Source organism: Bos taurus, chromosome 2, assembly GCF_002263795.3.
Source record: "Bos taurus isolate L1 Dominette 01449 registration number 42190680 breed Hereford chromosome 2, ARS-UCD2.0, whole genome shotgun sequence".
NCBI lineage: Eukaryota > Metazoa > Chordata > Mammalia > Artiodactyla > Bovidae > Bos > Bos taurus.
In genome coordinates, this window is record NC_037329.1 from 85,241,026 (window position 1) to 85,353,075 (window position 112,050).

The window sequence follows — 112,050 nt, forward strand, 5'->3', positions numbered from 1 at the left end:
AAGTTTATTCTTCCTTTTTGTTTAAGAGTACTTTTTTCTCTCCAGAAGCCTGAGAAACTCCAGGATAGTTCAGGTTCAGTTGGGTGTGAGCGATGATGCCAATCAAATTCTTACCTAAATGTATATAGACTTTTCTCTTTCCTAAGCAAATGAAGCAACTTGAGTTGTTTTTCATCTTGTTTTTTTGGCTGAATGCATGCACACCCTGTAAAGTAATGTAATGCATTACTTTAATGTGTTTTGTACATACTATGGCTACCTTGAGGAAATAGCAGCAAAACTATGACATTTCAATAATTACATGAAAAAATTTGAAGTAGAAATCTACATCCTACTAAAAATAGATGAGGAACTCCTAGTTTATTTTCTGTATTTTTTTTCCAAAAATGAACTTTTATATTTGTGTTAGTATTTCTGTCTGACTTCTTTTAATCAGACAATCCTTTTTATTATAACTAGCTCCCTCGGCATAACAAGTTGCCCCCAAAATTGCCCTTCCCTCCCACCTCAGGCACTGCTTGTCATTTCCTTTATCTCCTCCTCCTCCTCATTTCTCTACCAACTATTACCTGGGACTACTCTGTATCCCAGGAATGCTATTGTTACAAGAAACAGGAAAAAATGACTAACGAAAGTTTATCTTTCTCACATATGCAAAGTTCGGAGGTTACTAGTTTTAAATGTCCGGAGAAGGCAATGGCACCCCACTCCAGTACTCTTGCCTGGAAAATCCCATGGACGGAGGAGCCTGGTAGGCTGCAGTCCATGGGGTCGCTAAGAGTCAGACATGACTGAGCGACTTCACTTTCACTTTTTACTTTCATGCATTGGAGAAGGAAATGGGAACCCACTCCAGTATTCTTGCCTGGAGAATCCCAGGGACAGAGGAGCCTAATGGGCTGCCGTCTATGGGCCTGCACACAGTTGAACACGACTGAAGCGACTTAGCAGCAGCAGCAGTTTTAAATGTTAGGTTAATCTGAGCTACTGTGGCCTTTTCCATGTTCTAAGATGCAGGTGATCCCTGACTCTGTTTATATTTAACAGTGAGGCACTGCATGGCTGACTTTTCTAAGAGCCTTCAGAGCTCTGGGCATCACCCAGGAGGAGGAAAGGACTGGTGCCATCATTTCTGTTCTTTTTATCAGGAAAAAAACATCTTCCCAGAAGCTTCTTGAAAACTGCCTAAAGCCTCACTGGCCAGGATATGTCACATGGATGTGCCAGCTATAAGGGAGGGTGGAGATGTGAACTTTTCAACTTCTTTTGGAGAGAGAGGACAAAGGAGCCAGCTGTCTATCGCAAACCAGATTAAACACCCTTTTCTTACTTTTTCTCACAGCCCTTGGCCTGGTTTATTCTGTGTTGGCAGTAGCCAGACAGCAGGCGAAAGAACGTGGACTGAAGGGTAAATCCGTGTTGTGTTTTTCGTTGCTGCTCCTCCATTTTCTCCCCACCCACTACTATTGGTGGTTCCCCCAACCCTGGCCGTAGGTTCATGGCAGAAGAACCAGTCCTAGGGTTTGTCTTGTGGTTCTTCTATTACCTGAGGAACACTGTCCTTGCTCATGTGGTAACCTGAGCAGGAATCTCGAAATACGGCTTTTTCCCAGAAATGTAAATGAACCTCACTTCACATCTTTGTGTATCCAGAGACTCCACTGATACCTGCCTGTACTTTTGTCTTTCCCTTTAAGAATGCATTGAAAACATAAAAGCTTCTTTATGCCATATCCTTAAGCTGATTGTTAACAGAAAGTCTGTTAAAGAATTCAGAAAGGTTATGTGTGTAAGAAACGCATTATGTTTTATAGAGGAGCACAAAGGAGTGAAATCTTGATCAGAAGCATAAAATAAGACTAAAAAGAAAATTTGTACACTTTGACCTTCATCATTCCATTTCCCTTAGCCCCTGGCAACCACCATTCTATTCTGTTTCTATGAAATTGGATTTTTTTTTTTTGGTTTGGTGTTTGGATTCCATATATGAGTGATATCACACACTTTTCTTTTCCTCTGTCCAGCTTAGTTCACTTAGCACATGCCCTCCAGATTCATCCTGCAAATGGCAGGATGGCCTCTCATGTAGCTGAATAACATCATAAATCACATCTTTATTCATCTACTGATGAATTGTTCCATATCTTGGCTGTTCTAAATACTGGTACAGTGAACATGGAAATGCAGATACCTCTTTAAGATACTAATTTTATTTCCTTCAGATATTTACCCAAGAGTAGGATTACTGGATCTTCTGGTAGTTCATTTTTAATTTTTTGAGGAATCTCCATACTGTTTTCCATTATGTCTGTACCAGTTTACATTCCCACCAACAGTGCATAAAATTCCCTTTTCTTCACATCTGTGCCAATGTTTGTTGTCTTTTGTTTTTTAAAAAATAGCCATTCTAACAGATGTGAGTTGACTCATTGGAAAAGACTCTGATGCTGGGAGGGATTGGGGGCAGGAGGAGAAGGGGACGACAGAGGATGAGTTGGCTGGATGGCATCACCGACTCGATGGATGTGAGTTTGAGTGAACTCCGGGAGATGGTGATGGACAGGGGGGCCTGGCGTGCTTTGATTCATGGGGTCGCAAGGAGTCAGACACGACTGAGCGACTGAACTGAACAGACGTGAGCTGCTATCTTGTGAGTTTGTTGTCCCTGATGATTAGTGATGATGAGCATCATTTCATGTACCTGTTGGCCACCTGTAAACCTTCAATAGAAAAGTGTCTTTTCAGATCCTCTGCCCGTTTTTTAATTGGATTGTTTCTTGGCTACTCTGCTGTATGTGTTCTTTATATACTTTGGATATTAGCCTTTTAATATGGTTTGCAAATATTTTGTCCCATTCTGTAAGTTACCTTTTCAAATAAGAGGATCTAGTGTATAACATGGTGACTATAGTTAAAATGAGATTGTATACTTGACAGTTACTGTGAGAAGGTCTTTAAGCATTCTTGCCACAACAAAAAAGTTAGCTACATTAACTATACGAGGTTGTTAATTTTGTGGATGTAATTATTTTGATTTTGGTAAACATTCTGTAAAGTATATGTATATCAAATCACATGTACACTTTATATATATTCAATTTCATATTTGTCAACTATGATTTGAGCAAATACCAGGAGATAATGAAGGACAGAGGAGCCTGGCATGCTGCAGTCCATGGGAGTCACAGAGTTGGATGTGAGTTAGCAACTAAACAATAACGTTCCTCAATAAAGTGTTTTCCTTTTATTTAAGTAAAAAGAAATAGAAAAGACTTTCTCTGAGACCTGTAGGGGAAAGATAGAAGGTAATTCCATGATGAAAAAATGTCTTCAATGGCTATAACAATATTACGTTGGCAAGAAGCTCAGCCTTTCCACAGTGCGCCCCCACCCCCGCCATGGTTCTTAAATCCTGCCATCAATTTTAAAACTTACTTAATTCCTTCATTGGTTCCGGAGGACCATCTTCAGTGACTTGAACCTGAGGTAGTCCCCACTTCCATTGCCTGGGAGGTAAGGAGAAGAAAGAGTATGTGATTACACACCAAGCTGGAGAGAAAGATGTGTTAATAATATCCCAAGTGGGGCCTTTGTGAGCACATTCTCATAGGTACAGTATTGCTAGTGATGGTTAAGGTTTACAGTTTGTTCAGTGTAGAAATGTCTGTACAGGATGGAGTTACAGGAAAATGTTCTTAAAGTTTCTACCACTGATCTTGTCATTGAACTTTGGAAATGTGATTCAGTGGTGAGAATGCTTTTAAGTTAATTCTGCTTCTGTAATTAATACCTGAACGAGTAGTGTCACTACTCCCAATTACTCTTGTGTGGTCTTGAGGGAGGAGTCTGGTAATTTGATGTCAGTAGCTTTAGAAGAGTCTTTGCTATGAAGTTAGTTTGCAAGTTATTTTTAAAAGTCACTGCTTCAAGGTATTTGATGAATCTATTTTATGGCAACTGCTCAGAGGTCCCGGAGAAGGCAATTACACCCCACTCCAGTGCTCATGCCTGGAAAATCCCATGGACGGAGGAGCCTGGTAGGCTGCAGTCCATGGGGTCGCTAAGAGTCGGACACGACTGAGCGACTTCACTTTCACTTTTCACTTTCCTGCATTGGAGAAGGCAATGGCAACCCACTCCAGTGTTCTTGCCTGGAGAATCCCAGGGACGGGGGAGCCTGGTGGGCTGCCGTCTATGGGGTCGCACAGAGTTGGACACGACTGAAGCGACTTAGCAGCAGCAGCAGCTCAGAGGTCCAAGTACTGCAGAGTTGTTTTTATCAGAAAGTTTGGATGGCAACATGTTAAAATGAAAATGGCTGGTAATGAAAGAGGTAATAACTCCCTCAGCCAAGTTATAGATCCTAGTGTATGTCTAATAGTAGCAGACAGGATAGATTGTGATCAGTAGCAAACTACCCAACAATCTGTGGCTTATAACAACGTAAGTTTATTGCTCACTCACACTATGCGTGGGCCACGGCTCTGCTCACGTCGTCTTTACTCTGGGATCTAAGCCTATGGAGAAGGCCATATCTGGGATGTTGCTCATCTTACAGAGAAGGGAAAAGAAAGAGCTGATGACAAGTTGGCTCTTAAAGTTTCTATGTGTGTCTGTTCAGTTGCTTTAGTCGTGTCTGACTCTTTGTAACTCCATGGACCATAGCTCGACAGGCTCCTCTGTCTATGGGATTTTCTAGACAAGAGTACTAGAGTGGCTTGCCTGCCCTTCTCCAGGGATCTTCCTGACCCAGGGATCAAACCCTCATCTCCTGTGCATCTTCTGCATTGCAGGTGGATTCTTTATGGCAGAGCCACTTGGGGGAGCTCCTTAAAGCTTCTACCCACATTTCATTGACCAAAGCAGGATACATGGCCATTTCCAAGCTAAACAGGACAGGGATATACAATCCTCCACAGGAAGGGGCAGTTGCTATCTTGAACGATAATATAATCAACTACACTAATATTGTAACTTTATTCTCAGGTGCATATGGAAACTACAATGTCCAGACCAGTCCTCTCTCCAACCCGCATCAATGCTACAGCTTCTGAAACATTCACAGTACTTCAGCAAAGGATGAGAATAGTTGAAGAACAGACCAGTTCTCTGAGGGATGACCTAATAATGTTGGACTTTGGTGACAAAAGGTAGCAAATGAAAAATGAACCCTGTAGGTTGAGTTTTGCTTCACTGGTTATAATAAGGAGTCACAGTATGGATGGTTTGGCAGTTGAAATAAGCATTTAGAAAAGAATTGAGAAATAACCATTATGAATAGAATATTAATTAGAAAATATTTGCAAGATAAAGGGTTGTCCTCCTATAATAGAGCTACTACCACTTCTAAACAGGTATTCAAAGTGTGTTATATAAGTGTGTTATATTCAATACTTGATTAAAAACAAATGTAATTATTTACATAATTAGAAAAAAATTTGATACTTTTTGTAAAAATAGACTTTGAAATTAGTTAAGATGAACATCTCACTTGATTCATGCCATTAATATGATCTATATTTTCTTTTTCCAGATTTATGATAAATTAAAAGAGAGGTTTTAAGTCTTAAAAAAGAAATTCATAGTTTAGAATGCTGCTGCTGCTAAGTCACTTCAGTTATGTCCGACTCTGTGCGACCCCACAGACGGCAGCCCACCAGACTCCCCCGTCCCTGGGACTCTCCAGGCAAGAACACTGGAGTGGATTGCCCTTTCCTTTTCCAATGCATGAAAGTGAAAAGTGAAAGTGAAGTGGCTCAGTCGTGTCTGACTCTTTAGTGACCCCATGGACTGCAGCCTACCAGGCTCCTCAGTCCGTGGGATTTTCTAGGCAAGAGTACGAAGTACTCAAAAAAAGAACTGTGTTTTTCCTTTGTTCTATGGAAGAAGTTATTCCCATTAAAAGTTAGATTGTTAAAGGCCTGAAGAATATGGGTGCTTACACAGCCAATATTGAATTTACTGGTGTGATTTTCTTTAAAATTACATATATATATTTCCTGAATGTCTCTTATGAAGATCAAAAATTAGTATGATTGGTGTTACAGCACCTATAGAGTAAATAACTGTTGAGCAGTTAAAAGATTAAAATTGTACCAATGTTGAGTATGTTAGAACGAAATAGGAATTTTTATTATGTCTTTGTTTAAAAATTTTTCTAAGAAGGATGTGAGTATATTGCCTCCATGCTAACTAATTCTTAATTTTATGTTATAGAATTAGCATTTAGCATGTTTTATGTATCACTTGTTTTTACATACAAAGCAAGTTTATGAAAAATCCAGATTAAAACAACCATTAAAATGTCAGTAATTTTTACCCATCCCATACTGGTCTCATTCTCTTTACCTAGTTGTTGTCGTTTAGTTGCTAAGTCATGTCTGACTCTTTGTGACCCCATGAACTGTAGCCCACCAGGCTCCTCTGTCTATGGGATTTACCTAATAGTTCTCTCTATAGTTAAGTTTGCAGAGGCTATCAGATATTTGTTAACTAAAGAACTTACTGTTTATTCTCAGTAGAAATGCAACATTGACTCAGTGGTTTCAGTTTCAATTCAGTCGCTCAGTCGTGTCCAACTCTTTATGACCCTGTGGACTACAGCACACCAGGCCTCCCTGTCCATCAGTCCATCCATCACCAACTCCCAGAGCCTACTCAAACTCATGTCCACTGAGTCAGTGATGCCATCCAACCATCTCATCCTCTGTCGTCCCCTTCTCCTCCCACCTTCAATCTTTCCCAGCATCAGGGTCTTTTCAAATGAGTCAGCTCTTCGAATCAGGTGGCCAAAGTATTGGAGTTTCAGCTTCAACATGAGTCCTTCCAATGAACATTCAGGACTGATTTCCTTTAGGATGGACTGGTTGGATCTCCTTTCAGTCCAAGGGACTCTCAAGAGTCTTCTCCAACACCACAGTTCAAAAGCATCAATTCTTCCGTGCTCAGCTCTCTTTATAGTTTAACTCTCATGTCCGTATGTGACTACTGGGAAAACCATAGCCTTGACTAGATGGACCTTTGTTGGCAAAGTAATGTCTCTGCTTTTTAATATGCTGTCCAGGTTGGTCATAAGTTTTCTTCCAAGGAGCAAGCATCTTTTAATTTCATGGCTGCAGTTACCATCTGCAGTGATTTTGGAACACCAAAAAATAAAGTCTGTCACTGTTTCCATCATTTCCCCATTTATTTCCCATGAAGTGATGGGACCGGATGCTATGATCTTAGTTTTCTGAATGTTGAGTTTTAAGCCAACTTTTTCACTCTCCTCTTTCACTTTCATCAAGAGGCTCTTTAGTTCTCCTTCATTTTCTGCCATAAGGGTGGTGTCATTTGCATATCTGAGGTTATTGATACTTCTCCCGGCAATCTTGATTCCAGCTTGTGCTTCTTCCAGCCCAGCGTTTCTCATGATGTACTCTGCATATAAGTTAAATGAGCAGGGTGACAATATACAGCCTTGACATACTCCTTTTCCTATTTGGAACCAGTCTGTTGTGCCATGTCCAGTTCTAACTCAATGGTTGGGATTACTTTATAATATTGTTATATTGGCATCTTTGTCCAGGGGCCAGTTGGAAACTCCAGAATGTTCTGTGAGCCAGAACATCACTAGACCTATCCAGAATGAGATAATTTGTTCAGGAAAAACAAATATTTTGTGGAAAAACTGTGAGTTCCTGGTCAATCGAATGTGCCGTCTGGAAAGTCTCATCCAGTCCTTGAAGATGAACATCTTCCGTCTGCAAACTGAAAAGGATTTGAACCCACAGAAAACAGGTACAGAGAGAAGAGAATCACCAGAAAGTTGGTCCTGTGTGGGTGCTTGATGAGTTTGTGATTCTTTTCCTCACCTTCTTTAAGCTGCTTGATGACCCTTCTGTCCTGTCTGGTAGATTTTCTGAAGGAGAGACTGAATACAATACAGGAGGAGCATTCCAAGGACCTCAAGCTGTTGCAACTAGAAGTGATGAATTTGCGCCAGCAACTGCGAGATGTAAAAGAGGAGGAAGATAAAGCACAAGACGAGGTGCAGAGGTTGACTGCTACTCTGGAGATTGCCTCTGAGACAAAGGTTTGTGTCCAAAGTTCTGGATAACAAATTCACCATTATGTGTTAGCTGGAGGAGGCAACAGACCCAAAAAACTGACTTTTAAAAATAGGTGATGTTGATGTGAGGATCTTGACATTTGAAATTTATCTCCATCGACAGTGTAAAGCATTGTGTGCTCTTAGTAACTGAATATTTATAGAGCTCTTCTATGCGACTTTTGAAGACCCAGAGGTGTGAGGGAGTCTGAGTTCTTCAAAAGCTTATATGCTTCCTTGGAGAAGAAGGCACAGCAGGAAACTAAAGAGGAAAAATAAGGGTATAAGAAATACAAAAGGCCAATATAGGACAAATGTAAGCCAATATTGCCAGCTAAGTGTTTTATGTTCAGGCAGGTTTAAGATGTACATGTCTTGTCTAGAACAGATTAGGCTAGGCTTCAAAGAAGAGACAGGACCTGAGCTGAACCTTTAGAAGGTAAAGCAGAGAGGTATGGACAATTCAAAGAGTACTCACAGAGGCAGCAAAAAATAAAGACTAAGGAAAGAAATTTGTCTTCCCTCCATAGGCCAGGCAGTATAACAGAGATTTTTTTCTTTAAAACATGTTACTTTGCTTAATCTCTGCAAAACTTCCAGGTTAGGGTATTATTGTCCTTATGTTAGTGATAAGAGGACTGGGGCCCAGAGAGAAGTCACTTCTCTGAGATCACACTTCCCTGTATTATTCCTGTATCTCAGATTTGAACCTGCATCTTTCTGCTGGATGCAGTTAGGGGGAGAGGCATAGGCTAGCCTGACCAGAGTGTTTGTGTGCCTGACACACCAGTTTGTGTGAAGTAAGTTGGAAATCAGCTAGGGCTAACTTCATAAAGGATCTCAAAATCAAGAGTATTCAAGTAGTTGGGCTTGGTCTTTGGGGGAGTGACTAAGATTTTTGATAAGAAAGTGAAGTCATGTTCGACTCTTTGCAACCCCATGAACTGTAGCCTACCACACTCCTCTGTCCATGGGATTTTCCAGGCAAGAGTAATGGAGTGGGTTGCCATTTCCTTCTCCAGAGATAAGAAAGTGACATAATGAAAATAAGAAAACTAATCCAGAAATAGTATAGGACAGCAGTCCCCAATCTTTTTGGCACTAGGAAATGGTTTTCTGGAAGACAGTTTTTCCATGGGGATGGTTTCAGGATGATTCAAGCACATTGATTGTGCTACTGATCATCTGTATTTGCAGCTGCTCTCCATTGTTAGCACCACTGCCTCAGCTCCACCTCAGATCGTCAGGCATTAGGTTCTCCTAAGAAGTACGCAGCCTAGATCCCTCACATGTGCAGTTCATGGTAGGGTTCATGCTCCTGTGAGAATCTAATGCTGCCGCTGATCTGACAGGACACAGAGCTCAGGCAGTAAGGTGAGTGATGGGGAGCGGCTATAGACACAGTGGAAGCTTCCCTCCCTTACCCAATGCTCACCTCCTGCTGTGCAGCCCAGTTTCTAACACCCCACAGGCCAGTACTGGTCCATGGCCCCAGGGGTTGGGGGTCCCTGGTATGGAGTATCAATTATAGGAGGAGAGACTGGAGACAGGAAAACTGGTTAGGAATCCATTGCATTATTTGAGGCATAGGCCGTATTAGGTCTGAACTACAGTTGTGGCATTTTGAAAAGAAAGGTATGCTGGAATATGGTATTGGGCAGGGGCTCAAGGTAGGGAAGAAGGCATAGATGACTCTGAGGTTTTACATCTTATGAAAGAATGAATAGTGAAAGCTGTGTTTTTCATCCTCAACTCCTAAGCATATCTGAGGCTAGAAGAAATGATATTTGTTATTTTAGTCTCTAAGTTGTATCCGAGTTTTTGTGACCCCCATGGACTATATGCCGCCAGGCTCCTCTGTCTATGGGATTTCCCAGACAAGAATGCTGGAGTGCATTACCATTTCCTTCCCCAGGGGATCTTCCTGACCCAGGGATCAAACCCATGTCTCCTGCCTTGGCAGGTGGATTCTTTACCTTTGAGCCACCAGGGAAGCCCTAGAAGAAATAGAGTACTTTAAAAAAAATAGGAATATATCCCATAAGAAAAATATCTAGCAGTTACCAGGTTTTCCTCTGATGATTGAATTTTACACAGGAGGTACCTGTGACTAATCATTTTTTAATGATCTAAAAGGGAAAATGATAGAAGTCATGAATCAAAGTAATAAAATAACTTTAAATATCTCATTGTAATAATTTCTTTAGATTCATATTAAGAAATATTTATAACTGTAGTCAGAATATCTTTTATAGATTTCCCTCAAAAGTCTAGATTTTATATACCTGTGGACAGTTTTCCTATCAGATTTTAGAACCTTTTCTACTTCTGTTTTTAGAAGAATGCGGCTATTATTGAAGAGGAACTGAAGACCACGAAACGTAAAATGAACCTTAAAATTCAAGAGGTAAGGTAAAAAGGATGCTGAGGGGGTGGAGGGGGCGTTGGAACTGTAGAGGGGAAGTCAAGAAAGTGAATAGAGTGAGAAGAAACCACTGAAGAAGAAAATGTGACTATCAGGAAGACTTTTAAAATATGGGGCTTGAAGTCATACCTGCGTTTATATGACATTAAGACTTCCTTTCACCTCAATAATGCCATAAAAACTGAAATAAAAAATAACTGCTCTCTGAGTCAGGAGGGAAACAGTAACCATGGAACTCATGCAGTTGCCCGTCCACTAGTTAGTGGACCCCTTCACACAAAGACCTTTTACATTAACTTAATGTTTAAAATAAAAAGCTTTTAATAAGTCTGCTCATCTAATTTTACCTTATAACTTTCAGCCTCTATTTAAGTAGATAACAGATTGGAATTATGAAGTAGGTGGCTACTAAAAGTTGTTGGACTAAAAATCTGCAGCTGAAAACAGTGGGAAGAGTCAGAATTACTAACTCAATACACCCTGACAGTGTCCTAAAAACCTCAGTATCCCCTGATGGAATAATTGACATTAGTCCAAATCAAAAGGATCAAATTATATTTAAAATATTCTGTTCTACAAAACAGAAATAGATATAGTATTTTAAAAATTATAAATTTTAGTGTGCTTAAGGTGGTAAGTGTAGCTATATCTGGAACATTCTCTTATGTGAAGTGCTTTATTTATCAGTAATTGCTGACAAAAGCGTTATTGTTCATTGCTGGAATATATTGTTTCACATTAAAAAAAATACTTTGGATATTTTAATAGATTTTTGAGCTGTTTTAAGTTTTTAGAAAAATTGCACATAGGCAGAGTTCCCATATACCCTTTCTCCCCACCCCCAGAGTTTCTGTTATTATTAAACATTTTGTATTAGTCTGGTGCCTTTGATTTGTTATATTTGATTATGAACCAGAATTGATACATTATTACTAAGTCCACAGTTTAGATTGTTTCATTTTTTAATTTATTACAGTATACAAAAGAGTTTCACTTCACTGCCCTAAAAATACCCTCTGCTTTACACACTCATCATCACCACCCTCTTTTTCCCAAGCACCTGGCAGCTACCAATGTTTTCATTGTCTCTGTAGTTGGAATCATACAATATGTTGCCTTTTTGGACTGCCTTCTTTCACTTATTTAGCATATGCATTTAAATTCTCCATGTCTTTTCATTGTTTAATAGATCATTTATTTTTATCACTGAAGAAAAATCAATTGTCTGGATGTACCAAAGTTTATCCCTTCACCTACTGAAGGATGTCTTGGTTCCTTCCAAGTTTAGCAATCATGAATTGCTATAAACATTCATGTGCAGGTCTTTTTTTTATTTTGGGACATGTTGTTAACTTGCTTGGATAAATACCTAGGAGCATGATTGATGGATCCTATGGTAAGCTTGTGTTTAGATGTCTAAAAAACTGCCAACCTGCCCTGCAATGACTGTACCATGTTGCACTTCCACCAGCAATGAAAGAGAGTTCCTACTGTCCCACATCCTCACCAGTGTTTTGAGTTTTTACCATTCTAATAGATGTATGTATAGTAGTATTTTGTTTTAATTTTCAGTTCTCTGATAATGTGATTATTTAGCATCTTTTCATATGTTAATTTGCCATCTGTTTATCTTATTTGGTGAGGTATCTGAGACCATTTCCCCATTTGCAGCTGGGCCTTTTTTTTTTTTTTAATCTTATTGTTGAGTCTTAGGACTTCCTTTTATATTTTGGATACCAGTCCTTTATCCATATGTGTTTTACAAATATTTTCTCCCAATCCATAGTTTGTCTTTTCTCTTAACAGTGTCTTTTGCAGAGCAGAAGGTTTTCATTTTAATAAAGTTCAACTTACCACTTTTTTCATGGATTATACTTTTGGTAATTATATCTAAAATATTGCCAAACCCATAGTCACCTAGATTTTTATGCAGTATTATCTTAGAAGTTGTATAGCTTTGCATTTTACATTTAGGTTTTGAATTGCTAATTTTGTGAAAGGTGTAAGGTCTGTATCTAGATTCTTTATATGAGTTTGTGTATGTCCAGTGGATCCAACACCAATTTGTTGAAAAAACTATCCTTTCTCCATTGGATTGCCACTTAGTGTTGTTTTTTTATTGGAAAAGTCTTAATTCTTGGTGCTGTGGTAAAATCTTGAATTTTCGTTGAACTTGTTGAGGACCTAAGAAGGACTGTATGAGTCAAACATGAACGTCTTGAGGGTATGTGGAGCAAGGAGGATGTGTTCTGCTGGGGCTACCACACACTGCCACACATTAGACTTAAACAATGGAAGTTTTTGTTTCACTGTTCTGGAGGCAACAAGTCCAGGATGAAGATATCAGCAAGCTTGGTTTTTTCTTGAGTCCTTTCTCCTTGGCTTGCAGGTGGCTGCCTTTTTCTCTGTGTCCTCACATGGTCTTTTTTCTGTGCACACATCCCTGGTGTCTCTGTGTACAGATTTCCTCTTATAAGGACACCAGTCACGTTGGCTTGGGCCCGCCTCAGTGACCTCATTACTGAAATGACCCTTTAAAGGCTTTATCTCCGTTTATGGTCATATTTTGAGATACTGGGGTTATGGCTTCAACATGTGAATTTTGGGGGGATACAGTTCAACCCATAACAGAGCTATACAAAGAATAGAGTAAATGCAGTATATATCCTTTCTAAGAGATAAATATATATATAAAATCTGATTCTGATAAACATGAAATAGATTAACTGATTGCCCTTAATAAAGCTTTAGGAATGAGTATCTCAGTAGTATAATTGTCAAATAAAGATTTCTTTTCTAAGGCACTTAAATTATATCTTGAGCAAATTATACTGTATAATTTGATGTAGAGCTTAGAAGAGTATATGATGCTTCTCTTAAATTATAAAGTAGTTGTAATCTGATACTAAAATAGAACCTGAAAAGTACAGCCAAAGGCAAAAACTATGACTCATTCTTAAATAAAACTAATATTTAACTGATCATTGGTTAAGGAAGGAATTTTGAAACTTGAAGGAACAGGATTATTAAAAGCTCAGTTGGTTTGACTATATAAAAATTAAAATCTTATACATGTAAAAAAACAAAACATAATGAAATTAGACAGTTAATAATCGTACCTTTTAAAGAACTTTAAATGACTTTGAAAACCTCAAAATCAGTGGGCAAAGGATAAGAACAGTTCAGAAAATATGTGAAGAATTAATAACCATATTGGAAAATTTTAATCTCACTAGGAGCCAAAGAAATGAAAAAAGTATTAAGATATTGCCTTTTATTTATTAGATTAGCAAAGATTTAATAATGTGATAATCTCTAGTGCTGATGGCATTTATTCAAATACTACTGATAAGAAAGTAAGATTGGAAGAATAATTATAAAATGTATGAAAAGTCTAAAATAGTGTTTATACTTTTAACCTAGTAATTCCTTTTGTAGGATTTATCTCAAGGAAATAATGAGAAATTCAGTGAAAGGTTTATTCACAATCATGTTCAGCAGAGCAGTATGGAATAGCAAGACACTGGAAATGTCCAGATGTTCAGTATTAGGTGTATGTTAAGAAAATCATAGACCATTTCCAAAACAGTCTATCTTGTAACAGTTTCATATCAACATACTTTTCATCCTTTTCACTTTAAAAAACTTTAAAACTGTAAAATACACCATCCTTCAAGAAGACACTTATAAATTACATATGTACAATGTAGAAAAGAGTTATAAAATATACTCAAGTTGTCTTTACTGGGGTTTAAAAATAGAATTTCTTTCAATTTATTATCAGTTTATAAAAGGAATGCATGCATGCTCAGTTGCTTCAGTCACGTCTGACTCCTTGCGACCCCATGGACTGCAGCCCCCAGGCTCCTCTGTCCATGGAGATTCTCCAGGCAAGAATACTGGAGTGGGTTGCCATGCCCTCCTCCAGGGGGCTTCCCCACCCAGGAATTGAACCGGAGTCTCCTGTATCCTGCATTGGCAGGTGGGCTCTTGACCACTAGTGCCACGTTCAGTTTCCATTTGAATTGGAAAGAAGGAAAAAAAAAAAACTTAACCTTCTTTGTATCTTTATCTGACTTATAGTCATTTATGGATAGAAATAAGATCAGTGTACCCAAATTCTTGAATGCTATTTTTATCTGCTACTTAGCAACTACTTCATTATTTTTTCTGATCTTTAAATTCTAACACAAAAAAATCCAATACATAATTAAAACAGCTTTCAGAGAAATGGTTATAATATTATGGGATAAAAAACACATACACATATGTAGATGAAGAAATCATAGAAAAATAGAGTTAAAATACAGAAAATACATAAGACGTATTTGTGTTTCTCAAACTTCTGACATATTTTACACAGCAGCAGCAGCAGCATACACAGACGTTTCATGAAGTGGTACTCACTACTTGCTGTGTGCTCCAGTATTTTCTTTGTGTTCTTTTTTGCCCACCTTTTCAAATGCTTCTTGCAACTTACAAATGAGTCTTGACTGCAGTTTGGAAAACAGACTTATATAGTAGGAAGGTGAGGGTAACAAATTTGACCCTGCATTTCTTAGAAAGTTAACCATTAGGGAGAAACAAAAACATGTTTTTGGGCAGTCATAACTGTATGAAGAATGGAAGTGAGATGGTATGTCTATAAACTTTTCATGGTGACTTTGATCTTTGTTAAACTGCTGTGAAGTTCCCTTGGTCTCACCTAACTGCAGTGTTACTCTGTAGCTAAGGAGACAACTGTCCCAGGAGAAGCACCTACGGGAATCTCTTGAGAAATCTGGATCAGCCTTGCTACTGAGAATACAAGAAATGGAAGCAACAGTGGAGGTGGAACGGAAACAGGTAGTGAGATTTTCTCTCCTTGTTTATGTTGGGGAAGTGAAACCAAAAGGGAAAAGCCAGTGTTTTGGCTACAAACCTATAGTTTTGCTTATTTCCTCTAGATTTATTAAATTCTTTCCTTTAGTAATCCGCTATTAACACTCTTACTACAACTTAAAAAATTTTAGTCCAAAATAAGCACTCTGATGCCGTTCAGTCCAATACTCTTACTTTATGAATGGGGAAGCAAAGGACAAAGAAGTTATTATGTGTCAGGGTTTATAGAGGTGAACTCTTAGCTCCTGGGAGGGAATCATTCCCCTACCACATACTCTGTGTTCCAGGAATTGACTTTGGAAGGTATTGCCCTAGTCTCGTATTATATGTACATGATGTAGATAGAAAAGAAGGATTAAACCGAGCTGACATTTGAAGCAAAGAATACCAGTAAGTCAAGTAATCAGGAATGTGTTTACATTGCTGTTTTCAGTTCTCGTTATCTATTTTAGCATAATATTTTTGCCTCCAAAAGTTGTTATTTGAAGTACCTATATGTATGGCTCAAGATTGTAAAGAATCTGCCTGCAGTGCCAAAGACCCAGGTTTGATCCCTGGGTGGGAAAGATTCCTTGGAGAAGGGAATGGCCACCCACTCCAGTATTCTTGCCTGGAGAATTCCACAGACAGAGGAGCCTGGCAGGCTCCAGTCCATGGGATCGCAAAGAGTCAGACATGACTGAGTTTGTCACTCAAGTTCACTCACGCATATGTAATTTCAGTTCAGTTCAGTTCAGTTGCTCAGTCGTGTCTGACTCTCTGTGACCCCATGAATCGCAGCACACCAAGCCTCCATGTCCATCACCAACTCCAGGAGTTAATTTAGAAGATTCTAAATTACAAGCACCCAAGGCAATCAGTAGCTTCAGATCCTAATACCTATAATTAGATTATGTAATGTTTATTATTTTAAGCAGTACTGTCCCTAACAGTGGAATTATTTAAAGGATTCTACTTAAGGAATTTGCAAATGATCCGTTATTGCTATAATTTATACTGCCAGTATAGAGGCCAGTAACCACATGTGGTTATTTACATTTAAATTAGTTTAAATAAAAGTAAAGGTTCCGTGCCTCACGCTGGCCACATCTCGAGTGCTCAGCAGTTGGTCCTGAGCTGGTGCCTGCTGTGTTGAGTGCACAGACGTCTCCTGGATGGCCCCACTGTAGGATGCTGTACTCTGCTGAGATCTTGAACATAAAAATCCTGCTTCTTCCTCCAGTAACGTTCAGAAAATCTGCTTTACACCTGTGCTGTAAGATAGCTTAAAAGGAGTTTTTTTTTTTTTGCACAATTTCAGGTGCAAATTTTGCAGGAGAACTGCATTGCCCTACGCAGTTCTATTCAGACCACCCAGGAACTACTGGCACAGGAGCAACAACAGAAAGGGGAGTTGGAGACCGCTTCCTCACAGCTCAAGTCTGACCTTGGTATGAAAATGGATGCTGGAAACTTCACTTTTGTTAGTTTGTTGAGATTTTGTGCACAAGCTTTCAAGATTCCAAATTCTTGTAGTGGCCAGTGATACTGGTATTCCCACAGAATGTAAAAAATTGCTGACTTTCTTTCTGTCCATGGCACTGAGGGGAAAAAACTAGAATTTGACCCTCTTAATTTTAAACTAATTATTTAGATTTTTACCAAGTTTATTTAATTGTTTGTGGACTTGGGACTGTTTGGGTTCTATGAATCTAGATTGAATGTTGGGTTATAGAGTGCTAATAAGAGAATGAGGCCATTAATCCTTGCTGAGTTACTGATTCTAACCATTTATCATGTCAGACTCTCCATTCTTCAGGTTATCAGTCTATTTTGGTGAACTTATATTTGTAGAAATGGATGGTTGTAAGGTACTATAGACAGAGCTTAGATTAACTTGTTTAACATTTGTTTTTTTTTAAAGAGTCCTTAAAGATGCAAAGCTAGAAAATGGAAGTGTCTAGACTTGATCCCAGGGTGCTTGGAGACATGTTTCTTCCAATCCAACATCCTTTATCAGACTGCTGTTTGTTAATATATAATTATAAAGGCAGTTTTCAAAGAGATCTCACTGTAGAAATCAGAGTTCCAGTGCAGTGCCTCACAAGTAAATAACACTTCATGGTTTAAATAGGGCTTTCATAAAAATTATCTCAGGTAATACACAAAACTACCTATACTTTCCAGAGTTACAGGATGAATAAATAGTGAAGTGAGACCTAAACTGGATCTTCTAACTCCAAACCCAATGTTCTTGTTATTGCGGCTTCTACAGTGTGGCTGTAATGAGGGTGAGGAAAGAGAAATGAAATAAAAAAAAAAAAAAATAGAGCAAAGAGTAATCCATTTAATGGTTTTACTTGCTGCTTTTAGCAGAAGGTACTCTTTTGCCATATAGTTGTCAAGTAGTGAATTATTCTGTGAAGTTCTCACTGATAATGCTCCAGAATAAGTTTCTGTCTTCCTATGATTGCATACTTAAAAAAACACAATTACATTTTATGATACTATGAGTATCCCATTTGAGCCTTACAGCAAACTTGTGAGAAAGATAAAATATACCTCATTCTACAGAAGAATAAAAGATGTATATTGAAGGACCCCCAATAAATAGAATAGCTGGGACTAAAATACAGATCTTTCTGTTATATTAGTTGTCCTTCTGATTAAGTGATTTTTAAAAAATGTTTCTTTCTTGATAGATTAATGCTTTCCTTTTGAATTTTTAAAGAATATATGAAAGACCATTAAAAACATTAAGATTAGAACAACAGTAATTCAAACTAACATAAAGAAAAAGAGACCTGTCTCAATACCAGCTATATGCTTCATATTGAATAATAGATGTTTTACATGCATGCAGTTTTATTACTCAAAAATACAAATATTGATAGTTATTATAACTAGATTAGTAAAAGGAATGCCTTTAGATATTTGCTTCAATGGATTTTAAAATGTACCTTTTTATTATTAGCAATAAATATGTATATATATGTGTGTGCATGAATACACACACACTAAAGTGATTACATTGTTCTCCTAAATAGAATAAACTTTGATTCTTCCTTTGAGTAGTGGAATTTCCAAGATAGATCATATAGTTTACCTTTTTGATCCTTCACATACGTTAAATTAGACTTTATTTAAAATAAGTCTTGAACTCAATTTCAAGAAGTATACTTTTCCTGAGTATATCGTAAATGTGAATTTTTATGTGTTTTATAATTTTTCTGGCTTTAAATACTTAAGTGACAAAATTAATAGATCTTTATGAATTTTCTGTGAAGCCAAATATTAATCTCAGAAGAGTTTATGTATTTTGGCTACTAGTATATCAAGGGCTTCCCTGGTGGCTCGGTGGTAAAGAATCTGATGCTAATGCAGGAGACTCGGGTTCCATCCCTGGGTCGGGAAGATCCCCTAGAGAAGGAAATGCCAAACTATTTGCCTATTTTTGTCTTTGGTTTTCTCTTCACTATATATACAGACTCTCTGAGTGGTTTCAAATCGCCGCCCCCCCGCCCCCCCACACACACACCTCAAATCATCCTCCTGAGTTCCAGATGGTATCTTACTGCCAACTAATCATCTATATTTAGATACCTTACAAATACCTCAAAACACATGATGAAAGCTTAAGTGTTGGAGTCATTATTACTCATTATATCTCCCAAACCTGCTGCTTGCCCTGAATTCTGTATTTCATTAGATCCACCATCCACTCCGCTGTCCAGGGCGGCACACTAGATAATTTTCTTGACTCATCTGTTGCCTTCACCTCACTGGTCAGTCACCAAGTCCTGACAATCTTCTGCTTACTCTTCTACATTCCCATTGTCATTACTTTAGAGCAGCTTTCATTGTTTTACACTTCGGTTACTGCAACAGCTACTAAACTGATCTCCCTGTTTTTATGGAGTCTTCGTCAGAGTAATCTAACAAAACAGCTTTTGATCGTTTGCCTCGCCGGCTTGAAATCCCTCAGAAACTTGTCATTATCTGTGTATTGAGCAAAATGTGGCCTCATTTACCATTGCATATGACTGTGGACTAGTTTTCCATGATTTAGTTTCAAGTCTATAAAAACATGATAGAAATACGGGCGTTCTGCTTATTTCTGCAAAATACAGACTAAAAATCTTTTTTAAAAAATGAAAATTTCTCAGGCGAAAAAATACCATGTTATCTCAATATAGTTGTAAGTTATTAACATCTTAGTTATGTGAACTTTTTGTCTTTAGTTTCTAGAGACGACATCATTTCCAAGTTGGTTGAAGAAAATAAGGTAAATTTAGAGCTTTAGAGTACAGAGGTTTTCTTTCATCTCTTCACTAAGTAATATTTCCTCATTCATGTTGGTTTATAGTCCTTCTGATTCTTCTAAAATCTTTATTAAAAGTTTCAGTGTATATGAGTTTATATCCAGAACTGTTATCAACTGGATATTATTAAATAAATTATTTCATGCAGATTATTAGAATTTGAAAAAAGGTAAATTGGCAAAAATAAGATGTATTTGCATTTTATACCTATTGTCAATGAACTGTAATGAAGTTTTTTTAATAATATGTAAGAAATATTAACTATTTTTGTTGATGGCTGCTCAGTATCATGAATGTATGTACTTAATACTGCTGAACTAAACAAACTTGATACGTAAATATTTTTAAGTGAACTGTACACTTAAAAATGGTAAAAATGAGTATAGTTCCCTGTGCTATGTATATAGTAGGTCATTTTTGATTGTTATTTTATGTTAATCCCAACCTCCTAATTTATCCCTCCCCACCCTTCCCCCATAAGGGAAAATCTGAAAAAGAATGTGTATATTATTATATATATTCTTATTATATATGTATATATTATTGTATACATAATATATATACATTATATATACATATATTACTATATAATATGCGTGTATATAATATAAACATATATATATTATGTATATATTATATATATTAACATTATATAATATATAGTATCAATGTTATATATAGAATTATATATATAATTAACCATTTATAATTAACCATTAATATATAATATAGAATGTTAATATATATTAACATTTTTATATAACTGAATATATAACATTTATATATAACTGAATAAATATATAACATTTATATATAACTGAATCACTAAAACTAACAATATTGTTAAATCAACTATACTTCAATTTAAAAAAGACATTTCATTAAAAAGATTTTAAAAGTGGTTAAAATGATAAATCTTGTTATGTGTATTCTACTACAATAAAATAAAAAAGATAGAAATAAATGTTACTACCTTTATATCTTAAAACATTTCTAAATCAGTCTCATGGTGTAGATGTTATATGATGTTTACTTGATGCTTCTTCTGGAAAACTAGAAAAGTGAAGGAAGAGGACTTAGACTTTGTTCATCCCCATTAGACTTAAGTACTGGTTAGGTAGACCATCCCACAACTCACATCCCTGTCACCTTCCCTCATCTGAAAGGGAACACTTTTTTCACAGAATGAAGGCACTTTCTTCTGCTCCACAGGTATTCCTTGATGAAAATATCTTCCCCTACTTACAATTTGAAAAGATCCTTGCATCTGTTTCTTTGAAATAATAAGATGTTACTGCTACTTGGAAGAAATGTATATGTAATTAACAAATATTTCATCTTAGTGTAGTTTTCTTGACATATGAATACTAGGTAAATACCAAGGTTTGTTTTCTTTAATTCAGATTTCTAAGCAAATTCTTTCTAATTGGAATCCCAGTATGAAAATATTTTTAATAAATATTTTTGATAACTTATAAATAGACATTTGGGAGTTGAAGATACCAAAATCTTAAAAAAGTCCTTTTCTATGTGTATCATTAGAACTTGAACTGGTACTGGCCACAGTACAGAACGGGTATTTTGATAGAGGTATATGTAATAACTCTTAAACATAGAAAATGAGAAATTTTTTTTTCCCTATAGAATATACAGATGTCTTTCAATAAGGAACATGAAGGAAATGCATATTTGAGGTCTGAAATAGTATCTCTTCATGAAGCATCAGAAAAAGCACAGGTAAATCTTCCCATTTCTCTAATGTTTAGACGGTAATTTTGTTCAATTAAGTAACCAAGAATAATCCTGGTTACATAAATTCATACCATTGCCATCATCTAAAATTTTTATTTCCTTAAGATTTGTTTCATTTATGAAGCATCATCAGATTAACTCCAATTCCCATCTCTAAATTCCTGTGATACATAGGTATCTGAGATACACTGTTACGTCATTCACTAGTCTATACTTTGTGTGCTAATTTACTCATTAAATATATACCTTTTATTTCCCCCGTTGAACTTCTAAGCAGTTCAGTGCCAAGGGCTATGTCTTATTCTTTCTTTGTGTCTTCTTTGTCAAAGCACAGTAAGAACCTAATAAATAATTGCTGATATTGGAGGTGTATGAAATCATTTAATGTGGAATGGTGGTCCCCAAATTCAGCTAATGTTTTGTGTATATGCATGTGTATAGAGAGGAGTCACCACCTATACAGGAAACCGTGTTATTTCTCATAGGGCTCAATGAAATAGTGTTGATCAGTTGAAAGAACTTTTTGTTAGTACAATTTGATGTTTCAGTGTTAGGATCATAGTGTTGCTATGCTCTTTATGATAAAGAAAATACAAAATGTGTCCTTTCGTAAAAGTGTTAACAGTAACTACTAATGAGTTCAGTCACAAAGTCATCTCTGACTCTTTGTGACCCCATGGACTGCAGCACCCCAGGCTTCCCTGTCCTTCACTATCTCCTGTAAACTTGCTCAAACTCATGTCCGTTGAGTCAGTGATGCCATTCAACCATCTCATCCTCTGGCATCCCCTTTTTCTCCTGCCCTCAATCTTTCCCAGCATCAGGGTCGTTTCCAATGAGTGGGCTCTTTCCACCAGGTGGCCACAATATTGGAGCTTCAGCCTCAGCATCAGTCCTTCCAGTGACTATTCAGGGCTGGTTTCCTTTAGGATTGACTGGTTTGATCTTGCTGTCCAAGGGACTGTCAAGAGTCTTCTTCAGAACCACAGTTTAAAACCATCAATTCTTAGGTGCTTAGCCTTCTTTATGCTCCAGCTCTCTATTACTACTCTTACTATAAATGATGGTTAAGATTTACCCAACCCATACTGTACACTATGTTACTAACAAATTGTAGTTCTCTCAATAGCACTACTACAGAAACTTTTTTCTCATTTTAAAGGTAAGAAAGGTGAAATACAGAGAGGTTTAATAATATAACTAATATGTGACACAGTTGGAATTTGAGCCCAGCAATCTAACTCTAAAGAATATTAGTTATTTCTTTTCAAAGAGCAACAGTTCTCCTCTGTCTCACCTCTCAAGTGTTCCTCAATGAATAGTTTGTATGTCTGGTTATAACTTTAAAATGTTCCTTAATGTATTTCTATCTACTTTGCTATACACACTACTTATGATGCTGTCCACATAGTCTTTCATCTGGCTCTCCTTTCTTGTTACTAATTTTTGAAGGTTTTTTCTATTAATTCTTCAGAGTTATTTGCCCAGTCCTTAAAGAACTTGTATATTAAAACATAAGATCCTTACCAAATATAGTTTTCAAAAATAACTGAGAATTAAGATAGATATTTTCCATAGGAATACAAATTTAAAAATACCAAAAGGAAAAAGAATTATAAACCAACTACATGTTTAATAGATATGTTGCACAAAAGACTTCTGTTTCATTTTGGAAGATTAATCCTGTGAAATGGTACAGTCATCTGTATTTTGCTTTTTTGAATACTGTAATTGGTGATGAAGGAGCTTAGCTATTTTGTGTTATCAGCTAAACAGTTCTAAAAACTCATCATCCAATTTTGGGAATGGATTTGTATAACATTGACCATGCATCTACATTGTAAATACCATTCTGTACATATCTTGCTCTGATTGACCAGCATGCAAAATGCAAAAGAACAAAAGACTGGTAAACTGCCAAATGCTTCAGTTGTTCTACCAAATCAACAAATTTTAATTTAGAATTATTTAGGATGGTGATTCCAAATATTTGAAAGTATTTTATAATTAAATATCCATTGGGTTAAATAAAGTTCACATATATGGTGAAATAATACTATGAAATACTATGTAATTGTTAAAAATAATGATGTGTAAGTAAAAAGAATTATTTATTGGAGAGATCTGTGATTTCCTATATATGTTGTCTTAGATTTTGAATGACCAGCTGACCAGAAAGTGTTCAGAATTGAGCAGCATGCTTCAGACTGTTAAAATGGAAAATACCAGAATCATTGCTGACCACCAAGCCATTCTGCAGGTATTTATTTTTATTTTTTTCACAATAGTAAAAGATGCTTATTAGTTCCGTAATCAATAGCCAGATAAAAAATGTAATAACAATTGCAAGCCATAATGGAATCATGATTAACCTAACAATATAAAATAATTACATACAATTTGGGGGAGTCAAGCAGGGTTATGTGCACATGTTTTCTTCCACCCAGTGTCCTTTGGTTAGTGCATTTAATCAATTTACATTGAAGGTAATTATCTATGTGTATGATCCTGTTACTATTTTCTCAATTGTTTGGGGCTTATTTTCTGTAGATCTTTTCCTTGTCTTGTGTTTCCTGCCTGGAGAAGTTCCTTTAGCATGTGTTGTAAAGCTAGCTTGGTAGCGCTGAATTCTCTTAACGTTTGCTTGTCTGGAAAGCTTTTGGTTTCTCCATCAAATCTGAGAGTCTTGCTGGGTGGAGTATCCTTGGTTGTACATTCTTCCTTTTCATGACTTTAAACATATTGTGGCATTCCTTTCTGGCTTGTAGGGTTCCTGTTGAGAAATCAGCTGATAATTTGATGGGTGTTCCCTTGTATGTTGTTTGTTGTTTTTCCCTTGTTATTTCTAATATTTTATCTTTGTCTTAAATTTTTGTCAGTTTGATTACTATGTGTCTTGGTATGTTCCTCCCTGTGTTTATCCTGATGGGGACTCTCTGTGCTTCCTGGACTTGATTGACTATTTCCTTTCACATGTTAGGAAAGATTTTAGCTGTTTTTGCTTCAAGTATTTTCTCATGTCTTTTCTCTCTCTGTTGGTGATAGACAGCATTTTATGTTGTCCCAGAGGTCTCTTAGGCTGTCTTCCTTTTTTTTTTTTTTTTTCATTCTTTTTTCTATATTGTGTTCTGCAGCACTGATTTCCACCATTCTATCCTCCAAGTCATTTATCCATTCTTCTGCCTGTTATTCTGCTATTGATTCCGTCTAGTATGTTTTCATCTCTGTTTGTCTGTTCTTTAGTTCTTTTAGGTCTTTACTGAACATTTCTTGCATCTTCTCCATTGTTTTCCTGATATCCTAGATCATCATCACTATCATTGTTCTCAATTGTTTTTCTGGAAGGTTGCCTATCTCCATTTTATTTATTTGTTTTTTCTGCCATTTTATCTTGTCCCTTCATCTGGAACGGAACTTTCTGCTTTTCATCCTGATTAACTTTCTGTAATACGAATTTTGTTCTACCTGATGTGGGCTTGTGGTTCTTCTTGCTTCTTCAGTCTGCCCTCTGATGGAGGAGGCTAAGAGGCTTGTTAAGCTTGATGATAGGAGGGACTGCGTCTTGCTCTGGTGAGCAGGGCCATGCTCAGTTCAGTTCAGTCGCTCAGTCATATCCAACTCTTTGTGACCCCATGCAGCACACCAGGCGTCCCTGTCCATCACCAACTCCTGGAGCTTATTCAAACTCATGTCCATTGAGTTGGTGATGCCATCCAACCATCTCATCCTCTGTTGTCCCCTTCTCCTCCCACCTTCAATCTTTCCCGGCATCAGGGTCTTTTCCAATGAGTCAATTCTTCACATCAGGTGGCCAAAGTAGTGAAGTTTCAGCATCAGGGCTTCCAATGAATATTCAGGACTGATTTCCTTTAAGATTGACTGGTTGGATCTCCTTGCAGTCCAAGGGACTCTCAAGAGTCTTCTCGAACACCACAGTTCAAAAGCATCAATTCTTTCGGTGCTCAGCTCTCTATATAGTCCAACTCTCACATCCATACATGACCACTGGAAAAAACATAGCTTTGACTAGATGGACCTTTGTCGGCAATGTAATGTCTCTGCTTTTTACTATTGCTGCTTAGGTTGGTCATAACTTTCCTTCCAAGGAGCAAGCATCTTTTAATTTCATGGCTGCAGTCACCATCTGCAGTGATTTTTGGAGCCCCCAAAAATAAACTCACTGTTTCCACATGTATTTGCGGTGAAGTCATGGGACCGAATGCCATGATCTTAGTCTTCTGAATATTGAGTTTTAAGCCGTCTTTTTCCACTCTCCTCTTTCGCTTTCATCAAGAGGCTCTTTAGTTCTTCGCTTTCTGCCGTAAGGGTGGTGTCTCTGAGGTTATTGACATTTCTCACGGCAATCTTGATTCCCACTTGTGCTTCATCCAGGCAAGCATTTCATGTGATATACTCTGCAGGGTGTATAAATAAGCAGGGTGACAGTATACAACCTTGACATATTCCTTTCCCAGTTGGAACCAGTCTGTTGTTCCATGTCCAGTTCTAACTGTTGCTTCTTGACTTTCACACAGATTTCTCAGGAGGCAGGTCAGGTGGTCTGGTATTCCCATCTCTTTCAGAATTTTCCACCATTTGTTGTGATCCACACAGTTAAAGGCTTTGGTGTAGTCAATAAAGGCAGAAGTAGATGTTTTTCTGGAACTCTCTTGCTTTTTCCATGATCCAGCAGTTGTTGGCAATTTGATCTCTGGTTCCTCTGCCTTTTCTAAAACCAGCTTGAACATCTGGAAGTTCACGGTTCATGTACTGTTGAAGCCTGGCTTGGAGGATTTTCAGCATTACTTTAGTAGCGTGTGAGATGAGTACAATTGTGTGGTAGTTTGAGCGTTCTTTGGCATTGCCTTTCTTTGGGATTGGAATGAAAACTGACCTTTTCCAGTCCCATGGCCACTGCTGAGTTTTCCAAATTTGCTGGCATATTGAGTGCAGCCCTTTCACAGCATCATCTTTTAGGATTTGAAATAGCTCAACTGGAATTCCATTACTTGCACTAGCTTTGTTTGTAGTGATACTTCCTAAGACCCACTTGACTTTGCATTCCAGGATTTCTGGCTCTAGGTGAGTGATCACACCATCGTGGCTATCTAGGTCATGAAGATCCTTTTTGTATAGTTCTTCTGTGTATTTTTGCCACCTCTTCTTAGTATCTTCTGCTTCTGTTAGTTCCATACCATTTCTGTCCTTAATTGTGCCCATGTTTGCATGAAATGTTCCCTTGGTGTCTCTAATTTTCTTAAAGAGATCTCTAGTCTAAGCGTATTTTGCATCTAACAGATACTCAATAAATATTTTTCATTATTTCAAACATTGTGTGTTTACCCCATGTAAGTATTGTTATGATACTAGATCTGGATAGAATTATGGTAGTGAACAAGACAAATCCCTACTTTCATGAAATTTACCACTTAGTAGACTGAATAATGTGACTTATATACATAACACTTTAATAAACATTTTAAAACCTTGGAATATGACACAAGTGAGATCCCGTTTTATCAAGTATGAAGGTGTGAGGATTTGCCTTGTAATCAATATTGTTCAAAACAATGTATTTTAAAGTATGTTTACAAAAGTAATTCTTAGCATGTACTATATTTACAAAAGCTTTATAAATTGTGGATAGAGGGAGTATGCATAAAAATGGTAAGCCAGAGAAAAATTAATTGTGCAAAACAGTTACAGACTTCTGCTCTCACAGTATCTGAGCACAGTTTCAGATACTGTCAAAAGAATTTAAACTGTGAAACATGATTGTCCTTGGAGAGTGGAATTATTTGGAAGAGGTGTGGAGGAGTTAGAGGTGGAAGAATTTTTTTACTTTATATACATTGATATTGTCTTACTTTTTAAAGTATAGTACCATGTTGAAATTTTAAATTACCAAAATATACCTAATATAGTTCTATATCTGAACATTTGTTCATGTTAGGAGTCATAAAATTTTGCAGCAAGCTAGGTAAATGATGCACCTTGATTGTTGGCGAGAAGAGCTGTAAAGTGATAAAATTGTGGTCAAGTCAGGGTAGGGACAAAGAGAAAGCTGGACATTAAGATAAATTCTTTCAAAAAGAGGTTTTATTTATATAAATTAGATTTTACTTTTGTAAGTATCAGTAGCTTTGATTAGTTATTTAGAATAATATCCTATCAAGTGACTTCTGGCATCTCAGCTTTTAATATTACTTCTAACAGGAGGAGCAGAAAATGATGACACAGACATTTCAAGAACAAAACTTACTGCTGGATGCAGCCCATGCCAGTATCACAAGTGAGCTACAGACTGTTCAGAATGAAAAAACACAACTCCAAATGCATCTGTAAGTAAATTGTAGGCAACTTTTGCATTTTTTGCTTTTGCACTTGTATTTCATATCTTTAATGCAAAAGTTTTGATTCTGCATTTGCTGGGCCAGCCACAAAAATAAAGACACTGCTTTCACGGAACTAATTTTGTTAGAACATTTTGGTAATTGCTCTCAGGCAGGAGATACGTTCTGTAAGAACATTTAGTCATAAAGAAGAGCTCTCATTTAGCTTTCATATCTCCTTGTTCTCTTCCTGCAGGGACCATTTAATCCTTGAGCATAACCAATGTATCCAGAAAGCACAAGAGGCTGAGAAGAGGGCAACAGTCCAGAAAGAGCTGCTAGAATCCACTATTGCAAGATTGCGAGGTGACCTGGAAGCATCAACGCAAGAGAAGAAGTCTCTGCTAGAGGAGAAAGACAGACTTCAGAAAGAGGTGTGTGGAGGCAGGTTTGTTACTTCCTGGTTGTGGGCGGTGGTCTTGTTTTAAAATTGTATTTTAAGTGCAAAAGACAAGAAAAGAAATACAACCCAGATGGAGTTTGTCTGAGTTACCCATGAAAGAAGTCTTTGGGTGGGTAATCTATGTCTTTTAGCCATGTGAGTAGTCTGTGCCAAATAGTACCCTTACATAGCATTAGTGAAAGTTAACTAACCATTCACACATCCTCATGTTAGTTAAGGGGTCAGATTTTAAAAATCAATTTTGCCCAGTGGGAGTGGGACAGTGTAGCAGAAACAGTGTAAGGGAAAACAGCCCTGTCTTCCTAGTTAGGAAGGAGCCAGCAGAGTCTGACATGCAGACGTGTCTTTCTAATTTCAGGGCTATTTGTGAAGTCTGCTCTGCCTCAGAGACTCCCTGAGTGGCCCCTTTTCTGAGAGGATGTGCTATCTCTGCAGTGTAGGTATTAACTCACATGCAGGGTGTGTCTGCTATAGTAGAGCCTGTCAACTGTTTTTAAAAGACTGGTTTCCTTTTTCCCCTCGCTTCTTGGGCAGGTTAATAAAACAGAGAAAGAAGTAGCAGAAGAAAAATGCAACTTGGAAAAAGAATTAGCTAAAAACAAGGTATTGCACGTTTTCTTTCTTTTTGTGTCATTATGTTTTATTTCCTTCTGTACTGCTGCCTGCTGTATCAGCTTATCTTAGTGAGGAGACAGGTTATATTGTTGAATAGCAAAATGTAGGGGGAGTAGAGAAGCTACGAAGCTGGATGCCCTCAGAGCACTTCAGTCACTTCAGCATAAGGCTGCTTCTGGGAAAGGTTTGCTTGTTGAGCATCTTGTGTTTGCCAGTGAGTCATCACTGCCTCTGACCCTAGTGTTCACCAAGCAGTTTAGCTAGGAAGACTCCCAAGACTGAGCTCATGGGCCTGTGGGAAGCAGAGGGATGATTGCTGACAGTGCTTTTCTTAAAAAATTAAATAAAGCTAATTTAGGCTTATTAGTTCTTGCAGTTTTGTGAGATACCTCTTTCTAGGTTCTATTAAGGTAGAATGGCCAGAGAAATGAATACAATCCTTATCGAAATAGAGCAAAAAAAAAGACCAAACAACTTTAAAACATTCCTATTTGCATTTCAGAATTTAAAGAGAGTAGGGATTATGTAGCGTTGTCATCTGGAGTATATCTGGAGCACCAGGGACTATTAGGCCGCCCTACTCAATAAAACTAGCAACAGGTGTCAGATACAGTCATCAAGCCTTGACTGTTCGGCTTCTGGCTCAACTAAATAGTATTCATGTTATCTACCATATATGTAAACTTTTTAAAAAACTAATTTTTATTTATCTTTGGCCATGCTGGGTCTTCATTGCTGTGCAGGCTTTTCTCAAGTTGTGGTTGAGTGGAGGCTACTCTCTAGCTGGGTGCATGGGCTTCCATTGCAGTGGCTTCTCTTACTGCAGAGCACAGGCTCTGGGCACACAGGCTTCGGTAGGTATGGTTCCCGAGCTCTACAGCACAGGTTCAGTAGTTGTGGAACACGGGCTTAGTTGCTCTGCAGTATGTGGGATCTTCACATATTGGAGACTGAACCTGTGTCTCCCACATTGGCAGGTGGATTCTTGACCACTGAGCCACCAGGGAAGACCTATCTATGTGAACTTTTAGTTTAAGAACTACAGAGAGAAAAAAAGCTAAATTCTGTACTGGAGCTCCAAGACAGTTCACCAAGCTGGCAATACCTTCTGTGGTTTACTCACTCATGTCCAGTGATTCGAAAACAGTCCACCCAAAAGGTCTTTAAATAAAGCTGACTTCCAGTGGCTGGGATTTTGCTGGTGTCAATGTGGCCTCAGTATGCTTTTTAAAATTTGGAAAACTGGTGGATACTGTTAATTAATTAATACTTTTTGCTTTAAAATTCTAGTAAATATTTCAGGCTGTGATGAATGGCTATTTATGATTACAACATAACATTATTATTTTGTTTGTCTGATTTCATTTGTCTTAATGTAGACTAAGTATATGTTCATGGGGCTGAAAGATATTATACTTGCTTGTTTGCTGTTGTTCAGCCAGCAAGTTGTGTCCAACTCTTCACAACTCCATGGCCTGCAGCACGCCAGGCTTCCCTGTCTCTCACCATTTCCTGGAGATTGCCCAAGTTCATGTCCATTGAATCGGTGATGCCATCCAACCATCTCATCCTCTGTGGTCCTATTCTCCTTCTGCCTTCAATCTTTCCCAGTATTAGAGTATTTTCCAATGAGTCAGCTGTTGGCATCAGGTGGCCAAAGTATTAGAGCTTCAGCATCAGTCCTTCCAAAGAATATTCAGGGTTGATTTCCTTTAAGATTGACTGGTTTGATCTCCTTGATGTCCAAAGGGACTCTTCAAGAGTCTTTTCCAGCACCACAGTTCAAGCCAGCTTTTTCACTCTCCTCCTTCACCCTAATCAAGAGGCTCATTAGTTTTCCTTCACTTTCTGTCATTAGAGTGGTATCATCCACATATCTGAGGTTGTTGATATTTCTCCCAGCAACCTTGATTCCCGCTTGTAACTCATCCAGCCTGTCATAACTTATATATGATGTGCTCCGTATATAAGTTAAATAGACAGGGTGACAATAAATAGCTTTGTTGTATTCGTTTCTCAATCCTGAACAAGTCAGTTGTTCCATATAGGGTTCTAGCTATTGCTTCTTGGCCCAATTACAGGTTTCAGGTAAGAGGCCTGGCGTGCTGCAATTCATGGGGTTGCAAAGAGTCGGACACAACTGAGCGACTGATCTGATCTGATCTGATAGGTCTTCATAGAACCATTCAACTTCAGCTTCTCCGCATTAGTGCTTGGGGCATCAACTGGGATTACTGTGATATTGAATGGCTTTCCTTGGAAATGCACAGAGATCATTCTGTCATTTTTAAGATTGCACCCAAGTACTGCATTTTGGACTCTTTTGTTGACTATGAGAGCTACTCCATTTCTTCTAAGAAATTCTTGCCCACAGTAGTAGATATAATGGTCTTTGAATTAAATTCGCCATTCAGGTCCATTTTAGTTCACTGATTGCTAAAATGTTGATGTTCACTCTTGCTGTCTCCTGTTTGACCACTTCTACTTTACCTTGATTTGTGGACTTAACATTCTAGGTTCCTATGCAATATTGTTCTTCACAGCATCAGACTTTACTTCTGTCACTCATCACATCCACAGCTGGGCGTTCTTTTCACTTTGTCTTCTTCTCTTCATTCTTTCTGAAGCTATTTTTCTCCAGTAGCATATTGGGCACCTACCAACCTGGGGAGTTCATCTTGCAGTGTCCTATCTTTTTCCCTTTTCATACTGTTCATGGGGTTCTCAAGGCAAGAATACTGAAGTGGTTTGCCATTCCGTTCTCCAGTGGACCACATTCTGTCAGACCTCTCCGCCATGACCTATCTGTCTCGGGTGGCCCTCCACGTCATGGCTCGTAGTTTCTTTGAGTTAGACAAGGCTGTGATCCATGTGATCAGTTTGGTTCATTTCAGTTCAGTTTAGTTGCTCAGTTATGTCCAGCTCTTAGCAACCCCATGGACTGCAGCACGCCAGCCCTCCCTGTCCATCACCAACTCCCAGAGTCTACTCAAACACTTGTCCATTGAGTCAGTGATGCCATCCAACCATCTCATCCTCTGTCATCCCCTTCTCCACCTGCCCTCGATCTTTCCCAGCATCAGGGTCTTTCCAAATGAGTCAGCTCTTCGCATCAGGTGGCCAAAGTATTGGAGTTTCAGCTTCAGCATCAGTCCTTCCAATGAACACCCAGGACTGATCTCCTTTAGGATGGACTGTTTGGATCTCCTTGCAGTCCAAGGGACTCTCAAGAGTCTTCTCCAACACCACAGTTCAAAAGTATCAATTCTTTGGTGCTCAGCTTTCTTTACAGTCCATCTCTCATATCCATATATGACTATTGAAAAAACCATAGCCATGACTAGAAGGCCCTTGTGGGCAAAGTAATGTCTCTGCTTTTTAATATGCTGCGTAGGTTGGTCATAACTTTCCTTCCAAGGAGGAAGTGTCTTTTTAATTTCATGGCTGCAGTCACCATCTACAGTGATTTTGGAGCCCAGAAAAATAAAGTCTGTCACTGTTTTCATTGTTTCCCCATCTATTTGCCATGAAGTGATGGGGCTGGATGCCATGATCTTAGTTTACTGAATGTTGAGCTGTAAGCCAACTTTTTCACTCTCCTCTTTCACTTTCATCAAGAGGTTCTTTAGTTCTTCTTCACTTTCTGCCATAAGGGTGGTGTCATCTGCATATCTGAGGTTATTGATATTTCTCCTGGCAATCTTGATTCCAGCTTGTGCTTCATCCAGCCCAGCGATTCTCTTGATGTACTCTGCATATAAGTTAAGTAAGCAGGGTGATAATATACAGCTTTGACGTACTCCTTTTCCTATTTGGAACCAGTCTGTTGTTCCATGTCCAGTTCTAACTGTTGCTTCCTGACCTGCATACAGATTTCTCAAGAGGCAGGTCAGGTGGTTTGATATATCCCCATCTCTTGAAGAATTTTCCAGTTTGTTGTAATCCACACAGTCAAAGGCATTGGCGTAGGCAAGAAAGCAGAAATAGATGTTTTTCTGGAACTCTCTTGCTTTTTTGGTGATCCAACGGGTGTTGACAATTTGATCTCTGGTTCCTCTGCCTTTTCTAAAACCAGCTTGAACATCTGGAAGTTCACAGTCCACGTATTGCTGAAGCCTGGCTTGGAGAATTTTGAGCATTACTTTGTTAACGTGTGAGATGAGTGCAATTGTGCTGTAGTTTGAACATTCTTTGGCATTGCCTTTCTTTGGGATTGGAATGAAAAGTGACCTTTTCCAGTCCCATGGCCACTGCTGAGTTTTCCGAAGTTGCTGGCATATTGAGTGCAGCACTCTCACAGCATCATCTTTTAGGATTTGAAATAGCTCAGCTGGAATTCCATCACCTCCACTTGCTTTGTTCATAGTGATGCTTCCTAAGACCCACTTGACTTTGCATTCCAGGATGTCTGGCTCTAGCTGAGTGATCACACCATCGTGATTATCTGGGTCATGAAGATGTTTTTTGTATAGTTCTTCTGTGTATTCTTGCCACCTCTTCTTAATGTCTTCTGCTTCTGTTAGGTCCATACCATTTCTGTCCTTTATTGAGCCCATGTTTGCATGAAATGTTCCCTTGGTATCTCTAATTTTCTTGAAGAGATCTCTAGTCTTTCCTTTTCTATTATTTTCTTCTATTTCTTTGTACTGATCACTGAGGAAAACTTTCTTACCTCCCCTTGCTATTCTTTGGAACTCTGCATTCAAATGGTATATCTTTACTCCTTTGCTTTTCACTTCTCTTCTTTTCTCAGCTTTTTATATGGCCTCCTCAGACAGCCATTTTGCTTTTTTGCATTTCTTTTTCTTGGGGATGGTCTTGCTCCCTGTCTACTGTATAATGTCACGAATCTCTGTCCATAGTTGATCAGGCACTCTGTCTATCAGATCTAGTCCCCTAAATCTGTTTCTCACTTCCACTGTATAATCATAAGGGATTTGATTTAGGTCATACCTGAATGGTCTAGTGGTTTTTCCCACTTCCTTCAATTTAAGTTTCATTAGTTTTCTGTGATTGTGGTTTTCATTCTATCTGCCCTCTGATGAATAAGGGTAAGAGGCTTATGGAAGCTTCTGGATGGGGGAGACTGACTGGGGGGGAAAGTGGATCTTGTTCTGGTGAGTGGGATCATGCTCAGTAAATCTTTAATCCAATTTTTTGTTGATGGATGTGGCTGTGTTCCCTCCCTGTTATTTGCCCTCAGGCAAAACTGGACCAGTGCCTCCACCAGAGACTCCTGGACCCTCACTGGCAAGTCTGGTTCAGTCTCCCACTGGCCACCAAAGTCAAATTTCCCGGGGGTTCTCAGTCCCTTTGCCGGATCCCCAGGTTGGGAAATCTGCTGTGGGTCCTAGAACTTTCTTAACAGTACAAGAATTTCCTTGGTGTAATTGTTCTGCATTTTGTGGGTCATCTGCTCAGCAGTTCTGTGGTGGAGCTAATGGCGACCTCCTCCAAGAGAGCTTATGCTACATGCTGCATTATACCAAATCCTCCTCAGACAACCACTTTGCCTTTTTGCATTTTTTTTCTTTGGGATGGTTTTGTTTGCTGCCTCCTGTACAATATTTCGGACCTCTGTCCATAGTTCTTCAGGTACTCCGTTTACTAGATCTAATCCTTTGAATGTATTCATCACCTCTGCTATATATTCATAAGAGATTTAAGTCATTCCTGGCTGGTCTACTGGTTTTCCCTGCTTTCTTTAGTTTAAGCCTGAATTTTGCAATGAGGAGCTGATCATCAGAGCCATAGTCAGCTCCAGGTCTTCTTTTTGCACACTGTATACAACTTCAACTCCATCTTTGGCTACAAAGAGTGTAATCAATCTGATTTTGGTATTGACTATTTGATGATGTCCATGTGTGAAGTGGTCTCTTTTGTTGAAAAAGGGTGCTTGCTATGGCCAGTACATTCTCTTGGCAGAATACTGTTACCTTTTGCCCTGCTTCCTTTTGTACTCCAAGGCCAAACTTGCCTGTTACTCCAGGTATATCTTGACTTCTTTTGTATTCCAGTCCCCATGATGAATCCCAAAGAAAGGCAATGCCAAAGAATGCTCAAACTACCGCACAGTTGCACTCATCTCACACACTAGCAAAGTAATGCTCAAAATTCTCCAAGCCTGGCTTTAACAGTACGTAAACCGTGAACTTCCATATGTTCAAGCTGGATTTAGAAAAGGCAGAGGCACCAGAGATCAGATTGCCAACATTAGTTGGATCATCAAAAAAGCAAGAGAGTTCCAGAAAAACATCTACTTCTGCTTTACTAACTACACTAATGCCTTTGACTGTGTGGATCACAACAAACTGGAAAATTCTTCAAGAAATGGGAATACGAGACCACCTGATCTGCCTCCTGAGAAATCTGTGTGAAGGTCAAGAAGCAACAGTTAGTACTAAACATGGAACAATGGACTGGTTCCTAACCAGGAAAGGAATACTTCAAGGCTGTATATTGTCACCCTGCTTATATAACTTACATGCAGAGTGCATCATGCAAAATGCTAGGCTAGATGAAGCACAAGCTGGAATCAAGATTTCCAGTAGAATTATCAATAACTTCAGATATGCAGATGACACCACCCTTATGGCAGAAAGCAAGAACTAAAGAGCCTTTTGATAAAAGTGAAAGACGAGAGTGAAAAAGTTGGCTTACAGCTCAACATTCAGTAAACTAAGATCATGGCATCTGGTGCCATCACTTCATTGCAAAATCTATGAGGAAACAATGGAAACAGTGAGAACTTTATTTTGGGGGGCTCCAAAATCACTGTAGATGGTGACTGCAGCCATGAAATTAAAAGACAGTTGCTCCTTGGAAGAAAAGCTATGACCAACCTACGCAGCATATTAAAAAGCAGAGACATTACATTGCCAACAAAGGTCTGTCTAGTCAAGGCTATGGTTTTTCCAGTAGTATTGTATGGATGTTAGAGATGGACTGTAAAGAAAGCTGAGTGCCGAATTATTGATGCTTTTGAACTGTGGTGTTGGAGAAGACTCTTGAGAGTCCCTTGGACTGCAAGGAGATCCACCCAGTCCATCCTGGAGGAAATCAGTCCTGAATATTCACTGGAAGGACTGATGTTGAAGCTGAAACTCCAATACTTTGGCCACCTGATGCGAAGAGCAGACTCATTTGAAAAGACCCTGATGCTGGGAAAGATTGAAGGCGGGAGGAGAAGGGGATGACAGAGGATGAGATGGTTGGATGGCATCACCGACTCAATGGACATGAGTTTGTGTAAACTCTGGGAGTTGGTGATGGGCATGGAGGCCTGGCGTGCTGCAGTCCATGGGGTCACAAAGAGACACGACTGAGCAACTGAACTAAACTGATATTCTTCATAGTGGCTATACCAATTTACATCACTACCAGTAGTGTAGGAGGGTCCCCTTTCCTCCACACTCTCTCCAGCCTTTATTGTTTGTAGACTTTGATGGTGGTCATTCTGACTGGTATGAGATGATATCTCATTTTTGATTTGCATTTCTCTAATTATTAGCCATGTTGAGCATTTTTTCATGTGCCCTTTAGCCATCTGAATGTGTTCTTTGAAGAAATGTCTGTTTAGGTTTTCTGCCCATTTTTTGATTAGATTGTTCTTTTGATATTGAGCCACGTGAGCTATTTGTAAATTTTGAGGACTAATCCCTTGTTAGCTGCATTGTTTGCAAATATTTTCTCCCATTCTCTGAGTTCTTTTCTTTCTGTTTATGGTTTCCTTTGCTATGCAAAAGGTTTTGAGTTTAATTAGGTCCCATTTGTCTATTTTTGTTTTTTTAATTTATTTTCATTGGAGGATAATTAGCTTCAATTACTCTAGACTTCCATGGTGGCTCAGACAGTAAAGTGTCTGCCTACAATGTGCAAGACCTGGGTTCAAACCCTGGATCCGGAAGATCTCCTGGAGAAGGAAATGGCAACCCACTCCAGTATTCTTGCCTGGAAAATCCCATGGACGGAGGAGCCTGGTAGGCTACAGTCCATGGGGTCGCAGAGAGTCGGACACGACTGAGCAACTTCACTTTCACTTTTCACTTTCATTCTATAAGATGGATTGAAAAAGATATTACTGCTATTTATGTCAAATAGTATTCTGCCTTTGTTTTTCTCTAAGAGTTTTCCAGTATCTGATCTTATATTTAGGTCTTTAACTCACTAAAAGTTAATTTTTGTATATGATGTTAGGTTATTGATATGAGATATTTTTCCTTTTTTAAATATGTTTGTACAGCTAAAGATATCCCTCTAAGCACCACTTTAACTGCATACCATACATTTTGTTTGTAATGTTTTCATTTTCATTTGTCTCAAAATATTCTTTAATTTCCTTTGTAATTTTTTCATTCCCAGTTGATTATTTAGAAATATGTTGTTGAAATTCCCATATGTGTGAATTTCCCAAATTTCCTTCTTTTATTGATTTAATTTTATTTCATTATGGTTGAAAAACATACTTTGTGTAATTTCAGTCCTTTCAAATTTATTGAGCTTTTTTATAGTTGTAACATGTTGGTATATCATAGAGAATGCATCATACACACTTGGGGAAAATGTGTATTCTGTTTTCTGGAGGAGTTCTAAAGATGTGTTAGGTTCAGTTGCTTTATAGTGTTGAAGTCATCAATTGTTTTTTCATTGATCTTCTAACTGTTCTATTATTGAAGTCTTTGTTACTGTTGAATTGTTGTTTCTCCTTTCAGTTCTGTCAATTTTTGCTTTATTGTTTTTGCTTCATTGGGGCTCTGTTAGACATGTGTTAATTAGAAATGTTATCTTCTTAATGGATTGGTCCCTTTTTAAATGTATAATGTCCTTTACCGCACAGATTTTTGTTTTAACGTCTACTTTGTCTAATGTTGGTATAGCCACACCATTTCTTTTCAGGTTACTATTTACATTGTATATCTTTTTCCATCCTTTTATTTCCAACCCATTTGTGGCTTTGAATCTAAATTGTGTCTCTTACGAACAGCGCATAGTTGTTTTTTTTTTAAAAAATTCCTTCTGCCTAGCAGTGTTTTGTAGTTGGAGTGTTTAATCCCTTTATATTTAACATAATTACCCATAAGGTAGGATTTACATCTGCCACTTTATTATTTTTTAATGTTTTATATGCTTTATTGTTCCTCTGTTTCTCCATTACTGCCTTCCTTTGTATTAAATACATATTTTTTGTGAACTGTTTTAATTCCCTTAATCTTTCTTTTAATGTGTATTTTTGATTTATAGGTAACAGAGTTACAAGCAAAAATAGCTGTGTGTTGTACTTACATGTTGCTACATTTGCTGGTACCCTTTATTTCTTTGTGTAGATTCCAGTTATCATCTAATGCCCTTTTATTTCATCTTGAAGAGCATACCTTAATATTTCTTGTAGGGTGATTTTTATAGCCTCACAGTCCAGACCCCATTAAAGAATGGACACTGGTAAATTACCCCACGCAATTTAAATTGAGATAGAGAGAATTGAAATCTTAGCAATATTGAATCTTCTCATACAGGAACACAATATATCTCTCCATTTTATTTAGGTTTTTGACTTAGAATACTGACAAGTCAAAAACCTAAATAAAATGGAGAGATATATTGTGTTCCTGTATGAGAAGGTTCAATATTGCTAAGATTTCAATTCTGTATTCTGTCAGTGTTCTATAATTTTCAGCATGTCAAATATTGAATTTTTTTTTTTTTTTAGATTTTTACCTAAAAATTTCATGGATTTTGATAATGTTATAAATGGAACTTTTAAGAAATAGAAATTTTCCAATTTCTTTTCTAATATATAGAAATGCAACTGATTTGACCTTGTGACCTTCAACCTTACTAAAACTCTTATTCGGGTACCTTTTGTGTAGATTTTTTTGGAATATAGAAAATCATGTCTACTGTAAGTAGGAACAGTTTTATTTCTCCCCAGTTTCTATGCCTTTTATTACTTTTTCTTACCTAATTGCACCAACTAAGCCCTCCTGTTTGATGTTAAATAGAAATGGCAAGAGCAAATATCCTTGCCTTTTTCCTAGTCTTAGGGGAAAACATTCAGTCTTCCACCAATATTGGTATTAGTTGTAGGTTTTTTATAGATATACTTTATCAGGTAGAGTTGATTCCCTTTTGTTTCTGGGTTACTAGGTTTTTATCATAAATTCATATGAATTTTGTGAAATGCTTTTATCTGTTAAGATGGTTATATGATTTTTCTTCTACAGTCTATTGATGTGAATTATACTAATTAATTTTGAATGTTGAACATACTTTGTATTACCAGGATAAACTTCACTTAGTCCTGATCTGTTATCCTTTTATGTATTGCCGGATTCATTTTGCTAATATTTTTTGGAGGATTTATTTTTACATCTGTATCTATATGCTTGAGTTAATATTTAAATAAGTACCAAGCACCAGAAGGACTTCTGGTAAGTGCACGCTATGCAGTTGGTTATAACCCACCTGCTAAAGACAGCTAGAAAAGCAGGGGAACGTGTTCATAAGATACCATTTATTTTATGGTTAAAAATGTCATTTTAAAAACAAGATAGTATTTTTGGATCTGCATAGATTTCTTTTCTCCCTTTGTTTTTCAAAGGTAGACATAAATGCATTAACCTGCAACGTGCAGACTCTAGAGGAAAAGAATAAACAACTGACAGATAAGATTGCTTCCCTAGAACTTGAGCAAGCATCTTCTGATTACCATTGGGTGGGTATAAAAAGGTCAGTCTAAAGTAGGAATTAATGACTAAAGAGTTTTGTACAAATCAGAAATTAGGAGATGGGTTTCTTCATTTGTTTGTATTTTGATAATTATCACAAGTCCTGAATAACTAAGCAGGCCAAGTATGTCAGAGAGCCCTACAGTATTCAGGCAATAGAAGATTTAAGAGAACGAGAATTGAAAGCAGCTGTTAAACATCTGCCTACACAGATGATCTGTAATGATGAAAAGTACCAGTATTTCTAACATTTTAAAATACTTTCTTTTCCATAAATTGTGAGAAAGAAACTTGTATTTTTTTCCCCCTGACAGTTCTATCTGTTGGGAAATTAGTAGTAAGTTAGGTTTCTTAAAGCTGTTTGACAAGGTCATTGCCTTACAAATAAATGAAAAAGAAAGTGAAAGTGAAGTCGCTCAGTTGTGTGTCACTCTTTGTGACCCCATGGACTGTAGCCCGCCAGGTTCCTCCATCCTTTGGACTCTCCAGGCAAGAATACTCGAGTAGGTTGCCACTTCCTTCTCCAGGGGATCTTCCCTACCCAGGGATTGAACCCAGGTCTCTCACATTGCAGGCAGACCTTTACCATCTGAGCTACCAGGGAAGTCATTACAAATAAACATTTAAGTCTTACAGCATCTCCAGGTGAAGGAGACTTAAAGAGATTGTTCTGTTAAACAGCTGGTAAGTTTTCTGTGTGCTTTTGAATACTTCAGTTCAGTTCAGTCTCTCAGTCGTGTTCGACTCTTTGCAACCCTATGAATCGCAGCACATCAGGCCTCCCTGTCCATCACCAACTCCCGGAGTTCACCCAAACTCATGTGCATCATGTTGGTGATGCCATCCAGCCATCTCATCCTCTGTCGTCTCCTTCTCCTCCTGCCCCCAATCCCTCCCAGCATCAGGGTCTTTTCCAATGAGTCAACTCTTGACATGAGGTGGCCAAAGTATTGGAGTTTCAGCCTCAGCATCAGTCCTTCCAATGAACACCCAGGACTGTCTCCTTTAGGATGGACTAGTTGGATCTCCTTGCAGTCCAAAGAATTATCTATTTCTTCTATAGTATGGAATTCAGCTTTCAGAATTCCAAAGAAGGTGTGAAGTCTGTCTTAATCTGAGCTAAATTCTTTCAAGCTCTGTCATAAGCTGCTCATTACTTCAACTATGAAAAATTACAGAAACTAAATCTAAATCCTGTTAGTTTTCATGTCCCTGGAACCAGACTATTTGTGTTTCAATTTTGGCTGTGACCTTAGGTGTGATCCTTAACCTTTCTGAACCTGAGTTTCTTAATCTGTCAAAATGGGGATAATACTATTATTAGGAGGTTGTTGAGATTAAGTAAGTTAATATATGTAAAGCATGTAGCACTTTGCTAACATTTATTGAATTCTTAGTATCTCAACTATCCCTAGAAAAAGCCTATTAAGTTCCTTTCGGAGCAACAGGGTGCATTAGCTCTAAATCCTTGAACTATCTTAGGCCAGCCCTCCCTCCCTCAAAATTAAAGATTCATCGTTGTCCTTTGCTAGTTGGCCAGACCTCAGCTGGGCTTATCTACCCACCAGGTTTGTGTCTGTCTCAGTGTCCATGGTTCTTCCATGCCTGTACTGCCAGGGAGCAGACCTGTGGCCTTATCCTTTTAGTGACTTTGACAGATCTTGTAGGTAACTTGGTCAGTGTTGATCCTTACCTGCTTACCACCTCTTGATTAAGGTCTTGCAGTAATTACCCATACCTCAAGTCCAGCTTACATGTCTCTGCATAGAATGTTCTCTAACCAGGCCTTGTTGCAGTTGGCTATAATGAGTCTTGAGGAAAGAGGTAGAGATACTACAACTTTTTTTTTTTTTAATCAGCAATATCATTAAACCTATTGCCATTCATTGCTGGCAGTATATTTTTGTTCTTTAAAAATTAACACTTAATCCTCAATAAAAACTACCCTCTAGCATAACCTCTTATTTTTAGAAATGTGCATATGAGTTTGTGTCTTATATGCCACACCATAGATTTAAATTCAGACCCAGTTTTAACCCATGGCTTCATTTACTGTGTGACCTGGACAGGTTCTTAACCTCTGTGGCCTTCAGTGCCAAGGGGATCTTCCCTGTGGAACTCCCCTGAGGGTTCCCACAGCCTACTGTGCATACTCGTTAAAACAGTTACTGTTACTTCATAAACTAGAAACTGACCTGTTTCATGCCTCTGCTTTCATGCCCTTATAATGTAAGAATAGTTAACTTATTTCTGTACTCCCTTGCCTAGCATAGTGCCCACACATAGGTGTTTAAGTAACCTTGGTTGGGTAGAACACAAAGAGGGCCATGTGTATCATGCCAGGCTGTGAGACTCAAATGTGATATTGTGAGTAAAGTGCCAGTCACAGGGCCAACATACAGTATCCTTTTATAAATATCATGCTCGTTTTCTTCCCTCACACTTCCTTATGTTAGGTTTATGTTTGCCATTTCAGCCTTTAGTGACAGCGTAATTTTTAAAAATTTTTATTGAAGTATAATTGATTTATAATGTTAATTTCTGCCATACAGTAAAGTGATTCAGTTTTATATGTATTCTTTTTCATATTCTTTTCCAAATTACGGTTTATGACAGAATATTGAATATAGTTCCCTGTGCTATACAGTAGGACCTTGTTGTTTATCCATCCTGTATATAATAGTGTGCATCAGCGAACCCCAAACTCCCACTCCATCCCTTGACAACCACAAGTCCTATGAATGACGGTGTAATTTAAGTCCATTACCACAGGCCATCATGAAGGGAACCACAGTGAGAAAAGATCCAAATGTGGGAAGTTTACTGTTTCTGGGTTCAAATTAAATGACTAGTCTCCCTACTTTTTGTTGGTATTTTAAACATACATTTTCAGATGGTAGCACCAGAAAGAAATAGACTTATTTCCATATACAACTAGGATTTTAATGACTTGAAATTAAACAATGTATTAAATATATTAGTTCTTAAAACTCGGATGACACTTAGTGTACACTTGTAAGGGTGACAGAATCGGTTCCATCTGCATGGGCCCATGTCATACTGGTTGTTAATAGAATAAAATTCTTACTTACCCATCTGCTGATAAAATAGCTTTGTTGTTGTTGTTCAGTCACTGAGTCATGTCTGTTTGTGACCCCATGAACTGCAGCACACCAGGCTTCCCTGTCCTTCACTGTCTCTCAAGAGTTTGCTCAACCTCATATCTGCTGAGTTGTTGATGCAACCAACTATCCCATTCTCTGTCACCCCTTTCCCCTCCTGCCCTCAGTCTTTCCCAGTATCAGGGTCTTTTCCAATGAGTCAGCTCTTCACATCAGGTGGCCAAAGTATTGGAGCTTTGGCTTCAGAATCAGTCCTTCCAATGAGTATTCAGGGCTGATTTCCCTTAGAATTGACTGGTTTGATCTCCTTGCTGTCCGAGGGACTCTCAAGAGTCTTCTCCAACACCACAGTTCAAAGGCATCACTTCTTTGGCATTCAGCCTTTTTTTATTGTCCAGCTCTTACATCCATACAAGACTATTGGAAAAACCACAGCTGTAACTGTACAGACCTTTGTCAGCCAAGTGATTTCTCTTCTTTTTAATATGCTGTCTAGGTTGGTCATAGCTTTTCTTCCAAGGAGCAAGTGTCTTTTAATTTCATGGCTGCAGTCACCATCTGCAGTGATTTTGGAGCTCAAGGAAATAGTCAGTCACTGTTTTCATTGTTTCCCCATCTATTTGCCATGAAGTGAGGGGACCAGATACCATGATCTTAGTTTTCTGAATGTTGAGTTTTAAGCCAACTTGTTCACTCTCCTCTTTCACTTTCATCAAGTGGCTGTTTAGTTCCTCTTTGCTTTCTGCCTTAAAGGTGGTGTTATCTGCGTATCTGAGGTTATTGATATTTCTCCCGGCAGTCTTGATTCCAGCTTGTGCTTCATCCAGCCTGGCATTTAGCATGATGTACTCTGCATATAAGTTAAATAAGCAGGGTGACAATATGCAGCCTTGACATACTCCTTTCCCAATTTTGAACCAGTCCGTGTTCGTGTCCAGTTCTAACTGTTGCTTCTTGACCTGCATGTAGGTTTCTTAGGAGACAGGTGAGTTGGTCTGCTATTCTCATCTCTTTAAGAATTTTCCACAGTTTTTTGTGATCCATACAATTAAAGGCTTTAGCATAGTCAATGAAGTAGAAGTAGATGTTTTTCTGGAATTCTCTTGCTTTTTCTGTGATCTAATGAATATTAGCAATTCATTCTGGTTCCTTGTATATTGCTAAGATTATTTAAACAAAGGATAGTTTGAGTTCAGTTCAGTTCAGTTGCTCAGTCGTGTCCGACTCTTTGCGACCCCATGAATCGCAGCACGCCAGGCCTCCCTGTCCATCACCAACTCCCGGAGTTCGCTCAGACTCACGTCCATCAAGTCGGTGATGCCATCCAGCCGTCTCATCCTCTGTCGTCCCCTTTTCCTCCTGCCCTCAATCCCTCCCAGCATCAGAGTCTTTTCCAATTGAGTTCAGCATTCCACAACTCAGAATCTGAGATATTTACTCATTTAAATGGTCTCTTTCTAATTTCTGGTGTCCCATCAATTTTCTTAAGTGTAGGGCCTGTTTAAATGATAATTTAAATTACTGCCTTAACATCTACCTTACGTTAGCAAAAAAGGAGGACATTATTTCCAAAGTTTATTTAAAATATTAATAGAATTGTTTATGCCTTTGCCTAAAAAAGGAAATTTTATTGAGGAAAATGTTTCCATTATTTAAAAAATTTGTATAAGAGACCCAGACTGTCCAAGTTCTTTTTAAAAAATAAAAGTCTTCAACATTCCAAGAACACATTTTTGAGTGTTCCTATGTGTAATAGCACAATTTTGGTTAAATCTAGCTCTTGATTTTTTATAAGCTTTATCTACACTTTGAAATACTTTGGGCACCTTTATTTATAGAACTTGGAACTGAATTTTAAATTTTAAATAGTTAAGCTTTTATTTCATTAGTTATATGGTATAGCTTTGTTTTTGTAGTGTTATCAGCCATCCTTGTAATATATTTTCTGCTGAAGACTTGATCAAAACATAGCCCCAAATGTTCATTTGTAGGATGATTTTACATTTTTTACATCATAGTTTCTAAACTGTTGTGTTAAAGGAGGACTGTCTTCCATAGACAAAAAAAATTAAAGTTATGATAATATATCATTACCAGCCTCCTGTTTATTGCTAGCAGTCTACATTTCTGTTAGGTTACTTTGAAACCGATAATTAATTGGTCTTAATGCTTTTAAAAAAAATTGCCTTGGTGGGAGCAACACACAGCAATTCAAAGTGAAACTTTAAAAAACTGAAAGTATGAATATGTATAAATAAGTATGAAATAAATATCTGATGTGACAGATGCCTGGATGGCCATACTAGTTAGTAACCCACTGATCTCTTATATTGGGTATACATTTTTGTATTGAATGTACATAATTTTATAGTAGAACTAGTCACTATAATTTTTCTGTCTTTTTTTTAAAATCTAGAATGTCTAAAATGGCTTAATTCTTCTAGTCAAGGCAACTACCAAGAAGACAGTGCTTCAGACTAATGTGATCTCTTGTATGCTATCATGAAAATATTTGAACAGAGGAAAAAATGAGTTACATGTTATATAGTAATCTAGTTTGGAATGTGTTTTTACTTTTATTTGGAAAATATTCACAATATTTAAGATGAAATAAAGTGCACCACAGATTGGCTGTGTTGCAGACAGTGAGGAACGTCTCTTGTGTAAATTAATATCCCAACATATACGTTTTTGTCTTTAAAACTTGCCTAAAGTTGAATGTAAATTCTTTGGCTTTAAATGCTAAAAAGGAGTCTTGTTCTGTTATTCACAGATTAAGCAAATATAAGCCAGAAATAATGATTTTGTCAGCATAGGATTTTTACCAACATTAACAAGAGTTTGAACTCAAAATTAATTGCAAATGATCCATAGTGCAGCTAGTTGGCCTATGTGATTAAGAATTTGTGTTCTTAGTCACATTTGCTTTTGTGTGTATTATCCCTACCATGAACTTATAAAGATGATTTTGACTTAATGGCAAATATCAGTATTTTCTGTTATTAAGATACAACAGTGAAACGGATTGTGGAAGGTGAAAATTTCCATCTTCAATCACTAGTTGTGTTCCTCAGGTATACCAGTAAGGTCCAAAATTTAATCAAGAGAATCTATTTTATACTTATTTCTTCTGACAAGGAGAGGAAAAAGGCATATGAAAAAAATAACTGTCATTATTAAAGGTTGTTTTAATGATTAAATATGTAATTTCATGAAATATAGAAGCTTCAGTAATGTTTGTCCTAGATAACATTGTGTTGAGTACTTTGTCAAACAATGTTTCCAACAAGCATTTCTTTTGCTTTTTCAGTTTTTTTTTTTTTTTCCTAACTGCCCTTTAACTATGGTAACTGAACTGTCTCCGGTTGTCCAAGTGGTTATGACCATTTTCTTAAGGGGCTACAGTTATCCCTCAGTATCCATGGAGGATTAGTTCCAGGACCCTCACAGATACCGAAATCTGTGGATACTGGAGTCTCTTATATAAAATGGTATATTTGCATATATTCTGGGTACATCCTTCCATATCCTTTATTTTTATTTTTATTTTTTTTTTAATTAATTTTATTCTATTCTCAAACTTTACATAATTGTATTAGTTCTGCCAAACATCAAAATGAATCCACCACGGGTATACATGTGTTCCCCATCCTGAACCCCCCTCCCTCCTCCCTCCCCACGCCAGTCTTCCATATCCTTTAAATCATCTCTAGATTGCATATAATACCTAGCACAATGTAATGCTATTGTAAGGAGTTGTCAGTTGCCCATATGTGGCAAATTCAAGTTTTGCTTTTTGAACTAGCTGGAAATTATTTTTTTTTCCTAAGTATTTTCCATCCACAGTTGGTTGAACTAGTGGGTATGGAACCCTATGGATACTGAGAGCTGACTGCATGTAATCCTCAAACTGCATATCTGTAACCACTAATAAAACCATCCACATCTGGCTTAGATTGCAACTACAAAGGGATAATTTATGTAACAAAAATAGAGTTAGGAAACAAAAACAAACTCTGTGACTCTTCAGGCACTCATACTTCCAGTTAGAAGTTTCCCTATGTGTTGCTGGGCTTTCTGGGTAGCTCAAACAGTAAAGAATTTCTGCCTGCAATGTGGGAGACCTGGGTTTGATCCCTGGGTCAGGAAGATCCCCTGGAGAAGGACATGGCAACCCACTCCAGTATTCTTGTCTGGAGAATTCCACAGACAGAGGAACCTGGTGGACTGCAGTCCATGGGGCTGCAAAGAGTTGAACACAACTGAGTGACTAACACACACATATGTGTTGCATATTACACTATGATCAGCTGTCTAAAGAAGGACAAAGATGTAGCAGTAGCAAATAAATATGAATCCTGGATTCATTACTGTAGAAATAGTAAGGGTATAAATGCTTGTTTAAGAAGAAAAATAATTATTCATTCTATGTCTAGAGATACTGATACCTATGTTTGTTTTATTAGCTTGCCCAACAACAGGTGGAAAACGTCTTGGGAAAAATTACTGACAGTAAAAATAAACTGGCCTATGAAAAGGGAAAACTTCAGGTATGAGATTTCATTTTCTGATTTTTTTTCTCATTTTCTAACGCCAATTATGAAGCTAAATATTGCTGGACTTTGAAGAGGACCTAGCTCAGTCATTTACCAGTTCTGTAATATTGGACAAGTTTTTAAACCTCCATAAGCTTGGTCCCTTATTCACATCCAGCTGACCTCTATTTACACGCTTGTAATATAATGCTGAAACCTAAAAGTGTGATCCCAAGGTTCATTCTGTAACAGTATGAAACTTTATTATAATTATTTTATGCATAGTCATTAGCTGCCAATATAGAAAGCCTATGTTCTCTCTCTTTTTATTGAAGTTTTGTTGATTTCCAATATTATGTTAGCTTTGAGTATACAGCAGTGATTCAGTATTTTTGTAGATAATACTCTAAAGTTATTATAAAATATTAGCAATATTTCCTGTGCTGAACAACAGATTCTTATAGCTTATTTTATCCATGATAGTTTGTACCTCTTAATCCCTCACCCCTGTCTTGCCCCTCCTACCATCCCTCTCCCCAGTGAAAACCACTAGTTTATTCTCTGTATTTAGTGGTCTGTCTCTGTTTTGTTATTTTCATTCCTTTGAATAAGTGCTAACATACAATTCTTTGTCTAACTTATTTCACTAAGTACAGTATCTTTCAAGTCCATCCATGCTATTGCAATGGCAAGATCTCGTTCTTTTTTATGACTAATATCCTGCTCTGTGTGTGTGTGTGTGTGTCTGTATGTATGCCGTATCTTGATGCAATTGTCTGTTGATCGGCCTTTAGGTTGCTTCCATATCTTGGCTATTGTAAATAGTGCTGCTATGAACACTGCCTGTGTCTTTTTGAATTAGTATTGTCTTTTTCTTAACATACATACTCTGGTGGAATTTCTAGATCATATGTTAGTTCTACTTTTAGTTTTTTGAGGCACCACTATACCGTTTGCCATAGTAGCTACAACAATTTAACATTCCTACCAGCATTGCACTCAGGTTATCTTTTCTCCATATCCTTGTCAAAATTTGCTATTTGTCGTCTTTTGATGTCACATTCTGACAGGTGTGAGGTTATACCTCATTGTGGTTTCGATTTGCATTTCCCTGATGATAAGCAGTGTTGAGCACCTTTTCATATGCCTGTTGGCCCTCAGTATGTCTTCACTGGGAAGATGTCTGTTCAGGTTTTCTGATCATTTAAAAAATTTGGTTGTTTGGGATTTTTTTATATTGAATTGTATGAACTGTTTACATAGTTTGGATATTAACCACTTATCAGTCATAACATTTGAAAACATTTTCTCCTATCCAGTAGGTTGTCTTTTGATTTTGTCAGTGGTTTTCTTTGCTGTGCTAAGGCTTTTAAGCTCAATTATGTGTCATTTGTATATTTTTGCTTTTGTTTCCTTTTCCTTAAGAGACAGATCCCAGGAAAGATTGCTATAATATATGTCAAAGTGTGTTCTATATTTTCTTCTAGGAGTTTTATGGTTTCAAGTGTTACATTCAAGTCTAATCCATCTCAAGTTAATTTTTATAAATGGTATAAGTTAGTGGTTCAGTTTTCCAAGCACAGTTCAGTTCACTCAGTTGTGTCCAACTCTTTGCAACCCATGGACTCTCTGGATAAATCTGTCAGTTGATGCAAGAGGGGTGTTAAAAGTCCCATACTGTGATTGTATTGTCATTTTCTCCCTTTATGGCTGTTAATATTTGCTTTATATATTTAAATGCTCCTATTTAGATGTACCTGTTTAGGTATATATATGTTGGTGAACATAAATCCAATTCTTCTGTGGATCCCTTTGTCATTATATAATGCTGTTTGTCTTTTGTTGCAGACTTTGTTTTAAAGTCTGCTTTATCTGATATGCGTACTGCTACTTACCTTTTTTTCCTCTTCATTTACATGAACTATCTTTTCCGTCCTCTCACTTTGTGTGTGTGTCTCTGAGGTGAGTCTCTTGCAGACAGCATATAAATGGGTCTTGATTTTTATGCAGTCACCTACCCTATATATTTTGATTGGAGCATTTAATCCATTGATTTGATTGATAAGTGTGTACTTATTGCCATTTTGTTACAATGCCTCTGATCAACAACGTTCAGGTAACAAAAGACATACAATACATCTGTGGTCAATGATGCATTAAGTGTGCACTCCTCCCCACCCTCCGCAACAGCAGCCTTCACCCTAGTGTGGAGCTGCTTTGGGACAAGAGGGAAGAGCAGGAGCCTGTGGGCTGGGATGGTCCCCACATGTCAGTCAGAGTTTCAGTTTCAGCTCCTGCCCCACTACTATTACACACACTGGTTATGGTTACCCTCACCCTGTTCAGGCACAGGGCTGGTTTTGATCCAGCTCCATCTCCCCCAGTTGCTCACTCTCCTTGACAGTGCCAGCCTTTGCCCTAGTGGGGAGCTACTCCAGAGCAAGAGGGTCTGGAGCTGGTATCTGCTGTGGGCTCGGTCACCTGTTGGGGCCCCAGCCTAATTTCCATTGGTTTCCTCCACCTTGTTCCTAGGAGTAAGCATGCCTGTGTGTGCTCTTCAGGAGTGGGGTCTGTTCCTTACAACTCTCTGGTATGTCCCACTGATTTTCAAACCAGCTGCTGGGACTCATCTTTCCAGGTGTTGGTCCCCAGAACTGCGATTCCTAATATGTGGCATGAGCCCCAAAATCCCCAGGGAGGATCTCTGAACCTATGATATCGCTTTTTTTTTCTGTGTCTCTACTAGGGACACAAATCCTGACCTGATCACGTCTCCCTACCAAACTGTGTTTGTCTTTCTTTACAGCCTTGGTTGTAGACATCTTTCTCCAGGTTCATTTGTTTTTAATGAGAGCTGCTCCACATATAGATGTATTTTTGATTTATTTGTAAGGGTAGATGAGCTCAGTGTTGTCCTACTCCACCGTCTTGGTTTTTATCACATGTGTTTTCTTTTTTGCTGGATTTTTCTAACATTCCTAAAAAGAAATAATCCTGGAAATTAGGTCTCAAGGCAATGGACTTGACTTGAATGCATGATTCTTTAATTCAATGTTCTTTAATTTCATTGTTCTTTAATGTGGGTTTTGCCTCTGTAGTATCCACAGAGCAGGAAACTTGCCACTAATATAACTAAGTCTGCCTTAAACCAACTTTGGTAGAAACACTGAAGTCTGAATTAATGGTTCTTAGCTTCAGCTACACAATAGACTCCTCTGGGGAATTTTAAAAACACCACATGCTGGGAAGTGTATGATGTCTACCATTTATTTTCAAATGAATCATTAAAAAAAAATTAGTTTTTTACATACATTGAAGAAGTGATAGATGGATATATGATGAGCAAGTATAAGAATGTAAATGGTTAAATTTGGATGGCAGGTGTTTAAACACTATCAAAATAAAAGAGGAAAAATCCCCATGAAAAGGCTTGCACCCCAGAGCAATTAAATCAGAATCTCAAAGAGTACGTTATATAGGCTTTAATAGTTTTTAAAACTCCCCAGTGATTCCAATGTGCGATAGTTGCGCACCACTGGACTGAATGCTATGAAGCAATGTCTGGTTACGCTTGGCAGCCATAGAGCTGATAGAATAAGTAATCTCATTAGAGGCTTGCCACGTACCTCAGTGTTAATCTTATCTATTCAAGGGACTCAGCCATCAGGTTAGCAGACATGATCCAGGACAGAAACAGCAGGAGAGCTGTTTGACCACTATTTGCATGCTTTTAATTAATATTTTCTGGAGGCAATGATACATTTAAGTATAATCTATACTTGTGAAATCTTGCACAAGTCTTAATTTTCTTGAGTTTTATCTTACCTATGAAGTGAGCTGGGGAAGCACACCTCTCTTAATTTCTTTCTCACTAGAAAAGACTGTGTAACAGGCTGGATATATAGATTATTACAGGCACAAAAGAACTTTCTCCTTTGTGAAACTAATGGTCTCATAGAAACTATGGCCCATAATATTGACCTTCTTTTAGCTTTCCCAGGAGAAATGAAGTATATTTTTATGTGTGTGAGAAAAATCACAAACACTCATAGGCAACTTGAAGCCAAATTTTTTCTGGGCGTGGAATACATTTTAAGGTTTGTTAGTGAGTCTGATGTTACTTTTCTAACATTTTAAACCTCAGTTACACTTTTGAGATTATCCTTATAATCTTAAGGAAAATACATGCCTTTTTTCTGCCTGTATTCCTATAATAAGGGCCAAAGTGTTTTGATAGTCTTTGAAAGCTGAAACACTTTTGAAACTATTGATTCACTGGTGTTTTTATGTCAAGCTTTGTGTTGAAACACTGCAAAGATACTGATCTCATCAGCCCAAGGGAAAGTGCTCTTATATAGCCTATTGGTGGTGGTGGTGGTGTTGCTGTCATTACCCCTGAGCCACCAGGGAAGCCCATATAGCACATTACTCTTTTTAATTGAAATGTAGTTAATTTACGATCTTGTGTTAGTTTCTGGTGTGCAGCAAAGTGATTCAGTTATATATTCTTTTTCATATTATTTTCCATTACACTTTATTACAAGATACTGAATATAGTTCCCTGTTCTGTACAGTGGGACCTTGTTGTTTATCTGTTTTATACACAATAGCTTGAATTCTCCAATCCCAAACTCCTAAGTTAGCTGCCTCCTTCACTCTCCCTTTTGGTAACCATAAGTTTTTTTTTTTTTTTTTTTTTATGTTTTTATGCCTGTGAGTCTTGTTTCTGTTTTATAAATAATGTCATTTATATCATATTTGGCTCAAATGGTAGAGAATCTGCCTGTAATGTGGGATACCTGGGTTCGATCCCTGAGTTGGGAAGATCCCCTGAGAAGGGGAAGGCTACCCACTCCAGTATTCTTGCCTGGATAATTCCATGGACAAAGGAGCCTGGCAGGCTATAGTCCATGGGTTCTCAAAGAGTCAAACACAACCGAGTGACTTTAACTTTCATATCATATTTCAGATTCCACATATAAATATCAATGTTATTTTTCTTTTTCTGTCTGACTTCACATAGTTTGATAATCTCTAGGGTGATCCATGTTGCTACAAATGGCATTCTTTTGCTCTTTTTATGACTGAGTAATATTCCTCTCTGTGTGCGCATGTGTGTGTGTGTGTGTATGCATGCACCATATTCTTTATTCATCTGTTTATGGACATTTTGGTTGCTTTCATGTCTTGGCTATTGTAAATGATACATTATTCTTGCCAGGTAATCTAAAGAAAGAGCTGCATACTAAACATAATCAAAATAGTCTGTTTTCTCTCAATTGGATTATAATTAATTAAAATATTATGTATCAACCATATTAGATAAGAGATTGCATTTTTAAACTAATAATATAAATACTGGGTTTCAGGTGTTAATGTAGACTGTCAGAAACCGCTGCCTCACATTCAAACTTGATTTGATATTTGGTGCTGTATACTGTTACATTATCTAAATATGTCCAAATGTATTTATCCTTTATGTTAATGTATATTTAGGCAGTTTTCAATTGCTTACAAACAATGCTTGCATGATAAATTCTTATACATGTCTTTGTACTCACATCCAAAGAGTCTCTAACTATAATTCTTAGGAGAATTACTGGATTGTAGCAACCCACTCCAGTGTTCTTGCCTGGAGAATCCCAGGGACAGGGGAGCCTGGTGGGCTGCCATCTATGGGGTCACACAGAATCGGACACGAATGAAGCGACTTAGCAGCAACAGCAGCAGCCTGCCAATGTAGGAGACTTAAGAGACACCGGTTGGATCCCTGGGTCAGGAAGATCCCCTGGAGAAGGAAATGACAACGCCCTCCAGTATTCTTGCCTGGAGAATCCGGTGGACAGAGGAGCCTGGTGGGCTACAGTCCATAGGGTCACAAAGAGCCTGACACAACTGAAGTGATTTACCATGCATTCAGGGTGTACATAAATTGAATTTTACTAGACTCTCTCAAATTTCTCCTGAAAGTTTGGAAAGCAGTCTGTATAAGAGAATATAGAATGACAGTGTTATGAGTCTTATAAAGTAGATGAATCTCATAAAATAATACTACATGATGCTTTAAAAGTGAAAGTGTTAGTCACTCAGTGTTGTGTGACTACACTTGTGTCTGACTCTTTGTGACCCCAGGCTGTAGGACTGTAGACTGCCAGGCTCCTCTGTCCATGGATGTTTAAGGATACATTTATAATAAAATTATTTAAAAGGAATAGGAATGATAAACACCAAATTCAGGATAGTAGTAAACTGTAAAATGGCAGGAAGATATTTATTGGATTAGGCTACACAGAGGTATATTTGTATGTTTTATTCAAGTTGAGTGATGGATAGATGGGCTGTTACTATATAGGTCTGAAAGATTTCTATCACTTTTTTCCTTATCTTTAAATGTATGTCAGTTAGTGCTTTATGCTCACTCTAATCTACCCTCAATCTCATCACTCTTATACCAGCTGGATTCAAATATTATATTAGCTACTGGCCCTTTATTATAGGCAGCTGCTTTTATGATCTTAGTTTAAAGATTATTTAAGAGTTTTGTTTTAGTAAATCTTATTAAGCTATAACATACAGAAAAGTACACAAGGTACAGCTCATGAATTTTCACAAAGTAAAAGTATCCGTGTGACCAGCACTCAGAATAAGAAACAGAATGTTCCCAGAACTCATCTCATAACCTTTTTCAGTCACTGTCTCCCATGATGTTACTATCCATCATCTTGACTTCTATAGCCAGATTAGTTTTACCTGTTTTGAATTTTATATAATTGTTACAGAATATGCTTTTTGTGTCTTGTTTCTTTCACCCAGCATTGTAATTGAGAGATTCATCCATGTTGTCTGTTGTATTAATGCTTCTTTGGCTTGAATTGCTGCATGAAATTATATGAATATTATTAAGAGTTCTGTGCTGAAGTCATCACAGTTTTATGACTATATTATCATATTTCAAGTCAAAATACATAACTCTGGCAGTTCAGGTTGTTTCAGTTATGAAACTCAATCTAAACTATGAAGGTGCTAATATTATAGGCTTGTCCTACTTAATTTCTAATTTATTATATGTACTGAAAAAAAAAACCTAGGAAATTTCTTAATAGCATTCATTTAGAATGCTTGCACTAGAAAACACATAAAAATAAGTTTTTCTTTTCATCAATATCTTAGTTGTCTCACAGTTTCTTTTTTATTTTGGTCTGTCCTGTGCAGCACGTGGGTATAGTTCCCCGGCCAGGGATCGAACCTGCGCCCCATGCACTGGAAGCATGGAGTCCTGACTGCTGCTATATTTTTATAGTTTTATATTTCAAAAAATATATAAGAGGCAATAGGGGGGTAAGGAATTAAGTGGTACAGACTACTGTGCATAAAATATGCTACAAATATATACTGTATATCACATGAAATATAGCCAACATTTCATAATAACGGAATGGACTATAATCTTCCAAAATTGTGAATCACTGTGTTGCACACTTGAAACTTATATAATATTGTAAATCAGCTGTACCTCAATTTTTAAAAATACATATCTCTATATTTAGATCATTTGAAATAATAGGAGGAAATGACCTTGACCTAAATACTACTTTTCTGAGACTGCCTAATAACAAACACCCTCTTCCAACAACACAAGAGAAGACTCTATACATGGACATCACCAGATGGTCAACACTGAAATCAGATTAATTATATTCTTTGCAGCCAAAGATGGAGAAGCTCTATACAGTCAGCAAAAACAAGACCAGGAGCTGACTGTGGCTCAGACCATGAACTCCTTATTGCCAAATTCAGACTTAAATTGAAGAAAGTAGGGAAAACCACTAGACCATTCAGGTATGACCTAAATCAATCCCTTATGATTATACAGTGGAAGTGAGAAATAGATTTAAGGGTCTAGATGTGATAGATAGAGTGCCTGATGAACTATGGAATGAGGTTCGTGACATTGTACAGGAGACAGGGATCAAGACCATCCCCATGGAAAAGAAATGCAAAAAAGCAAAATGGCTGTCTGGGGAGGCCTTACAAACAGCTGTGAAAAGAAGAGAAGTGAAAAGCAAAGGAGAAAAGGAAAGCTACAAACATCTGAATGCAGAGTTCCAAAGAATAGCAAGAAGAGATAAGAACGCCTTCTTTAGCGATCAATGCAAAGAAATAGAGGAGAACAACAGAATGGGAAAGACTAGAGATCTCTTCAAGAAAATCAGAGATACCAAAGGAACATTTCATGCAAAGATGGGCTCGATAAAGGACAGAAATGGTATGGACCTAACAGAAGCAGAAGATATTAATAAGAGATGGCAAGAATACACAGAAGAACTGTACAAAAAGATCTTCACGACCCAGATAATCACGATGGTATGATCACTGACCTAAAGCCAGACATCCTGGAATGTGAAGTCAAGTGGGCCTTAGAAAGCATCACTACGAACAAAGCTAGTGGAGGTGATAGAATTTCAGTTGAGGTATTCCAAATCCTGAAAGATGATGCTGTGAGCAGTGGCCACAGAACTGGAAAAGGTCAGTTTTCATTCCATTCTCAAAGAAAGGCAATGCCAAAGAATGCTCAAACTACCGCACAATTGCACTCATCTCACACGCTAGTAAAGTAATGCTCAAAATTCTCCAAGCCAGGCTTCAGCAATATGTGAACTGTGAACTTCCTGATATTCAAGCTGGTTTTAGAAAAGGCAGAGGAACCAGAGATCAAATTGCCAACATCCGCTGGATCATGGAAAAAGCAAGAGAGTTCCAGAAAAACATTTATTTCTGCTTTATTGACTATGCCAAAGCCTTTGACTGTGTGGATCACAATAAACTGTGGAAAATTCTGAAAGAGATGGGAATACCAGACCACCTGATCTGCCTCTTGAGAAATCTGCATGCAGGTCAGGAAGCAACAGTTAGAACTGGACATGGAACAACAGACTGGTTCCAAATAGGAAAAGGAGTACGTCAAGGCTGTATGTTGTCACCGTTTATTTAACTTATATGCAGAGTACATCATGAGAAATACTGGACTGGAAGAAACACAAGCTGGAATCAAGATTGCCAGGAGAAATATCAATAACCTCAGATATGCAGATGATACCACCCTTATGGCAGAAAGTGAAGAGGAACTCAAAAGCCTCTTGATGAAAGTGAAAGAGGAGAGTGAAAAAGTTGGCTTAAATCTCAACATTCAGAAAACGAAGATCATGGCATCTGGTCCCATCACTTCATGGGAAATAGATGTGGAAACAGTGGAAACAGTGTCAGACTGTATTTTTCTGGGCTCCAAAATCACGGCAGATGGTGACTGCAGCCATGAAATTAAAAGACGCTTACTCCTTGGAAGGAAAGTTATGACCAACCTAGATAGCATATTCAAAAGCAGAGACATTACTTTACCAACAAAGGTTCGTCTAGTCAAGGCTATGGTTTTTCCTGTGGTCATATATGGATGTGAGAGTTGGACTGTGAAGAAGGCTGAGTGCCAAAGAATTGATGCTTTTGAACTGTGGTGTTGGAGAAGACTCTTGAGAGTCCCTTGGACTGCAAGGAGATCCAACCAGTCCATTCTAAAGGAGATCAGCCCTGGGATTTCTCTGGAAGGAATGATGCTAAAGCTGAAACTCCAGTACTTTGGCCCCCTCATGCGAAGAGTTGACTCATTGGAAAAGACTCTGATGCTGGGAGGGATTGGTGGCAAGAGGAGAAGGGGACGACAGAGGATGAGATGGCTGGATGGCATCACTGACTCGATGGACGTGAGTCTGAGTGAACTCCGGGAGTTGGTGATGGACAGGGAGGCCTGGCGTGCTGCGATTCATGGGGTCGCAAAGAATCGGACACGACTGAGCAACTGATCTGATCTGAATAAGCTGGCTATGGAAGCTATTTTTCATGGATTTAATGACATAGAAACATCAGATCTCTGAGGTAGCAGGATTTATTTGCTTCTATGTTCTTCCCCATTTGAATGTCCTGAATTAAAAATCCTTTTGAAAAAGAGACCGACTGCAAAAACTAAAGTGGCTTACAGATGCAAATATGCCATCTAACAAGTTTCAGAGCATTTTATTGAGTACCTTGAGGCTGGAGGTAGGGTAATTACCTGAGAAAAATTACCCACAAAAAATAGTGTGTGTTTTGCTTGAAGAGAGGCAAATTTAAAATTCTTTGAGTGTTTATCAGTACTTTTCCACTGAGTTCTAAGATTAACAGCAGTTTGCTTATATTTAAAATGAGAATAATTATTGCATCAAAACACACCTTTAGAGGCAGCCATTCTGATTCTGAACCTTAAGTGAAAACCACTTAATGGGGAGCCACACAACATGTTTTATGCTGTGTTGTTCAGTCACCAAGTCGTGTTCTACTCTTCATGACCCCATGGACTGCAGCATACCAGGCTGCACCATTTCCCAGAGTTTGCCCAAGTTCTCGTCCATTGCATTGGTGATGCCATCCAACCATCTCATCCTGTCACCCTTTTCTCCTTCTGCCTTCAGTCTTTCCCAGCATCAGGGTGTTTTCTAATTAGTTAGCAGTTCGCATCAGGTGGCCCAAAGTATTGAGCTTCAGCAGTAGTCCTTCCAATTAATATTCAGGGTTAATGTCCTTTAGGATCAACTGGTTTGATCTCCTTGCTGTCCAAGGGCTGTCAGGAGTCTTCTCCATCATGACAGTTTGAAAGCATAAATTTTTTGGCATTCAGCGTTCTTTATGGTCCAAATCTCAGATCTGCACATGTCTTACTGGAAAAACCCAAGCTTTGACTATATGGACCTTTGTCAGCAAAGTGATGCCTCTGCTTTTTAATACACTGTCTAGGTTTGTCATAGCTTTTCTTCCAGGGACCAAGCTTCTTTAATTTCATGGCTGCGGTCACTGTCTGCAGTGATTTTGGAGCCCAAGAAGAGAAAGTCTTTTCCCCTTCTAATTGCCATGAAGTGATGGGACTAGATGCTATGATCTTAAGGTTTTTTTTTTAATATTTTAAACTGGCTTTTTCACTCTCATCCTTCACCCTCATCAAGAGACTCTTTAGTTCCTATTTGCTTTCTGCCATTAGGGTGGTATCATCCACATATCTGAGGTTGTTGATATTTCTCCCAACAATCTTGTTTCCAGTTTGTAACTCATCCAACCCAGCATTTCTCATAATGTGCTCTGGTATAAGTTAAATAAACAGGGTCACAGTAAACAGCCTTGTCATCCTCCTTTCTCAATCTTGAACCAGTCAGTTGTTCCATACAAGGTTCTGACTTTTGCTTATTGACCAGCATATAGGTTTCTCAGGAGACAGATAAGATGATCTGGTATTCGCATCTCTTTAAGAGTTTTCCACAGTTTGTTATGATCCACACAGTCAAAGACTTTAGCATTGTCAGTGAAACAGAGGTAGATGTTTTTCTGGAATTCCCTTGCTTTTTCTATGATCCAGCAAATGTTGGCAATTTGATCTCTGGTTCCTCTGCCTTATCTGTATCCAGCTTGGACATCTGGAAGTTCTCAGTTCACACAATGCTGAATCCTAGCATGTAGGATTTTGAGCCATAACCTTACTAGCATGAGAGATGAGGGCAGTTGTCCGGTGTTTTGGACATTCTTCAGTACTGCCCTTCTTGGGAATTGGGACGAAGATTGACCTTTTCCAGTCCTGTGGCCACTGCTGGGTTTTCCAAACTTGCTAACATGTTGAGTGCAGCACTTTGATGCTGGAATTTGATCACCTCCACTAGGTTTATAGGTTTTTTTCTGGGTTTGGGTGACTGACCACACCATTGTGGTTATCTGGGTCATTAAGATCTTTTTTGTTCAGTTCTCTGTATTCTTTCCATCTCTTCTTGATCTCTTCTGCTTTTATTAGGTCTTCACCATTTCTGTCCTTTATTGTGCCCATTTTTGGATGGAAATATTTCTTTGATATATCCAATTTTCTTGAAATCTTTACTTTTTCCCCTTCTGTTGTTTTCCTCTTTTTCTTTGCATTGTTCATTGAAGAAGGCCTTCTGTCTCTGCTATTCTGTGGAACTCTGCATTCAGTTGGGTGTACCTTTCTCTTTCCCCCTTGCTTTTCATTTCTCTTCTTTCTTCAGCTATTTGTAAATCCTTCTCAGACAACCGCTTTGCCTTCTTGCTTTTCTTTTTCTTGAGGATGGTTTTGTTTGGTGCCTCTGTACAGTGTTATGGACCTCTGTCCGTAGATCTTCAGGCACTCTGTTTACTAGATCTGGCCCCTCGAATCTGTTTGTCACCACTGCTCTGTATTCATAGGGGACTTGACTTAAGTCATACCTGGGCTGGCCTAGTGTGTTTTCCCACTTTTAGTTTAGGCCTGAATTTTTCTATGAGACACTAATGATCTGAGCCACAGTCAGCTCCAGGTCTTGTTTATGGTGACTGTCTACAGTTTCTCCATCTTTGGCTACAAAGAATGAAATCACTCAGATTTCGGTATTGACCATTTGGTGATGTCCATGTGTAAAGTTGTTTTATACTGTACACTGTGGAAAAGAGAAACAGAAACAGGCAAAGATGAGAGAAAAGAGGATTCTGCTGATGAAACGAGAGATTTCCTGAGACAAAATGTGTTTTCATGTAGCCTTTCCAAAAAAAGTTAATATTAGCACTCAAATTTTAACAGTTTTTAAACATAATCGGTAGCTACAACCAAGAGGAGTATGCCCTTCACAGGTGGGAAATAAAAGATTGCAAGAGAGGAAGAAATTTATTTAAAAATTCTGGATGAAACTTTTTCCGATTCAGAGATAGGCTTAGTAATGTTATTTGCATGAGAGGATTGGAAATAAGAGGAAGAAAACAGAGAAATACACAATTTGGAAATTTGTATGTAAATATTAATGACTCACTTCCCCAAATGGAGCTTGCCAGGTGGCACTAATGGTAAAGCACCTGCCTGCCAATGCAGGAGGAGTAAGAAACTAAGACTCAGTCTTTGGGTTGGAAAGATCCCCCTGGAGGAGAACATGGCAACCCACTCCAGTATTCTTGCTTGTGGAGAATCCCATGGACAGAGGAGCCTGCCGGAGGTCCATAGGATCCCAGAGAGTTGGACAATACTGGAACAACTTAGCATGCACAGTCCCCCAAATAATCATCATCTTTAAAGATATGAATAGTCAGCTTTATGAGTTCGTTTTCAAATATAATTAAGCCTATAAGAATTCTGTTAATTCAGCTTTTATAATTCTCTGTTGATAAAACACAAAACTCTGTCTCCTCCTTACATACTGATAATTCTAATTATTTGTACTCAGAAGGGTTTCAGAGTGCTAGATACCACAATTCCTTTAAAACAGAAATGAAAATACATTGCCCACAAAGTCTCACTGTTATGTTCATGAACTGTGTTAATTTGTAGTTTCCATAAGTGCCGTAAACCAAATGAATTATATCAATACTTATATATGGCTACAGCCTACTTTTATTTGTTGAAGTATTTTAGTTGACATAGAATCATTGAAAAATGTAGGCTTGCTTTCTTAAGAATTTGCTGTGATTTTTTTCGCCAAAATTCTTGGCCTTTTTTAAAAAAAAAAAACTTTTTTTAAGTGTATATATCTATCTGTTTCATCAGCAAGGCTTATTTTATTGCTCTTCTATTTTTTTCCTCTAGACAAAAGTTAAGCAGCTAGAAGAACAACTGCATTCTCTTACTGAAACCAGTTCACAGAATGATCATCTACGCAAGTTGAATAAGGCACTAGAAGGCAAATATGCTCAGGTGTGATTAATAGCTACAAAACAGATTGCTTTTATGTTTTGATTAGCTTTTAAGAAACAGGCCTTTCTCCCCACCTCACCATACAAGCCCAGGAAGATGAATATTCTCTCACTGTACTCCATTTAACAAACATTTTTTAAAACACCCTCTATGTACAAAGTTCCACTTAATCCTAGAGGATTTCGGAAAGATGCCAGAATCAGGATTGGGACATTCAGCTTGCTTATGCTCTAACTGGAGGATTAGGAATGTACTCAGTAGATTTTATTATAGAAGATTATGACTTTCGGAAACAAAATAGATTGTATTGGGAGCATCCTTAGGGAGCATTATTATGATGAAAGCATCACGAATCATGTTGTTCATAGAGGAAGTGGGTTTTTTTGATGTGAGCCTTAAAAGTTTTGGCAGATGCGAGGAACAAGTATCTTTGATTTTTTAGTTATAGGCAAAGACAGAACTTGGTGCCAGCATGACCCACAGCAGTGCACTTGAAAGAGGTATTAGTAATGAAGGTGCTTGCTTGTCAACATGGTGGCTGTTGAGACTGAAAACCTGTCATAGGTCACAGAATACTTTTAACAGATGAAGAGAAAATTAGACAGATAAGGTATATAAAACCTTATATATGATGTGGGGAAAAGGCATTTGTTGTTGATGTTTGGAGTGCCCTCTTCCCACAAAGGACAATTTGGCTTTATTTACCTTTAGTGAAGAAAACAATCCAGGATTATGTGTTAGTAAAAAAAAGTGATTCATTTCAGTGATGTACAGTTTACCACATTATCTGTTTAATTCTTAACACTCAGTGTTAGCATGTGTAATGTCTGTGTCTATAATGTTTGTGTATGTTATACCTCTGGTAACCAAGGAACTAGAATGTGTCTTCAGATGGAATGCTGCTAGCGTTCTAACCATCTGACTACACTGGTAAAGGGGGCTTCATTAGATACGCTTTCTTTCTTCACTAGGACATACTTCATTCTGGTTATTTTTTTTATTCTGAAAGCAAAGGAACACATTCCTAAGTATATTTTCCATCACAGCTTTGTTTAGAACATTGTGCTGTTTCTCCCAGTAAACGGGGCATTCACTGAAAAATAATCCTAGGTTTAGTTGATTTGTTTTTCTCAATTGGTGATGCCTCCAAGAAGAAGGAAATCTCCAGAGAGGCCTGCTTCTTCGAAATTCCTTGAAAGCTATAGGCCTCCTGTAAACAGCGTCAAGGAACGAACTTCCTCGGTTGGTTTGCCCAGTGTTGTGCCAAACCCCACACGCCGTGTGACCTTTGCACCTGCCCTGACTTCTGTGAGGTCTTCTCAGGAGATTGGAGACTCTCGGATCTCTCTAAAGACTCTTTTGAATGCCATTAAAACCATGGAGGGAAGACTAGAAGGTAAAATAGACATTCTTGCCTCAAGACCATTAATAAATGATGAGTCACCAAATTTTCTTAATCGAGATTCGGTAAGTGAAGACTAGAAATCATAACGAAATTTCAGATTTATACAACAATGAAGAAAAGTAGTAACATCTAGAGAGATAAAGTTTAGAGATGTGCGTACTAACAAGGAAACAAGCTTCTTCACAAACAGGATAGACTAATGTAGATTGAAACCATCATTCTGGCTATCTCATACTTTTTCTTTTGGACACAGAAATGTCCAATTTGCCTTAACACTAACCATTGAGATTTTTTAAATCTAATTTTCTATTTCTTAAAAATGAGTATGTTAATAATCTTAACATTTACAGTAAAATGTCTGGATAAAGGCTGATTTTAAAGTAGAAGTACATAAATAGGAGCCCTAATATATTGGATGCTGGCATATATTTCCCCCAAAAAACTTACTAGAGCATCTATCTTTGTTTCCTATTTAAAAACAGAAAGTACTATAACTTGTCTTTAGAGTTAACTAATGTTTAGATACTTTTGTTAAGTACTTTAGCTAGCGGCCTTTTCATATTTATATAAACACTGGTAAAACTATAAAAACTATGTTCTTCCTAATGTATTTTTCCCATTCAATAGGTTTTAAAACGTCTAAGTTAGCATCTTTTATACTATGCTTGGATCCCTACAGAAAAAGTATTTTAATTGTTACACGTTAAAACTTATAGGGAAGTATAATGTTGAGGGAGATGTGGGGGAAAAGCATTCTTTGTTGATGTTTGGAGTGCCTTCTTCCCACAAAGGACAATTTGGCTTTATTTACCTTTATTTCTTGGGCTTCCCTGGTGGCTCAGATGGTAAAGAATCTGCCTGCAATGTAGGAGACCCAGATTCAATCCCTGAGTCTGATCCCTGGGTTGGGAAGTTCCGCTGGAGAAGGGAATGGCTATACCCAGTCCAGTATTCTTGCCTGGAGAATTCCATGGACAGAGGAGCCTGGCAGGCACAATTCATGGGGTTGCAACACAAAAATCAAACACAATTGAGTGACTAACACTTTCACTTTTTCACAGAGGAGCCTGGTGGCCTAGTCAATGGGGTCACAAAGAGTCGGACATGACTGAAGGGACTTAGCACACACACACACATTATATAAGGTGTATTAAGATATATAAATATATATATCTTCAGATACATAAGATATACAAATATCTTCAGATATTTAAATACAGATATATGAATATCTCCGGAGAAGGCAATGGCACCCCGCTCCAGTACTCTTGCCTGGAAAATACCATGGATGGAGGAGCCTGGTAGGCTGCAGTCCATGGGGTTGCTAAGGGTCGGACACGACTGAGTGACTTCCCTTTCACTTTTCACTTTCATGACTTGGAGAAGGAAATGGCAACTCACTCCAGTGTTCTTGCCTGGAGAATCCCAGGGACCGGGGAGCCTGGTGGGCTGCCGTCTATGGGGTCACACACAGTCGGACACGACTGAAGTGACTTAGCAGCAGCATATGAATATCTTAATCATAACATATTTTAGGTTAAAACAAGATTCAGAAGAGTGTACAAAATATTTCACTATTTGTGTGCAAAAGGGTTGGGAGGATGAAGAATATATACATATGTGTTCACCTTTGCAAAGAGTATCTCTAAAATGAATTGTAATAAATTGGCAATGTTATTTTCAAGAAAGGGAACTGGGTGGCTGGGAGATTTTTCACGGTATCAAAAGGATAAAGCGAAAAATCTCTCAGCCAAAGCAAAAGTGGACAAAGGATGGTCTTTTCAGCAAGCAGTGCTGAAGCAATTGCATATCACATGCAAAAACAAAAAACAAAGTACCTTTGATCTGTACCTCCTACCGTATATAAAAATTATCTCAAAATGGGTAACAGCCTTAAAGATAAAACCTAAAACTAAAACTTTCAGAAGAAAACATTGGAAGAAAGCTTTGTAATCTTGAATTACACATAGATTTCTTAGATTTGACATCAAAAGCATGATCCACAAAGGAAAAAAAAAAAGAAATGACAGCTTATGCTCTTCAAAGACATTGTTAAGAAAATGAAATAAACTACAGGCTGGGAGAAGAAACAATTGCAAATCACATATGAGATGAAAGTGTTGTCTCCAGAATTTATTAAAATCACAAAACTCAGTAAGAAGGAAGGAGAAGGCAGTGACATCCCACTCCTTGCCTGGAAAATCTCATGGACGGAGAAGCCTGGTAGACTGCAGTCCATGGGGTCACTAAGAGTCGGACACGACTGAGCGACTTCACTTTCACTTTTCACTTTCATGCATTGGAGAAGGAAATGGCAACCCACTCCAGTGTTCTTGCCTGGAGAATCCCAGGGACAGAGGAGCCTAATGGGCTGCCGTCTATGGGGTCACACAGAGTCAGACACGACTGAAGAGATGCAGCAGCAGCAGCAGCAGCAGTAAGAAGGAAGCAATTTGGGAAAAGAAGAGGCAAAGTACTTGAACATATATTTCACTAAAAAGATATATGGATATAAGTAAGAACTTGAAAAGATGTTAAACATCAGGCATTAGGGAAATGCAAATTAATACTGCGGTGAGATGCTGCCTCACACTATTGTGTGTTTGTGTTCAGTCATGTCCGACTCTTTATACCCCATGAACTACAGCCCTCTAGGCTTCTCTGCCCATGGAATTTTCCAGGCTAGAATGCTGCAGTGGGTTACCAGACAGTAAAGAATCTGCCTGTAACGTGAGAGACGCAGGTTTGATCCCTGGATTGAGAAGATCCCCTAAGAAGGAAATGGCGGTCCACTCCAGTATTCTTGCCTGGAGAATTCCATGGACAGAAGAGCCTGGTGAGGGTTACAGTCTATGGAGTCACAAAGAGTCAGACACAACTGAGTGACTAACACTTTCACTTTCACCTCCAGGGGATCTTCTGGACCCAGGGATCAATCCACATCTCTTGCGTCTCCTGCCTTAGCAGGCAGATTCTAATGCCACCTGGGAAGCCCACCACATACTATTAGAATGTTTAAAATTGAAAAACTGATCGTACCGAGTGTTAGTGAAGCTATGGAGGAGCTCTCATACATTGTTGAAGGGAGTGTAAAATCAACCATTTTGGAAAATAGTTTGGTAGCTTCTTTAAAAGTGAAACGGGACTTCCCTGGTGGTCCAGTGGCTAAGATTCTGCAGTCCTAATGCAGGGGTGCTGGGTTCCATCCCTGGTCAGGGAACTAGATCCTACATGCCGCAACTAAGACCTGGGGCAGCCAACTTTTTTTCAAATGAAACATATTACTACCATATGACCTATCTCTTCCACCTCTATGTATTTACCAAAGATGAATGAAAGTTTATATCTACAAACTGTATACAGCTGCTCAAAGCAGTTTTATTTGCACTACCTTAAAACTGTCACTTCATGGCAAATAGATGGGGAAACAGTGACAGGCTTTATTTTCTTGGGCTCCAGAATCACTACAGATGGTGACTGCAGCCATAAAATTAAAAGATGCTTTCTCCTTGGAAGAACAGCTATGACAAACCTAGACAGCATATTAAAAAGCAGAGACATTACTACTTTGCTGACAAAGGTCCATATAGTCAAAGCTGTGTTTTTTCCAGTAGTCATGTACACATGTGAGAGCTAGACAATAAAAAAGGCTGAAGGCCAAAGAATTGATGCCTTCAAACTGTGGTATTGGAGAAGACTCTTGAGAGTCCCTTGGACAGCAAGGAGATCAAACCAGTCAATCCTAAAGGTAATCAACCCTGAATGTTCATTAGGACTGATGTTGAAGCTTCAATACTTTGGCCACCTGATGTGAAGAGCCAACTCATTGGAAAAGACCCTGATGTTGGGAAAGGTTGAAGGCAGGAGAAGGGAATGACAGAGGATGAGATGGTTGGATGGCATCACTGACTCAATGGACATGAGTTTGAGCAAGCTCCAGGAGATGGTGAAGGACAGGGAAGCCTGGCATACTGCAGTCCATAGGGTTGCAAAGAGTCGGACACTAGTGAGCGACTGAACAGAACAGAAAACTGGAACAACTCCAGTGTCTAGCAGAATACTGTTCAGCAACAGGAAGGAAGAACTATTGATACATGCAGAAGATTGAGTGAATCTTAACTGTGCTGAGTAAAACAAACCATTCCAAAATGAGTACAGTATGTCCTCTACATATGAACCTTCAAGTTGTGAACTTTCAAACTTGCATTCACGTGTCCAATCATGAAGGTTAGTTCTATTTGAGGCGGCACAGGATTCGAATGTAGACTGGTACTTGAAGTCTGCAGCAGCTGTTCAGAATACAGTCCAGTTCAGTTCAGTTGCTCAGTCATGTCCGACTCTGTGACCCCATGGACTGCAGCACGCCAGGCCTCCCTGTCCATCACCAACTCCTGGACTTTACACAGACTCATGTCCATGAGTTGGTGATGCCATCCAACCATCTCATCCTCTGTCATCCCCTTCTCCTCCCTCCTTCAGTCTTTCCCAGCATCAGGGTCTTTTCCAATGAGTCAGTTCTTCGCATCAGGTGGCCAAAGTATTGGAGTAGCAGCTTCAGCATCAGTCCTTCCAATGAATATTCAGGACTGATTTCCTTTAGGATGGACTGGTTGGATGTCCTTGCAATCCAAGGGACTCTCAAGAGTCTCCTCCAACACCACAGTTCAAAAGCATCAATTTTTTGGCACTCAGCTTTCTTTATAGTTCATCTCTCACATCCATACATGACTTCTGGAAAAGCTATAGCTTTGACTAGACGGACCTTTGTTGGCAAAGTAATGTCTCTGCTTTTTAATATGCTATCTAAGTTGGTCATAACTTTTCTTTCAAGGAGCAGCATTTTTTAATTTCATGGCTGTGCTACCAGAGTCCAGTGCTACCAAAGAGCTATACGACCTTGTAGCTCAGATGGTAAAGAATCTGCCTACAGTGCAAGAGACCTTGGTTGTATCCCTGGGTCAGTAAGATACTCGGGAGAAGGGAATGGCAACCCACTCCAGTATTCTTGCCTGAAGAATCCCATGAAAAGAGGAGCCTGCCAGGCTACAGTCCATGGGATCACAAAAAGTCAGATACGACTGAGTGACTAACACTACCCAGATGTCATTGGATCATTTTTTCAAGAGGGTAGCTGGAAATGAATCTAGCAAGTAACCAGAACCTGTGCCATCAGTGTCAGGCATGAGTGAAATTGCAGTTTGCCCTCTGTCTCCTCTTGCTGATGATCCTGCAACTCTTAACCATCTCCCACCTCCACTCCCTCTTCCAATCAGTTCTCACCTGGTGCCAGTCAGCCCTGTATGCCAGTTGTTGTACCGCTGTACTTTTCAAGGTACTGTACTTTAAGGTTAAAAGTATTTTTTGTTTGCTTGTTTTTTATGTATTGTCTGAAAAGTATTATAAACTTATTAAAGTACAGTACTACATAGCTGGTTGTGTTAGTTGGGTACCTAGACTAACAGTTAGACTTAAGAACAAATTTGAACTTATGAGCACATTCTTAGAACAGAACTCATTTATATGTAGGGGATTTACTGTACATAAAATACTTCATTTATATAAAATTCTAGGAAATAAAAATGACAGAAAATAGGTCAGTGGAGGCCTTGGGTGGACATGTAGGAACAGGGAGAGAGAGAACGGGTTGATTACTAAAAGACATAGGGGAAGTTTGGAGATAATGGAAATTGTTCATTATTGTGATGATTTTAAGAGTTTATACATATTTCAAAATTGTACATGTTAAATGTACACAGCTTACTGTTTGTCAGCTATATCCCAGTATGGCTGCTTTTAAAAATGCTAATTTTTGTATAAGTAATTATTTTAAAGTATTTAAAATGACATTCTTGAAATGAGAAAAACAGTAAAGATGATAACAAGTTAGTGGTTGCCAAGGAACATGGAATGGATTTGGGGAGGACATGAACAAAAGAAACAGTACAAGAGAGCTCTTCGTGGCAGTGGAGCAGTTCTGCGTCTTGCCTGTGGTGGTGGTCACCAGAATACGTGCGTGCCATCAGATTACACAGTTATATGCATGTGTGCATACACAGAGGAATGCAGGTTAAAGAATGGCGAAAACTGCAACTTTTGTAGTCCTGTTAATCTGATTAACAATCATGTAAGATTGTGAAGATGTAAAGATGTCATTATTAGAAGCAGGGTGAAGAGTGCATGGGGACTGTCAGTAATTTTGTAACATCCTGTGAGTCTATAATTATTTTAAGATAAAATCTTTTTTTTTTTTTTTTAAAGAGTAGTATTTAAGATAGTATGATGATCTGAAATTATTGTATAGATACACTGAAAGTGTTTCAGGGATATAAAATTGTAATACTTTTAATTAGGATTAGAACACTATTTAGAACACTTTTATAACTATTTTCTTGACACTATTTGATACTTATTCATCTGCTTTTATTATGTATTTTGTTAATTTACATCATATTTTCAAATTCTGTGATAACCAGTTTTCTCCCCCAGTTTTCATCTTACCATCAGAGGTTTTTTTTGTGTGTTTTTTTTTAGTATTTTAAAGCTTTTATTGGTATGTATATAGTTTATTTATAGTGTTATGTTAGTTTCTGGTGTACAGCAAAGTGAATCAGTTATACATATATCCACTCTTTTCCCATTAGGTCATTACAGAGTATTGAGAAGAGTTCCTTGTGCCATATAATAGCCATCATAATCACAGTCTTATCTCCCATGTCCCTCATTCCAGGCTTTTCATATTGACATATATATTAGAGATTTGCACATGTTTATTAAATTTTTTTTTCCTTTGTAGTTTTAAGGGGAAAAACAGCTACTAGAGCTAGTTTTTTTTTTTTTTTTGCAATTATAGATAAGCATATTTAATTAAATAAGCATATTTAATTTAACATTTTAAGTTTGGCTTCTAAATTGCTGTGTCTTATTCTAACCAGAGCTTCCCTTATGGCTCAGATGGTAAAGAATCCACCTGCAATACAGTAGGTCTGAGTTTAATCCCTGGGTTGGGAAGATCCCCTAGAGAAGGAAATAGCTACCCACTCTAGTATTCTAGCCTGGAGAATCCCCATGGACACAGAAGCCTGGCAGGCTAACAGTCGGTGGGGTCGTAAAGAGTCAGACAAGACTGAGAGACTAAGCACAGGACATTCTAACTGCTGACTGATCATGCTTTGAGAAAGTCATTTATTATCGTTTCTTTCTTTCTGCTAAGGTGAAATCCCTTCTTGAAAAGAATGAAGAGGAGCTTTCACAAGCAGTGAAGGGTCGTGATGCAGCCCTGAAAGAGAGTCAGAAGTTGAAAGGGGACCTTGAAACTCTGGAGGACAGAGAGAACAAGAAGGTAAGACATCAACCCCTTTGTGAACTGTGTAACTGACATGAAGCGCTTCTAAAATTTTTATGAGCCATATTCTTTCATTTCTTGTTACCTTTAGTTTAAAAAAAAACAGAGGATTGATCAGATGAGAATTTTCTTTTACAAAAGATAAATTTAGAAAAACTTTAAAATACTTCCCTTAAAAATAGATGATTTAACTCACAGTGTGTTTTTTTTTTTCTTTCTTAATCAAAAGTCTATTTTTTTTTGTTGAAACACATCTGACCTTGGTAATAATAACCACCTACTTATGTCTTATTAATGTGATAGAACATTGTTATGATTCTATGTTAAATTACCAAATGCTTTCTGCTTAACAGTGTATGTTCTCGGTGGGAGGAGAGGTCACATCCCAGACTCCTTCCCCTCTGAAGAGGGCTGTGACTTACACCATTCTTCCGTGGCTCCCACTCTCCCTTATGTTCTTTTTTCCCTCAGATAATTCTGATGGGCTTCGGAGGTGTTATCATCTTCTGAGCCCATGGTAAGATTAGCTGAGCAGGGCCTGTAAGGGCCACCCTGGGACTACCTCGAGACCCAAGAAGTTGTCGGTCCTTATGTCTCTAGTTAATACTGATGTGTGTGCTAGGATATGATAATAGTCAGGAAGCACTGCAGAGTTTTTCATTGGAGCCATAGGATCTGGGGTTTAGTTTTCTTTTTCTCAAAGTCAGAATAACTTAATAAAATAAAAATAAAATATACTTTAAAGCAATTATCCTCCAATTAAAACATAGTAGAAGCATACCTCACACCTATCTGTGGGAAATTTCTGTGGAATTGTAAATGAATTTAAGAACAATTTTATATTCTCTTGTTTATTTAAATAAAACTGCTTTGATTACAAAAGAAAAAATATATATTTATATATACACACACACTTATTCCTCTTAGCATTGTACCAGACCTGGTTTCGATACTCTTCTAGCAGTCACAGGACTCCGCGGCAGAAGAATAACTAGACCGGATCAAAATATTGTCTTATTTCGTCTTCTGTTAGGTAGGAAACTTTCAGCGACAACTGGCAGAAGCCAAAGAAGACAACTGCAAAGTGACGATCATGTTGGAGAATGTGTTGGCTTCTCACAGTAAGATGCAAGGTGCTCTGGAAAAAGTGCAAATAGAGCTTGGCCGGAGGGATTCAGAGATCGCAGGCCTCAAGAAAGAAAGGTACCAGAGATTATTTTTGTCTTTGTACTTGTATTTTTCTGCTGTGTTGTAGTAAGGAACAGTGTGTGATCAAGAAACAGTCACTTTATGTTACTTCCTTTGTGAAAAAAGTAGTAAAATGGTATTTAATTTTATTTTATTTTTAAACTTTACATAATTGTATTAGTTTTGCCAAATATCAAAATGAATCCACCACAGGTATACATGTGTTCCCCATCCTGAACCCTCCTCCCTCCTCCCTCCCCATACCATCCCTCTGGGTTGTCCCAGTGCACTGTCCCCAAGCATCCAGTATCGTGCATCGAACCTGGACTGGTGACTCGTTTGATACATGATATTTTACATGTTTCAATGCCATTCTCCCAAATCTTCCCACCCTCTCCCTCTCCCACAGAGTCCATAAGGCTGTTCTATACATCAGTGTCTCTTTTGCTGTCTCATACACAGGGTTATTGTTACCATCTTTCTAAATTCCATATATATGCGTTAGTATACTGTATTGGTGTTTTTCCTTCTGGCTTACTTCACTCTGTATAATAGGCTCCAGTTTCGTCCACCTCATTAGAACTGATTCAAATGTATTTAAAGAATTAGCAAATTTGGGAGAATCTGGAATTATAAAAATGATATCCAAAAATTCACAGATTTTGTAGTGGTGTAAATGAATATGTATTCCAGCAATTCATGTGATACATGCTGTCTTATCCTTGCTGTTTTCTACACCATTTAAATCTGCCCTTGGGTCTACAGAATAGTAATTGTCAGATTATTAAAGCCAGGCATCTACTTCATTTTGAATTAATTATCCATTTATTAGTATACTATTTAATTATTTTAGAGGAATCATTGTGAGAACTGCTTTCAGCTATAAGAAAACTCCTTTGAATGTTTCAAAAATTATATGCATATTTCCAGTTTAGGTTAATGAACAAATGGTTTGAGTTTAATAAGGCCTGTAAGTATAATGTATTACTGGTACATATTGCCTCTGTGTTATGGGAGAATTAATGACTTTTATATTCTTCATCATGCTAATTTTTTTTTTTTTTATGTTATGAATCAGTGTTACCTCTGAACTTAAAGAAATCAAGGGGATGGTATTAAAAAACAGTTTACTGTTCACAGTACAATTCTAGGTAAAAAGCAGAAATCTCAAGAGTAAGCCAGTCCATCTAGAGGTGATACATTTTTGTGCCAGTGATATATATAGAGAGAGAGTATAAAATTACCAGCTTTTAACTTAGTCATTAACATGTCCTGATAGTTTGATATACCAAGAAGAATTGAATCATAGAGATGGGACAAATTTTCAATCCCCAGGAGAATTAGTCTCTTACTCTGATGCTGAGGCTGCAGATTTATCACCTGCCAGCTCTCATATTCTGCGCATCTGTAGCCCATAACCTAATGCCATTTCAGCTTCCTGGAAGAGTGCCCTGTATATCCCAGTGGTATCATTTCTAGATGGTTCTTTCCATTTCTAGAAAGTGGTCACTTTCTCTGTGCTCTCTATCTTTAGGGCTCTGAATCAACAGCGGGTACAGAAGCTGGAAGCAGAAGTGGACCAGTGGCAGGCCAGAATGCTTGTCGTCGATGCCCAGCACAACAGTGAGGTAGAAGCCAGGTTTTTATAGATGATAATGTTAGTGTTTTTTTTTATTTTATTGGGATATCAGTGTTTTGGAAAAATGGAGTAAAATAATCAGGTAAATTTCCTTCCCATTCAAGTCTGAGTTTTGAACAGTACATATTCCCAAATGGGAAACTGGTCTATAATCTTGCAGTGAGTCATTTAGCAAACCAGGACCATAATTGTGCCTAATTCTTTTTGTCTTATATGGTCTACATTCTTTTCATATATTAATGCATAAGGGATTGCAAATGTTAAAGGGCTTAGAAAATAACGTAGCTTCAGTTAGAAGTAGGGTAGTCCTACTAAATAAGGAAATACATGCGTTCATAGGTGTATACGTATATAAATATGTATCTACACATATGCACACATGTAAAATACACAGGGATATTTCATATGAATAAGCTTTTTCTAGAGAAATATACAAGGAGCAGTTGCCAATTCTTATCTCTGTAGGCAATGAGGTTAAAGAATCAAAAAGGGGAATTTAACTAATTTAAAATTTTAGAAATTAGGATAAATAAGTTGGCTCTGTTTTCAAAAACTCTCTAGTGACCAGTGGAGCATACCCTTCCCATCACCTTCTAAGAGTCTGCTAAGCACTGTCTGTAATAAGTTCTCACATACATATCCCAGGCATCTGGAGTCTTTGTTTCTGGTTCCAAATAATTATTGTCTCAAAGTTTAAAGTGGGAATATTACAGTGTTATGTACTTCTAGTATCTTTTACAGTGGAACAACTAGATTAAAAACAATCTTCTCTTTCAGATGGAACCTCTACAAAAAGCTCTAGATGTAGCTAGAGAAGACAACAGGAAACTGGCTATGAGCCTGGAGCAAGCTCTCCAGACAAATAATCACCTACAAACAAAGCTTGATCATGTTCAAGAGAAATTGGAAAGCAAAGAACTTGAGCGACAGAATTTGGAAACCTTTAAGTAAGAGCAGTATAGTCACGGTGAAATTAGGGAAGAGCCTCTGGGAGAGTAAGTCTGGCTCATTCACATAAACCAGTTAAAGCTTTTTCCCTACTTTGAGCTGGTCCTCCTGCAGAACCACGTGAAGGTGACAGGCGTAGCTAAACAGCAGAGGATGCTGGCTGGGATATGCTCCTCTTCAGCTCTTCCCTCATCTGGTGTTGATCTTCTGTACATGATCAGATCAGATCAGTCGCTCAGTCGTGTCCGACTCTTTGCGACTCCATGAATCACAGCACACCAGGCCTCCCTGTCCATCACCAACTCCTGGAGTTCACTGAGACTCACGTCCATCGAGTCAGTGATGCCATCCAGCCATCTCATCCTCTGTCGTCCCCTTCTCCTCCTGCCCCCAATCCCTCCCAGCATCAGGGTCTTTTCCAATGAATCAACTCTTCGCATCAGGTGGCCAGAGTACTGGAGTTTCAGCTTCAGCATCATTCCTTCCAGAGAAATCCCAGGGCTGATCTCCTTCAGAATGGACTGGTTGGATCTCCTTGCAGTCCAAGGGACTCTCAAGAGTCTTCTCCAACACCACAGTTCAAAAGCATCAATTCTTTGGCTCTCAGCCTTCTTCACAGTCCAACTCTCACATCCATACATGACCACAGGAAATTTTAAACCAATTCAGGAGGGACACATACACATTTTTGCCAAACCTTTTCTATCAGAAGCTTATGTGTCCTTTAAAGGCATGATTTGGAAAAGGAACAACAGAAGCCTGGATGGAAATAACCCCTCCAGGAGTGGGATAATTCCATTTAAGCAGATGCTCGACCATTAATTGTTTTCCATTTTGCCCTGAGATTAGTTAGCTCAAGTGCTTCTAATTCAAGTCAAGCCACTGGAGTTTTTTTCTTAAACTTTATCTAGGCAAATATGATTTAGATATTAATAACATCCCATGAAAATTTATACCCAAAGGAAATATATTATGCCCATTTATCTTTATTCCTTTCAGGTAGTGAACATATTGATATTGCAGAGCATATTTATATAAGCTAAAGCTAAGAGAGTATTTTTCATGTTTGTAATCTGTACAAATTGTATATTCTGGTGAAATGCTGCTGGCTCTGGACTATTCAGTATTGGTTAAAACAAGAATATGTGTTTTCACTCTTAAAGGTGGATCTCTTTATATTAATGACTTTGTTTTTTAAGGCCGTAGGTAAATGCTTATTTTTCTTTCTGTTAATGAGTTACAGATCAGTGATTTTACATGGTGACTGATCTGCTCAGTTATAAATCATACCACCTAAGAGGTTTTCTAAAGGTGATTTAACATCTCTCTTCCAAAACAGAGAACGGATGAGTGAAGAATCCAAAATAGAAGCAGAATTGCATGCTGAACGCATAGATGCTCTAAGAAAGCAGTTTCAAATTGAGAGAGAAACTGCCAAGAAAGCAGCACAGCGGGAAGTAACTGAGGTATGGAGGCACGTGACAAAAGACACATAACGTCCGTCTCCAGGTGGTTGCTAGCTAGAGGATTCCTGAGAATGGCTGCAGTTGCTCTTTAGCTCTTCTAATTCTCCTTTCACCAGCAAGTGAGATGCAGCTCTAAGCTGTTTGATATACAGTTATCTGCCCAGTGAAGGAATGCCTTGATGATAGTCTTCCCCTTGGAGAATAGTAACTTGAGTGGTAAAGAGAAAGGAGGAGACTGCCATCTGTTAGACAGATAGCAAGTCACCTATCTCCTCAGTCCACTTCACTAGCATCCATCACGCACCTACCTTCTCCTGAGAGGCATATTTAAAAACAGTAGAAGACGTGGTCTGTACTAAATGACCCCTTATTTGTCACCTCCCCTCTTACATGAGACAAGTAAGGAAGACGTCAGAAGACTCTCTGATATTTAGAAGCTATGTACAATTTTAAATGAATGCAGAGTAAGGGAAAGTTTGTTTTAGGCTGGCTGGGTGACAGGAAGAAGAGGGAAGCTTGACCACAGTACAGGACTGAGACTGGCAGAGTTTTCAGGGGTAGGACACGCTATGTAGCAGGGTAAGCAAATGAAAAATGAACAGGATATGTGAGCAAAGGAAAAGCATTTGCCTGTCTTGATTAAAGCAGAGACTAGGAAATTTCTGAGAAAGAAGGGCTAATAGAGGAAACCAGCTGGTAGATGGTCTTAACTACCAGAATATTGGCTGGAAACTGTTAGGTAAAAGTAAAGCACTGTAGGTTTCTGAGAAGGATGTAAGCACAGTTTTAAGTAGGTTAGTCTGTTGGCAGTGGAAAGTAAATAATAATGAAGATAAACCGGAAACATGGAGGCTAATGGGAACTATAGCAGTTACTTCGGGCTTCAGATTAAAGAAAAGCGGTTCTGTTGAAAGTAGAGAATAAATTTAAAAAGCTATTTTTAATAGAAAAATCAAACATACACAAAATGTATCATAAGCAAAGGGGAGGGAGTAATTAAAATAATTCCAAGACTTAGCTGGAGTGGCTGGTCTGTATTTTGCCAGATTTAGTGCATTGCTTTGCAGTTTACAAGGAGCAGTCCCAAAAATCAGATTCAACTGTTTATATGGTACTTTGTAAATTGCAAAAGCACTGTATAAATATTATAATAAAAACAATTTCTGTGGGAAACAAAAATGGACACTGAAATTAAAGATACCTTTAATCAGAGATAGTTGTTCAGAATACTTAGTTTAAACCCTTTTAACAGGAATCAGTGAAGATCGTGAACTTGTGCAGGAGACCAAAGAACAGTAGTATTAGTGCTGTCTTGAGCAGTTAGCCACAGAGGTGGCATCAGGGTGCACTGTTTAAGTGCCTCAGCTCTGCCTCTTAAAAGCAATGTGGTAATTTACTATCTGCGCAGACGACTGAACTTTTGAGTCTGTTTCCTTGATCATAAAATGGAACTTCTGAATGTTTCCTTGATCATAAAATGGAAATCATCACAACTACTTTCCAAGGTGGTTTAGAGGATTAAATTGGAAAATATATGAAAAGTAATTACTAAGATCATGGCATCTGGTCCAATCACTTCATGGGAAATAGATGGGGAAACAGTGGAAACAGTGTCAGACTTTATTTTTTGGGCTCCAGAATCACTGTAGATGGTGATTGCAGCCATGAAATTAAAAGACGCTTACTCCTTGGAAGGAAAGTTATGACCAGCCTAGATAGCATATTGAAAAGCAGAGACATTACTTTGCCAACAAAGGTCCATCTAGTCAAGGCTATGGTTTTTCCAGTGGTCATGTATGGATGTGAGAGTTGGACTGTGAAGAAAGCTGAGTGCTGACGAATTGATGCTTTTGAACTGTGGTGTTGGAGAAGACTCTTGAGAGTCCCTTGGACTGCAAGGAGATCCAACCAGTCCATTCTGAAGGAGATCAGCCCTGGGTCTTCTTTGGAAGGAATGATGCTAAAGCTGAAACTCAGTACTTTGGCCACCTGATGCGAAGAGTTGACTCATTGGAAGAGACTCTGACGCTGGGAGGGATTGGGGGCAGGAGGAGAAGGGGACGACAGAGGATGAGATGGCTGGATGGCATCACTGACTCGATGGACTTGAGTCTCAGTGAACTCTGGGAGTTGGTGATGGACAGGGAGGCCTGGTGTGCTGCGATTCATAGGGTTGCAAAGAGTCAGACACGACTGAGCGACTGAACTGAACATAAGTGCAAAGTAAGTGATAATTTTTAAGGCTTACCCAGTTTTGACAATGCTGTGATTGAGATAATGGTGGAATGTCTAACAGAAATTTGGTTGGGTAATAAAAGACAACACTGTAGTGTGAATTTAGGAGCTGAAGGAATGAGCTAGTATAAAGAGAAAAAGTAATATTATTTTGGTTCTTTCTTTGACATGTTAAACACTTCCCAGCCATAGAGAATACCACCTTCCTATCTTCTCCCTTCTCAGCTGTCTCTTCCTAAAAATCAAGTGGTACTTTTTAGGTGCTTCTTCCTAAAAATTCAAGGATCCAAGAGGAGGAGAGGAACTCTGTAAAATGATTTAAGTAATGTTAAAAGATAAATTGAGGCAAAGTAAAATTAAGAGTTTATTTGAACAAAAATCCTTTTGAATTGGACATTATGCCATTGATTGCAGTAGAAGGCACTCTGAGGAGTTGTACAAAATGGAAGACTCTTATAGGCAGAAGGGAGCAGGAACAAGAGAGTTAAACTAGGGAAAAAAGTAGATGGGTTATGGCAAACTTACTTCCTTTAGTGGATGGCAGGTGTCTACCAGACAGATTACCCAACTAATGCTGATCAGATGATTCCTGATTGACTGGTTTGAGAGTCCATTTCTGGGAGAGCCAAAACTAATTAAGTTTGGTGACAGTAGGGCTTAGCATAGGTCATTTTGTTTTGGGCCTGTTGTATTGTTTTTTTAATTAATAATCACTGTTATTTTACCACTAGACAAGTTTCCTAAAATTTCTAAAAGCAGTAAGTACAAATTATTATGTAAAATAAATAAGCTATAAGGGTATATTATACAGCACATGGAATATAGCTGGAGTATAATCTAAAAAAATTATAACGAGTATAATCTATATTTTAATCACTCATATACCTAAAAATATTATAAATCAACTATACCTCAATAGAAAAGCAATAATATAAAAATATATTCCAATTAAAAATAAATGCATATACCAACGGTCAGTAGCTGATAGGTATTTACATGTGTGCTTAGTCACTCAGTCATGTGTGACTCTTTGCTACCCCAAGGACTACAGCCCACCAGGCTCCTCTGTCCATAGAGATTCTCCAGGCAAGAATACTAGAGTGGGTTGCCATGCCCTCCTCCAGGGGATCTTCCCAATCCAGGGATCCAACCCAGGTCTCCAGTACTGCAGGCAGATTCTTTACCATCTGAGCCACCAGGGAAACCCAAGAATACTGGAGTGGGTAGCCTATCCCTTCTCCAGGGGATCTTCCAGACCCAGGGATCTTCCTGACCCAGGAATCAAACCAGGATCCTCCTGCATTGCAGGCAGATTCTTTAGCAGCTGAGCTACCAAGGAAGTCCATTACATAAACTACCATATAATTTATTTTCACTTCTCCAAACATGACATCACAAGTGACAGAGATGAGCTTAATCTTAAAAAAAAAAAGCTTTAAGGCATGGTAATGATCACTGAGCAATTAGTGTGTGTCAGGCTCTATATTCTTTTTCTACCTTGTTTTACTGTTACATGACTCCTATGAGGTAGCCTATTCACACAGTTCTCCAGTGATGCACCCAAGGCTTAAGGATGTTATCTGAAATTACTTGACTAGTGACTGAAGTTGAGATTTAAGGGGAACACATGTATGCCTGTGGCGGATTCATTTTGATATTTGGCAAAACTAATACAATTATGTAAAGTTTAAAAATAAAATAAAATTAAAAAAAAAAAACAACAACAAAAATAAAGTGTCTGATACAAAAGCCATGCTCTTAATATATGATGAACATATATTTATATTGTTTATGTGTTCTAAGAAAGATCGTGTTTTTTAGTGTTAAATCACTAGCCTTACTTAAACCTCCTTTTTAAAAGAATAGTCCAGGGAGAACAAAATATAGAGACACAGCTAAACATAACCTTCTCTTACTGAATGGAAGGTTAAAATGTTCTCATTTTCCCTTTGTGTCCCACAGATGAAGAAAGCCCTTGATGAAGCCAACTTCAGATCAGTGGAAGTGTCCCGGACCAACCGAGAGCTGCGGCAGAAACTTACAGAGCTGGAAAAGCTACTGAACAGCAGCAAGGAGAAAATAAAGAATCAAAGGGCCCAAATTAAGCTCCACTTGTCCGCCAAGGCGAATAACGCTCAGAACGTAGAGAGGATGAAGGTTGTCTGAGAAACCCTGTCTCCCCTGACCTCCTAGTATCGATGAGGACCCAGGCAGGCAGTGGTGTTGGAGGAAGATGGTCTAGAGCTCTAACACTCCCCTGTGATCTCTGGGAATTATAGCTATACCTGGGATGTGGGCAGACTGCCTTGAAGGGGATGGGTACTCTCTTTTTTTCCAGCAAAGATACTGCTGTGTGAATGTTTGGCTGCTCATTAGCTGCCAGTGTCCCATCCTGGCTCCTAGCTGTCTCTCCTGCAGTGATTGTATAGGACTTGGCTCTGTTGGGGTCAGTGGGCTGGATGGAAGAAGAGCCCAGCAAGAACTGATAACTGGGTCTCATGTGGGATTCTTTCTGTCATCCTCCTATAGGCAAAAAAAAGCAAGCCTGTTTTTCCACTGATTATCTTTCTATGTTATTTCCACATTTACTTTCAGCAAATAGAAACAGAATTGAGGCAAATGGAGCTAATTAAGGATCAGTATCAGAAAAAAAACTACGAACAGGTAGATGATGTCCACACACTGTTTACCATTCGTGTAAAATCCCAAACTTGGGCAGGTTCGTCAACCGTCTTCCCTCTTTGTGCCCTACAGTCACTGAGTATCCAGAAATTTGTATCTGAAATGACTAACCTGCAGAAGGAGATGCAGCTGTTGGCTAGGAGCCAGTATGACACCTCAGCACGGAATAAACAGCAAGAGCTGCGCCTTGAGGCCGAGCGGAAGCTGAGGCAGGAGCTGGAGAATCGGTGCCAGGTGAAAAGGCTTCCTAGGATTCCTCTCAGAGATGAGCAGCAAGTGCCATGTGCTGAGCCCAGCATTAGGGCATATTGCTTTTCTAGGCTCTAGAGAAGAAAACAGATTTCCAAGTTGTTCATCTTAGCTAAGACCTTAGAATCATATCTAGGAAGAAGCCTGTAGCTTTGAATATGGCACCTCATTGTCATTTTCAATGTAAAAAAAACAAACAAACTCATTTTTAAAGAAAAGCTAAGGCTCACATATGCAAAGTACTAGTTACTGAGTAAGACTTCTGAATTTCATAGTCTTTCAGGAACTTTAGACTCCTTGATTCTTCCCACAGCTCAGATCTATCTGTCTGTTGCCATTACAGGACTTTTGCCTGCTCCAACCTAATGAAAAGCATGTTTTATTCCTGAAAAGGGACTTAAGGAGAGCATCAAGCTCTTGCCTGCCAACAGAGATTGTCTGCTACAAATACTATTCCCTCAGTTCTAGAAAGAAATGTTAATCACCTTTCCTCAGGAGAATCAGTAAATCAATATCTGTCATCATGTACAAATGTGTATACAGTCAGTTAAACTGAAAACAAATTTTTAGCTTGTAGTCTGGTAGTACCTGGAATTAGAAAGTATCTCATCATACTTTCATAATTTGGTTTGTCTTGTAATTTATTACAATATTGAAGGTTTTTCTCCCATATATGGCACATTGGGAGTTTGTAAAAATCTTTGTATCACATGTTCAGGAATTGGAAGAAACTATCAGACACCTAAAGAAATGTAAAGAGGCGACAGAGAATAAGCTGAAAGAAGCCAGTGTGGAATCAGAGCAGGTGAGCCAGATACATGAACGACCCTGAAACACAAAAGTCTCTATAAAATCCTCCATTAACACGGTTCTCAGAGTGCAAAAGGCAAGAACCAGTACCTTACTCACTATCGCCCCTAACATGTTATAAAGAGCAAATAGTTTTAGATTAAGATTCTGTGTCTTGATGAGATCATAGAATACTGAAATACTGATATTAACTTGATAGTCCAAGTCCCTACCACTAGATATAAGGGAAGACCAGCATGTGTTTGAATTTTAGTGATTATTGTTTGACACGAAAGCAGACCTATTACTTTGCCAACAAAGGTCTGTCTAGTCTAGGCTATGGTTTTTCCAGTAGTCATGTATGGATGTGAAAGTTGGACTCTGAAGAAAGCTGAGTGTCAAAGAGTTTATGCTTTTGAACTGTGGTGTTGGAGAAGACTCTTGAGAGTCCCTTGGACTGCAAGGAGATCCAACCAGTCCATCCTAAAGGAGACTAGTCCTGGGTGTTCTTTGGAAGGAATGATGCTAAAGCTGAAATTCCAAAACTTTGGCCACCTGATGCGAAGAGTTGACTCATTAGAAAAGACCCTGATGCTGGGAGGGATTGGGGGCAGGAGGAGAAGGGGACGACAGAGGATGAGATGGCTGGATGGCATCACCGACTCGATGCACATGAGTTTGGTTGAATTCTGGGAGTTGGTGATGGACAGGGAGGCCTCAGTTCAGTTCAGTTCAGTCGCTCAGTCGTGTCCGACTCTTTGCGACCCCATGAATCGCAGCACGCCAGGCCTCCCTGTCCATCACCAAGTCCCGGAGTACACTCAGACTCAGGTCCATCAAGTCAGTGATGCCATCCATCCATCTCATCCTCTGTCGTCCCCTTCTCCTCCTGCCCCCAATCCCTCCCAGCATCAGAGTCTTTTCCAATGAGTCAACTCTTCGCATGAGGTGGCCAAAGTACTGGAGTTTCAGCTTTAGCATCATTCTTTCCAAAGAAATCCCAGGGCTGATCTCCTTCAGAATGGACTGGTTGGATCTCCTTGCAGTTCAAGGGACTCTCAAGAGTCTTCTCCAACACCACAGTTCAAAAGCATCAATTCTTCGGCGCTCAGCCTTCTGCACAGTCCAATTCTCACATCCATACATGACCACAGGAAAAACCATAGCCTTGACTAGATGGACCTTTGTTGGCAAAGTAATGTCTCTGCTTTTGAATATGCTATCTAGGTTGGTCATAACTTTCCTTCCAAGGAGTAAGCATCTTTTAATTTCATGGCTGCAATCACCATCTGCCGTGATTTTGGAGCCCCAAAAAATAAAGTCTGACACTGTTTCCACTGTTTCCCCATCTATTTGCCATGAAGTGATGGGACCAGATGCCATGATCTTCGTTTTCTGAATGTTGAGCTTTAAGCCAACTTTTTCACTCTCCTCTTTCACTTTCATCAAGAGGCTTTTGAGTTCCTCTTCACTTTCTGCCATAAGGGTGATGTCATCTGCCTATCTGAGGTCACTGATATTTCTCCTGGCAATCTTGATTCCAGCTTGTGCTTCTTCCAGTCCAGCGTTTCTCATGATGTACTCTGCATGTAAGTTAACTAAGCAGGGTGACAATATACAGCCTTGACGTACTCCTTTTCCTATTTCGAACCAGTCTGTTGTTCCATGGCCAGTTCTAACTATTGCTTCCTGACCTGCATATAGGTTTCTCAAGAGGCAGGTCAGGTGGTCTGGTATTCCCATCTCTTTCAGAATTTTCCACAGTTTATTGTGATCCACACAGTCAAAGGCTTTGGCATAGTCAATAAAGCAGAAATAGATGTTTTTCTGGAACTCTTTGCTTTTTGCACGATCCAGCGGATGTTGGCAATTTGATCTCTGGTTCCTCTGCCTTTTCTAAAACCAGCTTGAACATCTGGAAGTTCACGGTTCACGTATTGCTGAAGCCTGGCTTGGAGAATTTTGAGCCATTACTTTACTAGCGTGTGAGATGAGTGCAATTGTGCGGTAGTTTGAGCATTCTTTGGCATTGCCTTTCTTTGAGAATGGAATGAAAACTGATCTTTTCCAGTCCTGTGGCCACTGCTGAGTTTTCCAAATTTGCTCTCATATTGAGTGCGGCACTTTGACAGCATCATCTTTCAGGATTTGAAATAGCTCAACTGGAATTCCATCACCTCCACTAGCTTTGTTCATAGTGATGCTTTCTAAGGCCTACTTGGCTTCACATTCCAGGATGTCTGGCTCTAGGTGAGTGATCACAACATTGTAATTATCTTGGTCGTGAAGATCTTTTTTGTACAGTTCTTCTGTGTATTCTTGCCACTTCTTCTTAATATCTTCTGCTTCTGTTAGGTCCATACCATTTCTGTCCTTTATCGAGCCCATCTTTGCATGAAATGTTCCCTTGGTATCTCTAATTTTCTTGAAGAGATCTCTAGTCTTTCCCATTCTGTTGTTTTCCTCTTTTTCTTTGCATTGATCACTGAGGAAGGCTTTCTTATCTCTCCTTGCTGTTCTTTGGAACTCTGCATTCAGATGTTTATATCTTTCCTTTTCTCCTTTGCTTTTTGCTTCTCTTCTTTTCACAGCTATTTGTAAGGCCTCCTCAGACAGCCATTTTTCTTTTCTGCATTTTTTTCCATGGGGATGTTCTTGATCCCTGTCTCCTGTACAATGTCACGAACCTCCGTCCATAGTTCATCAGGCACTCTATCTATCAGATCTAGGCCCTTAAATCTGGCATGCTGCGATTCATGGGGTCGCAGAGTCGGACATGACTGAACTGAACTGAACTGAATAAAAGTAGAAACACTTTACCACCAATAACTAGAAATACAAAGTAGACCTTATTAATTTGTGAATTTGATTTCTCTTAAATAGGCCTTTTTGATGAAGGTATTAACATTGTGTTAATTTCTGCAATGTAGCAGAGTGCTTCGGTTATACATATATTCTTTTTCATTGTGATTTATCACAGGATACTGACTTCAGTTCTCTGTGCTGTACAGTAGGACCCTGTTGTCTATCCATCCTATGTATACTAGTTTGTATCTGCTAATCCCAAACTCTGAATCCTTCCCTCCCCGACTTCCTTCCCCCTTGGTAACCACAAATTTGTTCTCTATGTCTGTGTGTCTGTTTCATAGATATGTTCATTTCTGTCGTATTTTAGATTCCATATATAAGTGCTGTCATATGGTGTTTTTCCTTTCTGACTTACTTCGCTTGGTCTGATAATCTCTAGGTCCATCTGTGTTGCTGCCAGTGGCATTATTTCATTCTTTCTTACGGATGAGTAATACTCCATTGTGTATATGTACCATGTCTTCTTTATCTCTTGGGCTATCGATGGACATTTGGGTTGTTTCCGTGTCTTGGCTCTCGTCATAGTGCTGCTGTGACCATCGGGGTGCATGTATCATTTGGAATTATAGTTTTGTCCAGGAGTGTGCCCAGGAGTAGATTGCTGGATCGTGTGGTAACTCTGACTTTGTCAGGAACCTGCATACTGTTTCCGTTGTGGCTGCGCCAGTGTGCGTTCCCATGAGCAGTGTAAGTGGGTCCCTTTTCTCCACACCCTCACCAGGATTTGTTATTTATAGACTTTTTAATGATGGCCATTCTGACCAATGTGACGTAGCATCTTCTTGTAGTTTTGATTTGCATTTCTCTAATAATTAGCAATATTGTGCATCTTTTCATGTGCCTACTGGCCATCTGTATGTCTTCTTTATAGAAATGTCTATTTACAAAACAAAAACCCACTTTTCAGCTGGGTATTTTGTTGTTGATTTATAGGAGCTATTTGTAAAATCCTACATTTTTTAGAACTGGAAAAGATCTTCGAAATTATTAGTCTACTACGACCACCCCTCATTATCCAGATAAGGGAAGAGATTCTTTGGCTAAAGGTAGCACAGTGACATTGCTGCCAGCTTGTCCCTTTTGTAGCCATTAAATTACATGACAGTATGACTTTCAGAATGGTATATTAAACGGCTTATGGACTCCTGTTGTGAGTTTGCCAACTGTGACACTTACTAGCCTAAGTAAAGTACGCTTACATTGTTTAACTCATCAGTTACCACATCTGTAATAGGAAGTTGTTACCTACCACTGGTACTCTGATAGATGGCTCGGAGTAAGTTTGAATATACATTAGCTCCCTTCTCATTCACCATACAAGAGGAGATATAATGTATGATGCCATTACAAGTATCATGCCCTCCACTTCGGATAGAGTGCCGGAGAAAAGTAGAGTTTCGTTTGGGTGGGAGAGGTGTCTGCCATCAGGATGCACAGACTGGAAAACACTTAGCTTTGTGGCTTTCTAAGAATTACTGACAAGGGGAGCTCTGTTTTCTTATCTCACACTTCTACCCACACTGTGCCCTGGTTAATAGGAGACATGTACATAATAGCACAGATTTGAGGACCTGTTACATGGCTGTGCTAGGTGATGGAGATTAGAGGGTGAACAAGCCAGATGAAGCCTCTGCTCTCAAATTTGCCTTCTCAAGCAAGAGAGAAATATTCTACTCTCTGAGAACTGAGTCAAAACATGAAAATGCTGTCCATGAAACATAAATAATCAAGAGAGGGAAGTTAGTCATTTTACTTTTTATTCTAGAGGATATGTTGTAGAGCCATTTTGAAGCAGCCTTTATATAAAAGCCTGTTGGCTCCATGTTCAAAATATTAGAATATCCCAAATACTTAGTGGAGTGCCAGGCATATATAGGCAGTCAGATATTTGTCAAGTAAATGAAACTAATTCCAGATCATCTTCAAAGGCAGACTATTAGAGGGACTGTTTTCAAGTCTGACAAAGATAATTTGGAAGTTTGTGCTTAGGGGCTAAAGTATAAAATATTTTGATAAAGGAAATAAAGAGTACAATTTACACTAAGCTACTCCAGTGTTCATGCTGATTTATTCTATTACTTTCATAAAACAGCAGAAAAAATCTAGTCTTTATAGTTTAGTGAATCTGGAGAAGTATTTAGTCTTAGAGAACAGAACTCACATTCCGAATGTGGTTCACACCACCACGTTAATTTTCAGTGCCATCTGACACTTTCATGCCTACCTTAACTTGAGTCCTCTCTCACCTCACTTCACATCCAGAAAATATTAACAATATTTTATTAATGCAGGGCTGCATGCATTCTTTAACTCCACATTCAAAAATTATTCTCTCATCTATAGGAGGATGTGTACATGCAGATAGGTTGCAAAGACCATGCAGTCAGAATGTGAGTCTTTAATATCTAGGTAAAAAGTCTCTCAAACTGGCTATAGTAAGAAAACTTTCACACTAATGTGAAACCCACTTGCTAATTGTGGGGGGGAAATAAAGCTTTTACATTATACAGTGTAAAAAGAGTCAAACTAGCACACAAAAAAACTTACAACTGTTTCTTTATTGTAATTTTTAATAACATTTGCACATTCAGATAACAGCTAACCTGGAAGAAGCTCACCGCTGGTTTAAGTGCAGATTTGACGGTCTACAACTCGAGCTGACCAAAAACCGGTTGCAGAGGCTTCCCCGGGAAGACAGGTGGCGGGAAGAGGTAGAATATTTAACTGTCTTAAGCAATTCTGAATTTGTTCCTTCTCAGATTTCTAATTACACAAGTTCTCTCTTCATCCAGCTACTCGCTCCACTAATTTGTAGATTTCTTTACTGCTTAGAAAACCAGTGAACTGAATTTCTTTCTTAAAAGTTCTACTTCTCTCATGCTGTCTAGATTAGAACCACCTATATTTATGAAAAAAAAAAAAATCTTCATAAAGACAAAACAGGTCCTCAGCTCTGCAGTTGTTTTGAACAGTTTGGGGTGTGTGTTCTTTCCAACAGGACCAAGATAAAAGGCACAACAGCATGTCAAACCAGTCTGCTCTGCATCGATGGGAGAATAAACGGAATAGACTTGTGCCCAAGAAGTGCCACTCTGAACAAGAGAGAAAGTGATGTCCTTGACAGAGCAGCTTCTTCAACTTAGAACAGCTTCATCACCCTGCTTGCCTGAGTCCAGCAACTAGGGCTGGCCTGTTTCAACAGTCATCAGAACATGAAGTCTTTGATGTGGGCTGAGGATTTTGGACCTAAAACATAAAAGTTTATCCTTTTATGAATTCTTCGATATCAATTCAGAACCATCCCATCTTTTTTGTCCCTTTCCCTATTTTCCACCCAATAAATTTATATTCATGTGTTTTATGATAGGAGATGTTGTTGCATGATACTTGGCTGTTTTTCCTAAGTAAATTTCATCAAAAAGCATTTAATGAGGTATGGATGGTATACTTTCAGTGAAATGTTCTAGTCTAACATCTAGTAGATAATCCCTGGAAATACAGTAACCTGGAAAAAGGTAAAAACTTTCCCACTGTCTAGTAAACATATTTTTCTATGCGAGGTAATTACTAGCACACCTTTAATAAAACTGTGTTTATTTTTATATAAGATATCTCAGAGATTGTATTTGCAGCTTCCTTCGACATTTACAGAGTTACTGAATTCTGCTCCATGAGATTATGCCAAGCTCTCTCACCATACAGTAAGCAATAAATTCAGCTTTACCTTTTCGTTTCAGATAGAGTAGTGGATTAATTAATCCAGACCTAAAATATGTAACTAGCTGGCATAATGCCTCGCTTTATTGATGTTCGAGTAATGATAGCTGCTGGTAATAAAATAAGAAATCATAATAAATCAAGTGACCAATTATGAAACTGGAGAGAATATCAAATATAAAACTCAGAGGTTGATGAGCCTACCACTCCATAGCTAATATAAAAAAACGCAGCTGAATTTACTCCTGGATTTGTTTTACTGTGGTAGGGAAGAGCTATGTTGGTCAAACAGAGTCCTCCCTGATCAGAGCCAGCCTCTGATCTTATATAGGATTTTAAGGAGGCATGGAGTTCAAGCACTGGAAGACTTTCAGAAGCTTAAATGGGTTGATATCGTCTGTAGAAGTGTAGTTACTTGGGTAAGACCATTGTTGATTAACTGATATTCAGAGGCAAGTTTATTGGAGTGTGTCCATTTCTGTATCTGACCCTCAAGTTGTCAAACTCCTCTGGTGTTTATCTCTTTGGATTCTATAAGTATGGGTCTTCCCTGGTGGCTCAGATGGAATCTGAGAATCTGCCTGCAATGCAGGAGACCCAGGTTCGATCCCTGAGTTGGGAAGATCCCTTGGAGAAGGGAATGGCTACCCACTCCATTATTCTTGCCAGAAGAATTCCATGGACAAAGGATCCTGGCAGGCCACAAGTCCATGGGGTCACAAAGAGTCAAACACTAGTCAATTTGACAGTACTGGGGAGTCAGAATCTTAAAACAGCCTAGGAGCCCCACAGAAAAATTAACCTTGGTCCTGGGATGGCACTGAAAACCATGGTCCTGAATTCTGTATAGGAAAAAGTCCCGATTACTGCACAAGAATGATCAGCCTTAATGGGTTGTAAATACATTGTCCCTGAGTGTTATGATTACTTGCCAAGAATACTAACATCCTCATCCAGAACAAGAGAGAAGAATTAGATTGGTGATCATTTCTAGTCAGGCTTATAGTTAAAACTGCCTATTTAGTGTGATGATTTTGTTAAAGTATTTCTGTAATATTTTTAAAGTGCTTCTGTAGTACCTGAAGAGTGTCTATTGTACATACGACCTTCTATTATGACCCTCTACTTTCATGTGAAATAACCAAAAACCAGACAAAAATATGACACTGATTTTTAAGATGCCAAACATCATGCAACAAAGCCCTGTGATCCTTTGAGAGAAAAGGAAGAAGTGAAGTGAGCTCTTCTGTTACCTCAGCTTATAGCCTAGAAGGTGAAATGAGGGTGGGTCCCTGAGTTAAAGAATGAGAACTCAGAGTCCAGGGAAGACACTGCCTGCCAGGGTTCCAGGACAGAGTATGAGATAGGAGAGAGCTGCAAGAGGGGAATCTCAGAGATGTCCTAAAGGCCCCCTTTGAGTATTCAACTGACTACTGGTCAGCACATGCCTGAGAGAGAATCTGTGTAAGGCTGGAGACAGGGCCACCCAAAAGGGCTATAAGTGACAATGCCCAGCACACACACACACAGTACTGGTTCCCACCAGACAGAATCAGACATCTTATGGTTTACAAGCTTTGGGTAGCATCTACAACAGGGTCTTGCCTCAGTAGTAGAGACTAGTGAGCCCTAGAGTCAACAGTGCTGTGCTCCTAACAACACCATGACCCCAAACGACCCACATCCAAGTAGCTGCATTTCAAAACAGAGCTTAAGAAAATTTAGAATACAAAAATATACACATCAAGCTAAAATCATGACTTCTGGCATCCAAAATTATCAGACATACAAAGAAGCAGGAAAATAGGACCCATAAGGTGAAAATCAAATTGACCCCAAACTAATACAAACTACTTCAGTATTCTTGCCTTGAGAACCCCATGAGCAGTATGAAAAGGTCAGAAGATAGCCAATATGCTACTGAGAAGAGTGGAGAAATAGCTCCAGAAGGAATGAAGAGGCTGAGCCAAAGTGGAAACTGCCCAGTGTTGCAAATGTGTCTGGTGGTGAAAGTCTGATGCAGTAAAGAACAATATTGCATAGGAACCTGGAATGTTAGGTCCATGAATGGTCAATTGGAAGTGGTCAAACAGGAGATGGCAAGAGGGAACATTGATATTTTAGGAATCAGTGGACTGAGATGGACTCTAATTGTTCTGAAGCAAGGAAACTAAGCCATGGCTACTGCTGATTTTAGAGACAGGCAATGCCATGTTGTTAACACCCCCAAGAGCCCAGCCTAACCTTTCCATGTTAAACCTTTCCATGTTACTATGAAAAGAGAACTATGAAAATCCAGTAAGAGTTCATCTGAACTCTGTAATGAACTTTAGCCTATGAAGTCTTTTACCCTTGGGTATTCTGTGACCATAGCCAAAAGAAACTTGGCAATTTTTTGGTTAGCTTTATTGACCTGAGTTCAATCCCTGAGTTGGGAAGATCCCCTGGAGCAGGGAATGGCTATCCATACCAGTATTCTTGCCTGAGGAATTCCACGGACCGAGGAGCCTGGCAAGCTACAGTCCATGGGGTTGCAGAGTTGGACACTACTGAGCGACTCTCACTGAGGTATAACTGACAAGTTGTAAGAAATTTAAAATACACATTGCAATAACTTGATAAACACTGATTGTTCTCATCTAATTAACACATCCATCACCTCATACCTTTAAAAAATATCTGGTGACAGCATTTAATCTCTGCTCCATTAGTAAATTTTAGTTATATAATACCCTATTATCAACCACAATCATCATGGTACACATTATTCATCTTATAACTGAAAGTTTGTACCCTTTTCCCAACTGCACCCTATTTTCCCCTACCTCCCAAAACCTGGAAATCACTTTTTCTAATCCCTGTTTCTGTGAGTTTGAACTTTTGGATTCCACGTGTTAAGTATCTTTGGTAATTTCTTGAGTCATTTCTTTAGTGTAGATATTCTAATGTCACATCAACTATGATCGTACTGCAGTATATTTTCTCTGGAAGTAGATCCTGCCCATTAAATATATAGGTGTCACAAAGAATAAAATAATATTTCTCCAAGAGTGATCCCAAAATATCAGATGTGAGTGGAGACTTAGAATTGTTATAAATTCCCATTTTCAAGAGTGGCTCCAGTAGACCAAATTAAGTTTATTTCTTCTCAAGCTTCTGTAATAACATTTTCAAATTCATCATCTTTTATCATGTCAGTCATTTTTACATTAAGACAAAATTCCTCTCTCACTCTCACTGCAAGTTAATTTGCTGTTCTTTTTGCTTTTTACATAACTTCAACACTTTGGTCTGAAGATCTGATGTTCCAAAGTGATGGAATTGTGAAGTGAAAGTGTTAGTCACTTAGTTGTGTCTGACTCTTTGTGACCCCATGGACTGTAGCCCCCAAGGCTCCTTTGTCCATGGAATTCTCCAAACAGGAAAACTGGAGTGGGTGGCCATTCCCTTCTCCAGGAGATCTTCCCGACCCTAGGATCGAAGCTGGGTCTCCTGCACTGCAGGCAGATTCTTTACCATCTGAGTCACCATTAAGTGTAGATAACACTAATACCTAAGAACGTTATATTATTCCACTTGGGAACCTAGAGGAAAGACGAGGAACTGTTGCGGAGATTCATGTCTCCCTCAGAACAGCCATGATTAGGCAGATTTTGGATTGTCTTTCAGGTTCTTAGCTAGTATTGGACAACTGTTATTTCAGTGCCCCTTTCTTTCACTTGTACTGTCTCCTGATTTCTTTATGTATAGGCTTCCAATTCTTAACAAAATTTTTGGTCTAGTTTTTACTCAGGGGTCAATTTTATCTAGAGACCTTGTTTACTTTACCTTGTTTACTTACTTTGTTTACTTTCTAATGCTCTCTAAAAACATCTGATCACATATTTTCTAAAAATAGTTTCACATTAATTTTTTTCTTACTATAACAAATTCCCTAGTTTATATTTGAGCCTATATTTCAGCCTATTAAAAAAGGGAATACAAAACCTCCTTTACTTCTGCCATGGGGCCTACCCCAAAATACTTCTGAAAATTCTCAACTGCACACAACTGGGATAGATCACATCCTGGGGCATAAATCTAGCCTTGGTAAATTTTAAAAAATTGAAGTCATTCCAAGCATCTTTTCTGACCACAATGCAGTAAGATTAGATGTCAATTACAGGCAAAAAAAAAAAAAAAAACTATTAAAAATTCCAATATGTGGAGGCTAAATAACACACTTCTGAATGACCAATAAATCAAAAAATCAAAATATGCATAGAAATGAATGAAAATGGAAACACAACCCAAAACCTATGGGACACTGTAAAAGCAGTGCTAAGGGGAATGTTCATAACAATACAGGCTTACCTCAAGAAACAAGAAAGAAGTGAAATAAATAACCTAACTCTACACCTAAAGCAACTAGAAAAGGAAGAAATGAAGAACCCCAGGATTAATAGAAGGAAAGAAATCTTAAAAATTAGGGCAGAAATAAATGCAAAAGAAACAAAAGAGACCATAGCAAAACTCAACAAAGCTAAAAGCTGGTTCTTTGAGAAGATATAATTAACAAACCATTAGCCAGACTCATCAGGAAACAAAGGGAGAAGAATCAAATCCACAAAATTAGAAATGAAAATGGAGAAATTACAACAGACAGTACAGAAATACAAAGGATCATAAGAGACTACTATCAGCAATTATATGCCAATAAAATGGACAACTTGGAAGAAATGGACAAATTCTTAGAAAAGTGTAACTTTCTAAAACTGAACCAGGAAAAAATAGAAAATCTTAACAGACCCATCATAAGCATGGAAATCGAACTGTAATCAGAAATCTTCCAGCAAACAAAAGCCCAGGACCAGACGGCTTCACAGCTGAATTCTACCAAAAATTTAGAGAAGAGCTAACAGGTGTTAGCTCCTACTCAAACTCTTCCAGAAAATTGCAGAGGAAGGTAAACTTCCAAACTCATTCTACGAGGCCACCATCACCCTAATACCAAAACCAAACAAAGATGCCACAAAAATAGAAAACAGGCCAATATCACTGATGAACATAGATGCAAAAATCCTTAACAAAATTCTAGCAAACAGAATCCAACAACATATTAAAAAGATCATACATCATGACCAACTGGGCTTTATCCCAGGGATGCAAGGACTCTTTAATATCTGCAAATCAATCAATATAATATATCACATTAACAAATTGAAAGTTAAAAACCATATGATTATCTCAATAGATGCAGAGAAAGCCTTTGACAAAATTCAACATCCATTTATGAAAAAAACCCTCCAGAAAGCAAGAAGAGAAGGAACATACCTCAACATAATAAAAGCTATATATGACAAACCCACAGCAAACATTATCCTCAGTGGTGAAAAATTGAAAGCATTTCCCCTAAAGTCAGGAACAAGATGAGAGTGCCCACTCTCACCACTACTATTCAACATAGTTTTGGAAGTTTTAGCCACAGCAATCAGAGAAGAAAAAGAAATAAAAGGAATCCAGATTGGAAAAGAAGAAGTGAAACTCGCATTGTTTGCAGATGACATGATCCTCTACATAGAAAACCCTAAAGACTCCACCAGAAAATTATTAGAGCTAATCAATGAATACAGTAAAGTTGCAGGATGTAAAATCAACAAACAGAAATCCCTTGCATTGCTATACACTAACAATGAGAAAACAGAGAAATTAAGGAAACAATTCCATTCACCATTGCAATGAAAAGAATAAAATACTTAGGAATATATCTACCTAAAGAAACAAAAGACCTACATATAGAAAACTAGAAAACACTGATGAAAGAAGTCAAAGAGGACACAAATAGATGGAAAAATATACCATGTTCATGGATTGGAAGAATCAATATAGTGAAAATGAGTATACTTCCCAAAGCAATCTATAAATTCAATGCAATCCCTATCAAGCTACCAACGGTATTTTTCACAGAACTAGAACAAATAATTTCACAATTTGTATGGAAATACAAAAAAAACCTTGAATAGCCAAAGCAATCTTGAGAAAGAAGAATGGAACTGGAGGAATCAACCTGCCTGACTTCAGGCTATACTACAAAGCTACAGTCATCAAGACAGTATGGTACTGGCACAAAGACAGAAATATAGATCAATGGAACAAAATAGAAAGCCCAGAGATAAATCCACACACCTAGGGACACTTTATCTTTGACAAAGGAGGCAAGAATATACAATGGAGAAAGACAATCTCTTTAACAAATGGTACTTGGAAAACTGGTCAACCACTTGTAAAAAAATGAAACTAGAATACTTTTTAACAGCATACACAAAAATAAACTCAAAATGGATTAAAGATCTAAACATAAGACCAGAAACTATAAAACTCCTAGAGCTGAACATAGGCAAAACACTCTCTAACATAAATCACAGCAGGATCCTCTTTGAACCACCTCCCAGAATTATGGAAATAAAAGCAAAAATAAGCAAATGGGACCTAATTAAACTTAAAAGCTTTTGCACAATGAAGGAAACTATAAGCAAGGCGAAAAGACAGCCTTCAGAATAGGAGAAAATAATAGCAAATGAAGCAACTGACAAAGAATTAATCTCAATAATATACAAGTAACTCCTGCAACTCAATTCCAAAAAAATAAATGACCCAATCAAAAAATGGGCCAAAGAACTAAATAGACATTTCTCCAAAGAAGACAGATAGATGGCTAACAAACACATGAAAAGATGCTCAACATCACTCATTATCAGAGAAATGCAAATCAAAACCACAATGAGGTACCATCTCATGCTGGTCAGAATGGCTGCTATCCAAAAGTCTATAAACAGTAAATGCTGGAGAGGGTGTGGAGAAAAGGGAACCCTCTTACACTGTTGGTGGGAATGCAAACTAGTACAGACACTATGGAGAACAGTGTGGAGATTCCTTAAAAAACTGGAAATAGAACTGCCATATGACCCAGCAGTCCCACTGCTGGGCATACACACTGAGGAAGCTGGAGTTGAAAGAGACACATGTACCCCAATGTTCATCGTAGCACTGTTTATAATAGCCAGGACATGGAAGCAACCTAGATGTCCATCAGCAGATGAATGGATAAGAAAGCTGTGGTACATATACACAATGGAGTATTACTCAGCCATTAAAAAGAATACATTTGAATCAGTTCCAATGTAGATGAAACTGGAGCCTATTATACAGAGTGAAGTAAGTCAAAAAGAAAAACACCAGTACAGTATACTAACGAATATATATGGAATTTAGAAAGATGGTAATGATAACCCTATATGTGAGACAGCAAAAGAGACACAGATGTATAGAATAGTCTTTTGGACTCCATGGGAGAAGGTGAGGGTGGGATGATTTGAGAGAATAGCATTGAAACATGTATATTATCATATGTGAAACAGATCGCCAGTCCAGGTGTGATGCATCAGACAGGGTGCTCAGGGCTGGTGCACTGGGATGGTCATGCTCCCAACCCAGAGGGATGGGATGGGGAGGGAGATGGGATGGGGGTTCAGGATGGGAAACACATGTAAACCGTGTATGGCAAAAAAATTACAATATTGTAAAGTAATTAGCCTCCAATTAAATAATCTTTTTTTAAAAGTTGACAATATTTGACTATGAAAAAAAAGAAAAAAGAACAGATTTAAGAAACTTGACTATTTGCTAATATTTGGCATCTCAAAAGCATTTATTCCAGGCTCTTATCTCTGGTGATCTCTCACCTCATTTACTAAGATGGCTCTAATTTTAGCACTTTCTCCAACTTGGATTGCTATGGGCAGTAGAGATTCTATAAACCATTTGCTAATGTAACCCATTTTCTAGATAGAAACAATGTACAATATATAGAAGATTAAAACAGACTGTGGAATACTTCCTGGGGAATATTTTCTGGGGAATACCAACCCCAGAAAGAGCTGTTGATTAGAAAGAGTGCTTCTCTTTTCTTATATAGTTCAAATAGGAGATCTAGGGTTGAATCTCTTTGGAAGGACTAATCCCATGCCCACCCTCCACCCATCACTGTGACTTGAAAGATGAATTACATACTGACTGGTTAGGTCTCTGTGTGAGATGTGTCCATCTCTGAAACTGAGGGTGGTTCCCCAAAGGAAATCTAAGTGATATTCCCAGAAGAAAGGGGAAATGGAAGTGGACCAAATCAAAAGTTTGTAATACACCAAGGTCGCTGGTGAACTTCATGCATACTGCAGCCAGAGTCTGAGCAGGGAATCAGTCAGTTCAGTCACTCAGTCATGTCTGACTCTGCGACCCCATGAATCACAGCACACCAGGCCTCCCTGTCCATCACCAACTCCTGGAGTTTACCCAAACTCATGTCCATCGAGTTGGTGATGCAATCCAGCCATCTCATCCTCTGTTGTCCCTTTCTCCTCCTGTCCCCAGTCCCTCCCAGCATCAGGGTCTTTTCCAGTGAGTCAACTCTTTGCATGAGGTGGCCAAAGTATTGGAGCAGGGAATAGGATCCTCATACTGACACTCCTTTTCCTCCAGAGCATTGATATAAGACAGCCACAAGCAAGCTGTCAAGAGCTTCCTGATGCTTTTAAAACTGATTCATCAGTTACCTATGCATAATAAGGGCTTTTGGGTAACTAAAGACATGCAGCTGCTTAGCTATCTGCCTCCTACTATTTCCTTCACAAGCAATATGAAACAAGAAAAGTCACTTCTACACAAAACTATACTATATAACTCAAAGGCTGCTGCTGCTGCTGCTGCTACTAAGTCGCTTCAGTTGTGTCCAACTCTGCGCAACCCCATAGACAGTAGTCCACCAGGCTCCCCCGTCCCTGGGATTCTCCAGGGAAGAACACTGGAGTGGGTTGCCATTTCCTTCTCCAAGGCAATAATGTCAAAGGCAGATAATGTCAAATCTTAAAAATAAGTAAAGATGAGGGGGAAAAATTACCAAATTCCCATGCATGCTCTCTCACACTTCTCCACACCTCCCTCATTAAAACACTCCGTGGCAGACAAAGGCAGACCAAAATAACTGCAGTGAAGACAGAAAAAGGAAACTAGAGAAGGAGTCTAAGGCTGATGTGGAACTGCCACCACAAAGACTAAATGCATCCTAAATCTGGAAATACTAAAAAGTGTCCAGGCAAATGAGAGCATGAGCTATAGGAAAGGAACTTCAAAGTATACATGATTTAAAAGGGACAGGCATGATTCAAGGGGGCACTCATCAAAATGCATAGATTCTAGAGGAGTGAAAAAAAAAAAGGCAAAAGGCAAAAGGAATCGTTAAGGAGAAAAGAGAAGGAAAAAAAAAAGGAAAATTTTGGCACCAGTAAGAAAAATGAGAAGTATAAATAACCATACATGTGAACAAGAGGAAAGTTAAGTCCATACAGAGCTACTGTGGAAGGTCAGGAAGTAAAACTCGCTGCATCGCAACTGAGGAAAATTTCCCCTCAATAAACATTCATGAAGACATGAAAAGTGAATTTTCTAAGCAAACAGAAAATCTTTTGAGCATGCAAACCACTGTGAAACTAATTCAACATCTAAAGTCAGAAATGGACAAAAATCAGAACTGAAAGGAGAGTTGTTTAAACTCAGGAAAGAAATGAAATAAAAAGGCAAAAGTATCTCGGAAATGAGGAACAAGTTACAGGATACCCAAGAGAGAACAGATTCGGAAAATAAGTCATTGATGAAAGGCAGGAAAACAACCAAGAATATGAACGTGGCATAAAGTGAGAAAAATTAAATGGAATGGAAGATATGCAAAGAAGGAATAATATTCATGTTATTGGAGGCTCTGAGGAAGAAAAAACAGTAAAATAGAATATTTTAAACTACAGCCCAAGCACACTTACCAAAAATAGAAAAAAAATGTATATCTGAATCTACATTATAAGGACTCTTCAGGTACCTGGGGAAAACTGATCAATTTTGATATACTAATAAAACTATCAGATATCAAAGACAAATGTTATTGAAGTCTATAGGCAAAAAGATAAAATAAACAGCAATAGAAACTGGCAACAGACATTTAAAAACTAACACACCAAGCAAGGTAACAGTTGAGCAGCATGATAAGCAGTATTCTAAGGCCGTGAGATTTCCTGCCCTCTGATACACACGCCCACACCATCGCGGGGACTGTGAAAATGGTGATTTTACTCATGATTAGATGATATGCTACAACTGACTGTAAGAAAAGAAGATTATCCTGGTCTAATCACATGAATCTTTTAAAAACTGGTTTCCCCACATGGTTATGAGGCAGGAGGTCCATGTCCCACCCCGCCACCCCCAAGATAAAGTGATTGGAGATTTGTCCCCTGTGGACCAATACCCTAAGACGAGAATGTCAGGACAGTTGAGAGAAGAGTCTGGGCCCTGCCCAGATAGAAGGTAAGAGACCACATGTTTCTCATTCTCAGAGTCAGGCAACCTCCCAGACTCTACATGCACAGAAAGCTCCTTGGAGGTCTACCGGGGAGTGAGGCTAACTGATGCCAAGCTACCCATAGGCCTTTTTGGTGGAATCCATCTTGGCTAAGGAGATGTGTGCATACACATGGAAGGATTCTGGGATATACCAAATATGGACTCTGAACCAGATACATAAAACTGACTGGCCAAAGGAAACCCAGAAGAAATTCAAACTACCACGAGGGTGAGACTCAGTGACTGTCTCTCTCCTCCTAATAAATATTTGCTTCACTACTTTCCATCTTTGTGTGAATTCTTTTTCTGCAAAGCTGAAGGGCCAGGGCCTGGTCACTGACCACTGAAAGGTCTAATGGCTAGGATTTAGTGCTCTCACTGCCACAACCTGACCACAATCTCTGGCTAGAAATCAAAATCCCGCTTCAAGCTACTGTAGGCTGAGGCCACCCAAGATGAGATCAGTTATAGAAGGGAAAGTCAGAGATTTGAAGCACAAGATTTCATGTGCCCTTGTTGGCTTGAAGATGGAGTAGGCACATGGCAAAATATACTTGTGGCCTCTAAGAGCTGAGAGCAGTCCCTGGCTGAAAGCCAGAGAGGAAACATTGACCTCAGTCCTAAAAGTGCAAAAAAGTAAAACAAACAAACAAGCCAAAACGCTGGATTCTGCCAACAACCAGGTTGAGCTTCAAAGAAAATTCTTCCCCAGACCTCCATAGAGGAACACAGCCCTGCTGACAGCTTGATTTCAGCCTGTGAAACCCAGAGTGAGACTCTAGCCTCAGAGAAACTACGAGATAATAAGTGTCTTTATTATTTAAATGGTTTATCATAGCAGCAATAAAAATACAAGTAGCATTTTTTTTAAAAAACTCTGAGATACTGGATGCTTGGGGCTGGTGCACTGGGACGACCCAGAGGGATGGTGTGGGGAGGGAGGAGGGAGGAGGGTTCAGGATGGGGAACACATGTATGCCTGTGGTGGATTCATTTTGATATTTGGCAAAACTAATACAATTATGTAAAGTTTAAAAATAAAATAAAATTTTAAAAAAATAAAGAATGTGTATAAGAAAAAAGAAAACTTAAAGAATATATGTGAACCAAGGATTTTATACCCAGCTACATTGTCCTTTAAATATCAAGACTAAGAAAATTAATTATAAAAATATAAAAACGTAGAGAATTGTGTACCTGTACCCAGCAGCCCTTCTTAAGGAATTTGCAAGAGCAGAGATCAGCAAACTTTTTCTATAAAAGGCCTGATAGTAAATATTATGATTTTTAAGAGTCATCTATGGTTTCTGTCTGGAGAAGGCAATGGCACCCCACTCCAGTACTTTTGCCTGGAAAATCCCATGGATGGAGGAGCATGGTAGGCTGCAGTCCATGTGGTTGCTAGAGTCAGACACGACTAAGCGACTTCCCTTTCACTTTTCACTTTCATGCATTGGAGAAGGAAATGGCACCCCACTCCAGTGTTCTTGTCTGGAGAATCCCAGGGACGGGGGAGCCTGGTGGGCTGCCATCTATGGGGTCACACCGAGTCGGACACAACTGAAGCGACTTAGCAGCAGCAGCAGCAGCATGATTTCTGTCACACCTTATTCTTTTTCTGTGTTTGTGTGTACATGTTTTTAAAAATATAGAGTAAAATTCTTAATTCATAAGCCATACAAAAATGGGTTGTGAGTCAGATTTGGCCTGTGGGCTTTATCTGAACAATCTCTGTATAAAAGGATTAGCCTCATCCAACCAAGTGATATCAGGAAAAAGACTGATTGGGGTGAGCATTTAAAAACATAAATATACCAACATATGAAGCAAAAGACAGAATAAGAATGAAAAACTGATGTACAAATGTTACATATTATGACAAAGCAGAAATGCAACTACAAAAATGGTAAAAGGAAGAAGGAAATATAAAAACAGACTAATACTATTGCTATGTAGGCCATAGGAGGGCATTAAAGGAAAAACAAAAGCTTGATGAACCAGATAGCCAAAGGTTAAATAAAGAAACCAGAGTAAGGGAAGCTGTTTAAGACAATGATGTAGGAAGATTCTGAACTCACCTCCTCCCACAGACCCACAGAATATATAGCTAAATATGGGATAATTTCCTCTGAAAAAGATCTTGAAAACTAGCTGAGCATCTCCTTCATATGCAGAAAATGAGAAAAAGGCTACAGCAAAGCAGTAAGAGAGTCTGAGACCCAATTTCACCATAAACGCCATCCCTGCTTCCTGATGCTTCCTGATACTTTGGCCACCTGATGTGAAGAACTGACTCATTTGAAAAGACCCTGATTCTGGGAAAAATTGAAGGCCAGAGGAGAAGGGGATGACAGAGGAAGAATTGGTTGGATGGCATCACCAACTCGATGACATGAGTTTGAGTTAGCTCCCGGGAGTTGGTGATGGACAGGAAAGCCTGGCATGGTGCAGTCCATGGGATCACAGAGTCGGACATGACTGAGCGACTGAACTGAACTGAACTGCTTCCTGAGGAGCAAAGGGTTTATAGCCCAAAAAGGCATCCCAACTTTTAAGACTTGCACATGAAAGATGAGCCTCCAAGACTCCTGACTTCGAAATCCAACAGGGCTCATGTCCATGAGACCCGAAGAGCTGCAGCAATCTGAGAAATGGCTCTGAACTCATTTGTCATTGGAGCCCAGCCCAGAAACAGCCATTTGAAAAGCACTCAGACTTCACGGGAAAGAAATCCCATTGCTAATCTTAGAGCATTCACCAGAGAGATGGGACATGCTGGAATACTCTCCAGGGATGGAGGGTGGTGGGCGCCCTTTTCACATTCTTCTGCCTTGGTAAACCCAGTGGGTGCCTTTTTTCTCACCCCTCAGCAAGTGTCATCGCTACCGTCCAACTGTGGAGCATCATCTTCACTAAAACTTTAACCTTGCTAAACCTAGTGGTGTCATCTTTTTTTCTCTACCCTAGATCTTTTCTCTTCTTATTAGGTGCCATCTTTGTGCCTTCTCTCTCTCTGCTGTGCTCCAGAGTGTCAGTGTCTCCCAGAGGGGAGAGTTTATATGCATCCGGTACCTGGTTTTAGTCACTGATGCCCTTGGGGTGCCCTTTGGAACATCACTTGGCTTTGGAGGCCTAGAAGCTTGCATTCCCAGGTCCCAGAGGGCTATAACAGTCAGAGACAGCTTTTATCATCAGAGGGCACTGCAAAGGCAGTCAACTTAAACATATTCATGGTCTTTCTGAAAAAGAGGCCTATTTGCTCGTGCAGGAGCTCTGGCCTGAGCAGGAGGCTTCTGGTCTGGTATACTTCTAGGATGCACTCTTGAGGAAGGGAGCTAGTGGGCACAGTTCTGTGTGTCCCCCTGCCTCACTCCAGTTTGCTGATTATCTTCCAGAAAGCAGCTTATATACTTGTCTGGTGCCCTAATTTTTTCAGCTGCCACCAGGGAACACCTCTGCATTGCCCGGCTCAGGCGGCCATGGTGGCTTATACTCATGGGTCCTACAGAACAACAACCAGGAGAAAAACAGCTATGCTTAGAGCACAGCAAGAGGTAACAGACCCAGGAGCTCAGTCTTCCTGTGAAAGAGGCCTAAAAGCTTACTATCATTGACAGCAAGCACTGGGGGAGTCGGGGGTGGGGGGGTGCGGCTGGAAAAGCTTCTCATTAAAAACATACCAAGAGCTGATTGTAAACCTTTCTGGAGACTGCAGAGGGCAGGCACTACCTTTGTACTCTCCCTCTGCACACTCCAAAATGCCAGTATATCTTGGACAGGAGCCCTTACACATGTCCAGTGCCCCCGGTTTTTATCTCTGGTGCCTTGGTTTTTTGTGGCTGCCATGGGGAACACCCCTTAATTACCTGGCTCTGGTAGCCACAGGGACTCACATTCCTGGGTTCTATGGAACTGTAACAGTTGAAAGGATGATTCTTGGCAGACTGCTACTGCAGGGCACTCCACAAACAGAAGACTGAAACACACTCCTGGGCTTTCTGTGAAGCAGGTATTCACTTGTCCTGGCGCTTTGGCCCAGATTCAGGTATAGCATGTGTTTAGAACCATGTGGAGGTGCTCTCAAGGAATATAGGCAAGAGGACACCATCTATGCTCTCTTCCTATGCCTCACTCCCTGAAAAGGAGCTAATACACTCCTCTGGAGCCTTGACATTTTCAACTGTTGCCCAGGGTACACCTCTAGATCACAGTTATAGAGGACTGTATATATCTGCATGCTTCAAAAGTTGCTGCTAAAAAGTCTGGCTTCCAAATCTGCCTGAATGTAGGTACTGACTGACATATGCCCCTTCGGAACAAGGACAGGTCTTGACACACACTCAACTACTGGGAATGATTAAAAATAAAATAGGCTGTGTGGACAGTCACAAAGGATGGAGAGACAATGAAAAGTTGGGGATGGGCTGAACAATAAGGTTCATCTCTACACAAGGCCACTCCTTGAAGACTGAGTCAGTTCAGTTCAGTTGCTCAGTCATGTCCGACTCTTTGCAACCCCATGAACCACAGCACGCCAGGCCTCCCTATCTATCACCAGCTCCCGGAGTCCACCCAAACCCATGTCCATTGAGTGGGTGATGCCATCCAACCAGCTCATCCTCTGTCGTCCCCTTCTCCTCCTGCCCTCAATCTTTCCCAGCATCAAGGTCTTTTCAAATGAGTCAGCTCTTCACATCAGGTGGTCAAAGTATTGGAGTTTCAGCTTCAGCATCAGTCCTTCCAATGAACACCCAGGACTGATCTCATTTAGGATGGACTGGTTGTATCTCCTTGCAGTCCAAGGGACTCGCAAGAGTCTTCTCCAACACCACAGTTCAAAAGCATCAACTCTTCAGTGCTCAGCTTTCTTTATAGTTCAACTCTCACATCCATACATGACCACTGGAAAAACCATAGCCTTGACTAGACGGACCTTTGTTGACAAAGTAATGTCTCTGCTTTTTAATATGCTGTCTAGGTTGGTCATAACTTTCCTTCCAAGGAGTAAGTGTCTTTTAATTTCATAGATGACCTTATTTGTAAGGCAGAAAGAGAGACACAGATGTAGAGAACAAACACATGGATACCAAAGGATGGTAAAGAGGGGGTAGGATGAATTAGGAGATTGGGATTGACATACATACCCTATTGATACTACGTATAAAATAGATAACTAATGAGAACCTACTGTATAGCTCAGTAAGCTCTATTCAATGTTCTGTGGGGACCTAAATGGGAAAGTGAAAGTGAAGTCACTCAGTTGTGTCTGACTCTCTGCGACCCCGTGGACTGCAGCCCACCAGGCTCCTCTGTCCATGGGACTCTCCAGGAAAGAATACTGGAGTGGGTTGCCATTTCCTTCTCCAGACCTAAATGGGAAGGAAACCCCAAAGACAGGGGATACATGTACAGCTGATTAATTTTGCTGTACAACAGAAATTAGCACATTGTATAGCAACTATATTCCAATAAAATTATTTTTAAAAAAAAACAGAAAAAGAAATGAAAAATATAAGAAACCACTGAATAGAAAGAACACAGTTACTGAACTGAATAATATACTAGACGGGTTCAACAGCAGAACAGATGAAGCAGAAGAAAGGATCAGACAACTCAAAGGTTAGGCAGTGGAACTCATTCAATTAGAGCAGCAAAGAGAAAAAGAATGAAAAAAAATATGTAAGGGACTTAATGGACATGAAGCATATTAATATTCACATTAAAGGAGTCCCAGAAAGAGAAGAGAGAGAAAAAAAGACAGGAAACTTATTTTAATAATAGTGTCTGAAAATTTCCCTAAGCTGGGGAAAGAAATAGACATCCAGATGCAGGAAGTCTGAGTTCCAAAAGAGATGAGCCCAAAGAGAGCAATACAGAGTCACATTATAATTACAATTTCAAAAGTTAAAGACAATGAGAAAATCTTAAAAGCAAGAGAAAAATAATTTATTACATATAAGGGAACCCTCCCATAAGATTACGAGCATATTTTTCCACAGAAACCTCACAGACTAAAAGATAGTGACACGATATATTCAAAGTGCTAAAAAAAAGTCCTAACCAAGAATATTCTACATGGAAAAAGTTATTATTCAGAATTGAAGGAGAGATGGAGTTTTCCAAACAAGTAAAAGCAAAAGGAATCCATTACAGTGAATAATAATATAACTATTATCATAAATAACAAAATAACTACAATAATTAATAATATTACTATATAATTAATAATTATAATTATACCTATAATAATACTTATAATTATAAAATAATAGGATATTAACTTTAAGATTAATAATAAATTTAATTAATAATTGTAATTAATAATATAATACTTAATAATTAATAGTAAAATAACTATTATAGTAGTTTTAACTATAATAATAAATAGCTATAATAATTATATCAATTAGCATTACTTATAACCATTAATGGCTATAATTAATAACTATTAATAATTATAATAATTAATAAAGTATAAGATTTAATATGTGACATCAAAAATATCAAACTTTGGGGGTTCAAAATGTAGAACTTCAAAATATGTTCAAAAGTATTATCAACTTATTGACTGTGATAAGTTGTTATATTAAGCCTCATGGTAGCCACAGGTTAGAATCCTATAGGAGATATACAAAAGACAGTAAGAAAAGAATCTAAGCATACCACTAAAGGAAGTAATCAAACCACAGAGATAAACAGAAGAAGAAAGAACAGAAAAAAGTACAAAACAGCTAGCAAATAATAAACAAAATGGCAATAACTACATCTCTATCAATAATTACTTTATATGTAGATGAACTAAATCCAAGAGACAAAGAGTAGTCAAATTGATTAAAAAAGAAAACAAACCAAGACCCATTTAGACAGCCTACAAGATACTCTACCTGTTAAAAACACAGACTGAACATGAAAGCCTGAAAAAAGAGATATACCATGCAATAGAAACCAAAAGAAAGTGGGGTTAGCTATGCTTATATATATCAGACAAAATACTATAGTATTTAAAACAAAGACTGTAATAAAAGAAAAGAAGGGCATAACTTAATAATAAAGGAGGATATACTAGTTATGTAGATATTTATGTTCCCAACACAGCAGTTTTCTAAGAATCTGCCTGCAATGCGGAAGGCTCAGATGCAATCCCTGGGTTGGGAAAATCCCCTGGAGAAGGGAATGGCTACCCACGCCAGTATCCTTTCCTGGAGAATTCCATGGACAGAGGAGCCTGGTGTGTTGCAGTTCACAAGGTTTATATAGCAGCCAACCATATATATGTGTATGTGTATATATAATATATATATAGCAAATAATAGCAAATATTAAGACCAGAAAAGGAGAAATAGACAGCCATGTAATAATATCAGGGGACTACCATATTCCACTTAAATCAGTGGATAGATCATACAGACAGAAAATCAGTAAGAAAACACAGGCCTTAAATTACATACTAGATCAAATAAACTTAACAGATACATATAGAACATTCTATCCCAAAGCAGCAGAATACATTCTTCTCAAGTGCACTTGAAACTCTCTAGGATAGATATGTTAGGCCACAAAACAAGTCTTAATAAATTTAAGAAGACTGAAATCCTATCAAGCATCTTTCCCAACAGTGGTATAAAACTAGAAATTAATTAGGAGAAGAAAACTGGAAAACTCACATATGTGTGGAGAGTAACAACACACCAGTGAACAACCAATGGGTCAAAGAAGAAGTCATAAGAGAAATAATACCCGAGACAAGTGAAAATGGAAATAAAACATACCAAAATCTATGAAAAAGTGAAAGTATTAGTTGCTCAATCGTGTCTGATTCTTTGCAAACCCATGGACTGTAACCAACCAGGCTCCTCTGTCCATGGAATTCTCCAGGCAAGAAAACTGGAGTGGGTAGCCATTCCCTTCTCCAGGGCATCTTCTGAACCCAGGAATCAAACCTGGAGCTCCTGCAATGTGGTCAGATTCTTTAACGTCAGAACCACCAGGGAAGCCCACCAAAACCTATGGGATAAAGCCATAGTAGTTTTAAGAACGGAAACGGCAATGGCACCCCACTCCAGTACTCTTGCCTGGAAAATCCCATGGACGGAGGAGCCTGGTAGGCTGCAGTCCATGGGGTCACTAAGAGTTGAACACGACTGAGTGACTTCACTTTCACTTTTCACTTTTCACTTTCATGCGTTGGAGAAGGAAATGGCAACCCACTCCAGTGTTCTTGCCTGGAGAATCCCAGGCAGGATGGTGGAGCCTGGTGGGCTGCCATCTATGGGGTTGCACAGAGTCGAAAACGACTGAAGCGACTTAGCAGCAGCAGTTTTAAGAAGGAATTTTTAGCAATAAATGCCTACCTCAAGACATGAGAAAAATCACAAACAACCTAAAACTATACCTTGAGGAATTAGGAAAAGAAATATGTTAGTAGAAGTAAAGAAATAAAGAACAGAACAGAAATGAATTAAATAGACTAAAAAGACAATATAAAAGATTAATGAAACTAAGAAGTTGTTGTCAAAAAGATAAACTGACAAAACTTAAGTTAGACCCACCAAGAAAAAAGAGGATGCAGATAAATATTGAGGTGGCCAAAAAGCTCATGCCAGTTTTTGAAACGAACTTTTTGGCCAAACCAATAAAATCAGAAATGACAGAAGAAATGTTACTACTGATACCACAGAAATACAGAAGATTGTAAGAGATTACTACGAAGAATTATACACCAACAAATTTGACAACTTATAAGAAATGCATAAATTCTTAGAAATATACAATCTTCAAGACTGAATTATGAAGAAATAGAAAATTGGAACATACTGAATAGTAATGAGGGGATTGATTGAACAAGTAATCAGTAATTGAAAACCTCGCAACAAAATAAGGTCCAGGACCAGATGGCTTCACTGGTGAATTCTATCAAACGTTTAAAGAAGAATTGAGCTTCCCTGGTAGCTCAGTGGTAAAGAATGCAGCTGCCAATGCAGGAGACATGGGTTTGGTCCTTGATCCAGGAAGATCCCACATGCCTCGGAGCAACTAAACCCATGCTCCACAACTATTGGGCCTGTGCTCTAGAGCCTGGGAACTGCAACTACTGAGCCCATATGTCACAACTACTGAAGCCTGAGTGCTCAGAGCCCTTGCTCGGCAACAAGAGAAGACACTGCAACGAGAAGCCTGCACACCACCGCTAGAAAGCAGCCTCGCTCACCACACCTAGCGAACAGTTCACAGCAACAAAGACCCAGCGCAGTCAAAAATAAATAAAAGAATGAATACTAATCCTTGTCAGCTCTCCCAAAAAATAAAGGGGGAAGGCATACTTCCAAAACTCATTTTATGAGGGCAGCATTACCCTGATACCAAAACAAGGACTGCTGCTGCTAAGTCGCTTCAGTTGTGTCTGACTCTGTGCGACCCCAGAGACGGCAGCCCACCATAAGAAAATTACAAGTCAAAATCTCTGATGAATAGAGATGCAAAAATTCTTTACAAAATAGTAACAAAGCAGTGATCAGAAAAAATTCATAGTACTAAACATTTTTATCAATAAAAATGAAAATCTGAAAACCAATGAATCAAGTTCCCAAAAATAACTGCTGAAAGAATAAAGTAAATCAAAAGAAAATACAAAGGGAATAATAAAGATTAAAGCAGAAAATGTGACAGAAAATTTTAAAAACAGACTTAAATAAATTAAAATATTATTTTAAAAAATTAACAGGAAGAATGGAGATGGAGGGATCAACCTTCCTGACTTCAGACTATAAAGTTACAGTCATCAAGACAGTATGGTACTGGCACAAAAACAGAAATATAGACATATGGAACAAGATAAAAAGCCCAGAGATAAATCCAGGTACCTATGGGCACCTTATCTTTGATAAAGGAGGCAAGAATATACAGTGGGGCAAAGATAGCCTCTTCAATAAGAGTACCGGGAAAACTGGACAGTGATGTGTAAAAAAATGAAATTAAAACACTTCCTAATACCATATACAAAGATAAACTCAAAATGGATTAAAGATCTAAACGTAAGACCAGAAACTATAAAACTCTCAGAGGAAAACATAGGCAGAACACTTGATGACATAAATCAAAGCAAGATCCTCGATGACCTACTTCCCAGAGTAATGGAAATAAAAACAAAAGTAAACAAGTGGGACCTGATTAAACTTAAAAGCTTTTACACAGCCAAGGACACTAAGCAAGGTGGAAAGACAACCCTCCAAATGGGAGAAAATAATAGCAAATGAAACAACTGGAAAAGGATTAATTTCCAAAATATACAGGCAGCTCATACAACTCAATACCAGAAAAACAAACAACACAACCAAAAAGTGAGAAAAAAACCTAAACAGACATTTCTCCAAAGAAGACATACAGATGGCTAACAAACACGTGAAAAGATGCTCAACATCACTCATTATTAGAGAAATGCAAATCAAAACTACAGTGAGATACCACCTCACACCAGTCAGAATGGCCAACATGAAAAAGTCTACAACAATAAATGCTGAAGAGGGTGTGGAGAATAGGGAACCCTCTTATACTGTTGGTGGGAATGTAAATCAGTATAACCACTATGAAGAACAGTATGGAGGTTACCTAAAAATCTAGGAATAAAACCACCATCTGACCCAACAATTCCACTACTGGACATATACCCTGAGAAAAATCATAATTTAAAAAGACATATGTACACCAATGTTCATTACAGCACTATTTACAATAGCTAGGACAAGGAAGCAACCTAGATGTCCATCAACAGATGAATGGATAAAGAAGTGTGGTACATATACGGTGGAATATTAGCCATAAAAAGGAACACAAATATCACATATCAACACGTATATATGGATTCTAGAAAGATGGTGCTGATGAACCTATTTGTAGAGCAGCAATGGAAATACAGATAGAGAACAGACTTATGGACATGGAGAGTGGTAGGTGGGGTAGTAAGGAGAGGATAAGATGAACGGAGAGAGTAGTAAAGAAATACATACACTAACATATGTAAAACAGATAGCCAGTGGGAATTTGCTATGACTCAAGGACTTCCCTGGTGGCTCAGACGGTAAAGCGTCTGTCTACAATGTGGGAGAACTGGGTTCGATCCCTGGGTTGGGAAGATTGCCTGGAGAAGGGAATGGCAACCCACTCCAGTACTCTTGCCTAGAAAATCCCATGGACGGAGGAGCCTGGTGCAGGCTACTGTCCATGGGGTCGCAAAGAGTCGGACACGACTGAGCGACTTCACTTACTTACTTAAGGACCTCAAATCGGGGCTCTGTGACAACCTACAGGGGTGGGATGGGGTGAGGGGTGGGAGTGAGGCGACATATGCATACCTATGGCTGATCCATGTTGATGTATGGCATAAACCAACACAATATTGTAATCAGTCTTTAATTAAAATAAATAAGAAAAAATAACAAAATAGACAAACCACTAGTTAATTTGATCATTAAAAAGGGAGGAGGCATAAATGGCAAAAAATGACTAGGCGGAAATAACCACTGAAACAGAAGAAATTTTAAAAGTCATAAGAGACTTCTTTGCACATATTTCTGCAAATGTGAAAACTTAGATAAAAGGGGTAATTTCCCAAGGAAATATAGATGACCAAAATTGATCCACCTAGTTACAGAAAGCTTTAACAGACTAATTTCTACAGAAGACATAGAGAAAGCTATTAATATACTGTCTAACATGAACACAGAATTCTACCAAACCTTCAAAGACTGGTACCCAAATGCTTCATCATTACTCCAGGGCATTAAAAGAAAGAGAAACTTCTTAATACTTTCTTTTTTAAGGAAAGTATAACACTGATATCACAACCCGATAAAGATGGTACCCCCAAAAAAACCCTACAGGACAATATTACTCATGAATAGTCAGGAAAAACACTAAAATATCAGCAAACAGACTCCAACCCTGATGCTGGGAAAGACTGAAGGCGGAAGGAGAAGGGGACGACAGAGGATGAGATGGTTGGATGGCATCACTGACCCAGTGGACATGAGTTTGAGCAAGCTCTGGGAGTTGGTGAAGGACAGGGAAGCCTGGCATGGAGTCCGCAGAGAGTGGAACATGACTGAGTGGCAGAACAATCACCACCACCACCATCAAGTGGGATGTATTCCAGGAATGCAAGTAATGTTCAACATTAGGATGTCTGTTTATATCATATAACATTAAAAATCTAAGGGGAAAAAATACTAAAAAATCTATGGAAAAAGTCATAAAGATTTCCATAGATGCTGAAGAAGCCTATGATAAAAATCAACATCCACTGAAGATAAAAATACTCAAGAAAATAGGAATTGAGAGTTTTTAACAAGAACAAATACATATAGAAATATAGATTTCATTTTACTTATCTACAAATAAAATATATAATATGTATTCATACAATATATATATTATAAAATGTATAATATAAAATTATATATATGTTGATCCTTGAACAACATAAGTTTGTACTGTACAAGTCCATATATATGCAATTTTTTTCATCAGAGCACCTGTATTTTCATTTTATAAATCTTTAAATGTGGGGGAAAGTTGTGTTCAATTAGAGACTGTGGTAAATGGAATTTAAAAATCTAGGATTTGAGTCCTGATTCTATCCAAAGGGTTTTACCTTCCTGCCCTGGAGTGGGTCATCTATTAAGTCCTTTGTTTTTGAGGCAGAGATATCAGAACATAGATTTTCTTTTTTGTATTTATTTTTTAAATTATTTTTAATTGAAGGATAGTTGCTTTACAATATTTGTTGGTTTCTGCCACACATCAAACACATGGATTTTCTAATGCAGTGGGATAAGAGTTGGAGGAACAGTCAGCTGCACACATAAATTATATACACACATAATCTTATTCCAGGAGCCAAGGCACGGAGGTGCATGATCTCCATTACTACTCAACACTGTTATAACAGAAGTATTAAACAGTGGAATTAGAAAAATCACAGCTGTAAGAATGGATAAAGAAAAAGTAAAGTTATCTCTTCTTGCAGATGATATGACAGCACACCTGGAAAACTCCAGGGGATAAATGATAATGCTAACTCAAACAGTGAAAGAATTAATAAATTAGTAGGATATAAAAGAAACCTACAAAAATCAATGTCCTTCTTTATAGGTTTAATTAAGACAGTTAGAGTCACTGAGTTGTGTTAAATAAGGAAGAAGACCTCATACAGTGCAGGACAATGGAGGAAAGTGACAGTCCAGAAGGAGCTGGAGAATCAGAGCAGTCAATCCCCAGCCTTGCTGAAGCCCTGAAGTGGTTTTTAAATTAAAAAAAAAATTTTTATTTTAGATTTTTAAATTCCATTTACCACAGTCTCTAATTGAACACAACTTTCCCCCACATTTAAAGATTTATAAAATGAAAACCTCAAAAGTCGTGCTTTTTCAGCTGCCAGGGTGAAAACACAGGAGGGAAGCTGGTGAAATCTGCTGAAAGCTGTGGCATGTGCTGGAGGTTTGCTCTACTTTTGGACAACAGAGCTGGCAGTTAGAAAGAGGAGCTGGATGCAGAGCAGAAAAGAGCACAGATAAAATGGAACCCACCTCTGTGTTTGCCACCATATCTAACCAGTGATCATCAGAGCAATGACTGCTGCTTTGCTTTTACCTTTCAAATCTCATGCAAACTCCCCGGGCCACCTCTAACATGGAACCACTCAGAGAAAGAGATTCTGGAAAATGTAGCTCCAGCTTAATCAAACTGACAGTTCAAACCACACAGACATTCTGACCAGCAATGAGTATGGGTGACCCACAGGGGAGCTGGTCATGTTCTGTTTCTTGATTTGGGTGGTGATTTCATGGCTGTATTCACTTTGAAAGAATTCACTGGTCCCTACACTGATGATCTGAGCCCTTTTCCCTAAATATACTTCCAATAAATAGCCATTTTTAAAAAGGAAAAAAAGTGTTGTAAAGTTATAAACATTAAAATAATTTGGTATAGGCTCAGAAATAGACAAAGAGTTCAATGGAACAAAATATAAGACATACAGATGGCCATAAAGGACATGAAAAAGTGCTCAACATCACTAATTATTAGAGAAATACAAACCAAAACTACAATGATATATCACCTTACAC

The 112,050-nt window shown here is 38.5% G+C and overlaps 1 protein-coding gene across 5 annotated transcripts; it reads left to right on the top strand.

Annotated features, from left to right (window-relative positions):
• The first annotated feature begins 1,035 nt into the window (after positions 1-1,035).
• Positions 1,036-87,157, top strand: CCDC150 (coiled-coil domain containing 150). Of its 5 annotated transcripts, none has more exons than XM_024981182.2 (27): positions 1,036-1,408; positions 4,987-5,150; positions 7,568-7,779; positions 7,896-8,074; positions 10,428-10,496; positions 15,243-15,359; positions 16,696-16,825; positions 19,616-19,659; positions 21,341-21,433; positions 23,601-23,708; positions 27,665-27,789; positions 28,037-28,214; positions 28,778-28,846; positions 39,456-39,569; positions 47,171-47,254; positions 60,870-60,977; positions 69,593-69,721; positions 70,758-70,927; positions 72,447-72,540; positions 73,329-73,498; positions 74,839-74,965; positions 79,163-79,357; positions 79,796-79,864; positions 79,955-80,116; positions 80,850-80,936; positions 86,380-86,499; positions 86,787-87,157. In XM_024981182.2, the coding sequence occupies exons 2-27, from the start codon at positions 4,993-4,995 to the stop codon at positions 86,898-86,900; spliced, it is 3,225 nt and encodes a 1,074-aa protein (XP_024836950.1). In that variant the 5' UTR covers positions 1,036-1,408; positions 4,987-4,992; the 3' UTR covers positions 86,901-87,157. The 5 variants fall into 5 exon arrangements, with proteins under 5 accessions (XP_024836950.1, XP_059734671.1, XP_059734667.1 ...); XM_059878684.1 differs by lacking the exon at positions 1,036-1,408 and adding an exon at positions 1,502-3,196; XM_059878688.1 differs by lacking the exons at positions 1,036-1,408; positions 60,870-60,977 and adding an exon at positions 1,501-3,196.
• The last annotated feature ends 24,893 nt before the right edge of the window (positions 87,158-112,050 follow it).

What these genes read in the sequence shown, in the direction of transcription:
- CCDC150 (XM_059878684.1), top strand. Translation starts at nt 3,164, where the DNA reads ATGCTGCAGTCCATGGGAGTCACAGAGTTGGAT. An exon ending in TTGGACTTTGGTGACAAAAG is followed by an intron (nt 5,151 to 7,567) that starts GTAGCAAATGAA and finishes ATCTTTGTCCAG; the next exon opens with GGGCCAGTTGGAAACTCCAG. An exon ending in ATGCCCAGCACAACAGTGAG is followed by an intron (nt 72,541 to 73,328) that starts GTAGAAGCCAGG and finishes CTTCTCTTTCAG; the next exon opens with ATGGAACCTCTACAAAAAGC.